The following is a 144,179-nucleotide window of genomic DNA, read 5'->3' on the forward strand; positions in this document are numbered from 1 at the left end:
AACAAAGCGTACAGAGAGAATAAATGAGAAGACTTCACTTGAAAAGAGTCCATAGTCCAATCTTGAATTATTTTTCTAAAAGTTTCTGACACAGGTCCATCAATTCTTGCAGTGGTTTGTACAATTATTTCCCAGGGTGTATGCACGGAGTGTGTCCGTACCATGCAGAAAATGTTTTCTAGTCTTTTAACTTCCATGCTTCTGGTACCGGTGATAGTGTCTGTGCATGTTTTGTTTTTGTTTTTTTGTCCTGTCCGGCAACAGAGCAGGCAGAATGGGGATCTGGCTGCTGCATTGTGCCATACAAGTTTGCTTTTCCAAGGGGAGTTTATAAGTATAAGACTCCCCTTGATACTGTACAGTAATTTATTTAGTTTGAATACTTGTTGATTAGTTAAATATACATAAATTTGCCGGACCTGACAGTGGAAAGGCAGGAAGAAAGAAACAAGAAGAGAGGAAGGAGAAAAAAAAAACAAAAAAACAACAACAAGAAGGGGGGATAGTGAAGAGAAAAGGAAGAGTGCAAGAATACAATTATCTTTCAACTGAAACCGACACAACAGACAACAAGCTAGTACACCTTAACAAAGACACACCGGAACGCATCCTATGGGTTTTGTTACGAAACACAGCTAGTAATTATTCAGATCATCTATGTGAAACAAACAAACTGAGGAAACATGTCTTTTGATATTCTGGCACCAGGACAAACTTAACATCCCACAAGACAACATGGTTGCTATGTCCACATGCAGAGTACGGTGCAATTGTGACTGTGATCATGCAACTATGACCTCTGACCTCCGTGAAGGCCAGAAGCGGGCCCGAGAGCCCACAAGACCCAGGCGAGCCGGCAGCAATCCCAGAGCAGAGATCCGAGCCACCAAACCACGAGGACGACCACGGATCGGCCCGGAAGGGGGCAGAGGGAGAACCCGGCCAGGACCCCCAGCGTCCAGCGGGGCCGGGCCCCAGGCAACCAAGACCGGCAGCCACCGACCCCGCCAGGGGCCGGAGGCCCAGGGCGGACCCAGCACAGGACCCCGGGCCCCAGGCATCCAAGAGGCAACCCCCGCCCCCCCAGGCAGAGGGTCAACATCGCCAGGGGAACCAGCCACCCCAGACGGCCATGGGAATACCACCCCCCTCGCCCCGCCCCGGCGGCGACCAGAAAACGGGGATGTGAAGAACCCCATTACCCTCACCTCCCCTGCACAAGAGTGTTGGTGAGGTCTGTGTTGCTTGCAATTAAAATTGGGGGGTAGTAGCTAAGCCGTGCCGAGAGCGGGGTCATCGGGAGGTCCCGCCTACCCGAGCAACCCCGCCCACCTTACACGGCATGCTGTGTCCCCCAGATGCAGTGTGTGTTATCAGTATTTTGATGTCTTTAGTGACTAAGTGCAATTAAAACTTGAGAGGTGAGCCATCAGAGGGTGCAGTGGATGGGGCCACTTAAATGGCCCCCACCACCACACCCAGCACAATGAGCACACCTCCCATAACCCTACATGTGTGTGAATGTGAGCAGAGGAAGTGAGGGGTCCGGGGATGAGGTCCGTAGGGAAGAAAACTTCCCCACAGAGGGCAAGCCACTAAGGGCAATAGGCACCCCCGTTTCCCAGGCGCCCCCCAGCGCAGGACGAGCTAGGAGCAGCCAGAGACCCGCCGACCAAAGAGGCACGCAGCCGCCACACACCAGAAGGCGGAAAGGCGAGGGAGGACAGAGGGCAGCAGAAGAGCCCAACCCAGGGCCCACCATCCCCAGGCCCACCGCGGCCGCCCCCCGAGGGCACAGGACCCCTCACACACACGCACACACACACACCCCGCCCCCCATGTGACCATGTATTTTGATTAAGATTACTGGATAGGTCAGCTTCCCATTTTGCTGTAGGAAGAAAGATTGTATCTTCTGACTTTGATAATATTCTATATAGTTTTGATAATAGCTTTGGGGGATGAAAAGTTAAGAATTCTTCTACTCTAAGAGGAAGCTGCCAGTGTAATTGGTTGAGGGTGTATTTTTTTCCTATAATCGATTTAAGTTGGTGGTATTCTAAAAATTTTAGAATAAAAAATGTCTGTGCATGTTGAAACTCTGTTTTAAATCGCTTGATCCAAAAGATTTATCCAGCACAAGTCGGCCGTCTCGGGTGTTGTCCACACATTTCCCATGATCAACAGCTGCTACCCTTCCAGAATTCAGTCACCGTCCACAGTTGCACAATTTTCACCACATCCTCCCCAATCAGGACATCGTACATCTCACTGATGGGAACTCTGAACTCTTTCGCTGTTTTCAGCTCATACAGGAGAGTCTCCGCCACAGCTTGAACTCGGGCATCATCGGCTGAGATTCTGCGGATGTTCAGAAGGTGTTGAATGGTCAGGATGAAATGAGGAGTGAAAAGCCTCCCCATCAGCCTGTGAAAGTGGAGCTGAAAGTAGTCATTGTCCAACGTCTCCAGACACTCGTGATGTCTCTGACTGGGATGGTCGACCTGACAGCCGTAGCAGTGCTAGCGCTGGTAACTGCAGAGGATAAGGTTCAGCAGATGAAACACAACCGTTTTGATGCTGCTGATGAGCATCGATGACACCCAACCATCCGCCTCATCCCCCATGCTGCCGTCCCCTGATGGTGGTGATGGGGGCGATGCTGTCGCTGTATCTGGGGATGCTGGTGTTGGTGATGGTGCTGCTGCTTCCGCCGCTGCCTCTGCGGGTACCCCTTCTGGGGAGGCTGGCGATGGCGGTGGTGGTGCTGGGGCTGCAGCTTCTGGGACTTCTGCTGAGGCTTCTGCTGCCGGGAATCCGGGAGGAGCCGACTCAGAACAGTCCGCAAAGAGGGTCGGTATGCTGGGTTCCAGAGAGCCGTCAAACTGCATCAAATCCTCCTGCGACGAGTCAGCAGAACCAAAGAGTTTTCTGCGACACAGATACCACTCTGGTGGAACAGCGGTGGTTGTCAAGCGTTTTTTGGGCTACTGTTTCTGCTGGTTGACCGGGCTCATGTTGATCAGGCATAGGGTTGGCGGTGATGAAGTGATGACCGGAAAAAGAGGCGTAGCTGTGAAGTAGAGGGCGTGATCTTAGAATAATAAAGTTTTTTTGACGGATAGAGTATCCCTCCAACTCCAGCAATTAGAAAAGAGAGTGGTGATCCTTTCTGCGGCCTTCTCCATCCACTCAATCCATGCAGCCGGCAGCAAGACCAGGACAGTATGAAATACCCCACAGTCAGTGTTGTAACTCTACAAAACAAAGAACTCTGCGGGCTTCTTCTTCCCCATTGATCGGCGGGTGGTTCTGAAGTACCATCTACCAGACCCCACAACTTTGGATTGCCATACCGCGCTGAAGACAGCTCGTTTCAGGAGCACCTCTGTACCATCGGGGAGGTTTTCCAACTTCGCCCGTTTCGAGGGTACAGCCCCGGGTGTATTTTCCTGAGAAGTCTCTCGGAGATGCTGCTGCATGACTATCTTCAGCACGCTCCAGTCGTTGGAGGTCAACGTGGCAGAGACGGATAGAGGCCTCTGCATTTCTCCCTCCTCCAGCTGGTAGAAGCAGAGCTCCCCCGTCTTGTACTTGAAAATGTAGCACCACGAGCCCGGCATTCCGTAGGGCTTGAGAGGCCGTTCCTCCTCCAGAGACTCGGCCGGAGGCAGCTGGGTCCGCTGGAGATACATCATGGATCTCCTAGGGGCCCGTAGTATCGAGGGCGTCTCGCGGAAGATGGTGATGGGCATCTCGCTGATGACCGCGGGCTCCAGACGCAGCAGGACCTGAGATTTGCCGCTGCCACCGGCTCAGGGAACCGCGTACCCCCATCCAACATTTTCTGAGTCATGGTGAGTTCTATTAAACAGTGCGGCCTACAGAGAGGCCTAGTCCCATTTATATGTAAAGTTTATATGTAAAGAAGACCCCAACCTCCTCTTCTCATTGGTTCTCATTCCCCCTTCCCCTCACACCTCATTGGATGATCCTAGGGCCGGATTTTTATTATTATCCCTGTGTAATAAATCATTTTTTGAAACTATCCTTTCCGGCATTTTTAAATTCGTCATTTCCTTTTATTAAAAAATAAAAACTACAAATATGGCGGACGAGGGAGGGACTCTATGACATGGCAATCTGTCATTGGACCCCATACCATAGCCTGCCTTATGACGTGGTAGTTTCTCATTGAACAAACCCCGCCAAGTCCCGCCTTAGTCCCGCCCCTTATGACGTGGCAGCTTCTGATTGGGACCTGTCAAAATTTGATGAGAAGTGTCCCATATTAGTCTCTGCCCTGTGTCCCTGTCTGCCTCTTCCTGCCTGGTAATTTGTGTTTTGTGTGTTGTGCTGCTGTCGCTCTGCCTCTGTGTCCATCCCACCACACCTGCGGCATTGGAAGCTGAAGCTGGATTGGGCCAGAGGTGGGACTACCACTGCAATCAAGGTTCCAGGAGCTGACAAAAGGGCCAGGTGATGCCAGCATCGGGTGGCAGCTCTTGGGGAAGGGAGCTGTCCGGACCGTTCTGTGAACTTTGGTGTGCGTCTGAAAGCTAGACAGGCGTGGAACTGTCATGAGTAGAACTGTGTGCGAAATCTTGGATAGTGGAAATCTTTGTTAGCTTTAGTTAGGGGTGCTGCTGCTTGTGTATTCTTATTTTTGGATCCTTTTAGTTGTATTGGATGTATTTTATTAAAGCTGCTGTCCGGAGTTTGAATCGCAGCGTCTCCCAAAACACTGGTGGTCCCACCCTCCCTCCCTCTGATTTCGCCCCTTTATTTGTGCACGCGCTCAGTACATGAGAGAAGTGCCCGGAGTGCTGCAGCATCTCGCCTGTTTTGCTGTTTTCCCCTCTTCTACATTTAGTACATTTAGTAAATAATAAAGGAATTACGTTAGAATGCTGTATTGAGTCTAACTTGTCCTAATACCAAAATAACATGAATCTGCTAGGACGAACGAGTAAAGTTTCAATATGTGATTACACTCGTGTATCCCTCTCGATGACGTTGTTTATCAAACTTAGTGCATTTACGCGTGTATATGTGTTACATTGTTTATTTATTTCTATCTAGAGTTCAGAATTGCATGACTCCTCTGACGAAGAGTATGTCCCAGACGCCCCAACATCTTCCTCCAGAGGTCGGGCATCTAAACGAAGCCGTCAGGCGGGCTATGGAGGCCGTGGTCGGGGAGCGACGCGAGCACCCCGAGCCAAAAAACGTCCTGCAGTCTCTTGGCCTGACAAGCCGTGGGATTGGTAACTTTTCTGGAAGTTACTGAGCCCTGATGCTCTCTCCTCCACAAGCAAAACAAATGTGCGCGCGGTTGCGTAGTGCGTAGCTCGCCCACCTCTGCATGGGCTTGCTTGCTGTGCGCGTAACCGTTGATTGACAGCATGACAAAGCTGAAGCTCGAACTTGATTGGTCGGCAGCAACTGGCGCTTTTTGGAATAACATGGGGGTCTATGAGAGGAAGGCGGAGCTCAGGAATAAATTTTCATATCGCGTTATACTAACTTTATATTATAGTATCGAACTAGACTAACACATTTAAGCTTTGTTAAAAAATGATACATAAATTGAAAACAAACGGAAACTCCGGACAGCAGCTTTAAGTCTCCCATTGTCTGGAGTTTCCTTCTTGGAGAGGTTCATCTTTTGTTACATTTGTTTGTTTTTTTCTTTTGATTTCAGCAGCACCCATTGTTGCTTTCAGACCACTCACTTGTGTTTGGGTTGAAATCTGCCCTTATAAAAAAATAAAAAATAAATAAACAGACTGAACTCTGAGAACTCAATGCTGGTTTATTTTAACTACTGTTGCGACTTGGTTACCCTGGACAGCCGGGTTGTAACATGGAGGAATAACTAATTGTAGTTAGTCTTGACTGCGCATAGATTGCTGAAGACAAATTCTAGCCACTCTTTATAGGACATATGTAGGACAAGAGAACATTGATCATATTCTTAATAATAGGAGGTTGTGGGTGGAGGTTGTGAGGTAAGTGATGGGCCAGGACCATCTCCCAGGCATCCACCAGATGAACATTCAATCCTTTAAATATGGCCCTGAGTACTTTGTCATTCTGCAGTGAGTACCAGTCACTGTTGGTCAGACTCACGTCTAACGTCAAAGCTCTGGGGTTTGCTGTCCGGATGATGACCACTGTACCTGGAGATCTGTCCAGCAGGCGTACCACCGCCCTACGGATGCTCTGCAACCGCCGGATGTAGCCCTCCACTGGAAAACTGCCGAAGTGCGCCCAGATGCCAAAGATCACGACAGTGTTGGTGCCTCCAATTACATTGTCTAGTTCATTGGCAATGTAACGCAACTCGTTGATTGGGACAGGGAGAAAACGAATAGGAGGACCATGGCAGCGAAACGTCATTAAGATGTTGTTTGCAAAGTCCATGGCCATGAAAGGTCCAACTCCCTTTGGGGAGTGCAGGTCAAACTCCTTGAGATCTAAAAGTATTACAGAGGAAACAGATTCAGTGTGAAGAAAATGATTTTATTTCCTTTAATCCCTGAGAGGCAACTACCTGGTAGTGCTCCATTGAAGTACTGAAACCACTGCCTGATGGTGGAGTCTCCGTACAGGTGGACCACTTTGCCTTTCAGACACTGAGTGATGGCTGAGGAGGTGTTGAACTGCTGGACTTTGGTGCCACTTAGTGTTTGCCATGCACCCTGGTAGTAGTAGCCTGAGGGTCCAGACTCCACACTGCTGCTTTTCACTGCTGCTTGACCTGAGAGGAGGGAAAGATGAGAATAACTTTGTTGATAAATCCCTTGAAAAGTTCCAAATCAGTTTATTACTGATAGAGATCCTGATAACCGTATGTCTTTGTGGACTCAGTTTTCTACCCTCATTGGCCCCACCTGCCCACAATAAACACCCATCTACCCAGGATGTCCTTGCATGAACATGTTTAATAGGACAATAACACATAAAGGCATCACTGATATTTTGTCTTAAAACTTTTTTAAAAAAGACTGTGGTTTTTGTGGAGGCAGTGTATAGTGGATTTGTTTTTGTTTGTATACTTTCGGCCACAGATTAACACACAACTTGTTAGCAGCATAACTTCATTGCAGCTTTTTTCTGTAATTCTTTCCAGCACATGTAGCAGAGTAAGTATCACAGCTAAGTAGATATTTGGACTCAAGTGGTATCCTCCCGCTAAATTGCTAAATAGTTTGTAAAATTACATTATTGGAAAGTTACTGAGCAATGGCCCCTTCAATTTTCCATGTCAGTGTAATTCTAACATATTGTATGCATCTATATCAGGAGTGGCCAACCAGTCCTTGTTAAACACAAGGATGTGACTAACGTGTGTGTGAGAGGAGCAGAGAGTGGGTTTGTGCTACAGCACACTATGCAAACTGGCAGCTGTGTGAGAGGAATTTGTCTGTGTGCAGAGATGGACTGGCCATCTGGCAAACCGGGCACTTTCCCGGTAGGCCGGTGTCTAGTGGGGGCTGGTCAACAGGTTCCTGTAATCAGTAAATTGTAATGGGATTTTAAATTTCATGGGTCACTTCTATTATCCCGTTGCAGTTTTTCCAGTGTTTTTACAGTATTAGTTATCAGCTCAGGAAACACACAGACCAATTACGTACGAGTTCAGTCATCCCATGTGACACTACTCAGCCAATGAATTCTCTGCATTGCAGCCGCTAAACATCAAAGCTGTGCGTTCAGAAAACAGTTGAGAGGGGAGGGACAGGCGAGAGAAGGATAGACCAAATAGAAAGACAAATAACGCGACACCGAGAAAATAGTAACCCTACACATGCTGACCATGTTCAAGGCAAGGCAGCTTTTTCAACTATGAACATAATGAAAACTAAATATGTTTCCAGACTCACCCATGAACTCCAAATGTATTTGAGAATGACCCTGACACCATTCAGGCCATGATTCAAAATACTGGCAGGGCAAGCTACAGCCCAGTTCTTCATGAAGCAGCAGAGGATATATGGGGATTCAATTGTTTACATTTTGAGACTTAGGTATTGTTAAAGCTGTATATATGTTAGTTCATGTTGTTCAGTCATTATTTTTTGAAGTTCTGCACTTTAACACGTACTGTTCTATCAAAAGTTATTTCTTAATAAATGCTGTCAGAATGTTTTTTGAACCGTACTGAATTTATTTGATTTGAAGCTAAGTTATTGATTACATGCAGACTTTAATAAAACTACTAGGTTACTTTAACATAAATCACATTAATTCAAGTTACACTTTAGGATGTTCCTAACCCCTAATTGCTCCTGATGGGTTGTGGTTAGTGTCTTGCATGGCAGCTCCCGCCATCAGTGTGTGAATGGGTAAATGTGACATATCATCATGTAAAGCGCTTTGGATAAAACCGCTATATAAATACAATCATTTACCATTTTTATTTCAAAAACACTTTAGCGAAAAGCATTTCCTAAAGCATTTGAGGCGAGAAATAAGCTGCGCAGCAGCTGAATCTGTTGACATTTTATGTCACCGACGGCGAGTTTAGATGTTTGAGGACAGTTTCACGATGCGTGGAATCTCCGCGCGCCGCATCTAATTTGCGTAAAGCAGAAGTCCAGTCTACTCTATGCAAATGAGTTGCAGCCCTCTGGAGACAAAACACACCAGATCACAGTTGGAAACGCACCGCAACCGGACCAGCATGACACATGCGGCGCATTTCCAGCTGTGATCCGGTGTGTTTACCTGGAGTGGGCTGTAGCTCATTTGCATAGAGTAGACTGGACTCCGGCATGCGGAGATTCCACGCATCGTGAAACTGTCCCCAAACATCTAAACCAGCCGTTGGTGAATTAAAATGTGGACAGATTCAGCGACTACACAATTTATTTCTTGCCTCAAATACTTTCAGAAATACTTTTCACTGAAGTGTTTTTGTAATAATAGACAAAGTTTGCGACCGAGCCGCCATGTTGGTCTGGCTTGAAATCCAGGAGCAGACCAGCCCCTGAGTCGATGCGCTTGTCCAATCAGGGGCAGGCAAGGTGCTTAAAGAAGGTTGCCAGGTGTTGAACACAGTTCGCAATGAAGGAGAAACTTATAACAGCGGTATCTGCACATGAATCGTAACCATTAGTGTTTTCGAAATAAAAGGCAAAGTTTGTGGCAGAACAGCTGTGTTTATCCGACTCATCTGCCGGATTGTCAAGCTGAAAGCGCTGTCATGTGACTATATTGTGGTCCACTAGTGACCGCTCGCTGTCTGCGGTGCGTTGCCGTGTGGGAAAATCACATTTAGTGGACATGCACCTTGAGTTTGCGATGTTGACACTGGACTGGGAGATCTTGGGAGGTTGGCTACTTGAAAAGTAGATCTTGGGTCAAAAAAGGTTGGATTCCCCCAAGGGCGTCAGTTTGTTTTTAAAAGTGGGGGGATGGAGACCACAGCACTTTGAGAAAATGTCGAAGAGTGGCGGCAAAATGCCACAAGCTGGGCTCAAACTCACAACCACCGCACCAAAGGCGGAGGCTCAACCTGTTGAGCTATCGGTACATGCGTCTAAAGGGGTCTGTGGGCCGCTATAGTACTAATTCTCCCGGGCCAAAATTTTGCCCCTGTACGCCTCTGGTCGGAGCTTCCACTTGGCACTGGCGCAAATTTAGCATCTGCACGTTTTTTTAACCTCACGAAGGTGTGCTGCGTGTCTGTACAACTCTCGGCCGAGTGCGGATGGTGCATTCAGGAGCGTAGGAATTTTCTATACTGCTGAAAATAACTGGGTTTACAACGGCTTACATGTGGAGAATTTGAATGTGTTGGAGTCAAAATGACCCCTGACAAAAAGTGGGGGGGACACATCCCCACCGTCCCCCCCTAGACTGACGCCTATGGGTTCCCCTAATCTATAGACACTACCGTTCAAAAGTTTGGGGTCACTTAGAAATGTCTTTATTTTTGAAAGAAAAGCATTTTTTTTCATGGAAGATAACATTAAATTAATGATAAATCCAGTGTAGACATTGTTAATGTGGTAAATGACTATTCTAGCTGTAAATGGCTGATTTTTAATGGAATACCTCCATAGGGGTACAGAGGAACATTTCCAGCAACCATCACTCCTGTGTTCTAATGCTACATTGTGTTAGCTAATGCTGTTGAAAGGCTCATTGATGGTTAGAAAACCCTTGTTTAATTATGTTAACACATGAATAAAAGTGTGAGTTTTCATGGAAAACATGAAATTGTCTGGGTGACCTCAAACTTTTGAATGGTAGCATATTATTTAAAAAATATTCATATACATATTAAACATAAACATATTCAATACATTTTCAATATACTGAAGAAGATTTTCTCCCTTAACATTTGTATGTGTGGTTTTCATGATATTAATACATTTTGCAGTTGCCGCATTTCTCCAACTGGCCTGAACAAATGTTTTACAGATGGGTGGTTTTCATTCACTTTCATTGTTAGGCTATGGTGGTTGTAGTAATAACAAGATCCTTTACCTTTCTGTCTTGGCAACACTGTGACACCAGCAGGTCCTGAAGCTGGAATTGAGACTTTCATGTTGACACCACTGAAGCAAAGCATACATGATAAAATCTTAAACATATGCAATGAAAAATTGGAAAGCATTTTGAGGTTAAACCTAGAAAAATCATTTAGAAAGTTAAAGCTGCTCTATATAATGTTTTCCTGTACACAATGAGTGTGTAAAGTGACAGATGTGCAAAGACATTAGTGTCTTTACACTAATTGTTAGACTTATAATTCTGAAATTTGCAGTTTCAGTTCAGTGTCACCACTCATCAGTGTCATTTATTTGACACAGAAGCCAACTGTTTTCAAAAGACCAAGCTCTGAGTAAACACTACAGACTAATAAACAGCTGGCAAAGTTATGATCAGCTGGTGAACATACTGGATCATGTTGTAGCTAAACAGCCGGATATTTCCTGTTACATCGATGGAGAGCAAACAGAAAAAAAAGAGTGAACAGCAGACTTGTATTTACCAGGCAAACATTAACACAACTACAAATAAATATTGGTGATCCTCCATGTTTGCTGAATGTAAACACTCGGTAAGGGAGCTTTAACAAATCAAGTGTGCATCTGTAGGTTTCTGCAAGGATGTTATCCAAAATAAATAGAAATTGTAGTGTAATTCAGAGTGGTGATCTTAATTTGTATGATTTATAACATATTTTACTGTATTAATAACTCCAGTAATTTTCCCCAAAAGACAACAAAATTTGAATAAAATATGTTTGTTTGGGGGAAAAAGAAAAAAAAGAATCCGCACCAGAGTTGAGGGAGTTTAGGGGAGCGATTCTCATTTACATATTGACATTGATTTGGTCGACGTACAACCGAGTGCTGGGGTCCTTCCTCTGGCCCCTCATTCTCTTTTCAAACACTCACGCCTGAAAGAGTTTCTCCTCGTTGCTCTTGAGGTTTTGTTTGACTTCTCTCCTGAAGTGGTTGATCCTGGTATCACAGTTCAGATTCTTTGGCTTGAAGCAGAACCAAGGTTCACCTGTATGGAGGTCAGTGTAGTTGCACAGCGGCTGCTCGGTCGAACGCAGGAATACGTTACAGATGGTAGTTTCAGAGACGGAGCCTGAGCGGAAGAGGCTCTGGAAGTAAACCCTGTCAGGCTTTTCACTGTTCAACCTGTGTAGCACCGTGACAGCCTCACTGGGGTGAACCAGTGTCACCTGAAAGGACAGAGAACACAACTTGATTTAACTTCAAGAATTGCTTGAAGCTACAACCCCTGTTCCTGGCATAAAGTTGATGCATCACAGACTAAACAACTCCACTGGTCCACCGCACAAAGCACATTATTTTCAGAGTAAGGCTGCAGAATTGTGAGATGCTTCTTCATTTTAAGCACCTAAAATGAAGAAGCATCTCACACTTGAATTCTGGGCAGCAGAATTCAACACATGGCTGGAGAATAGCCTGTTTGCTAAATCTCATCCCGAAAGCGCAAACACCCAATCAGTCCAGTCACAAGAGAGCTGTGGAGTGGAATGAAACGGATGACAGGCTTCAACAGACCTGCACCCAGAACTGAGGGAGACCCAGAGTTTGCTTCTGAGCTGAACCTATTCTTTAATAGGTTCGACACAACCCCCACCTCTGTGAGCTCAGAGAGTGGATCTGGGTCTTCACACCCCACACCAGCCCCCACTCACACCTCGACTGGAGATTCTGCCTCTGCCCCCTCCCCCATCATGGACACATCTCCGCCCTCCTCCCCCAGCTGGCCAGTGGCTCCTACAGACAGTTCACCCCCACCCCCCACCCACTAGCCTTGGACACTGACATCACCCAGCACCCTTCCCCCTCCCTCTCTCCCTGCCTCACACTCACGTCCAGCCAGGTACAGAGGGAGCTCTCGAAACTCCGCACCAACAAAGCCAGTGGGCTGAACAACATCAGCTCCAGGGTCCTCAGAGCGTGTGCCGGGCAGCTTGCTGGAGTCTTTCAGCACCTCTTCAACCTCTCCCTGAGGTTGATGAAGGTGCCCAACCTGTGGAAAACCTCCTGCATTGTCCCAGTACCTAAGAAAGGACGTCCCAGCACTCTCAATGACTACAGACCTGTGGCACTGACGTCGTATGTCATGAAGACCTTTGAGAGGCTGGTTCTTCAACACCTGAGGACTCTGCTATCTGCTTTCTTGGACCCCCTGCAGTTTGCATACTAGCAGCACATCGGCGTGGAGGATGCTATCATCTTCCTCACCAACAGGGCCCTGTCACATCTGGAGAGGCCTGGGGGCACCGTGAGAGTCATGTTCTTTGACTTCTCCAGGGCCTTCAACACCATCAGGCCCTGCCTCCTGGGGGAGAAGCTGCTGGAGATGCAACTGCACCCCGACACCACAACTTGGATCCTGGACTACCTCACAGGCCGACCGCAGTATGTCAGGGTGGACGGCTGCACCTCTGAGGTGGTTACAAGCAGCACAGGAGTACCCCATGAAACCGTCCTGGCACCCTTCCTCTTCATCCTCTTTACCTCTGATTTCCGGTTCAACTCTGGTTCCTGTCACATCCAGAGGTTTTCCGATGACTCCTCCATAGTAATGCTCCATAGCATTACTGATGATGATGAGGGGGAGTACAGAGGACTGATTGAAAGCTTTGTCATATGGTGTGACAGCAACAACCTGAAGCTCAACATCAGCAAAACCAAGGAGGTGGTTGTGGACTACCGGAGGAGCAGGAGGTCCCATGTCCCCATCATCATCCAGGGGGAGGAAGTGGAGAGGGTGGACTCATATCAGTACCTTGGGGTCCACATTAACAATAAACTGGACTGGTCCCACAACATGGACGCCCTCTTCAGGAAGGGACAGAGCAGGTTGTTCTTCCTGAGGAGACTCAGGTCGTTTGGTGTCTGCAGCAGGCTCCTAAAGGCTTTCTACCAGTCTGTGGTGGCCAGCACACTCTTCTTTACCATGGTATGCTGGTGGGGTGGCATCAAAACTGGTGAGGTCAACAGGCTTAACAAACTGGTGAAGAAGGCCCATTCTGTTGTGGGCCTTCAATTGGACAATCTGGAGACCGTGGTAGAGAGGAGGATCATGGACAAAATCAGGACAATCCTGGACAACCCCTCTCACCCTCTCCACGAGGAGCTATGGGACATGGGCAGCTCGTTCAGCCAGCACATCATCCCACCCAGAAGCAGAACAGAGTGCTCCTTTGTGCCCACCGCCATCAGACTCTTAAACAGCAGCGGAGGCCACAGTACATCACTGCACTGACCCCCCCCCCGTAACTACTGTACCTAACTCCTGTTGATTATTACTGTATTTAACTCTTGTTACCCTTCACACTGTCACTTTATATCACTGTGACTTTACTTCACTGCACTGCATAGCTCAGTTGGCCTGGATGACACTTTTTCGACATTGTGAATACCTCATACTGTTTGCTGTTTATTGTTTCTCCATTTTTTTTTTGTTTATTATATGTCACCCTTGGTTTGTCCTAAAACTATGTGTAATTCTTGAACCCAATGCATGCTACTACTCTTGTATCCTTGTACTTGTACTGTGCTACAGCAATACCTGAATTTCCTCTCTGGGGATCAATGAAGGATTATCTTATCTTACAATTCAAGTATTTGAAGGATGGTCGGTTAAGTATAAAATCAAAAACTTAGAGCTATGATGGAATGAATTAAACTCTCTGATTGTCATCATGCAAATGTTGAATGTCCAGCTAACAAACATACCTACAGTAGTAGACGAGCATTACTTCCAGGACCAAGAAGTATTTTATATCTTATCAGTTTGTCGGGTTACAATCTACATCACACCAGGCATATCTTTGTGTGTGTCTTTTACCAAAGGGAAGCTACAATCATAGCACAGGCTAATTTTAGCATCTGTTCTGTTCCAGTGGATTTGGGCATGTTTATACTCCGGCAAACCAAGCCAAACTTGTTTGACAAGATTACATGCATCAGGCTCATCAGCCAAAAAAGGCTTCTATAAGAAACAACAGTCTGATCTTGTATTTTCCCCTGACAGTGGGAATGCTATGGCTAACTAGCTCTACTCTGCAGTTCTATAATGCAGCCTCATGGGTTATCAATTGATTTGATGCTGACCTTTTGCCTGGAATAGGATTCTTTAGTCTGAATCTTTTATCATGATATCATGTACACCCCTTGTCAAAAGTTTTTAGGACACTTTCTCATTCAAATGAAAAAAATAGAACCTGTCCTACAACTTTTGACAGGGGGTGTATCGACCAAATTTGGTACACATATGCAGCACATCAGGCTGAACAAAAAAGTCAGTGACAGCCACATTCCAAACCCAAAAGGAAGTGAGCTATTTTGCGTTGAATGTCAGATTTTGCCCATTTTTCATTTTTTTCAAGAGCAAACTCCTCCTAGGGGGAAACTCCAATTCTCCTCAAATTCGGCCAGTACATACAGGAGGCCTTAATGATCCAAAGTTATTAAAATCTTTTTCCAAAGTCAAAGGGTGTGTCCGTGGTGGTCTCCGGAATTTTGATCCTTCGCCATGAAATTTCAAATGCTATGTAATGTCACAAACTAGATGGTTGTGAACCCATGCAGCAGGCAACAGACAGGCAGGCGGGTGAATTAATACAGGGTTTAATAATCAAAGACAAAATCAATCCACATGGGAGGCAAGGGGAATTACACAGAACGGAGGGAAACTAAACTAAAACAGGGGGGCTAAACTGAAACTAAGTTACAGGGGAGAGAGGTGACTCACGCACTGTCCGGGGGTTCGGGAGACGAGGTGGGGGGCTGAGCTGAGGGAGCCGACGGCGAGCATCTGACAAAGACTGAGGAGCAGACGGACCAGAAGCAGACGGAGGAGGGGTGCAGAGCGGAGGAGGGGTGACAAGCAGATGAGAGTTTCCGAGGTGAAGAGAGGAAGGTAGAACAGGTGAGGTAATCCACAGGGTGAGAGTCCTGACAGCGATGTGTGCGTGGTGGAGTGCGGCATGTAGTTTGCAGTTTGCAATGATCCAACGAGGGAGCAGAGGAGAGAGCCAGGCTCTTATGCTGCGCTGATTTTTAATCTGTGCCGGCTGTGCTTTTTATGGAGCCATAATGCTGACAGTAAGTTTTGGCATTGAAAAATGTTGAATTGAAAACGAAAATACAAACATTGAAGTTTCAATCTTACTGGCAGTGTTTTCGCGTGAGGGGCGGGGGCTGGGGGGGCGGGGCTTCTAGCGCGAGAACGCGCTTCTTGGTTTTGAGGAAAGGGGACAGGAGGAGATTGCCCTGTGCTGGCTAACGCCATTTTTGTTTGACCAAGCATGGATCAGAGTTCACCTCAGGGGCGGCTTGAATGTTATGTGAACGTTATGTCATTCGGTCGTTTGACCGAAGGACCGGTACGCTGGTATTTATTAAATAATTTTGATTATTGGACACTCGACGCCCATATAGCTCATCGGATTAAGCAGGCGACCCCATGTATAGGGGCTGGAATCAGACGCAGTGGCCCAGGTTCAATTCCTGCCTGTGGTCCTTTGCTGAATGTCATCCCCCTACTTTTCTCTCCATCTCCTGTCACTCTTCACTGTGACTATCACAATAAAAAGGCAAAAAAAAAAAAATTATTTTTATTTGTTAAGCTGCCAAAATATTCAAATGTGATTTATATTCTTCCATCTGCATATTATATTTTTTTCCCAATGGTCGTAATGTGTGTTTCACAGGTAAAATGTTTGAAAAAGGATTTTTTATGGTCTGAATTGTAATCAACTCTATGAGCTGGTGGGGGGTGATTCGAGTCGATTGCACAGGTGGGCTGGTCTGGTCCAAAAAGTCCCGTGCCGAATTTTGCTCCCAATCCGGTGTTCAAGATTAACTGGTGTTCCGATCAACTGGTGATGTTCAGTGACCAAGGCAGCTGTTACAACGGCAACACATAGCATAGGTGACTGTACCGATGCCTTTTCAAAACACACAGACGTCAATAAACTGTTCCGAAATGTTCTTGTTGTCAGCTTTAACGTTGTTATTGCTCTGTTTGGACTCACGGCTGTACAGTCTACCAGTAAAATACTCGGTTTAATGAGGACTTCCACCTAACGGAGTGGAAATATCGCTTCACTGTGGTAGAGTGTGACGATCTACATCACATTAACTGGTGACAGTCTGTGGCCTCAGTCAGACAGAAACACCAAGAGAAGTTCTAATACCGTTTTCAAAGCTTACTGTGATAAACCAGTTGTACCTGAGTTGTTCTACTTTTAAACAGATTTTAAGTAAAACAATGACATCATATAAACCATCTGACCACATTCTAACCAGAGGTTTCACATTCCAGCCTTCAGAACATCGATATGCTTCATCTGTTTTCCCCCCCGTTATTCAGGATTTATTTATTTTACTGGGGCATTGCAAGTTAATCAACATTGTATTCCATAGAATCAATGCATTGTAAATTAAATGCATTGACTTTATAGAACACAAAATTAAAGGTTTTTTTTTTTTATTTCTAAAGACCTGGAACAATAATAGAGATGAGGATATTTATTCTACAAAACCTTAACGAGCCCACCCTTGAACTATATAGCTAGCTGCTGTACAAACAAGATCTCACAACTCAAGACGTGAAACAATAAAATAAGAATGAATAAAAACAGACCAAATAAGATCATCTTGCTGAATTGTTCCACGCTAAGTTCCATCTGTAGATTCCCTCTCAGACTAAAAACTGCCTCTTCACTGAACACCTTTACACTTATATATACTTATGACTACCAATATCTGTGAATAAATTTTTTTTTCTTCTTTTTATTAGCTTTATTTGACAGGTAAGTAGAGAGACGGACAGAGAAGTAGGGAGAAAACCTACAGCAAAAAACCATGAGCTGGAGTTGAACCCAGGCCACTGCGTCAGGTTTATCTTCCTGTTTATAGATCTCCTGTTCAGTCACCTGAGCTTAAACCCCAGTATATGTGATATGCTGAAAGGAATTGGTGTCTTTCTTCAATGACATGTCAGTTTAGAGTATTATGACACAACAAAGTTCTGCTGCTGGTTTGAACATGAATGTCCTGTGGATTTTGCTAAATTGCTGCATTTCAAATCCAATACATTAAACACTGCTGGGCTGTTTAAGTAATATTTTGATGTTTGCTTTATTTAAATAAGACAGTGTAGCTGCAATGTGATCTAAACCTGCCAATACTGTATCAATATATTAATGTTATACTGCAACACTTCGGCATTCTGTTATCACCCGGCTTGGTGAACTTCTTGTTAAATAACGTGTACACCGTGTGCTGGTCTCCTGTCTGCTGCTTTAACAGGTTTTAACAGTAAACAGAGATCGCAGCTCCACTGGTTCCACAGTCTATGTTCCAACTGCGGTGACATAGTTTTTCTTTCATGTAGCCTGACAGTGCATGACTTTTAAAATGAGAACGCCTCTTATTTCCAGTTATTTTGTCAAGACCGAAATGTATAGAACAGCAGTAATCTCATTTTATAGACGAAGTTGTCCCATTGTTTATTTCCTGGTCAGTAGGTAAGGGGTCCTGAAAAGCCATGCCTACGAAACATCTGTCTCAGAAACCCTGCTATCACTAGTTGATCGGAACACCAGTTAATCTTGAACACCGGCCCTGGTTCACCTGGACCTGGGACTTCGAAAACGCCAGTAAGTCTGTTTCTCTTTGTACGTATGACTATACAATATTTTTCCACACAGAACCTCATGGCGTTAAAACCACTTTAGGCTTCATATTATGCTAATTTAGCAAACGTGCTAACGTTCTCTAAGCTGGCTAATGTAAAAGGGCTTTGACTTGTTTCTACAGACACATTTCCACTTACAGGAGGGATTCTTCATCAACTTAAATATTAATATTATTATTTAATATTGTTTATTAAATAACTTAAATATTATTTCGCCACAAATTAGCCCCCCCCCCCCCCCCCCCCCCCCCCCAGAAAAACGCAGGCAAAAATCCTTGATTCTGCGGGTACAAAACCTTGATTCTGCGTGCTAAATCCTTGATTATGCATTAGCTAGCTTAGAGAACGTTAGCACGTTTGCTAAATTAGCATAATATGAAGCCTAAAGTGGTTTTAACGCCACAAGGTTCTGCGTGGAAAAATATTATATACTAATACGTACAAAGAGAAACAGACTCACTGGCGTTTTCGAAGTCCCAGGTCCAGGTGAACTCTGATCCATGCTTGGTCAAACGAAAATGGCGTTAGCCGGCACAGGGCAATCTCCTCCTGTCCCCTTTCCTGAAAACAAGAAGCGCATTCTCACGCTATAAGCCCAGCCCCCCAGCCCCCGCCCTTCACACAAAACACTGCCAGTAAGATTGAAACTTCAATGTTTGTATTTTCGCTTTCAATTCAACATGTTTCAATGCCAAAACTTACTGTCAGCATTATGGCTCCATACTTTCCAGCACAGCCGCTCGTCATTAGTTTGACGAGCCAGAGCACAGGAGCAGGAGGGGGCGTGACATGTAAATGCCCTGAACATGCTCCAATCTGCCTGAAACTTTACATGTATGATCAGAGTCCTGCCCTGATCACACCCATATGATGAAATACACCCCCTGTCAAAAGCTGTTGGACAGGTTCTACTTTATTTGAATGAAAAAGTGTCCTAAAACTTTTGACAGGGGGTGTATGTAATCATCAAAAACATTTTACAATTCTCTCATTTGGAAACGAGCCAACTTGAAGCTTTAAAAAGTCCATTTCCAATCAACTTCTGAACTAAACACATCTCCTCTTGACATTGTAGTGATATATATGATCACAGATATGTGTTCAATTAAGTTCAATTCAGTTCAACTTCATTTGTATGGTGCTGACTACAGTTTGGGTTATCTCAGGATGCGTTACAGAAACCATAGGACTTGAAATGTTGTTCATACAATAGTTAAGAAAGGTTTCTGTTATTCCTGGAATGATTATGCTACTCCTTGACATGTTAAAATAAAAGAGATCTTTGTTCATGTGCTGGGACATGTTGGAATGATTTACCTTCTGTGGAGAAAGTGAGTATCTGTTACTGATGGAAAAAACTTGTAAGAGAACTCTCCATGCATGAACCTATATAAGTGAGTTATCTCTGTGATTCAAGCTGAGAATGCTTCCAGTTATCCATGGTGCCTGATCGGTCCTGGTCTTCTTTGTACTAAATTTGTCTTTATGCAAACAAGCCAGTGTCAACTGACTTTTCCTCAACTTCTCCACATCCTTGATGCCTGAGAAACTACAACATTTAAACAGACAAGACAGTAAAAGTTGCAATTGCTGTCTCAAAATATGATTCCAAGTTATGAATCTGTCACTCTTACATTCTAAACTTAATTAAAGCTGCAAGCAGCGATGGACGGGTCCTCGCATCCACGCTGGTCGGCGAATCCATGCACGTCCACCAGGTGGCACTGTGACTGAGAGTGTGTGCCGGCCTCTGAATCACATCTGGACCAGAGTTTAATCACACGTAAAATTTCAGCCAGATTGGAGCATGTTCAGACTAGTTATACAGCATTTCCTGTCTATCCACCAGGTGGCGCTGTAACTCAGAGTGTATTTCAAACAGTGGATGTGATGAGGGTTGGACTCTGATCACTCATGAAAAGTTTCAGGCTGATTTGACCATGTAGAGGCCAGTTGTACAGCATTTACTGTTCATCCAACAGGTGGCACTGCGACTGAGAGTGTCTGTTGGCCTGTAGATGTGATCAGGATTGGATTGTGATCACACATGGAAAGTTTGAGGCAGATTGGAGCATGCAGAGGAGAGTTATACAGCAGTTGATGTTTCTTGGCGAAGCATCAAAACTCTAATGGTCGCCATGGCCACGCTATTTGGCTTCTGGTTAAACTTTTGATAACTTTTCATCACCAAGTCCTGCTGTGTGGACTGACAAAATTTCAGGTCTCCTGGAATTATCCCCTTGGAGGTATTAACTCTCAAAAATGAGAAAAATCATAAAAAAATCTCACAATTAATCCAAGATGGCCGACTTCCTGTTGGGTTTAGGACATGGCTCCAAGAGGCTTTTTTGTGCGTCCTGATGTGCTCTATAAGCCTCCCAAATTTCATGGATATAGGTGAAATGTGCTGGGGGGGCTGTTTGTTAAAAATACTGTAGGGGGCGCTATAGCATGTGCAGTGCCGAGATGCATACGGTGTCGTTGCTTGGGTCGATGGTGATGTGTGTGGTAATTTTAGTGAGCATTGGAGTATTTCTAACCTGTCAAACAGCACTTTGTTTTGCATGGCGATATTTGGTTGCTACGGCAACAGCGTTGCATGAAATGTCACACCCTTCACAGTGTGGGATTGTCAAGAGGTGAAGACTCGACTGACCAATTTCCAGCATGATATCACCAAGTTTGGGGCCATTGTACCTGAAAATATAAGGCCTTAAACTTACTATTACCAACAGGTGGCGCTATGACCTTTGCGGAATTTATGAGTGTGGATGTGTTCAGACTGGACCTGGTGTCCATCATGTGAAGTTTGGGGCAGATAGGATCTTTTTCAGCTGAGATATGAATCGTTAAATTTTCATGGCGAAACATCGAAATTGGTTTGGCCGCCACAGACACGCCCTTTGATGACAAGTCACCATTTTCACTGGGATGCATCATCAATGTGTTTAGGCTGTTGTCACCGCATTTGAAGTGAATATGATCAACCGGGTAACAATAGGGCATGAAAGTGTAAAAGATGTCTATTTCCTGAAACCACAAGGTGGCGCTATGACTGTCAATGAATATCCCTATGTGGATGACATCAGGACAGGACTGTCATCATACATGTAAAGTTTCAGGCAGATTGGAGCTTGGTCAGAAGAATTAGACACCACTGTAAATGAAACATTGTGGAAGTTGGCCTAATGACCACTTTTCAATTTTGCAGGTGGCGCTATAGACCCATTTTGCCACACACATGCGCAACTCCCATAAAATATCAAATTTTTGGCCAGTCCTGATGTGCACGCCAAATTTCACGCGTTTTGGGATATGATAAGGCCCCCAAAAAGGCAATTCATTTGCCGGGAGAAATTAATTTTGACAAATTTACAGCAAATTCAAGATGGCAAACTTCCTGTTGGGTTTAGGGTGTGGCTGTGATTGACTTTTTGGTGTGTCCTGATGTGGTGCATATGCCCACCAAATATTGTAGCTGTAAATGAAACATTGTGGAAGTTGGCCTAATGACCACTTTTCAATTTTGCAGGTGGCGCTATAGAGCCATTTTGCCACACACATGCGCAACTCCCATAAAATATCAAATTTTTGGCCAGTCCTGATGTGCACGCCAAATTTCACGCGTTTTGGGATACGATAAGGCCCCCAAAAAGGCAATTCATTTCCCGAGGAGCTATTAAGTTTGAAAAATTTACAGCAAATTCAAGATGGCCGACTTCCTGTTGGGTTTCGGGCGTGGCTGTGATTGACTTTTTGGTGTGTCCTGATGTTCTGCATATGCCCACCAAATATTGTAGCTGTACATGAAACATTGTGGCAGTTGGCCTAATGACTACTTTTTCAACTTTGCAGGTGGCGCTATAGAGCCATTTTGCCACGCGCATGTGCAACTCCCATGAAATATCAAATTTTTCGCCAGTCCTGATGTGCATGCCAAATTTCATGTGTTTTGGAGTATGATAAGGCCGCCAAAAACCCAATTTACTTTCCGGGAGAAAAAAAAAAAAAAAACCCTAGGGTTTCAATAGGATCCTTGGCACCGCTGGTGCCTTGGACAGTCGGTGCCCTTGCACCGCCTGTCCTTCGCACCCTCGGTGCTCGGACCCTAATAATAATAAACCCTAGGGTTTCAATAGGGTCCTTGGCACCGCTGGTGCCTTGGACAGTCGGTGCCCTTGCACCTCCTGTCCTTCGCACCCTCAGTGCTCGGACCCTAACTAAGCACAGACCTTGGCTATCAGTCAATTGGAAAATAGACGAACAGCATTTACCAACCCCATTTAACATGGGAAATTTTATTCTTACCTCAACCCAAGCGCTTCCTTCCCAGAGTAAAGACAAAACAGTAGAGTAGGTGCCATTGAGATGATCCTCCACTTTCCCAACCACACCAGCACCAAGAGTCGGATTGTGCAGCCGGGCGAATAAGACGTCTCCTCCAGACTTCTTAGGACTTCCTTGGAAGTCATACATTTTGATCAGCACCTTCAGCTTGTCCCCTACATGCCACTGTCCATCTCCACTTTGTGGAAGAATGGTGAAGGTGCTTTTAGCTGGACAACTGGTTTTGGTCAAGGAAAGAGGAGTCGGCAAAGGTGGAGTTTCTGGCCAAGCAATGGATTCCAGTAGGAGTTTTTCTTCAAGGTCCTCTTTAGGGGACAGTGACTGGAAAGTCCAGAAATCATGATGTTTCTTAGGCACCGCTCTTGGAGGGATGATAGTGAGGTTTTCTTTCTTCTGAAACTGGTAAAAGAGAGATGGTGACAAAGATGCTTCAAACAAAAGGAAGGCCAGAATAGTGTTTTATGCTCTTTAGAACAGAGTGATGTACGAAATGAGGGATTTCTGTGAGATGAAAAGAACTGAATTTTGATTTGGGCCTTTTGCTGCCTTATACATAGGAAAAATAACAGGAGTTTAAAAGTGATCAGTCTGCTCTGCCAAAGGCTAACCCTAACCTCTGCATCAAAGGGTTTGTGTGTTTCAAGGTCTTGTTCACCAAAACTCACATTGGTTGAAAGAAATAATTTTGATTTGTATCATCATCTTGAGGCTAACTGGCACTGATGGTGTGATTTAGGTGCTGATCAAAGGCAGGGCTGTCTAATGCTGCATTCCTCAGATATGGGACGTTGGACTTGGATCATTCTTTACCTTTGGTTTGATGCACAAAGTAGGAAAAATGGTACATTTTCTCATGTTTTATGAATTTAGATATGAAACTCATGAACAGTAGAGAAGCTATGTTCATTTACTGCTCACTGTAAAGGCTGTAATTTTGTGGGAATCATGTCAAATGCTGAGGTCAAAACTGAGAAACTCTACCCACGTTACCAAGTAGGAAATATGACTTCTGGTGGCATTTTCCTTGATTTTCCGAGTCAGAAATGGGAAACTCTGACTTCCCAATTGCCCTTGAATTCAGCATTGTGCCACATGCAGCAAATACTGTTCACTCTGTGTCTTTTTGTCATTGTGTGGTCAAGGTCGGCTCTTGAACAGATGCTAAAATTAGCCTACGCTCTGATGGTAGCTTCCCATTGGTAAAAAAACACATATGCCTGATGTGATGTAGACTGTAACCCGACAAACTGATGATATAAAATACTTCTTGGTCCTGGAAGTAATGCTAGGATTCTACTGTAGGTATGTTTGTTACTTTTGGCGGGGTCTTGGTGAGTTAATGGAGCTCAGCTAGCTATATCAGCCATGCTGTGGTTAACACAAGGGCTATTAGACTATTAGGTGTAACTGACTTTATTTACTGTTTTGATGTTGATGCTGAGTATTGGAGTTACAGTTAAAGCACATGTTTCTGCACTGGTGATTTTATAAGAAAATATGAGTGTTACATTCTGTGGTGTGTTTGAGTAGGTAAGGTAGGTTGTGTTTTTCCTCCTCTCTATTCCCTGTTCCCAGGTTACGTCCAATGGGAGTGGCTAGGTGCACCTGTGGCTTCTTCCAATCAGCAGGGATGGTTAAAGGATGAGCCAACCTGAGCGTTGTGGCCAGTGGTCCAGATCAGCTGCCAGAGTGTGGTGTTGTTGTCTCGTGCTGTTTGAGGACAAGTGTCTAATGGTTAAAGAGATGTGTAGTGTGACCAGCTTTGTACTTAAATAAGTGTGCTTTGTGTTGGAGTCAACTTTTTGGATGAACAGATTTTCTTTTGTTGATGTCACACAATCAGTTTTCCTGCCTCTGTTTCTTCTTTATAGCTGTTACTCGCTTCATCACCTAGTGTTGGGGACGTGACATATTTGGGGGCTCATCCATTTCTTTAAAAGGACTGAGGAAATTCATCTTTTGGAGTGTGTGGTTTTTTTTGTGTTTGTCACTGGTGAGCCTTTGTTTTAATGCTTAGCTGTGGCCTCATTCACGATTTCCTCAGGCAGACAGGTGAATGTCCAACTGAGCTGCTTCAGCTCCTCCATCGGACGCTCTTTTGTTTTTGTCTTTCTTATTTTCAGGGTCAATCCTGGACGGGGTCCAGTCCCTGTTGGGGCGGCTGAGGCCCTGAACGCTGAGTTTAGCCTTTAAAGTTGCCGGTGAGTTCACCAGTTAGTCTAAATGCAGGTTCTTCAGTTGATATGAGTAAAAACATTTCCTTAGTTCCTGCATTTCATGAGACAGAAGTGGAAGCTTATTTCAGTGCATTTGAGCGGATAGCTGTTGCTTTGTGCTGGCCTAGAGATGTGTGGGCTATTTTGTTACAGTGTAAGTTATCAGGTAAGGCTCAGGAGGCCTGTTCTTCCCTCTCTGTAGAGGATGGTCTGGTGTATAAGGTGAAGCGTGCTATTCTACGTGCCTATGAATTGGTCTCTGAAGCATATAGACAACGTTTCCGTGGCCTTAAGAAAGCGGCGAACCAAAGCTATATGGACTTTGTGAGAGAGAAAGATACGTTGTTTGACAGATGGTGTGCAGCCAGTATGGCTGGTGATTTAACCTCTGTTCATGAGCTTGTGTTGTTGGAGGAATTTAAAAACTGTCTGCCAGAGTGTACAGTAGTTTACCTAAAGGAACATAAGGTTAGTATGTTTTAGCAGGCAGCTACTCTGGCAGATGAGATTGCTCTGACGCTCAAAAATGTGTTCTTCAAGCGTGATTCCTCCCTCCATGATTCTTTCCAACAAGCAGAGCAGCAGCTGACGGGTAATGTGTCGGCAGGTCCTGCGATTTAGAGGAAGTGTTTCTTTCTGCCGCCAGTCAAGTCATACTATAGCTGAATGTGCAGCGTTGAAACATGAGCAGCGGGGCTCAGTCCAAAATCTGCCCAAAGGGGTAGGGCTGATTAAAGCTCCCACCGTCCCTGCCAGTGTTCCGAAGGCGCCTGATGACTGCTTTAATGTTCATTTTCAAAGGTTTTGTCTCCCTCACAGGTAAGATGGAGGACCAGTGACTGATTATGGTGCTGCGTGATACAGCCTGTTCTCAGTCCATCATCCTTTCTAGTGTGCTGCTGCACAGTGCTGAGTCTTCCTGTAATACTAGTGCAGTAGTGAGGGGTATTGAAATGGGTTTTGTACCTGCCTCTCTTCACAGGATTCATATTCAGACTAAGCTTGTCAGGGCTCCCTCCTCAACCCCGTCCTTCCCACCTGACATCCCCAATACCCCCTTTTCCCATCTGTTCCTGTTCCTCTCCCTCTCATGCTCCCCTCTCTCTCTCTGTTCCTTGGTTTCTGTCTCTGTCTCCCTTCAGTCTCCCGTCTGCTCCTCTGCCCCTGTCTCTCCCTTCAGTCTCCCATCCGTTCCTCTGCCCCTGTCTCTCCCTCTGTCTCCTCCTGGTCTCCCATCCTCTCCACTGCCTGTTCTTTCCCCAGTGCGACACCTGAGTGGAGTGCAGGCTCACACCTGCCTCCACTCAGGTAATCAGCCTTTCCTGTGGGTCCCGGACAGCTGACAGACATCACCCTGATTACTCACCTCAGCAATAAGAACCGGCTCATCCTTCCACTCCCTGCCAGATTGTTGAACAAAGACTGCACAGTTCAGTTTGCTCTCTAGCCTCCTGAAAGTTTGTTGAGTTTTTGTCACCTTTTTAACCTTGTTCCTTTTCTGCCTTCACCCAGACCCAGCTGTCCGGGATCTTCACCACCCAGAACCCTTGTCCGCCTTCCCCAACCCATTTCGTCACCCCCCCCCCCCCCCCCCCCCCGTTCCTGCCTGGATTCCCCGACCTGCTTCCCTCCCGGAGCCTCCAGAACCACCTGGTCAAGCCCCCCACTGCATCAGTCGCTCCCGCTCCTGCACCCTGGTTTCCCCCCCACCGATCCACTATTCACTCCCTTACAATAAAACTCCTCCTCAGTTCCACCGGCCTTGGTAGTGTGGCTTTCTGTTCGGGTCCGCCTCCTGAGATAGTGACAAAGCTGATGGCAGATTTTTCTTTTGGTGGGTGTCCAGACTACTTTTCCCATTGATGGTGCAGATTTAATTGTGGGGAATGACATTGCTGGTGGCAGGCCCCTTACAGTAGGGAGAAGTATAGTCCATGAGCCAGATAGGTTGGTCGGTACCAATCAGGGGGGCAAATTGCCACCGATACCATTTTATTGTGCTACCCATGCATATATCAGTTTGGTATGATAGACCTCTCAAACAGTGTTGCCAACTTAGCGACTTTCTCGCTAAATCTAGCGACTTTTCAAAGCTCCTAGCGACTTTCTTTTAATCAAAAGTGACTAGCGACAAATCTAGCGACTTTTTCTGCCGTTTTGGAGACTCTAATAGGAAAACTGGGATCATTCTGCAGTTACTGTTTTCAACAAGCAGCAGGTGCTGCTGTGAGCTTCTCCCCCTCCCAGAGCACAGGCTGTCAGTCCAGTAACCCCACAGCAGTCCGAGTGAGGGAGGGGGAGACACACATCACTCCGCGGTCAGACGACAGATGAATCGCGCATGCGCAGTCACTACAGATCCCATCCAGACTTACGGAGCCATATAAACGAAAATGTTTCTTCACTGTCATGCTAAAATAAACCACAGCATTTAGCCTCTAGCACAAAAACATATTTTGGGTGTTTTATATTCACTTGTTGGTCTCTTCCACAACGTTATTCCTCTCTCCTACAACGTTGATTACAATTACATGCAAACTGGGAAATATGCTAATTAGGCGATGACGTCATTTAGCAACTTCTAGCGACTTTTAGGACAGCCAACAGCAACTTTCCTTGCTGAGGAGTTGGCAACAGTGCTCTCAAAGTGGCAGCTTAATGTATCTTTTGCAAGTCGCAAGTTTTCGCAGACTGCGTCCCCTTAGAACTAAAGGACCGGCCATTTACCAGTCTATCCCTTGCTTTAGTTTGGGAAGAATGTCTTCAACATCTCCAGAAGTGCTCCAGAGTACATTTTGGAATGGGCCTTTGTGTTCACAACAGAACTTGATGCTATCTAAATTTAAAAAAATCTACATAATTCTAATATTTTCATTGTTTTCATACGCCTGTAATAAGCTGTTTTCCCTAATGCATGAAGTGGCGTTAGGTGTTAACATTACAAATAGACCAGACATATTGGTACCATCTCAGGTGTCCAAACCTAAGTGGTACTAAAATGTACATTGGGATAATATAAGTACATTAAGATGGGACAGCATTTCCACACTGGCAGCTTTATCATTCATTTATGATTTTTAGACATAACCGTGGTTTAGCTCATATCTTTTAACCCTCTGAAGCCCACAGTTGGAAAACTGCAACATTTTTTTAAGGCTGTCTAGCTGTACCTCTTTCTTCCTGAATGTAGACAAACACTACATATCCCAGCACCCCACACTCTGAACTGCAAAAATGCAACATTTTTGGCAGGAAAATATTAATACTGTAAGATATACCACATTCCAAGTTCAAACAACATGTCTTCCACTGACCCCCCAGATCTCTCTTTAGGAACAATTTTCCAAATAAGTATTTGAACCTGTGGTATTTTTTTCTTCATCCTAAAGATGTTTAGTGATAGACAACTCAAATAATTTATTTTAAAAAGTATAATACATGTGATTTTTAGGGATTTCTTTCAATGGTTCAATAATGCAACACTGGGTCTTAGTGGGTGCTACTTATTTACACAGAAAGCACCATCACAGGTCATGAGTAAGTTCATCAATTGTGCCATCTACACAGTGCTTATACTTTATGTCCTATCTGACATGCTTCAGCTTTATTGTATTCCAGGGTCTATAGAGGACATTTCATGTCATCAGCAGCACTGCACATGTAAAGCCCGAGAGTTGTTTCCTGCTGACATTCAGCACAACTCAGAAGTTGTCAGCTCTCATATAACGCCTAAAACAGAAGAATTATGTGAAGCCACAACGGCAGCCACCTTGGCACTGCTGAAAATTGGCATGAGTGAGAGACAGGTAGTGAAAAAACTGAAAGTCTCCAAGACAGCTGTTCATTACACCAAGGAAAAAAACATTCCAGCCAACTTACTGGTTAGGAGGAAGCCTGGAGAAGCTACAAACCAGACTAGACATATATTGGTACCACGTCCTGCATTCTTGGGGGAGTCCAATTTTAAATAGGGAGATATAAAGTTTTCTCAGTGAACAATTATTTTATTGACACGTGTACAACACTGATGGAATATAAACAATATCTGGCGATTAAACCCTGTCCTAACGTTCTCATGCGAGTGAAGCTGAGAGCAGTGTAGGATCTCCTCTGATGCCATTTAGACACCGGTGGATGAGAAGAGGAGAGACGTGTCACCTAATCATATTTAACACGAAAACATGTCAACAGTTCACTACTTAATCACATTTAACCCGAAAAACAGTAGAAAACAACAACAAAACAGCAAATGTACAACAGAAAAGCCGTCAAGTGGCCACAGAGTGAAACGTAAGGCGCACACGTTCACACAAAAATACTACAACAATCCACATTTTCCACCACACAAGGTGGTTGGTCATCCAGAAAAATGAACTTGACAATTTTCTCTGTTATATTCTGGGGTGAGTTTTGTACTCTTCTGTAGTGCTTCCTGCAACGATGGTTACCACAGGTCACTTTTTGTTTTTTGCACTCGCCTGTAAAAAGTCTCCGTACTGCTTTCCATGATGCTTCTGCAGATGCTTTATTAAGTTTGTTGTGTTAAAATGTCCGGTTTTGCTGCCACCCCTTGAGACACTCATTTTGCAAACGCTGCACTCGGCTGTTTTACTTTTCTCCTCCGTTTGTATATAGTAATTCCACGCAGCAGACGTGACCACAGCTCTGCAGGCTTCTGTTTACTCTCTGCTCACGTGACGAAAACACGGGCACATGGCAACCATGGCAACAGCTCGTCTGTGTTACGGCATGTCGTGAAAAGTGAAGACGAGGATATATGAGACAGACTGGGCTTATGGATCGGATCGAACAAGTTCTAATAAAAAAACTCCGATGCTCGATCCGGTCATTTTGGCCTGGATCGAACTCGATATCGATCCAGTGGTTCGGATCGAACCATCCCTAATTTATACATATCTTTTTTCGCTCTGCTTGATCTAAAAAGCATTTTTTATTGACAATTTTTTTCTTGATTTCTTTTAGTATGTCTTGAAGCCAGAAAGCTGTCATTTTAAATGACTTTAGCCTTTTTCTACAAAATTAAATAACTGAATGAACATCCTCCAGGATTGGTGATTCCATAATTTTTCGCCAGGGGTTGAAAACTGTAACCAAAGTCTACCCAATACAAAAATATGGTAAACAAAACTACAAATGTAAACCTAATATAAAGTAGTAGCTCCACCACCATGATTGTTGTCATTGTTGGTGGACCTCCTGGTGTCACAACAATTCCCACCTGGAGTCATGTGAGTCCTGTGTCATTAATGGGCCATCCGCCATGTGAGCTGGAGTGATTATACATTTTTTAACTCCCCATTAGTCAGTTAGAACTAAAGAAGCCTCTTGGATTAGAGATAAAATGTCTTCAAGAACCTACAGGAGAAGTCCATTTGATTTTGATTGAAGCTTCTACGATTACCACAACTTTCATGACTAAGAATCTTTACAAATTACAGACAAATGTAATTAAAATACAGCAATATCTTACTTTGTAATGCATTAGCTCCAGCACTTAGAGACAGTTAGAATAAAAGAAAAAAAACAAGACAAACTTTTGCTGCAACCTGCCAAAAGACACTAAAGTTGCAATGTTATGAAGAACATTTCAGTAATCTTTAACGTGTCAAACAGCTGCCACATTCACCAAAAAAGAAAAAAAAACAAGCAAAAAAAAGTCCTTACCTCCAAATACAGCACAAAGATTAGGGCAATCACAGTCAACAAAAAGAAGATGACATCGAGCTTTGGCAGGTAAGTGGTCACCTGCACTTTACGATCTCTGAGCGTCATGATTGCTGATATGTCCCTGTAAAGAAAATGTAGAAGTACGGTGAAAAATTGCATAAAATATGATGAGTGTCAACATTTAGTGTTCAACATCTGTCAGTGAAATCCTGTTGATAATATGTCTTACCTCAGCAGAATATCTTCTGAAAATGACACGGTGAATTCTGATGAAATTATACCGCCATCATTCAGTTGATTTTATAGTCTTGTACTGAACTTTGTCCTTTTTTTGACTTCCTGATAGTAAACAAGAGGCTTGTGAACACATGCAGCACTGCAGCAAGGATCATATTCACTGATCTCATAAACACCAGTCTTTCCTGATGGCTGAACAAACCTGTCTAACCATTCCCAGATACCGCCACTCCCCAGGAGCCAGCCACCCTCCCTTCCACCCTGTAGTGAGTGAACTCACAACCAAAAACATAAGCCAGTGAACGTTTTATACAATACGCATCATTTTGTCAAACAGTATGCTGTTTAAATCACTTTTAATTTAATAGTATTGCATTAAAATCCTCATAAGCTTCATACTAAAATTACCACAGTTGTTCAAAAGCAATGAATGGAAAACAGACTCATTGTTTCTGTTGTTTCCTGAAGTTAAACAACATATTCATAGCATTTCTAACAGATTTTCAAAAACATGTGACTGTTGAGGGAATTCCTGAGGGGTTAAGCTACATTCAGTTGTATGCACCACAGACAAATGTTACAAACGTACACCTTTACTGTAAGAACATCTGTAAATTTACATACAGTCTACAGTGGAATGTCACATCATTGTCACGAATCGGAGCTGGTGGACCCGAGCAGAGAGCCACACCACCAAGGCTGGTTGAGGAGAAAGTGTTTTATTTTGCGGGGGTGAGTAAAGGTGGCTAGGTGGGGGAAAACCAGGGTGCAGGAGCGGGGAGCTCCGGGCAGGAGTGGGGGTTCCAGGCAGGAGTGGGGGTTCCAGGCAGGAGTGGGGGTTCCAGGCAGGAGTGGGGGTTCCAGGCAGGAGTGGGGGTTCCAGGCAGGAGTGGGGGTTCCCGGGCAGCTGAACTGAACAAACAGGAGAAAACAATGTCAGAATACGGCAGAACTTAAAACAGAAGATGTTAAAGGCTAGAGAGAGAACCAAACTGCGTGGTTTCTTGTTCAATACTCTGGCAGGGAGTGGAAGGCTGAGCCGGTATTTATTGCAGAGGTGAGTCGTTAGCATGATGATTGTCAGCTGCCCGGGAGCCGTGGAGATAGTTGATTGCCTGAGTGGAGTCAGCTGGAGAAGCCAGACTCCACTCAGGCACCGAGCTGCAGGGGAAAGACAGGGCAGAGAAGCGGATGGGAGACAACTAGACAGACAGACAACTAGACAGACAGGGCAGAGGAACGGAACTGTGACAGTACCCCCCCTCAACGGGCGCCTCCCGGCGCCCCATGGACCCAACCAAAGAGGCCCACCGGGGCAACCAGGGAGCAGACAGACACAGGGACCAGACAGGGCGGAAGGAACCAAAAGGACAGAAAAAACGAGGGGAACAGACAGGAAGGGAGAACGGGAGAGGGAATGAACTAAGACTGGGCTGGACCGAACGGAACTGAGGACAGGGCTGGACTGAAAGAAGGGAAGGACAGGACTGGAGTGAAGGACAGGAAAGGACTGGACTGGAGGAAAGGACAGGAAAGGACTGGACTGGAGGAAAGGACAGGAAAGGACTGGACTGGAGGAAAGGACAGGAAAGGACTGGACTGGAGGAAAGGACAGGAAAGGACTGGACTGGAGGAAAGGACAGGAAAGGACTGGACTGGAGGAAAGGACAGGAAAGGACTGGACTGGAGGAAAGGACAGGAAAGGACTGGACTGGAGGAAAGGACAGGAAAGGACTGGACTGGAGGAAAGGACAGGAAAGGACTGGACTGGAGGAAAGGACAGGAAAGGACTGGACTGGAGGAAAGGACAGGAAAGGACTGGACTGGAGGAAAGGACAGGAAAGGACTGGACTGGACTGGACTGAAGGAAAGGACAGGACTGGACTGGACTAGACTGAAGGAAAGGACAGGACTGGACTGGACTAGACTGAAGGAAAGGACAGGACTGGACTGGACTAGACTGAAGGAAAGGACAGGACTGGACTGGACTAGACTGAAGGAAAGGACAGGACTGAACTGGACTAGACTGAAGGAAAGGACAGGACTGGACTAGACTGAAGGAAAGGACAGGACTGGACTAGACTGAAGGAAAGGACAGGACTGGACTAGACTGAAGGAAAGGACAGGACTGGACTGGACTAGACTGAAGGAAAGGACAGGACTGGACTGGACTAGACTGAAGGAAAGGACAGGACTGGACTGGACTAGACTGAAGGAAAGGACAGGACTGGACTGGACTAGACTGAAGGAAAGGACAGGACTGGACTGGACTAGACTGAAGGAAAGGACAGGACTGGACTGGACTAGACTGAACTGAGGGCAGGACTGGACTGGACTAGACTGAACTGAGGGCAGGACTGGACAGGACTGAACTGAGGGCAGGACTGGACAGGACTGAACTGAGGGCAGGACTGGACAGGACTGAACTGAGGGCAGGACTGGACAGGACTGAACTGAGGGCAGGACTGGACAGGACTGAACTGAGGGCAGGACTGGACAGGACTGAACTGAGGGCAGGACTGGACAGGACTGAACTGAGGGCAGGACTGGACAGGACTGAACTGAGGGCAGGACTGGACTGGACTGAACTGAGGGCAGGACTGGACTGGACTGGATAGGACTGAACTGAGAGCAGGACTGGACTGGACTGGATAGGACTGAACTGAGAGCAGGACTGGACTGGACTGGATAGGACTGAACTGAGAGCAGGACTGGACTGGACTGGATAGGACTGAACTGAGAGCAGGACTGGACTGGACTGGATAGGACTGAACTGAGAGCAGGACTGGACCGGACTGGATAGGACTGAACTGAGAGCAGGACTGGACCGGACTGGATAGGACTGAACTGAGAGCAGGACTGGACCGGACTGGATAGGACTGAACTGAGAGCAGGACTGGACCGGACTGGATAGGACTGAACTGAGAGCAGGACTGGACCGGACTGGATAGGACTGAACTGAGAGCAGGACTGGACTGGACTGGACTGGATAGGACTGAACTGGACTGAACTGAGTGAAGGGAAGGGCAGTAGCTCTGGGGGTCGGCCCGAAGGCTCAACTGGCCGAGGATGGATAGGGCGGAGGGTCCGTTCCGGCGGGCGGACCGTAGGTCGGACTGGCTGGGGATGAGTGGGCCTGAGGGTCCGTTCCGGTGGGCGGAGGATCCGTTCCGGCGGACGGACCGTGGGCCGGACTGGCCAGGGATGGGCAGGACGGAGAGTCCGTTCCGGTGGGCGGCCTGGGGGTCGGACTGGACGTGGATGAGCAGGGCAGAGAGTCCGTTCCGGTGGGCGGCCTGGGGGTCGGACTGGACGTGGATGAGCAGGGCAGAGAGTCCGTTCCGGTGGGCGGCCTGGGGGTCGGACTGGACGTGGATGAGCAGGGCAGAGAGTCCGTTCCGGTGGGCGGCCTGGGGGTCGGACTGGACGTGGATGAGCAGGGCAGAGAGTCCGTTCCGGTGGGCGGCCTGGGGGTCGGACTGGACGTGGATGAGCAGGGCAGAGAGTCCGTTCCGGTGGGCGGCCTGGGGGTCGGACTGGACGTGGATGAGCAGGGCAGAGAGTCCGTTCCGGTGGGCGGCCTGGTTGAGGCTGGGCAAGCCGGAGGGTCCGTTTCGGGGAATGGCCGAAGGCGGGACAGGTCGAGGCCGGACCGGCCTAGAAATCCACTTCGTGGACCGGACTGGTCGAGGCAGGGCAAGCCGGAGGACCCGTTCTGGGGGACGGCCTGAAGGCGGGAAAGCCGGTATAGACTGCTCCAGAGGACGGTCCTGGGGATCGACAGACAGGCGGGGCCGCTCCGGCGGACGGCTCCGAGGCCGGACAGGGCAGAGGGGCCGCTCCGGCGGACGGCTCCGGGGCCGGACAGGGCAGAGGGGCCGCTCCGGCGGACGGCTCCGGGGCCGGACAGGGCAGAGGGGCCGCTCCGGCGGACGGCTCCGGGGCCGGACAGGGCAGAGGGGCCGCTCCGGCGGACGGCTCCGGGGCCGGACAGGGCAGAGGGGCCGCTCCGGCGGACGGCTCCGGGGCCGGACAGGGCAGAGGGGCCGGGCTGGAGGCTGGACTGGGGGCGGAGCCGGGTCCGGTGGGTCCACTGGGGGCGGAGCCGGGTCCGGTGGGTCCTCCGGGGGCGGAGCCGGGTCCGGTGGGTCCTCCGGGGGCGGAGCCGGGTCCGGTGGGTCCTCCGGGGGCGGAGCCGGGTCCGGTGGGTCCTCCGGGGGCGGAGCCGGGTCCGGTGGGTCCTCCGGGGGCGGAGCCGGATGGGAAGCGCAAAGCCTCTTCATGGACTTGGGCAAGACCCCAGGCCCCTCCAAAACCGCCGAGGCTCCAGGGAGCGGAGGCGGGGCGTCGACGGCCTCCTCAGGGAGCGGAGGCGGGGCGTCGACGGCCTCCTCAGGGAGCGGAGGCGGGGCGTCGACGGCCTCCTCAGGGAGCGGAGGCGGGGCGTCGACGGCCTCCTCAGGGAGCGGAGGCGGGGCGTCGACGGCCTCCTCAGGGAGCGGAGGCGGGGCAGGATCCAGGGGCCCCTCCGGGGGCGGCGCAGGATCCAGGGGCCCCTCCGGGGGCGGCGCAGGATCCAGGGGCCCCTCCGGGGGCGGCGCAGGATCCAGGGGCTCAGGGAAGGCTTTATGGCCTTCTAAGGCCGCTGAGGTCGCGGGGACAGAAGGCGGAGCGTCGTCGACCTCCGCGGGGACTGGAGGCGGAGCGTCGTCGACCTCCGCGGGGACTGGAGGCGGAGCGTCGTCGACCTCCGCGGGGACTGGAGGCGGAGCGTCGTCGACCTCCGCGGGGACTGGAGCGGGAGCCGGGGGGTCATGGTGCCTCCTGGCTTTGCGTCTTTGACGGCCAGGCCGCTTGACAGGTGGTTCCTTAGGCGGCAAGGAGACAGGGCCCGGTCGGCTACCAGGGGAGTCAGCAGGCGGGTCAGTCAGCGGAGCGCCCAAGAATTCATGAAGGTAAGCAGGTAAATCGTCGACTAATCCGGGTCGCTGGCCTGCTAGCTTGCGGCCCAAGATTATGTGTGAGTCTTGGGGATCTTCCCTCCACCTCCCACAACTCGTACAGCACATTGAAAAAAATGCTATGCTCCTCGCAGGAGGAGAAGATGTCCACGGGTGTGCCTTGGGTTAGGGTCTGGATGACGGCTGGGTCCGGGACTGATGGTACTGGTGGAAGGGAAAATGGTTTGGGCTGGGCTGGAGACGAGCAAACTTGGTTGAGCAGGGTGACGAAGTGGTTTAGTTGTGCCTTTGTGGCGGCAACATCTTGTAGGGCTTGGCTGTATTGAATAATCCGGGTCGGGTCGGGGGCTTCCTGGGATATCTGGTTGGCTAAAATGGTGAGTTGAGAGCTCATCTTCTGATAGTTTGAAGTAAGCAGACGGAAGGTTTGGTGTAATTGCCTGATGTCGAATGGAGTGGGCTGGTCCGGCCTTGGTGGTGAGTTCTCTGGGTCCATGTTTGGCCAGAGTATTCTGTCACGAATCGGAGCTGGTGGACCCGAGCAGAGAGCCACACCACCAAGGCTGGTTGAGGAGAAAGTGTTTTATTTTGCGGGGGTGAGTAAAGGTGGCTAGGTGGGGGAAAACCAGGGTGCAGGAGCGGGGAGCTCCGGGCAGGAGTGGGGGTTCCAGGCAGGAGTGGGGGTTCCAGGCAGGAGTGGGGGTTCCAGGCAGGAGTGGGGGTTCCAGGCAGGAGTGGGGGATCCAGGCAGGAGTGGGGGTTCCCGGGCAGCTGAACTGAACAAACAGGAGAAAACAATGTCAGAATACGGCAGAACTTAAAACAGAAGATGTTAAAGGCTAGAGAGAGAACCAAACTGCGTGGTTTCTTGTTCAATACTCTGGCAGGGAGTGGAAGGCTGAGCCGGTATTTATTGCAGAGGTGAGTCGTTAGCATGATGATTGTCAGCTGCCCGGGAGCCGTGGAGATAGTTGATTGCCTGAATGGAGTCAGCTGGAGAAGCCAGACTCCACTCAGGCACCGAGCTGCAGGGGAAAGACAGGGCAGAGAAGCGGATGGGAGACAACTAGACAGACAGACAACTAGACAGACAGGGCAGAGGAACGGAACTGTGACAATCATTTTACATGGATTGCACATTTTTGAAAACAAATAATGCTAAGCCCTGTTCAATTTTCTGTCTGGTGCTTGTTTGTTTTTTATTTACAGTGATGTGAAAGTACAACTTGAAAAATTCCAAAGAAAATTCTTGTAATTATGTAATTTAAAACAGCCAGTCAGTCTTTATTTTTAGAATGTCTTGTGCACTTGTAAATCTACAACATTTGACAAGGTTTTATTCTTAAAACATCTGAACAAAAAGACGGGCTTTTTATTATACCCACTGCATGTCTTAGACAGAGGGTAGGGAGAAGCCATATGTAAATGCAAGGATGAATAGTGGTTCATTTGCGTATGGTTGCTGCTGTAGTCAGTGCCCGAGGGCAATGCAACAGAGGTACAATAGGCAACTGGGTCAAAGGATCTGGCAGACAGATGCAAATAGAAAAGGTGTGACAACAAAAAGTAGGAGGAGGTCTGACGGACAGCAACAAATAAAAAATATAAAAGAATTGTGGATAACCGTGGGAAATGGAATGAAGGAGAGACATGTGGCACTAGAAGGTATCTGTAGCAAAAGGTGTGCTATTTTCTTCATCATCATTGACAGTATGAATTCTGATGCTTTACACATGATTTAAATGACTGTAAATATATCAACATAACTTGTTTTTTTTCTATCATGTCCTGTAAATCAGAGGTCCCCAACCTTTCTTGCGTCACGGACCGGTTTAATGTCAGACAATATATTCACGGACCGGCTTTTAAGGTGTGGCGGATAAATACAATATAAAATGATTCCACCGGCTAGGGTGACCGTACGTCCTCTTTTGCCCGGACATGTCCTCTTTTGAGACGCTGTCCGGCCTGTCCAGCCGGCGTTTATAAACTCCTTCAAATGTCCGGGTTTTTGATCTTGCCTAGCTTGAGCGCGTCACAGACCAGTGTATTTATCATTCACGTTGAATGGATCCTTTGGAAACACACTCTGAGAGGCGGAGTTTGAGCCGAACCCCGGAACGTGTATTAATCATTCACAAAGCAGTACAGAGGCGCTCCACACTCACTCACTCGGGCTGACAGGCAGGTAGACACACTGCGAGAGAACACTCGAACAGAAAGAAAATGCCGAAACGCAAATGTCATTTCACTGATGAAATGCGAAAAAAGTACATCAGTGAGTCACAGACAGATGTGGAGGAGAGAATTAATTTTAATTTAAAAAATAAGACATCGTTCAGAATCAGATAATAAATAATACGGAAATAATGTAAGTTATGCATTTTTTCTGTGCGGCCCGGTACCAATTGACCCACGGACCGGTACCGGTCTGCGGCCCGGGGGTTGGGGGCCACTGCTGTAAATTACAAAACGTGCAAATAAGCACAAATGATTGACTTCATGCATGACATCGATTACCTGCATACTGATGCAGACTTTTATGGTCCTAATTCAAGTAAAATTTAATCTCATAAATGCATGGTGATTTTGACAGAACCAACAACTGCACCGCTGTTAGTTAAGACATAATTTAACGACCTGTGCTGTGCCATCGTAGTTCCTCACGATGTTGAGCACATGGACAGTATGTACAAGAAGGACATAGTCACCTAATGGTTTATGAACTTTTGCTTTAAAGTCTGAACTTTGACTGTCCCCATCTTGATCTTTTGAAGCAGATAAAACAAGGGAAGGGTAGATTTGACTGCAAACTTGAGGACACTCCAAAGCTCATACGGTAGAGTCATGTCAATCACAAACATATTCTGCTTTATTGTATATTTTGCTCTAAATGGGACCATAATTTACAAAATGAACATCATGTTCTTTAGAGGGAGAATTAATCCAAGTAATTTAGAGGATAAACACATTAAAAGATGCATACTGAGAACATAAGTACTGTCATTTGCTCGTAGAATTCTGTACACTTGCACTTCTTTTTGGAACTACAAAAGTTGTCCCCTACTGGAGACTAGAAAGAATACAGGTTTAAGACACCTCAGCTTCACTTTGTCAGACCTGGAAGTGACATCCATCTTCTATTCATAGTCTACGGTCAAGCAAAGGGCACATGCAGCCAGCCACCCAGTGAGCTTGGTGCACACAACAGTCAAATACTCCAAGGAACAACTGATTAAATAGTGGGGGTGTTTCTGAGTCCCATCAATTCCCGCCATCCGCTACATATTTAGGTCACGTGATTCGGTGTCTGTACATAACATACACATGCGTAACATGTGCCTGTGCTCAGCATAAGATCATTTTGTTTGTGGGTACATTTATATTAAATGGCCACATTATATGTTGCCGTGATTTCTGATCATCAGTAACTAATAAACAAATGCTGCATTTCTACAACAGATGCTGTGTTTCTGACAATGAATGAACAGCCTTGGTGGAGTACTGCGCTCTCTGAGTGCCTTTCTTCTTGTGATTTTTAATGTTCATCTATCTGTGGAGATTTCTTTTCTCAAAGGTGCCCTCTCTTGGATAGTAGGTAAATTCTGCTTGCAGTGTTGAAATGTTCCCTGGTTGATGTGTTGTGCGACTGGCCAGTATGTGTTCTGTTACTGTTGAGGTAATAATAAATAGTGATGCTTTTAACTGCTTCTCTTTGAATAAAATGTGCGGAGACAGTCGTTCAGTCTTTCTTATTTACTAAAGAATGGTGCATCACATCATTCCACTCATCACAGCCTCTTCTGGCGTGCTTTTTCGACTAACACATTCGTCTGAACCACAACACAACATAACGTGCATTGAAAACCTGCACTTCCGGCACCTTTTCTCCTCGGTGGTGTCTGTGTAAAAACAATGTTCAACATGCAAACAGCACACCCTAGCGCCATGAAGTACAAAGTACAGGTGTAAATCAAATAACATCCTACAATACAATGTCCTGTCTTCTAACTAATAAAGACACATTGTCCACATATCAGGAACTTCACATCAGTAATGAGATAAAGATACAACATCCTCCCCCCCAAGAAGACTGTTCACGTGTGAACTTCAAAAGGATGCAGTAACTGAACTGGTCTTCTTAATGTTGTCCCGTTTGGCGTGCGCACAGCACAGGACCTTACTAGTCCATCTCTTCCTTGGAACAGCTCCAAGGGCCTGCTCTCTTCCTTGAGTCCAGTTCTCCATGTCAAACGTGGCATCCTGTCCTCTCCGATGAGAACCAGGTCTCCTTCCTTCAGTGGGGTAGGATGCAGGGTTGCATGGGTGTGAGCAGACTTTAAGTCCAGCAAATATTCCTTCTTCCACCGATTCCAAAACTCGGCGACAAGTCGTTGGCGGTACTTCCATCTTCGGGTCAGCTCCTGTTGGCATTGGTTGTGGGACCTGAAGCAGTAAAAGGCTTTGGTGGCAAAGAAGAAAGTCTTTTCCCTATCAGGAAATGAGCTGGTGTAAGAGGCTGAGGTTCTTTTGAGTCATTATACACAAAGGTGATCGGTCTGGAATTGATGGTTGCCTTCACCTCCGACAAAAGAGTTGCCAACTCCTCAAAACCAAGTGAGGCTCTCCCCATAACCCTTTTTAGATGTGTCTTGACTGATCTAACAAGTCTTTCCCAAAATCCCCCCCCACCAGGCTGCTCGCTCTGCAATGAATTTCCATACGATGCCCTTTTCCGAGAAGTATTCAAGAAGCACAGGCTCCTTCATTGCTCTCCAAAGCTCCTTCAGATCTTGCTCAGCTCGTTTGAATGTTTGGGCATTGTCAGAGTAAATGATTTTGCACAGTCCTCGTCAGGATATGAATCTCTTTCGAGCCAGCAGGAAGTTTTCGGTCGACATGTTTGACACCAGCTCTAGGTGCACAGCACGAGTCACAGCACATGTGAATAATGCTACATAGACCTTCTCTATAGTCTTTCTCACTTTCACATAAAGAGGGCCTGCAAAATCAACTCCTGTGATTCCAAAGAGGGGTGACTCTGTGATCCTGTCTCTGGGCAGGGGCGCGGTTACTTGTTGGGCAGCCTTAATCCTGAATCTCTTGCAAACGATGCAGACTCTAATGCATTTCTTCACCAACTGTCTCGCACGGGCAATCCAATACTTTTCCCTCAGTTGTACAAGAGTGTCTCTCATGCCTGAATGCATGACCTTTTCATGGCTGTATTTAATCATCATTTCTGCAAATCTGTGATTTGAGGACAAGAACCATGGGTGCTGCTCCCTGAAACTCAGGTCTGACTGATGCAGCCTTCCTCCCACACAGACTAGCCCATGCTCATCGAGGAACGGTTTAAATTCCCTGATTTTTGAGTCTTTTTGCACATCTCCTCCAGCGTTTAACTCTGTTACTTCTCTTCCAAAACTGTCGACTTGGACTTCACGTACCCAGTATCTTTCGGCTTCTGACAGCTCCTCTGCTGTCAACTCTCCTCTTTTCTTCTCCTTTGTGCTGCAGTTGTAGCTGAACCTTTTGATCCAAGCTGTAACTCTCAGCACAGTTTGTAATTTACTGTATTTCTCCAGTTGCAGTAATGCTCTCTTGCCATGCCTTCAGTGTTACTGAGCTGAACTGCAACATGACTTGGCTTGAGCTCAGTCCTGACATTTTCACCTGAGAGTTCTTCATCAGTTGGCTCTGACTGTTCTGTAGGCTGTCCTCCTGATTTCAGGAAGGGAGGTCCAGACCACCATAGCTCTTCCTCTCTAAGCTTTGAGGCTGGTTGACCTCTGGTAGTGAGGTCAGCTGGGTTCATTTTTCCGCAGCAGTGTGACCATGATTCTGGTTCTGTCAGTGCCTGTATTTCCATGACTTGATTGGCGACAAACTGCTTCCATTTTTGGGCTGAGCTGCGAATCCAATGGATCACTATCATAGAATCTGACCACAAGTGAAGTTGGCCTGGCTGCAGGTGAAGAGCATTTAGCAGAGCGTTTCCCATTCTTGCTCCAACTAGAGCCCCCATCAACTCGAGGCGTGGCAGAGTTATAATCTTTATAGGTGCCACCCTTGATATAGATGCTACTAGCCTGGTCACAGTCTCTCCATCCACAGTCTGTCCTTGCAGATAGGCCACTGCTCCGTAGGCCTTTTCACTTGCGTCAGTGAAGACATGCAGAATTTGACTCTGCTCATCCAAAGGCATGTTTGTGCCATACCACCTTGGAATGACGATTTGGTGGATTTGAGGTAGCTCCCTACACCACTGCTGCCATGCTTCTGACAGTTCATCAGGTAGCTCCTCGTCCCAGCTGATCCCCCTGCGCCACATTTCTTGAAAGAGACATTTCACTCTGATGGTGAATGTTGTCAAGAACCCTATTGGGTCGAATATTCTTGCTGAGGATCTTAAAACACTTCTCTTGGTGTTTCCCTTTCCCTTTAGGACAGTGATCATCAACTGGCGGCCCGCGGGCCGAATCCGGCCCGCCGAACCGTCCAATCCGGCCCGCGACTGGATTCCAAAATTGTGAGGATCAAAGAGAAAATATCATGTGGTCCACACTATTAATAAAGCAACTGAAAACAACAACTGAGACTCTTAACTATCAGTAATCACCTAATCACCACCATTTATGACTCTATTTAGGCTACATTCCCAAATGAGGACAGACTCGTTGCACTGTTTAGCATTTATTGTTTACCACAGTTTTTTTTAACATAACTTTTCCTCATGCCCTTACTTAACATTTGTTTTTTATTTCAAAGTCTCATCAACAAGCTTCAAACTAGTAGACTTCTCAGGACAAAAAAAGGAGGAAAAACCAACTGGCATAACTTAAAATAGCATGGTAAATAAATACTAACCTGGTACCTGAACATAACAGGTCATAAATAATGTTCGCACATCACACAAAACGTTAAGTGGGCTATAGCAATTTCACATCACAAGGCTGAAATGGGCTACTCACACTGCTTAATGGCTGAAGTTACATTTCCCCTCTGACACTAACTTTTTCACATCAGGCTTTGCCGCTGTCAGACTTATGCGCAAACAGTCCTCCAAAGACTGGTTTGACAGTCGGTTCCTCTCGTGTGTTTTTATCGAGTTCATCCTGGAGAACTCAGCCTCGCAGGTGTAGGTTGAACCGAACATGGTGAGCACATACATAGCCAGCGTCTTCAATGTGTCATAGTCCTCGGGACGAGACACCCAAAATGCGCTCAGGCTTTCAGCACCATGGAGAGCAGCCTTCATGTCGCCTGCAGCCTGGATTTCAGTCAGCTCGCTCTGAATGGCCGCCTCGTCCAACAGCATCATTTTCACCGCGTTTCTGGAGAATTCTCCGCTTGGGCTAATGGTGAATGGGTCACGCACAAATCCAATGACATCCCTGGAAATGAAAAAGTCATTGAATCTAGCAGAGAAGTTGTTTTTTAATTGTGTGATGAATGTCTTCATCTTGTCTGTTACGTTGCTTTCTCCCACCGTCTTCAGTGTGTTGAAGTGCAGCAGCCTCTCTGACAACAAATCTGCATGGAACACATCAAGTTTGTTCCCAAGGGCATCAAGTTTTTCCACCAAATCCACCACTGATTTTTCTTTTCCTTGCAGCTGGAGATTAAGTGTATTCAAATGGGAGAAAATGTCTGTTAAAAACGCAGCATTGCACATGTATTCTCTGTCTTGCATGATGTGGAGATGGTCAGCTACTTGGGCACGGAGCTCAATGAAGCGCTCCAGTGCTTTGCCCTTACTGAGCCAGCACACGTCATTGTGGAGTAACAGGTCATCATGACAAGCCTGGGATTCCAGCGCAAATTTGCAAAACAGGCGGTGCTGCGTGCTTGAATTTCCTCTGATGTGGTTAATAATTAGGGGCTCGGGCATGGAACATGCCGGAGCACCTATTGTTGTCCCGCGGAGTTTAGGTTTTATTAATCTTCTTCCGCCTAAACTTTGGCTCCGTATTTCGCCTAGGCCTTTGACAAATCACACACAAATTATATATCGGCTCGTGCGGTTTTATCGGGAATCGATGGCTATGACTTTTCTAAGACATTCATTCATATTTGCCAGAGTTATGAGCAAAAAACTGCATTAATTTTCCACATACACATGAATGGGATTACTGAATCACTCAGACTGAAGACTCACCTGTTTTCACAACGCCACTGCTTCGCCATACTTTCACCTAGAAACGTCATTTAACCATCAAAACGTAGTGATTTCTCTTGTCTACGCAGGAATGTATTTTATGTCATGCTGACATTTACAGTTTTTGCTCAGTGAGTCCTCAAAAAAGTGAAAATTCTCAAAATCTGCTCTCTCTAGAGTGTGTCATGTGACTTGGGAGAGTGGAGCAGAGATGCAAAATCCGCCTAAAACTTTCACGATTGAATCGCCCTCACGACCAAACCATAAATGTTAGGGACATGAAATTCGGTCAGATTGTAGACAATTTTCCTGGGATTCAAATGAATCCAAGTTTGAAGACCTAGCTCTTTCTGAAGTGAAATGACAGGCAGCAGTTTACAGCAAAGTCGCACACTTCTCTCCATAGGCGCCCATGCAAACTGAATCATCTGGCTCATGGAGGGAGAGTGTGTTTTTAAATCGCTGGCGCTCGGTCATTTCTCACAATATCTGGAAAATAATTACATTTCTGGTTAGCCACAGGCTTCCTCTCGCTCACGGTACTTATGTTCTCAGTATGCATCTTTTAATGTGTTTATCCTCTAAATTACTTGGATTAATTCTCCCTCTAAAGAACATGATGTTCATTTTGTAAATTATGGTCCCATTTAGAGCAAAATATACAATAAAGCAGAATATGTTTGTGATTGACATGACTCTACCGTATGAGCTTTGGAGTGTCCTCAAGTTTGCAGTCAAATCTACCCTTCCCTTGTTTTATCTGCTTCAAAAGATCAAGATGGGGACAGTCAAAGTTCAGACTTTAAAGCAAAAGTTCATAAACCATTAGGTGACTATGTCCTTCTTGTACATACTGTCCATGTGCTCAACATCATGAGGAACTACGATGGCACAGCACAGGTCGTTAAATTATGTCTTAACTAACAGCGGTGCAGTTGTTGGTTCTGTCAAAATCACCATGCATTTATGAGATTAAATTTTACTTGAATTAGGACCATAAAAGTCTGCATCAGTATGCAGGTAATCGATGTCATGCATGAAGTCAATCATTTGTGCTTATTTGCACGTTTTGTAATTTACAGCAGTGGCCCCCAACCCCCGGGCCGCAGACCGGTACCGGTCCGTGGGTCAATTGGTACCGGGCCGCACAGAAAAAATGCATAACTTACATTATTTCCGTATTATTTATTATCTGATTCTGAACGATGTCTTATTTTTTTAAATTAAAATTAATTCTCTCCTCCACATCTGTCTGTGACTCACTGATGTACTTTTTTCGCATTTCATCAGTGAAATGACATTTGCGTTTCGGCATTTTCTTTCTGTTCGAGTGTTCTCTCGCAGTGTGTCTACCTGCCTGTCAGCCCGAGTGAGTGAGTGTGGAGCGCCTCTGTACTGCTTTGTGAATGATTAATACACGTTCGGCTCAAACTCCGCCTCTCAGAGCGTGTTTCCAAAGGATCCATTCAACGTGAATGATAAATACACTGGTCTGTGACGCGCTCAAGCTAAGCAAGATCAAAAACCCGGACATTTGAAGGACTTTATAAACGCCGGCTGGACAGGCCGGACAGCGTCTCAAAAGAGGACATGTCCGGGCAAAAGAGGACGTATGGTCACCCTAGCCGGTGGAATCATTTTATATTGTATTTATCCGCCACACCTTAAAAGCCGGTCCGTGAATATATTGTCTGACATTAAACCGGTCCGTGACGCAAGAAAGGTTGGGGACCTCTGATTTACAGGACATGATAGAAAAAAAACAAGTTATGTTGATATATTTACAGTCATTTAAATCATGTGTAAAGCATCAGAATTCATACTGTCAATGATGATGAAGAAAATAGCACACCTTTTGCTACAGATACCTTCTAGTGCCACATGTCTCTCCTTCATTCCATTTCTCACGGTTATCCACAATTCTTTTATATTTTTTATTTGTTGCTGTCCGTCAGACCTCCTCCTACTTTTTGTTGTCACACCTTTTCTATTTGCATCTGTCTGCCAGATCCTTTGACCCAGTTGCCTATTGTACCTCTGTTGCATTGCCCTCGGGCACTGACTACAGCAGCAACCATACGCAAATGAACCACTATTCATCCTTGCATTTACATATGGCTTCTCCCTACCCTCTGTCTCGGACATGCGGTGGGTATAATAAAAAGCCCGTCTTTTTGTTCAGATGTTTTAAGAATAAAACCTTGTCAAATGTTGTAGATTTACAAGTGCACAAGACATTCTAAAAATAAAGACTGACTGGCTGTTTTAAATTACATAATTACAAGAATTTTCTTTGGAATTTTTCAAGTTGTACTTTCACATCACTGTAAATAAAAAACAAACAAGCACCAGACAGAAAATTGAACAGGGCTTAGCATTATTTGTTTTCAAAAATGTGCAATCCATGTAAAATGATGTGACATTCCACTGTAGACTGTATGTAAATTTACAGATGTTCTTACAGTAAAGGTGTACGTTTGTAACATTTGTCTGTGGTGCATACAACTGAATGTAGCTTAACCCCTCAGGAATTCCCTCAACAGTCACATGTTTTTGAAAATCTGTTAGAAATGCTATGAATATGTTGTTTAACTTCAGGAAACAACAGAAACAATGAGTCTGTTTTCCATTCATTGCTTTTGAACAACTGTGGTAATTTTAGTATGAAGCTTATGAGGATTTTAATGCAATACTATTAAATTAAAAGTGATTTAAACAGCATACTGTTTGACAAAATGATGCGTATTGTATAAAACGTTCACTGGCTTATGTTTTTGGTTGTGAGTTCACTCACTACAGGGTGGAAGGGAGGGTGGCTGGCTCCTGGGGAGTGGCGGTATCTGGGAATGGTTAGACAGGTTTGTTCAGCCATCAGGAAAGACTGGTGTTTATGAGATCAGTGAATATGATCCTTGCTGCAGTGCTGCATGTGTTCACAAGCCTCTTGTTTACTATCAGGAAGTCAAAAAAAGGACAAAGTTCAGTACAAGACTATAAAATCAACTGAATGATGGCGGTATAATTTCATCAGAATTCACCGTGTCATTTTCAGAAGATATTCTGCTGAGGTAAGACATATTATCAACAGGATTTCACTGACAGATGTTGAACACTAAATGTTGACACTCATCATATTTTATGCAATTTTTCACCGTACTTCTACATTTTCTTTACAGGGACATATCAGCAATCATGACGCTCAGAGATCGTAAAGTGCAGGTGACCACTTACCTGCCAAAGCTCGATGTCATCTTCTTTTTGTTGACTGTGATTGCCCTAATCTTTGTGCTGTATTTGGAGGTAAGGACTTTTTTTTGCTTGTTTTTTTTTCTTTTTTGGTGAATGTGGCAGCTGTTTGACACGTTAAAGATTACTGAAATGTTCTTCATAACATTGCAACTTTAGTGTCTTTTGGCAGGTTGCAGCAAAAGTTTGTCTCTTTTTTTTTTCTTTTATTCTAACTGTCTCTAAGTGCTGGAGCTAATGCATTACAAAGTAAGATATTGCTGTATTTTAATTACATTTGTCTGTAATTTGTAAAGATTCTTAGTCATGAAAGTTGTGGTAATCGTAGAAGCTTCAATCAAAATCAAATGGACTTCTCCTGTAGGTTCTTGAAGACATTTTATCTCTAATCCAAGAGGCTTCTTTAGTTCTAACTGACTAATGGGGAGTTAAAAAATGTATAATCACTCCAGCTCACATGGCGGATGGCCCATTAATGACACAGGACTCACATGACTCCAGGTGGGAATTGTTGTGACACCAGGAGGTCCACCAACAATGACAACAATCATGGTGGTGGAGCTACTACTTTATATTAGGTTTACATTTGTAGTTTTGTTTACCATATTTTTGTATTGGGTAGACTTTGGTTACAGTTTTCAACCCCTGGCGAAAAATTATGGAATCACCAATCCTGGAGGATGTTCATTCAGTTATTTAATTTTGTAGAAAAAGGCTAAAGTCATTTAAAATGACAGCTTTCTGGCTTCAAGACATACTAAAAGAAATCAAGAAAAAAATTGTCAATAAAAAATGCTTTTTAGATCAAGCAGAGCGAAAAAAGATATATATAAATTAGGGATGGTTCGATCCGAACCACTGGATCGATATCGAGTTCGATCCAGGCCAAAATGACCGGATCGAGCATCGGAGTTTTTTTATTAGAACTCGTTTGATCCGATCCATAAGCCCAGTCTGTCTCATATATCCTCGTCTTCACTTTTCACGACATGCCGTAACACAGACGAGCTGTTGCCATGGTAGCCATGTGCCCGTGTTTTCGTCACGTGAGCAGAGAGTGAACAGAAGCCTGCAGAGCTGTGGTCACGTCTGCCGCGTGGAATTACTATATACAAACGGAGGAGAAAAGTAAAACAGCCGAGTGCAGCGTTTGCAAAATGAGTGTCTCAAGGGGTGGCAGCAAAACCGGACATTTTAACACAACAAACTTAATAAAGCATCTGCAGAAGCATCATGGAAAGCAGTACGGAGACTTTTTACAGGCGAGTGTAAAACAAAAAGTGCACCGCGGCAACCATCGTTGCAGGAAGCACTACAGAAGAGTACAAAACTCGCCCCAGAATATAACAGAGAAAATTGTCAGGTTCATTTTGCTGGATGACCAACCACCTTGTGTGGTGGAAAATGTGGATTGTTGTAGTATTTTCGCGTGAACGTGTGCGCGTTACGTTTCACTCTGTGGCCACTTGACGGCTTTTCTGTTGTACATTTACTGTTTTTTTGTTGTTGTTTTCTACTGTTTTTCGGGTTAAATGTGATTAAGTAGTGAACTGTTGACATGTTTTCGTGTTAAATATGATTAGGTGACACGTCTCTCCTCTTCTCATCCACCGGTGTCTAAATGGCATCAGAGGAGATCCTACACTGCTCTCAGTTTCACTCGCATGAGAACGTTAGGACAGGGTTTAATCGCCAGATATTGTTTATATTCCATCAGTGTTGTACACGTGTCAATAAAATAATTGTTCACTGAGAAAACTTTATATCTCCCTATTTAAAATTGGACTCCCCCAAGAATGCAGGACGTGGTACCAATATATGTCTAGTGAGTATAATAAGTATAAGTATTCAGAGCCTTTGCAGCGACATTCATATTTAACTCACATGCTGTCCATTTCTTCTGATCCTCCTCCAGATGGTTCTGCTTCTTTATTGGAGTCCAGCTGTGTTTAATTAAACTGATTGGACTTGATTAGGAAAGGCACACACCTGTCTACACACGTGGACAAAATTGTTGGTACCCCTCAGTTAAAGAAGGAAAAACCCACAATTCTCACTGAAATCACTTGAAACTCACAAAAGTAACAATAAATAAAAATTTATTGAAAATTAAATAATCAAAATCAGCCATCACTTTTGAATTGTTGATTAACATAATTATTTAAAAAAACAAACTAATGAAATAGGGCTGGACAAAAATGACGGTACCCATAACTTAATATTTTGTTGCACAACCTTTTGAGGCAATCACTGCAATTAAACGATTTCTGTATTTGTCAATGAGCGTTCTGCAGCTGTCAACAGGTATTTTGGCCCACTCCTCATGAGCAAACAGCTCCAGTTGTCTCAGGTTTGATGGGTGTCTTCTCCAAATGGCATGTTTCAGCTCCTTCCACATATGTTCAATGGGATTCAGATCTGGGCTCATAGAAGGCCACTTTAGAATAGTCCAACGCTTTTCTCTCAGCCATTCTTGGGTGTTTTTGGCTGTGTGTTTTGGATGGTTGTCCTGTTGGAAGACTCATGACCTGCGACTGAGACCAAGCTTTCTGACACTAGGCAGCACATTTCTCTCCAGAATGCCTTGATAGTCTTCAGATTTCATCGTACCTTGCACACTTTCAAGACACCCTGTGCCAGATGCAGCAAAGCAGCCCCGAAACATTACTGAGCCTCCTCCATGTTTCACCGTAGGGACAGTGTTCTTTTCTTCGTATGCTTGGTTTTTGAGTCTATGAACATAGAGTTGATGTGCCTTACCAAAAAGCTCCAGTTTGGTCTCATCTGTCCAAAGGACATTCTCCCAGAAGCTTTGTGGCTTGTCAACATGCATTTTTGCAAATTCCACTCTCGCTTTTTTATGAGTTTTTTTCAGCAGTGGTGTCCTCCTTGGTCGTCTCCCATGAAGTCCACTTTGGCTCAAACAACGACGAATGGTGCGATCTGACACTGATGTACCTTGGCCTTGGAGTTCACCTTTAATTTCTTTGGAGGTTGCTCTGGGCTCTTTGGATACAATTCCAACGATCCGTCTCTTCAATTTGTCATCAATTTTCCTCTTGCGGCCACGTCCAGGGAGGTTGGCTACTGTCCCGTGGGTCTTGAACTTCTGAATAATATGAGCCACTGTTGTCACAGGAACTTCAAGCTGTTTAGAGATGGTCTTATAGCCTTTACCTTTAAGATGTTTGTCTATCATTTTTTTTCGGATGTCCTGGGACAATTCTCTCCTTCGCTTTCTGTTGTCCATGTTCAGTGTGGTACACACCTTTTCACCAAACAGCAGGGTGACTACTTGTCTCCCTTTAAATAGGCAGACTGACTGATTATGAGTTTGGAAACACCTGTGATGTCAATTAAATGACACACCTGAGTTAATCATGTCACTCTGGTCAAATAGTTTTCAATCTTTTATAGAGGTACCATCATTTTTGTCCAGGCCTGTTTCATTAGTTTTTTTTTTTTAAATAATTATGTTAATCAACAATTCAAAAGTGATGGCTGATTTTGATTATTTAATTTTCAATAAATTTTTATTTATTGTTACTTTTGTGAGTTTCAAGTGATTTCAGTGAGAATTGTGGGTTTTTCCTTCTTTAACTGAGGGGTACCAACAATTTTGTCCACGTGTGTATATAAGACCTTACAGCTCACAGTGCATGTCAGAGCAAATGAGAATCATGAGGTGGAAGGAACTGCCCAAGGAGCTCAGAGACAGAATTGTGGCAAGGCACAGATCTGGACAAGGTTACAAAAGAATTTCTGCAGCACTCAAGGTTCCTCAGAGCACAGTGGCCTCCATAATCCTCAAATGGAAGAAGTTTGGGACGACCACAACTCCTCCTAGACCTGGCCGTCCAGCCAAACTGAGCAATGGTGGGAGAAGAGCCTTGGTGAGAGAGGTAAAGAAGAACCCAAAGATCACTGTGGCTGAGCTCCAGAGATGCAGTCGGGAGATAGGAGAAAGTTCCACAAACACTATCCATAACACTATCAACCGATCCCTCTGCAATCACGCCTGCTTCAGTACACAAGTCTTGCAAAGCTGCATCTTGGAATCATTTGCCAATTACTCTTAGCAGCATTCATATGGTGTGGAAGGTTCCCATCCTTGGAATGACATTTGGAAACCTCTCTTTGTGTTTCCACAAAATGTCAGTGGCTTTTGCGTAGAAGGCTTGGTCAAAAACTACCACTATATGTGGTAGTTGCAGCATGTTCCTAATCTTAAAAGTTTGTGTCAGAATCTCCTGAACTGTTGAGTCAGTGGCAGGGCCAGTGATTGTTGGAAGATATCCTAGAGTGTCTTGGATGACCTCTTCCTCATCTCTTGTCTGAATATTGAAGCCAGTCCATCCATTTAGAGTTTGTCTGGAGGAACAATGCTCGCGAGCTACCAACCAGAGCAGGTTGTTTTGCTTGAGCATCTCTCAGTACTTTCTCACACTCTAAGACAACATGTGGCCTTGGGACAGGACCAGTGTGTTCTCCTCCACTGTAGACTGGAGTAAACACCTCTTCTGGTTCAATAGTCCTCTCTTGTCTTTTTGGATGACATTTGTGGGTTTGGGCTTAGGCATTGAGCCACACACCTTTGGTTGCACAACTATCCCATTTACCCTGTGTGATCTTCCAGTCCCAGATGGTGTCTCTTCATTGTGATCAATGCTGTCCCATGCCACTGTTGTTGGAACATGAAACTGGATGTTCGGTGGCAATAGAACAGTTTTAGCTGAAGTGTTCAGTCAGTTTGATGATTTTCCACAGGTTTTCAGTTGGATATAGATCTGGTGATTGAGCAGGTCGAGGCATGGTTCCAATGTTCTGGTTCTCCATCCAGGCTTTTCCTGACCTTACTGTGTGGTAAGGAGCATTGTCTTGTTGGAAAATCCAGTCACTGGAGACAGGAAAGAGTTTTCCAGCTAATGTAAGAAGACTGTTTTCAAGAATAGCCCCAAACATGACCTTGTTCATTTGCCCTGTTCCACCCAGACTGAAAACCCCCAGATGGTGACAGATCACCCCCATGTTTTACTGTAGGGGCAGACAGTCTGGTTTGTAGCTTCTCCAGGCTTCCTCCTAACCAGTAAGTTGGCTGGAATGTTTTTTTCCTTGGTGTAATGAATGGCGGTCTTGGAGATCTTCAGTTTTTCACTACCTGTCTCTCACTCATGCCAATTTTCAGCAGTGCCGTTGTGGCTGCCGTTGTGGCTTCACATAATTCTTCTGTTTTAGGCGTTATATATGAGAGCTGACAACTTCTGAGTTGTGCTGAATGTCAGCAGGAAACAACTCCAGGCCTTTGCATGTGCAGTGCTGCTGATGACATGAAATGTCCTCTATAGACCCTGGAATACAATAAAGCTGAAGCATGTCAGATAGGACATAAAGTATAAGCACTGTGTAGATGGCACAATTGATGAACTTACTCATGACCTGTGATGGTGCTTTCTGTGTAAATAAGTAGCACCCACTAAGACCCAGTGTTGCATTATTGAACCATTGAAAGAAATCCCTAAAAATCACATGTATTATACTTTTTAAAATAAATTATTTGAGTTGTCTATCACTAAACATCTTTAGGATGAAGAAAAAAATACCACAGGTTCAAATACTTATTTGGAAAATTGTTCCTAAAGAGAGAGCTGGGGGGTCAGTGGAAGACATGTTGTTTGAACTTGGAATGTGGTATATCTTACAGTATTAATATTTTCCTGCCAAAAATGTTGCATTTTTGCAGTTCAGAGTGTGGGGTGCTGGGATATGTAGTGTTTGTCTACATTCAGGAAGAAAGAGGTACAGCTAGACAGCCTTAAAAAATGTTGCAGTTTTCCAACTGTGGGCCTCAGAGGGTTAAAGGAATTGTGCAAAACCACGGTTATGTCTAAAAATCATAAATGAGTGATAAAGCTGCCAGTGTGGAAATGCTGTCCCATCTTAATGTACTTATATTATCCCAATGTACATTTTAGTACCACTTAGGTTTGGACACCTGAGATGGTACCAATATCTGTCTGGTCTATTTGTAATGTTAACACCTAACGCCACTTCATGCATAGCATCAGCACACTAGAGAGGATGATGGACTGAGAACAGGCTGTATCACGCAGCACCATAATCAGTCACTGGTCCTCCGTCTTTCCTGTGAGGGAGACAAAACCTTTGAAAATGAACAGTTTAAAGCAGTCATCAGGCGCCTTCGGAACACTGGCAGGGACGGTGGGAGCTTTAATCAGCCCTACCCCTTTGGGCAGATTTTGGACTGAGCCCCGCTGCTCATGTTTCAACGCTGCACATTCAGCTATAGTATGACTTGACTGGCGGCAGAAAGAAACACTTCCTCTAAATCGCAGGACCTGCCGACACATTACCCGTCAGCTGCTGCTCTGCTTGTTGGAAAGAATCACGGAGGGAGGAATCACGCTTGAAGAACACATTTTTGAGCGTCAGAGCAATCTCATCTGCCAGAGTAGCTGCCTGCTAAAACATACTAACCTTATGTTCCTTTAGGTAAACTACTGTACACTCTGGCAGACAGTTTTTAAATTCCTCCAACAACACAAGCTCATGAACAGAGGTTAAATCACCAGCCATACTGGCTGCACACCATCTGTCAAACAACGTATCTTTCTCTCCCGCAAAGTCCATGTAGCTTTGGTTCGCCGCTTTCTTAAGGCCACGGAAACGTTGTCTATATGCTTCAGAGACCAATTCATAGGCACGTAGAATAGCACGCTTCACCTTATCATACACCAGACCATCCTCTACAGAGAGGGAAGAACAGGCCTCCTGAGCCTTACCTGATAACTTACACTGGAACAAAATAGCCCACACATCTCTAGGCCAGCACAAAGCAACAGCTATCCGCTCAAATGCACTGAAATAAGCTTCCACTTCTGTCTCATGAAATGCAGGAACTAAGGAAATGTTTTTACTCATATCAACTGAAGAACCTGCATTTACACTAACTGGTGAACTCACCGGCAACTTTAAAGGCTAAACTCAGCGTTCAGGGCCTCGGCCGCCCCAACAGGGACTGGACCCCATCCAGGATTGACCCTGAAAATAAGAAAGACAAAAACAAAAGAGCGTCCGATGGAGGAGCTGAAGCAGCTCAGTTGGACATTCACCTGTCTGCCTGAGGAAAATCGTGAACGAGGCCACAGCTAAGCATTAAAACAAAGGCTCACCAGTGACAAACACAAAAAAAACCACACACTCCAAAAGATCAATTTCCTCAGTCCTTTTAAAGAAATGGATGAGCCCCCAAATATGTCACGTCCCCAACGCTAGGTGATGAAGAGAGTAACAGCTATAAAGAAGAAACAGAGGCAGGAAAACTGATTGTGTGACATCAACAAAAGAAAATCTGTTCATCCAAAAAGTTGACTCCAACACAAAGCACACTTATTTAAGTACAAAGCTGGTCACACTACACATCTCTTTAACCATTAGACACTTGTCCTCAAACAGCACGAGACAACAACACCACACTCTGGCAGCTGATCTGGACCACTGGCCACAACGCTCAGGTTGGCTCATCCTTTAACCATCCCTGCTGATTGTTAGAAGCCACAGGTGCACCTAGCCACTCCCATTGGGCGTAACCTGGGAACAGGGAATAGAGAGGAGGAAAAACACAACCTACCTTACCTACTCAAACACACCACAGAATGTAACACTCATATTTTCTTATAAAATCACCAGTGCAGAAATACTGTGCTTTAACTGTAACTCCAATACTCAGCATCAACATCAAAACAGTAAATAAAGTCAGTTACACCTAATAGTCTAATAGCCCTTGTGTTAACCACAGCATGGCTGATATAGCTAGCTGAGCTCCATTAACTCACCAAGACCCCGCCAAAAGTAACAAACATACCTACAGTAGAATCCTAGCATTACTTCCAGGACCAAGAAGTATTTTATATCATCAGTTTGTCGGGTTACAGTCTACATCACATCAGGCATATGTGTTTTTTTACCAATGGGAAGCTACCATCAGAGCCTAGGCTAATTTTAGCATCTGTTCAAGAGCCGACCTTGACCACACAATGACAAAAAGACACAGAGTGAACAGTATTTGCTGCATGTGGCACAATGCTGAATTCAAGGGCAATTGGGAAGTCAGAGTTTCCCATTTCTGACTCAGAAAATCAAGGAAAATGCCACCAGAAGTCATATTTTCTACTTGGTAACGTGGGTAGAGTTTCTCAGTTTTGACCTCAGCATTTGACATGATTCCCACAAAATTACAGCCTTTACAGTGAGCAGTAAATGAACATAGCTTCTCTACTGTTCATGAGTTTCATATCTAAATTTATAAAACATGAGAAAATGTACCATTTTTCCTACTTTGTGCATCAAACCAAAGGTAAAGAATGATCCAAGTCCAACGTCCCATATCTGAGGAATGCAGCATTAGACAGCCCGGCCTTTGATCAGCACCTAAATCACACCATCAGTGCCAGTTAGCCTCAAGATGATGATACAAATCCAAGTTCTTTCTTTCAACCAATGTGAGTTTTGGTGAACAAGACCTTGAAACACACAAACCCTTTGATGCAGAGGTTAGGGTTAGCCTTTGGCAGAGCAGACTGATCACTTTTAAACTCCTGTTATTTTTCCTATGTATAAGGCAGCAAGAGGCCCAAATCAAAATTCAGTTCTTTTCATCTCACAGAAATCCCTCATTTCGTACATCACTCTGTTCTAAAGAGCATAAAACACTATTCTGGCCTTCCTTTTGTTTGAAGCATCTTTGTCACCATCTCTCTTTTACCAGTTTCAGAAGAAAGAAAACCTCACTATCATCCCTCCAAGAGCGGTGCCTAAGAAACATCATGATTTCTGGACTTTCCAGCCACTGTCCCCTAAAGAGGACCTTGAAGAAAAACTCCTACTGGAATCCATTGCTTGGCCAGAAACTCCACCTTTGCCGACTCCTCTTTCCTTGACCAAAACCAGTTGTCCAGCTAAAAGCACCTTCACCATTCTTCCACAAAGTGGAGATGGACAGTGGCATGTAGGGGACAAGCTGAAGGTGCTGATCAAAATGTATGACTTCCAAGGAAGTCCTAAAAAGTCTGGAGGAGACGTCTTATTCGCCCGGCTGCACAATCCGACTCTTGGTGCTGGTGTGGTTGGGAAAGTGGAGGATCATCTCAATGGCACCTACTCTGTTGTTTTCTCTTTACTCTGGGAAGGAAGCGCTTGGGTTGAGGTAAGAATAAAATTTCCCATGTTAAATGGGGTTGGTAAACGCTGTTCGTCTATTTTCCAATTGACTGATAGCCAAGGTCTGTGCTTCGTTAAGTTTCGAATGTAAGAGGGACAGATTCGTGACTTGGAATCGTATTTCGAGACAGCAATTGCAACTTTTACTGTCTTGTCCGTTTAAATGTTGTAGTTTCTCAGACATCAAGGATGTGGAGATGTTGAGGAAAAGTCAGTTGACACTGGCTTGTTTGCATAAAGACAAATTTAGTACAAAGAATACCAGGACCGATCAGGCACCATGGATAACTGGAAGCATTCTCAGCTTGAATCACAGAGATAACTCACTTATATAGGTTCATGCATGGAGAGTTCTCTTAAAAGTTTTTTCCATCAGTAACAGATTCTCACTTTCTCCACAGAAGGTAAATCATTCCAACATGTCCCAGGACATGAACAAAGATCTCTTTTATTTTAACATGTCAAGGAGTAGCAATCATTCCAGGAATAACAGAAACATTTCTCAACTATTGTATGAACAACATTTCAGTCTGTAACGCATCTCGAGAAAACCCAAACTGTAGTCAGCACCATACAAACTGAGTTGAACTGAACACATATCTCTGGTCAGATACTAGAATGTCAAGAGATTCACTTACTGCAGAAGTTGATTAAAAATGGACTTTTTAAGCTTTAAATTCACTCGTTTCCAAATGAGGATTTTCAGGTGTTTTATATAGATAGCATTCCCAGTATATAGGGAAAATATATTATCTGCCTGTTTCTTAAACTTTTTTTTTGGCTGATGAGCCTGATTCATGTAATCTTGTCAAACAAGTTTGGCTTGGTTTGCCGGAGTATAAACATGCCCAAATCCACTGGAACAGAACAGATGCTAAAATTAGCCTGTGCTATGTTGGTAGCTTCCCATTGGTAAAAGAAACACACAATGGATATATGATGTGATGTAAACTGTAACCCGATAAACTGACATGAGTTAAAATAATTCTTGGTCCTGGAAGTAATGCTAGGCTACTACTGTACGTATGTTTGTTAGCTGGACATGCAACGTTTGCATGATGACAATCAGACAGTTTAATTAATTCCATCTTTGTCTAAGTTTTTGATTTTATACTTAACAGACCATCCTTCAAATACCTGAATTGTGATTGGACTGATTGGGTGTTTGTGTTTTGGGCATGGGATTTAGCAAACAGGCTATTCTCCATCCATGTGTTGAATTCTGCTGTCCAAGAATAGAACTTAAAAAAGAACAAGCATCTCACACTTTTGCGGCCTTTTTCCTGAAAATAATATGTTTTGTGCCGTGGACCAGTGGAGTTGTTTAGTCTGTGATGCATCAACTTTATGCCAGGAACAGGGGTTGTAGCTTCAAGCAATTCTTGAAGTTAAATCAAGTTGTGTTCTCTGTCCTTTCAGGTGACACTGGTTCACCCCAGTGAGGCCGTCACAGTGCTACACAGGTTGAACAGTGAACAGCCTGACAGGGTTTACTTCCAGAGCCTCTTCCGCTCAGGCTCCGTCTCTGAAACTACCATCTGTAATGTATTCCTGCGTTCGACCGAGCAGCCGCTGTGCAACTACACTGACCTCCATACAGGTGAACCTTGGTTCTGCTTCAAGCCAAAGAATCTGAACTGTGATACCAGGATCAACCACTCTAAGAGAGGATTCAAACAAAACCTCAAGAGCAACGAGGAGAAACTCTTTCAGCTGTGAGTAGCTTCTTTTGTTGTCTTTTGAGGAAAATTACTGGAGTTATTAATGCAGTAAAACATGTTTTAAATCATACAAATTAAGATCACCACTCTGAACGAAACTATAATAATTTCTGTTGATTTTGGATACCATCCTTTCAGAAACTGACAGATGCACACTTGATTTGTTAAAACTCCCTTACCGAGTGTTTACATCCAGCAAACATGGAGGATCACCAATATTTATTTGCAGTTGTGTAAATGGTTGCCTGGTAAATACAAGTCTGCTGTTCACTCTTTTTGTGTGTGTGTGTGTGTGTGTGTGTGTGTGTGTGTGTGTTTGTTCTCCATTGCTGCAACAGGTAAATATCCGGCTGTTTAGCTGCAATATGATCCAGTATGTCCACCAGCTGATCATAACTTTACCAGCTGTTTATTAGTCTGTAGTGTTTACTCAGAGCTCAGAGCTTTGTCTGTTAAACAACTGGCTTCTATGACAATAAATGATGCTGATGAGTGGTGAAACTGCAAATTTAAGAATCATAAGTTTAACAATTAGTATAAAGACACTACAATGCCCATCTGTCACTTTACACACACTCATTGTGCATGGCAATTATTATATAGTGCAGGTTTAATTAGGGTCCGAGCACCAACAGTGCCGAGGACAGGCGGTGCAAGGGCACAGACTGTCCAAGGCGCCGCGGTGCCTCGGACCCTATTGAAACCCTCGGGTTTCATTATATTATTATTCATTCTTTTTTTGACATTTTGAAATGCATTTTTGGCGGCCTTAACATACCCCAAAATGCATGGAACTTGGCATGCACATGAGGACTGCCAAAAAATTTGATATATTATGGAAGTTGTGCATGTGTGTGCCAAAATGGCTCCATAGCGCCCCCTGCAAAATTGAAAAGGTGGTCATTTGGCCAACTGCCACAATGTTTAATCTACAGTCATAGCACCACCTGTTGGTAATAGTAAGTTTAAGGCCTTATATTTTCAGGTACAATGGCCCCAAACTTGGTGATATCATGCTGGAAATTGGTCAGCTGAGTCTTCACCTCTTGACAATCCCACACTGTGAAGGCTGTGACATTTCATGCAATGCTCACTAAAATTACCACACACATCACCATCGACCCAAGGAACAACACTGTATGCATCTCGGCACTGCACATGCTATAGCGCCCCCTAGTATTTTTAACAAACAGCCCCCCCCCCCCCCCCCCCCCCCCCCCAGCACGTTTCACCTACATCCATAAAAGTTGGGAGGCCTGCAGAGCACATCAGGACGCACAAAAAAGCCTCTTGGAGCCATGCCCTAAACCCAACAGGAAGTTGGCCATCTTGGATTAATTGTGAAATTTTTGTCATTTTTGAGCGAACTCCTCCTAGAGGGTAACTCCAGGAGACCTGAAATTTTGTCAGTCCACACAGCAGGACTTGGTGATGAAAAGTTATCAAAAGTTTAACCAGAAGCCAAATGGCGTGGCCATGACGACCATCAGAGTTTTGATGCTTCGCTAAGAAACATCAACTGCTGTATAACTATCCTCTGCATGCTCCAATCTGCCTCAAACTTTACATGTGTGATCAGAGTCCAATCCTGATCACATCCATAGGCCAACATACACTCTCGGTCGCAGCGCCACCTGGTGGACATGCGTAGATTCGCCGACCAGCAAGGATGTGAGGATCCGTGCAACGCTGCTTGCAGCTTTAATTTTCTAATTGATTTTTCTCGGTCCAAATGCTTTCCAATTTCTGTTTGCAAATGTTTAAGATTTTATTATGTATGCTTTGCTTCAGTGGTGTCAACATGAAAGTCTCAATTCCAGCCTCAGGACCTGCTGGTGTCACCGTGTTGCCAAGACAGAAAGGTAAAGGATCTTCTCATTACTACAATGAAAACTAAACCTCTGCAAAACATTTGTTCAGGCCAATTGGAGAAGTATGAACTTCAAAAAGTATTATCATGAACACCACACATACAAATGATAAGGGAGAAAATCAACTTCAACATATTGAATACATTTAAAATTTTTAATTACATGTACATGCATACAAGATGTTAGTTACACTGACATGGAAAATTGAGGGGGCATTGTTCAGTAACTTTCCAATAATGTATTTCACAAACTATTGAGGAGGAGGATACCACTTGACTCCAAATTCTCAGCTGTAATACTTACTCTGGTACATGTGCTGCAAAGAATTAAAGAAAGAAAGAAGCTGCAATGAAGTTATGCTGCTAACAAGGTCAAGGTTATCCTCACTAAGGTCATGGGGGGTGCTGGAGTCTATCCCAGCTGACTCGGGTGAAGGCAGGGGACACCCTGGACAGGTCACCAGTCTGTCACAGGGCTACATATACAGACACACAATCACACTCACATTCACACCTACAGACAATTTAGAGTAACCAATTAACCTCAGCATATTTTTGGACTGTGGGAGGAAGCCGGAGTACCCGGAGAAAACCCACACATGCACAGGGAGAACATGCAAACTCCATGCAGAAAGATCCCAGGCCCAGGCCGGGGATCTTCTTGTTGCAAGGCAAAAGTGCTAACCACTACGCCACTGTGCAGCCCAATTTACCTGAGTAATTTTTAGGGCTGGACCCAAATGTCCCGAATATCCAAATATTCGTTCACTACGGCACTATCCGGATATTAATTTGGTATCCGAATAGTCGCCTCATTCGGCTCATCTCGGCTCATCCATTCGTGTTTGTAAACACCACCCGAATGGCCGGGTTGCTGCCGACTCTGACATCACGTTTCACTTCGTTGCATAATCACAAGACAAGATGCTGAAGACCTCCGCTGTTTGGGAATTCTTCAGTTTAACTAAAGACTAAACGAGGGCAAAATGTGGACCTGGGAGACCAGACGAACGGATCCGAATATTCGGGCCGTCTCCGCGGCTAACCACAGTCTTTTTTTTTTTAAAATTTGAGAACTACATGTCTGTGATGCATTTATGTGTTATTGGCCTATTAAACATGTTCATGCAAGGACATCCTGGGTAGATGTGTGTTTATTGTGGGCAGGTGGGGCCAATGAGGGTAGAAAACTGAGTCCACAAAGACATACGGTTACCAGGATCTCCATCAGTAATAAACTGATTTGGAACTTTTCAAGGGATTTATCAACAAAGTTATTCTCATCTTTCCCTCCTCTCAGGTCAAGCAGTGATGAGCAACAGCAATGTGGAGTCTGGACCCTCTGGCTACTACTACCAGGGTGCATGGCAAACACTAAGTGGCACCAAAGTTCAGCAGTTCAACACCTCCTCAGCCATCACTCAGTGTCTGAAAGGCAAAGTGGTCCACCTGTACGGAGACTCCACCATCAGGCAGTGGTTTGAGTACTTCAATGGAGCACTACCAGGTAGTTGCCTCTTGGGGATTAAGGGAAATAAAATCATTTTCTTCACCCTGAATCTGTTTCCTCTGTAATACTTTTAGATCTCAAGGAGTTTGACCTGCACAGCCAGAAGCAAAATGGACCTTTCATGGCCATGGACTTTGCAAACAACATCTTAATGACGTTCCGCTGCCATGGTCCTCCTATTCGTTTTCTCCCTGTCCCAATCAACGAGTTGCGTTACATTGCCAATGAACTAGACAATGTAATTGGAGGCACCAACACAGTGGTGATCTTTGGCATCTGGGCGCACTTCAGCACTGTCCCAGTGGAGGTCTACATCCGGCGGTTGCAGAGCATCCGTAGGGCGGTGGTACGCCTGCTGAACAGATCTCCAGGTACAGTGGTCATCATCCGGACAGCAAACCCCAAAGCTTTGACACTCTATGAGACTCTGACCAACAGTGACTGGTACTCACTGCAGAATGACAAAGTACTCAGGGCCATATTTAAAGGATTGAATGTTCATCTGGTGGATGCCTGGGAGATGGTCCTGGCCCATCACTTACCTCACAACCTCCACCCACAACCTCCTATTATTAAGAATATGATCAATGTTCTCTTGTCCTACATATGTCCTATAAAGGGAGGCTAGATTTTGTCTTCAGGAATCTATGCACAGTGAAGACTAACTACAATTAGTTATTTTTAATACACCAGGTTGGATAATAAAGATAACTTAACACCTACATCCTCATGTTTGAGATTGGAGCACAACATTCCTGGAGATGCTGGAATTCTGTAGCCAGTGCAGAGACACATAATATTTCCATGAAGTTTCATACATAATCTCAGTCTATGAAACAGACTTAGTCACTCATATGGGAGCTAACTTCCACCTCTAAGAAACTCTACTGGTCTTGCTTCAAGGTGATTGTAGTTTTCCACAGTAATTTTTTAAAGTGCTATTAGTGATGTGATTTCTGGAGATTGCATATGGTACAAATATAGTTTTAGCTCCAGGAGCTATTCGGTTTCTGGTTTTGATCATTCATTGATTCATCTTGTCTATTTGGGATTTACTGCTCAATATCTTAAACACCATGGATGAACACATGTGGGGACAATTTCAGAAAGTTTTAGAATTCAAAGTTTTACTATATAAACAGAAGAGCCATTTACAGCTGTTGTTCTACACTTGAGGTTGAATTTGAAGGTGCTGGATTGCTTTGCAGTGCAAAAAGGGAAGAGGGCGCTATTGTTCTTCAGAAAAACACAGATGCATACAAGTCTGCACTGACCAACGGTGGTGGTTCTAACATTACCGACAGAGCAAAGATCTTCCAAAGAAAACCAACATTGTTACTGGGGCCAGATAAAAGCAGCTTGGCCTTTTATGAAAATGTTTCAGCAAATCTCCATCATATCAAGACTTTAAAGTTGATTTGATGATGATATTGTGATGTCTGAAATTTCTGCACTTGAAACAACAACAAGTACAATTAACAGTGAAAAAACAGACTGATTTGAAAAATATAGATGCAGTGCATGGACAGAGAGTATCATTTGTATATTTATTAGAAGCAAAGGAAAACATATTCTTTAAAAGAAGACTTCAGTACCTGCATTTCCACTGGATGTCCCAACTTGCAGTTTACAAACCGCTTTCTCATTTCCTAGTCAGAACTTATGGTACTCGACAAAAGCAGTCCCACCTTCATGGTCCCACAGATCCACCCTCATTGTCCACATTTTGGATCTGTTCTTGGTCAGAAAGAAAACCTTCTTCAGACCGAGCCAGTGGTCCTCTAAAAGAATCAACAGAGCACAAAGAAAAGGACTGACTTTTTTCTGACATCTCTGCACAGTCTGCACCAATCAACAGAAATGCATCAATTCATTCTTCAGTCCATTAAACTACCTGACAGATATTTTAAAATTCAAAACACCTTTCCAAGCCTTTTTGGGGTAGAGCTCATCAAGCTAAATCAGTTTTTCTCTTTTACAGTTACACACAGCAGTTATCAGGGTATATACTCACATGTCAGGGCTCCAAAACCATTTCTATAGTTTGTCCATTTTCTGTTTCTGCTGACAGAACCTGTTGGTCCACTGCGCCTCTGAAACACTGCCCAGCCTCCATCAGGAAGTATGATATAAGAACCCCTTAATGAGCAGCTTTTACAAAGCAATATCTCTTTCAGATCTGTGTTAAAAAACAGAATAGGGAGGAGTCCCTGTCATGCTGACAAAACAGCTTTGACTCATCAAGGTGTTGATCTACGACGCTGATAGTGGATCCTTTGGATCAAGCTTGTGCAGAGCACCTCACAGTTGCTTGATTGGTTTGGGACTGGGTGAACAACCTCTGCTCTTTATCTTGTTCCTTGAGACTTAGTCAGTAAGTTGCAGTCTGCTTCTGAGGGTAACATGATAGGAGATAGAAAAATACAAGTTCAGGATGACCAACATTGACTCCAGCATCCTACATGTATAAAACAGATGAAGTATGACCTCTCAGTAACTACATTACATAAGCTGACAAGTGCAGTACTTCCACTTGTAAATAATCAAAGCCAAATACATCAGCAACACTAAAATGAAAACATTGAAATTTAAGTGATATTGCACATCTGTTTTATATTGTAAGATATAAAAATCAATAATCTGTACCTTGAGGAACAAAAAATACAACAGAAAATGTTAAAGCAAGTGATTATGCGGAAACCTCTCTTTAAAAACAGACACTAAGGAGCGCACAACATATGTAAAATGATCTTGTGAAATATGTGAAAGAAAGAAGTGAAGGGAGACATTCAGGAGAAGAGGAGAGGTTTGTAGTAAGTAGTTTTTAAACTGCCTGTTCGGTGCAGCTGAAGAGAAGAGCCAAAACAAACCCACAACAGCCAACCAGGCTCTTCATTTTGACCTGAGTTTATCAATGAAAAGATCGTCTTCATAGAAAGTCACATATTTTAGAAACATCAATACTAAGGAGGGGGCCCAAGATAGTGTGACGATAAATAAAAATGTTTGGTTTTTTCCTCTCTCTCTCGCAAAGTATTGTTGAAGAAATTTCACTCTTAGTCCTTCAAAGTTTGCTGTAGTGGGGTGTTTATTGGTATTCCAGCATACGGTGGGCTAACCAACACAGAGCATGAGTCTGTGAAGGTCTGTGAAGCCGACCCAGAACATTTACAGAGTCCACATTTTATAGAGATGGTCAGAGGGTAGGGAGGGGGCCGTATGTACATACAAGGGTGAATAGTGGTTTATTCGCATATGGTTGCTAGTCAGTGGCAGATGGCAATACAACAGAAATACAATAGGTAATTGAATCAAGAGATCTGGCAGACAGATGCAAATAGCAAAGGTGTGACAACAAAAAGTAAGAGGAGGTCTGACGGACAGCAACAAATAATAAAATATAAAAGAATTGTGGATAACTGTGGGAAATGGAATGAAGGAGAGACATGTGGCACTAGATGCTGAGTCATTCCGTATGAAATCAATCAATTTAAAGAAAACTTCCCACCTGACCCTCTCAGATTTTGCTAAATTTTTACATACATTTAGTACATTATATATGATGGGAAAATCCCAAAATTGAATGCTTTATTGTCATTAGTTTCAAAGTTATGGCCATTTGAAGTAGGTAGGGGGTACCCTAAAATTGCAGCCAAAATTAAGACTTGAAATTTTCGACCTTTTTCAGACTTCTATAACTTCTGAACAACAAAAGATAGAGATCTGAAATGTTCAGAACCATTTCACAGTGACCTATAGTCCTCAGAAATGTGAAAATATTTACTTTATATTTATAATTGCATGTTACAGAGAATGACAAAGTTGCGATTTTATCCATCATGAACTTCTAAACTGCTACATTTGGCCGCCCATTACACAAAAACTAATCATCATATCCATTAGAGATTTTATGTGGTATAATCTGGCTATCTAAGGATTGGATCTGTATAAAATGATAGTGCTATGGGATGTAATGCATGAAATATGAACAGCTAAAAATCTAAAATATCTGTCCGACCTTCGGATTCATTAATTAAAATACATTAACATACATACATTAAACAAACATTAAACTGAATGGCTTGCCTAAAAGCACCGTCATGGTGCATTTGGTAGGTTAATTCATGATGTTTCTGGAAAATACAGGTAGTGTGTTGTTTATTGGCAAGCCACTCAGTCCACATAGTCATTGTGTGTGTGTGTGTGTGTGTGTGTGTGTGTGTGTGTGTGTGTGTGTGTGTGTGTGCGTGCGTGCGTGCGTGCGTGCGTGCGTGCGTGCGTGCGTGCGTGTGTGTGTGCGTGCGTGCGTGCGTGCGTGCGTGCGTGTGTGTGTGTGTGTGTGCGTGTGTGAGGGAGGGAGGGAGAGGGAGGAAGAAGGAGGAAGAAGAGCGGGTGTGTGAATGATGAAGTACTCCTTGGGGGAGTTTACTTGAAATGTTAAGGATTACAAAGTGTGTATTTAAAAGAGCTTGTATTTTATTTTTCTATTTTATACAATCACAGACTGTTGTTATTTGAAGACGTTTGTCAAGTTTACTTGAAATTTTATAGATCGTATTTCTTTAAAGTGTGTATTTAAAAGAGCTTGTATTGTTTGGGACCAATAAAACTGACACTTTGTATATCTTTGCTTCTGTGTCATTTATAAATGCTTTATAAAGCATAGATAGTCCTCACTTTAGATGGGCTCACGGAATATACTGAACTAGAATAGAATAGAATAGAATAGAATAGAATAGAATGTCTTTATTGTCACTATACACAAGTACAATGAGATTAAGAGTATCTCCATCAGTGCAAGAAACGTAATAAAAATCACAAAAAGGATAAGTTAAAACAGTATAAAAGAATAAAAAGTGCATGGTCAGTGTGATATTGCACATTTGAATAGTCCGTGTTGCACAGTAGACAGTTATGAGGTTATGACGGTTATGAGGTTAACTAGTGGGTAACTAATGAGTAGTAACCGCACTAATAGGCATTAATAAGTTATTCATTGAGTATGAATACGTGTTTGTAAAACATACACTAGCACAGTTGCTAACCCTTTATAAAGTATTAACAACTGAGGTTATCAATGAGCAACAAAACATTTTTAACCGGATTTATTAAGTGCTTAGTAATGCATAATAAATGCCATACAGATCACCAATTCATGATTAACTAAGCATTTACTAATGCTCAACTGCTGCTTAAGTACTTATAAATGGGTTGAGTTTAAAACGTTTAGAACTGTGTTTACTAATGCTTAGTAATGTATAACTAATTATTTACAAATCAGTCCTTCCAGGATTTTGCGGGCGATTTTCGTGATTGTTGCGGCCGAAAATGCCTGAATTCGCAGCAGTTTTTCTAAAAATTGTGATAAAAGTTGCGATGTTTTAAGCTTATTTGTTGTGATAAAATTGCGGGAGACAGTGACAATTGCTAAAAAGCTGCATTTTTCCAGCTTGTAGAACATGTTTCAATGCTGTAATTGACAATATTTATTCTGAAATTAATTATTTAACGTTCCAACCCATTTCCACAAAAGCTGACACCATGGTGGGACATTAGCAGCAGCCAGATACCGGTTTAACATGAAGTGGTTGGTAGATTTGTGGCACAAAATGATAATTTACTATTGAATGAATCATATTTGTACATATCTGTCAGTGGCTTAAAAAGTTAATTTCACATCCTGGCACACACGTGTTCACACACACCCACTCACGGCTTGTCACGCCAATTAACAAGAACAGCACTGAGAGAGCGCAGTCCTCCACCAAGACAGGTGTGTGTTCTGCATGTCTACATACTGAATTGCGTGACCTAAATATGTAGCCAGCGACAGGAATTGATGGAACTCAGAAACACCCCCACAATTTAATGAGTTGTTCCTTGTCTCATTTCCAATACGTCCACAGACGTAGATTTGTTGTAGGATAACAATCATGTGATCGTCAGCAGGCGCTGAGGTAGCGTTCACTTGTTGCCATGGTTACCGTGCTGCTATGAGACGCCGTGCCGCTATGAATCCTTAACAAATCCGTGGATCCAAACTTTAAGCCGTATCACTGCTGAAGTCTAATCATTTGGTCCTTGTGTCATTTCTGACCGACCCTGAAAACTTCATTTAAATCCCTGAGTCTGTTTTTGAGTGATGTTGGTAACAGAGGAAGGATTCACACACGCTGATCGTCACATAACTCCGCCGTGTTCTTTGGTGGAATAATTAATCTAATTTACCTTCATTCTTTCAGTGCTCTAACGGATCTGGATGCAACAGTTTCCATCATGGTGATTTGTCTGGTCTGTTGTCTGATCATTTCAACTGTTCAAATATGTTTTGTGTTTTTTTTTTTTAAGTGTATCAATCGATGATTTTTTTTCTTTTTTTGTATTCCACCACAGTATTGCACGGGTGTAAAACAGTTTAGCTCCACTTTGGTGAAGAACATCAGTGAATTAATTGTTTATCAAGGTCTTCAGCAGTAATTTTTGTTGGTAAATGAGAGACATCAGTATCCCACATGTCTGCATCTTCAGACCAGAAACAGGAAGTGAATTCGGTGACGTACGTGCATTAGGTTTGCGCTGGGGACTGCTCTGATTGGTGGAACTCACGGGAGGCGGGCCAAAATTGTGGTAGTTGCGGTGATTGGAAAAAATTGCAAGGCCACGCAAAATTTGCGGAGATTGGTTGATTTCGCGTGAATTTGCGCGATCGCAACATCGCGAATTCCTGGAGGGACTGACAAATGATGAGTTAACGATGAATTAAGCACTTTACAAATGTTTAACTAATGCTTAATAATGTGTTAGTTGAACATTTAAAACTGTCTTTACGAATGCTTTGTAATGCATTACTAATGTTGAATTAATGGTTAATTCATGAAAAATTAAGGATTTACTAATGCTTGACTATTGCTTAGTAATGTATTAGTTGAGCATTTATAACTGTCTTTACTAATGCTTTGTACTGCATTACTAATGGTGAATTCATGATGAGTTCATGAGGAATTAAGGATTAACTAATGCTAACATTATGTTTAATCAAAGCTTATCTAATGCTTAATAGTGTATAGTTATTACAAAGTGTTACCTTTTTTCATTTTTTTGCTATATTTAAATATTGTACATATATCAAAGTACACAATATAAAATGTAACAGTGATCAAACATGCTTGTCTGAGTTGAGCCTACAGCAGTAAATCCCACATAGACAAGCTGAAACAGTGAATGGTCAAAACCAGAAACTGTATATGCTCTGGAGGTAAAACTATGTATCATAAACTGTCTCCAGAAATCACAACACTAATAGCATTTTTAAAAATTCCTGTGGCAAACTACAATCACCTGGAAGCAATCAAGTTTCTTAGAGGTGGAAGTTAGCTCCCATATGAGTGACTAAGTCTGTTTCATCGACTGGGATTATGTATGAAACTTCATGGAAATATTATGTGTCTCTGCACTGGCTACAGAATTCCAGAATCTTTAGGAATCACAAACATGAGGATGTATGTGTAAAATTATCTTTATTATCCAACCTGGTGTACTAAAAATAAGTAATTGTAGTTAGTCTTCACTGTACATAGATTCCTGAAGACAAAATCTAGCCTCCCTTTATAGGACATATGTAGGACAAGAGAACATTGATCATATTCTTAATAATGGGAGGTTGTGGGTGGATGTTGTGAGGTAAGTGATGGGCCAGGACCATCTCCCAGGCATCCACCAGATGAACATTCAATCCTTTAAATATGGCCCTGAGTACTTTGTCATTCTGCAGTGAGTACCAGTCACTGTTGGTCAGACTCACGTCTAACATCAAAGCTCTGGGGTTTGCTGTCCGGATGATGACCACTGTACCTGGAGATCTGTTCAGCAGGCGTACCACCGCCCTACGGATGCTCTGCAACCGCCGGATGTAGACCTCCACTGGAAAACTGCCGAAATGTGCCCAGATGCCAAAGATTACGACTATGTTGGTGCCTCCGATTACATTGTCTAGTTCATTGGCAATGTAACGCAACTCGTTGATTGGGACAGGGAGAAAACGAATAGGAGGACCATGGCAGCGGAACGTCATTAAGATGTTGTTTGCAAAGTCCATGGCCATGAAAGGTCCAACTCCCTTTGGGGAGTGCAGGTCAAACTCCTTGAGATCTAAAAGTATTACAGAGGAAACAGATTCAGGGTGAAGAAAATGATTTTATTTCCTTCAGTCACTGAGAGGCAACTACCTGGTAGTGCTCCATTGAAGTACTCAAACCACTGCCTGATGGTGGAGTCTCCGTACAGGTGGACCACTTTGCCTTTCAGACACTGAGTGATGGCTGAGGAGGTGTTGAACTGCTGAACTTTGGTGCCACTTAGTGTTTGCCATGCACCCTGGTAGTAGTAGCCAGAGGGTCCAGACTCCACATTGCTGTTGCTCACCACTGCTTGACCTGAGAGGAGGGAAAGATGAGAATAACTTTGTTGATAAATCCCTTGAAAAGTTCCAAATCAATTTATTACTGATGGAGATCCTGGTAACCGTATGTCTTTGTGGACTCAGTTTTCTACCCTCATTGGCCCCACCTGCCCACAATAAACACACATCTACCCAGGATGTACTTGCATCAACAGATTGGAGCATGTACAGGCTAGATATGCTGCACAAAGAAACTGCGCTGGCCTTTATAGATCATCTGCGTTTGGTCGAGCAGCCTTCTCTTATAAAATTATCAAACACTGGAACAACCTCCCAGTTAGCTTGAAAACATCTGTAGATTTACACACTTTCTCAAAAAAATTAAAAACACATATTCTCAATAATCAGACATGTCAGCACTAGTCCATAGTAAATGTGTTTCTCTTTTATTTAGTAACGTAATGTTTTGATTTTATTGTTGTTGCTACTTTTGTTTTATACATTTTGATAATTTTATCTTGAATAAGTTATATATAAATGTATGTGTAATTCTGATGTATTTTATCGATGAGCTAAGGTTAATTTTTTGAATTTGTTTAATATACTGTTTTATATTCATTATATATGTTGTATCTGCCCAGGGACTGCAGACGGAAATTAGCAAACAGCTATAATCTGGTGCAAAGCATCTTTTCTTTTTAAGATTAATGTGTTTGTACATTGTCCCTGTTAACTAAACTAATAAACTAAACTAAACTAAACTAAACTTCCTGTCAATCCACCAGATGGCGCTATGACTGTGACTGTATACTGATCTATGGAATTCATCAGGGCGACTTGCTGAAATTCTGCCAGCCGTCATTTCCACACCTTCAGACTTTTGTGGATCATTTTCATAACTTTTGATCACCCATGCCTACTGTACATCCTGACCAAATTTGAGCTCTGCTGGGGTTATGCTTTTTGAGTTCACAGCTTTTGAAAATGTCCAAAAATTGGCCAAAAATTGTCCAAAATGACACGGAATTCAAAATGGCTGACTTCCTGTTGGGTTTTGGGCATGGTTGTCATTGGCTTTTTTGTGCATCTTAACATATTACATATGCCTACTAAATTTCATACCTGTAGGTGACACTTACTGGCTGTAGTTCCTTTTTGAAATTTTCCAGGTGGCGCTATTGAGCCATTTTGGATCACATCTCTGCAGTTCCCCTAAAATCTTGAATTCTCCTACATTTCCCATAATGTACCTCAGCTTCTTTTCGCTCAACCTGCACTAACTTGACTTCATAACTCACCTCCATCATGAAACTCCCCACATGGCTTCATTCCAACATGAGCAGGTTCGTCTACAGACACGATGCATAATTCAGCGACTGCAGCTTCACTCAGCTCCACTGGACTGGATTTATGAGTGAAAATCTCTGGATTTCCCCTTTACCTCCTCAGATTAAAGATTATTGTGACAGCGGTGGAGCTGAACCCAACCTGCAGCTCCACATGTTGCACCTCGTCTGCCTGTTTAAGTGTCACCAAGTCGGACCACATATCGCCAGCAGAGGATGCTCATGAATTATGCAGATGGAGCACAATAGCTTTTTATCCACTAATGATCAATATTGGATGATGTTTTGCAGCCGCTGTGTTTCAGCCGCTTTGCTGGGAGCAACAATTAGAAATGCTTTCAGCTCCAAACGCTGCAGAAGCACTCTGCAACGGTTCCCCTGCCGCTCTCCGTCAAAACCTCCGAGACCCAAAAGTTTATCTGAGGATGAGCAGCACTTTCTGGTAACGCCGAGCAGAGATTCAATAATTCAGCCTCCTCAACCCCCAACAGTCATGTCATGGAGTGTTTTATTTACTGTATGAGGAAACCATGCAGAACAGATCTACTGTAGAATGGTTTCATGTGAATTTTTTTTACTGCTCAGGAACACTGAAGCAGGAAAAACTCATAAAAGATAAGTGATCCTAGATAGTGAAAAGAAAATGTCAAGTTGTACATATTAAAGCTCTCAAATAAGTGAGCTAGAGAGGTTAAACAGTAAATAAACCACAAACTCTCAGCTTTTTATGTAACTAAAGCACAGAAACCACAAAAACAATGTTTACTTTGTACTTTTTTTTAACATAACACTCAGCATATTATTGGATTTTCTCCTTTCCAAAGCTTCACATGTGAGAAAATGTTCATGAATTCAGCAGTAACTCAGGTGTTGCTGCTGATCTCATCACCTGAACCTCCTCACCTCCTCATCCAATCAGTTCAGAGCGCATAAAGCAGCCTTCAGTCGTTGGTCTCCAGGTAGTCTTAGCGTCTGGAGGCAGGTTTCTAGTTTCTTCTGGTTTCTCACTGGTCTACCTGCAGAACGTCTCTTAAACTTCCACCTCTTTGCTCATATTTTACTGCAGTCGTCAATGCCACAAACTGTCGTTTAAAACTCTGAAATTTAGCCTCAAACCCCCACAGAGTTAATTCAATCTGCAGACCAGCTGATACTCTCAGACTGAACTCCCTCCATGGTTTCATTCACGCCATGAAATCTATCAGAACCTCTCAGTAGAAGCTGTCAGGTAGGAGCCCTTTCATTGCTTAAATCCTCACATTTGTTGCTGCTTTACAGCTTAATGTAACTTGGAGGGAAAATCTCTTACAAGCTAAAAACCCATATTCATTGATCTTTAGATCAACCTTCTAAGTTGCACATTATTTTGTTGATATAATGATGTTGGTAATTGAAACAACTTTACTATTTTGTGTGGTTTAAACAAAAATATGCGATAATTGATCTAAAACTGCAGAAATTTCAGTTCAAGCTGCACACAATATTGAATGAATGCAACATTTTGTCAACACAACACATTAAAATGATTAATTGTAATCAGTGCTGTAGATTTTCATCCAATCTAATCATGTTTTTTGTTAGTTTTATTTGAAGTGGTGTAAATAGTTCTCCTGAATTACTTATTAGGGTCTAAGCACCAAGGGTGCAAAGACCCTAATGAAGGCCATTGCTTTATTTTCATGCCTTCTTTGACAAAAGAAATGCCTTTAAGAGGCCCTAAAAATACTCAAATGCATGAAAATTGACACACCCATCAAGACATCAGGCATATGTAGCTCGTCAAGACGCACAAAACTGTAATTGACACCCATGCCCAAACACAACAGGAAGTCAGCCATTTTGAATTATGTGTCATATTTTGTACAATTTGGTTTTATTTTTGGACATTTTCAAAATCTATAAATTCAAATAAGGTAACTCTGACAGAGCAGAAATTTGGCACGGGTGATCAAAAGTTTTCAAAATGCTTCACAAAAGTCTGATGGTGTGGAAATGGTGACTGGTGGAATTTCGACGTTTCACCATGAAACAGGAAGTACTGTGTAACTAGCCTCTACAGGCTCCAATCTGCCTCAAACTTTACGGCTGAATCCCAAACCGCCCCCTACACACTCCCCCTAAACTACCAAGTGTCACTCCAAAAGAAGTCACACTCGCAGCTGTGGAGGGCACTTTAATTGAAGGGGGAGGGTAAAAATACGATCGTCAGGAATGGGACGCCCTGTCGCCTCACCGGAAAACGGAAGACGTCATCGACATGGAAACACAAAAACACCTACTGTGCATGGCTGTAGCGCTGTGGCACAGGTTGCAGGCAATGATGTAGGGCTACATTCTGCTTCAAATAATTTGAAGTCATCCCACATTTTTTCCAATCCTATTATCTGGCATTTCAAATCCAACAAATGAATGAATGAATAAATGAATTCTGTCAGTTGTGTTCAAATTTTAAGGTGTCAGGGGGTGCACAATTAAATCAAACGTCAGCAGAGAAGAAGATTTGTTTCTTTTGATTTATCTTTTTACACCACTCTTTTTGTGATGTTCTGTCAGTGTGAAAAAGGCGTGGGAGAAATAATGAACGCATGTAGAACTTACATCGATATGTTGTTTCCTCCTCCATTTCGATGTTGCACTTCCTGAAAAAATTGTCCAGAGTGAGCATCGATGCAGACTCGCTATTTAAGGGCTGAACAGTCCACTCCCCCTCCGCACTACGCGGTTTGGGACGGCCCTTAAAATGGAGGACCCTCCGCGGGAACGCGCAAACGGAGGGGTAGTGTGGAGGGGTAGTGTGTAGGGGGCGGTTTGGGATTCAGCCTCCATGTGTCATCAGAGACTGGCTCGAATCACATCCACAGGCTGATAGAAATTTATAGTCATAGCATCACCCGGTGGACATTTTTGGTCGCTTGCCATGAAACGGGAAGTGCTGTCTAAATAGTCTGTACGTGCGTCACTATGCCTGAAACTTTACATGTGTGATCAGAGTCCAGTCTTCATCAGGTACATAGGCTGAAATATATTCTCAGTCGCAGTGCCACCTGGTGGACATGCTTGGATTTGCTGACCAGCAAGGATGCAAAGACTCAACAATGCTGCTTGCAGCTTTAATTAGGGTCCGAGCACCGAATGGGGTGAAGACCCTATTGAAACCCATGGGTTTATTTTTTAGAAATTTTTATTTTCCTTTTATCATTAAGCAAATTTTGCAATAAAATTAATCTGGAGTTGAAATAAATACAGAGTTTAGGATGTAGAACTCTCCGAGAACATGAATTATCCACTCGAGAAGTCAAGAAAGTCCAGTATTTGTTCTTTTCCAGCTGTTAAAAAACAGCATGACAACACTAATTTCCATAACCTCTTTTACCTTTTTCCTCCAGTGTTTGTTCTTTCCCATAATTCTCTCTGATTCCTGATACTAAACTGCAAAATGTGAACTTTTCTGGGGTTTTGAACAAAGATCAGGATGGATCAAAACGACCTCTGAGATCAGGATCAAAATATAAACACATTATCAGGATGTTTATACAGGAATATGAAGGAGATGGAATGCTGTTTTAAAACACTGGAATCAGCATTTAATCAGATATTTCAGAATTTGCTGTGAGACATCAATCCATCCTGTAAATGCAGCTTTAACTCTGACACAACATTTTACTCCAAACAATGAGGATGAAGTCAGTTTCTATGCGTTGACAACTTTCTAACCCTAACATCTCAGGTTCCTGTTTTTTTTTAAGTTATAACTGCAAAAACAATCATAATAAGGGCTGCTGTGACTCATAAAATGTGATTCTGCATCTGTCAGAAGGGAAAGTGGTGACCTGACAGATTACTACAGGTGTTTCAGTCCAGAGAAGATCCGTCGTCAGGCAAAATTAGTCAAAAACACCTGTGTGGATAGGAGAAATAGAAGAGTAGAAGCTGTAACTGTGCACAGGTGTGAGCTGATATATGGATAAAAATGGCTGCTGCTGTTTGTCAGGTGGAAGAAAAAGTCCTGCAGCAGCAAATCAGTCTAAAAATACACCATGGTCATCAAAATGGCATGCAAATGTCTGAAAGTCATTGAGATTTTTACGTGTTTTCAATTGATGTAGAGGTCTAGATGTTGGTGTTCATAGAGGTCTAGATGTTGGTGTTCATAGAGGTCTAGATGTTCATAGAGGTCTAGATGTTGGTGTTCATAGAGGTCTAGATGTTGGTGTTCAAAGAGGTCGAGATGTTGGTGTTCATAGAGGTCTAGATGTTGGTGTTCGTAGAGGTCTAGATGTTCAGAGAGGTCTAGATGTTGGTGTTCATGGAGGTCTAGATGTTGGTGTTCGTAGAGGTCTAGATGTTCATAGAGGTCTAGATGTTGGTGTTCATAGAGGTCGAGATGTTGGTGTTCGTAGAGGTCTAGATGTTCATAGAGGTCTAGATGTTGGTGTTCATAGAGGTCTAGATGTTGGTGTTCATAGAGGTCGAGATGTTGGTGTTCATAGAGGTCTAGATGTTGGTGTTCGTAGAGGTCTAGATGTTGGTGTTCATAGAGGTCTAGATGTTCATAGAGGTCTAGATGTTGGTGTTCATAGAGGTCTAGATGTTGGTGTTCATAGAGGTCGAGATGTTGGTGTTCATAGAGGTCTAGATGTTGGTGTTCGTAGAGGTCTAGATGTTCATAGAGGTCTAGATGTTGGTGTTCATAGAGGTCTAGATGTTGGTGTTCGTAGAGGTCTAGATGTTCATAAAGGTCGAAATGTTCATAGAGGTTTGTTGGTGTTAGATGTTCAGTTACAAGCTGCTTCCATTCAATGTTTCTGATCTCTTGGAAACTATTCTGTCTGAAAAGAAAAAGAAAAAATGTCCAATAAAAACTGCGAAAATGGACCCACTTCTTTGGACTTCAAGGACCTGGAACACTGAAAATATTCACAGTATGAAGGTAAAACTTTGCATAGACTCATTAAATATACTATAGTTACTGTAGATAAAGAATCAGCTGATTCTAAGAAACTTTAGATTAACATTAGGTTCATGTGTTTATTTATACCAAAATTAATCTTTGAAACATTTTTTAAAAAATAACCTTTCTTCAGGTTAGAGCAACAACCTTAACCCGTCACCCAACGTCTTCGGTTCAAGAATACAGATTAAATGTAAATCCAAGTTTCCAGCCCTGAGAGGACTGTGTTCAAACGTACATACATGAAACTGTGCAGCTCCTTCAACCTGCTGCTTCCCGCCAAGCATTTCTTGAAGTTGCTGTTTTATTCAGGGACTCCTTCTGCCATCGTCCAGCCTCTTTCCCCGAGGGTTCGGCTTTATCTCGTTGAGTTCGGCTGAGAGCTGTTGGGAGCTCAAAGTCTGCGGCGACGCTCTGATTTGCCAGCAGATGTGAAATATTCATGATCTCATCTGCATAAGTCAATCTATTCTCCACACTTTGGTTCTAAAAATACGCTCAGACGCCTCCAAGACGCTGTTAAGATGCTCAAACATCCAGGAATAAATGGATGGAAGACTCAGCTGATGTCCGGTCATGTGTAGATTGATGGCGTTTTGAAGAATATACCCTCAGTGCTGCACAATGCAAGTCATTTTCAGGGATTTTCCTCCTCAGAATGACCATTTGAAGGTGAAGGAAGTGAGTCTGTGTTGTCTTATTGAACAGAAATGTGCATGTTCCTGCTATTTCTGACATTCAACCAACAAAAATGTCTGGAACACCTGAAATTCCTTCTCTTTTCTGTCAATTGTCATTTTAACTTGTTATTTTAGCTTTTTTGTGGCTTAAACCTCTTTTAAAGGTGGAAAAATAAATCCCCGAACAACAAACATAAGCCGGTATCTGCATCATATTAGACATTTGGAAAGCTAACTAGCATAGCAGACCTTAAACACAGATGCTACAAGACAACAATTCAGTCAGTATTCTCCAGATTGGCAGAAGAGATGAACCAGTAATCAGGTTTTTTGTGCACATGTGGTTGCCGAGCAACAAATTCAGCCTGTGCCGGTCTTTGATAATGTGATCCGTGTTAAATTTGAGTTTATTGCTGCGGTAGAAGCTCAGGAATCTGAATGAGCTGCTGGTAGATTCCTCTGGAGGGTTGGTGGAGTTGGACACTGTGTCTGAAATCTATAATGAGATCTGCTGTTTTTGATGTATGGACATGCTGGGGTTTTTTCCGTTCATGGACTCTGTCTTGACTTTATTTCATATTTTCTTCCACTTCCCTGTTGATGGATGCCTTTGAACCGTGTCACTCCACTTCCCTCAGCAGCAGGTTGGAAACTCTTTTTTCTGTTGGCTGCCAATCAGAATAGAATGAACGACTGTAATGGAATAACTGGTTCCTGATCTAAACAGCATGATACTGCCACCACCGTGCTTTACATCATGATGCTGCCTCCACTGTGCTTCATATCATGATGCTGCCACCACCGTGCTTCACAGTGGGGATGGTGTGTTTGTGATGATGTTCAGTGTTTGGTGTCCATCAAACATATCATCTAGTCTAATGGACATAAAGCTCCATCCTGGTCTCCTCAGACCAAAGAACCTTCTTCCAGGTGTCTTCAGAGTCCCCACATGTCTTCTGGTGAACTTCTAGTCCAGATTTAATTGGTGCTTTTTCCATCAGAGTCTTTCTCTTTGTCTCCATGAAGCTTTGACTGGTGAAGAACAGACAACATTTGTTGGATGAACAGTCTCTAACATCTTAGCTGCTGAAGGAGTCTCTGAGGCCTCCCTCTCTAGTGTCTCATTTTTTTGAGGACGTCCTGCTCCAGTCAAATTTATTCATGTTCCATTTTCCTTCCATTCCTTAATGATGGATTTAACTGGTCTCCAGGAGATATTTGATAAATGTTCTTGTATCGTCCTGACTGATGCTTTTCAACAACCTTTTCTTTCTTGGAGTTTTTCTTTACTCTTCATGTTGTAGTTCTATCCAGGAGTTCAGATCCACCAGAGACTGGACCTTCCAGATTCAGGAGTCTTTAGACTACATTCACTGCGACTAATTTGGGATTTCTAGCACCATCTTCCACTTATTTTACATTTGGTATTTCTAAATGAAGCTTTGGGTGTAGGTGCTGGATGGCTCTAAGTGTTGCAGGCCGTGATGGAGGCCAAGTGAACAGCATCCTCAGCAGACCTATTGTCTCGGTTAAGATAACTGTTAAGTGTCCATCAGATGGGCGGTGTCGAGTTTCAGATAAGAGGATGCTTCGCTCCAATGACTTCATGACCACAGATGTTAAAGCAGTCCGTCTGATTCACCGGAGCAGCAGATCTTTGGTGATTTTGGCTCTACACTTATAAAGAGAGAGGTGTTTCAAATGCTCACTTTTCCTCCTATTACTGTCACAGACTGGCAGTTCTCAGCGATCTGGTCCGTTCAGTGGAAATGATAAACGCCGGGCTGGAAAAATGATCCATTAGTGTCATCTGGTTCACTTTCAGAGAGGCAGAATCAAAAAAGAAGTGTTTTATGGAGCTTTTTTTTAGGGAAGATGCACTGAATAGTTGAACAAAGACGTGCTGTTGTTGCATTTTTATGAGTTTTAAAGATTTTGCATCATGAAAACAAAGAATTAGAGACAGTTGCTGTTGTTGAACTCCAAGAATGAAATGAAGCAAAGAAGAAAGTGTGATTTCTTCATTAAATCAGCACAAAGGAGGAGACAAGGGTGCTGCCAGAGAAAAGATCTCTTCACTTTGGACAGACTGGGAGAAAAAAGACAAAGCAATAAAAAGCGGAACTCAAAATTTGTGCAAAATGATTTGAAATTGTCCAAAATTACAAAAACATTTTTAAAAAATCACATGAACTTGTCCATATTTAAGAACAATTAACAACTACTAGTTCGGGAAAATGGGAAAAAAGTGCAAAATTGTCAATCCAAGGTGGTATTGTGTCTTCATAAAGTTCCTTTAAGTGTAAATATATTTGGATGAATCCCCATTTCTACTCAAATACAGTCTTTGGTCGACATTTAACCAAAGATGACTTAAATCTTGTCTGAAATTACTAGAAATCTGTCCAGGATGGTTCGGAATTTGTCCAAAATATGTTGAAGATGAACCAATTAGTCCAAAATGACTCAAAAATGTCAAATTATTAGATGTCAAAATGTTAGAATTGTCCAAAATAACAGTGATGAATGATTATTGGCCCCTGAAAATGGGAAAAAAAAAGAAAAAAAATCCAACCAAGGATGGTATTATGTCCATATAAAGTTCCTGTGAGTGTATATATCTATGGATGGGTCCATATTTCTACTAAAATACAGTCTTTGGTCAACATTTCACCAACTTTTGAAGTTCTGACATCAGTAGAATCTGATATGTGGAGATACAGGGGCTTATTTTTTGAGATTTTGACTTAAAAGTTGTATTAAACGGCTCAAAATTGGTGCAAAATGACTTCAAGTTGCCCAAATTTGTTTTAAGTGACTCAAAAGATGCCCGAAATTACTCAAAATGTTAGTGTCTCCATAAAGTTCCTGTAAGTGTATTTATATGGATGGATCCATATTTCCACTAAAACAGACAGTTTGCTGTTGTTGAACTCATGAGAGACAAAGTGAAGCAAAGGAAGAAAAAGTGTGATGTCTTTATTAAATCTGTACAAAGGAGGACACAAAGGTGCTGCCGGAGAAAAGGTATCTTCACCTTGAACAGATGGGGAGAAAAAAAGCGGAACAAATGGAGCTGTTGATTGAAGTTTTTCTGAATTCGAGTTCCATCAGAGTGTTGATGTTGTTTAAAGATGAATATATTGCACAAGAAACATGTTAGAGCAGAATGAATGCTCTACACAGACCTGAAACTGGCACCCGTGTTCCATAAATGAAGGATCACGTGTTCGTAAATATGAAAACCAACATGAACATGAGTGGATATAATCTGTGCTTCCTTTAAGAAAACAGAATTAAATGCATTTACATTCACCTTCAGGATTGTTTGGACACAAAACGAGACTGGTGCATGTGAAATATAATGTTTGAAAGGGGAAAAATTGGTCAGAAACACGGGAAAAAATGCAGTAAATGATATTTTTGAAGGCAATGATTTGATACAAGCACCTACATATAAATATATTCTTATAAAAATGATATTTATAGGAGATGAGAGAGTGATTTGGTCAGTTCTTGGAAGGCTTTTCTCAGTGATAGTGAAGACGAAGAGCTTTTCCACTTAGAGGATCGACAAATTTCGTTAAATTTTAAAGAGGAGCCTCTTAAAGTAAATCAAACATGTTTGAGGGGAACATAATGAAGAGTTTCTTTGGTCCGGAGGGAGCCAGTCGGCCAGATGGCTTCCATTTTAGGAGCAGAAAAACAAAAACGCTAACTGCATTCTGAGTCGCAACTGCATTCAGTTTAAACCACCACCGTGCTTCACGTCATGATGCTGCCTCCACCGTGCTTCACGTCATGATGCTGCCACCACCGTGCTTCACGTCGTGATGCTGCCTCCACCGTGCTTCACGTCGTGATGCCGCCTCCACCGTGCTTCACGTCGTGATGCCGCCTCCACCGTGCTTCACGTCGTGATGCCGCCTCCACCGTGCTTCACGTCGTGATGCCGCCTCCACCGTGCTTCACGTCGTGATGCCGCCTCCACCGTGCTTCACGTCGTGATGCCGCCTCCACCGTGCTTCACGTCGTGATGCCGCCTCCACCGTGCTTCACGTCGTGATGCCGCCTCCACCGTGCTTCACGTCGTGATGCCGCCTCCACCGTGCTTCACATCATGATGCCGCCTCCACCGTGCTTCACGTCGTGATGCCGCCTCCACCGTGCTTCACGTCATGATGCTGCCTCCACCGTGCTTCACGTCGTGATGCCGCCTCCACCGTGCTTCACGTCGTGATGCTGCCTCCACCGTGCTTCACGTCGTGATGCCGCCTCCACCGTGCTTCACATCATGATGCCGCCTCCACCGTGCTTCACGTCGTGATGCCGCCTCCACCGTGCTTCACGTCGTGATGCCGCCTCCACCGTGCTTCACATCATGATGCCGCCACCACCGTGCTTCACGTCGTGATACCGCCTCCACCGTGCTTCACGTCATGATGCCGCCTCCACCGTGCTTCACGTCATGATGCCGCCTCCACCGTGCTTCACATCATGATGCTGCCTCCACCGTGCTTCATGTCGTGATGCCGCCTCCACCGTGCTTCACATCATGATGCCGCCTCCACCGTGCTTCAAGTCGTGATGCCGCCTCCACCGTGCTTCACGTCATGATGCCGCCTCCACCGTGCTTCACGTCGTGATGCCGCCTCCACCGTGCTTCACGTCGTGATGCCGCCTCCACCGTGCTTCACGTCGTGATGCCGCCTCCACCGTGCTTCACATCATGATGCCGCCTCCACCGTGCTTCACATCATGATGCTGCCACCACCGTGCTTCACGTTGTGATACCGCCTCCACCGTGCTTCACGTCATGATGCTGCCTCCACCGTGCTTCACGTCATGATGCCGCCTCCACCGTGCTTCACATCATGATGCTGCCTCCACCGTGCTTCATGTCGTGATGCCGCCTCCACCGTGCTTCACATCATGATGCCGCCTCCACCGTGCTTCAAGTCGTGATGCCGCCTCCACCGTGCTTCACGTCGTGATGCCGCCTCCACCGTGCTTCACGTCATGATGCCGCCTCCACCGTGCTTCACGTCATGATGCCGCCTCCACCGTGCTTCACGTCGTGATGCCGCCACCACCGTGCTTCACGTCATGATGCCGCCACCACCGTGCTTCACGTCGTGATGCCGCCTCCACCGTGCTTCACGTCGTGATGCCGCCTCCACCGTGCTTCACGTCGTGATGCCGCCTCCACCGTGCTTCACGTCGTGATGCCGCCACCGCCGTGCTTCACGTCGTGATGCCGCCACCGCCGTGCTTCACGTCGTGATGCCGCCTCCGCCGTGCTTCACGTCGTGATGCCGCCACCACCGTGCTTCACGTCATGATGCCGCCTCCCCCGTGCTTCACGTCGTGATGCTGCCTCCACCGTGCTTCACGTCATGATGCTGCCTCCACCGTGCTTCACGTCGTGATGCCGCCTCCACCGTGCTTCACGTCATGATGCTGCCACCACCGTGCTTCACGTCATGATGCTGCCTCCACCGTGCTTCACGTCATGATGCCGCCTCCACCGTGCTTCACTTCATGATGCCGCCTCCACCGTGCTTCACACAAAAATGTTTACAAATATTCATTTTAACGAATTTGTAACTGCATTCGGTTTAAATTGCATTTAAATTACATTTTAAAAGCTCTAAAATCTCGTTATACATTGTATTGTATAATGACAATAAAGAACATTCTATTCTAAAACTTTATGATATTAAAAAAATTCAGACTGAAAAAGTTTGACAAAAGCAGAGCTTCTGAATGGAGGAAGCTTGAGCTGAGAGTGTATATAGGTGGATAATTTTTTATTTCTATTAAAAAGCAGATTTACTGAAGAGTTTTACGCTGATTGATTCCATGTGTAGCGCAAAAAGGAGATTATTTTTTTAGTTGTATTAGGTTTATTTTGTCATTATATACTATACGAAACTGTTACTTATTTAAACCGACAATTCAGAAAGGTTTGTTACCTTGCTGACATGTTTCGACAGCTTCTGTTGTCTTCCTCAGAGCATCATCTGACATTTGGTGATGTGTCCTTTTTTATCACGTGGTCGGTTTGACAGATCTGTCAGAATCTGTCAAACCGACCACGCCTCAAAACACACACAAAAATCGGACAATAAAAATAAGGACTTAATCACCATTCCATATATCCGTGGGATAACGGAACCAGTACAACGCATTATGAGGAAACACAACATCAACACAGCAGTAAAACCACTTACAAAACTCCAGCAGCTGTTAGTTCATCACAAAGACAGAATAGAACCGGACAATAAATGTAACATCATCTATGAAATACCGTGCAAATCATGTAACAACACATACATTGGTGAAACAGGCAGGTCATTCAAAACAAGAAGAACGGAACACCAAACAGAAGTTCAAAAGGAAACAACTGGACGCTTCACAAGATCACATAAAGAGAAAGCAAGAAAATAAAAATCAGCCATCACAGACCACTGCAGAAGACAAAATCACGTTATGGACTGGGACGGGGGGAGGGTTATAACTTCGGAGACTAATAAGCAGAGATGATGGATTAAGGAAGCCATCGAGATCAAGACGGGCGGGCCAAACTATGAACCTGGACGAGGGGGCCTACATCCTCTCACTTATGGGAGATCATCCTCCAGAGACCACTGGACGGCGGGAGGCGTGGTCGGTTTGACAGATTCTGACAGATCTGTCAAACCGACCATGTGATAAAAAGGACACATCAGCAAACGTCAGATGACGCTCTGAGGAAGACAACAGAAGCTGTCGAAACATGTCAGCAAGGTAACAAACTTTTCAGAATTGTCGGTTTAAATAAGTAACAGTTTCGTGTAGATTATTTTTTTGTTTAAATGAACCGTCTGAACCCTAAAACCCACCGGCAGGTTTGAAGGGAACGTTATTCATCAGAAATCACCAAATTTGCTCCATTAACCACTGCAGGAAACTGTAAAAATAAATTCTGATGCAAAGAAGAGTCAGTGTGTATTAGAGTCAGGAAAAGTGTTGTTTTATTTAACTTCTGTTGGGTTTAAATCATTAGTATGTAAATTATTCTGCTAAATTCACATCGTACATGATCTCAACTCCAACATTTACACCTTTTAGAGTCATTTCTAATGTCAATCATTCTTTCTTTTTTTTTACGGGAAAGCACTTTGGTTGTTGTTTTAAACGCTCGGTGTAAATTATAATGACTGTTTAAGACTTTTCAGATTGAAAACAGTTCGAGTTGGACAAAGTTTAGCAATCTAGTTTGCAAACTTTCTGTTTTTTCTTTAAATACGTGCCCCAGCTGCCATCATAAAGTACCTACAGTTTAATGCAGTATATTTACAACAGACAAACCACTTCAATACTGCCTCAAGCTTGTTTTTACTCACATGAAGCACTGAAAGTCAGAACGCTTCTCTGGCCATTATTACCCGGAATCTTCTGCAAAATATCATCGCAAACTGTAGAATCAGACGCATGAACGTACGAATAAAGGAGGACGTCCTGGATTATGTATTGGCACATAGTAAATCTTTATCGGACACATTGTTTAGTATGAAGACATGAATATTAAATTTAAGTAAAGCTGAAAGAAAAAATATTCATTTGGAATTTAGCCTGTATCAGTGTACACAGGTGATCATTTTAATGGTAATAAAAACATGTCGAACTCAAATACAAAAACAAAATTACACATAAAAATAACAGAATAATATTGTTTTCTTGCCCAGGTCTACTGCCACCTTCTGACAACACTACAGTTTAGTTTAGTTGCTCAGAATATGCTGGTATAAGCTACATGATGCTGCCTCCACCATGCTTCACATCATGATGCTGCCTCCACCGTGCTTCATGTCATGATGCTGCCTCCACCATGCTTCACATCATGATGCTGCCTCCACCGTGCTTCATGTCATGATGCTGCCTCCACCGTGCTTCACATCATGATGCTGCCTCCACCATGCTTCACATCATGATGCTGCCTCCACCATGCTTCACATCATGATGCTGCCTCCACCGTGCTTCATGTCATGATGCTGCCACCACCGTGCTTCACGTCATGATGCTGCCACCACCGTGCTTCACATCATGATGCTGCCACCACCGTGCTTCACATCATGATGCTGCCTCCACCATGCTTCACATCATGATGCTGCCTCCACCGTGCTTCATGTCATGATGCTGCCTCCACCGTGCTTCACATCATGATGCTGCCTCCACCATGCTTCACATCATGATGCTGCCTCCACCGTGCTTCACATCATGATGCTGCCTCCACCGTGCTTCATGTCATGATGCTGCCACCACCGTGCTTCACGTCATGATGCTGCCACCACCGTGCTTCACATCATGATGCTGCCACCACCGTGCTTCACATCATGATATTGCCTCCACCGTGCTTCACATCATAATGCTGCCACCACCGTGCTTCATCATGATGCTTCCACCACCATGCCTTACATAATAGTGTTTTCTTGTTCTTTTTTTTATGTTGTGCAAATTATGAAGTGTTTACTTGAACTTTACTGATTCAGAAACACGTCTATTGCCTTCTTGAGTGCACATCTTTGTGAGCATTCGGTTTCGGTGCATTTCTGTGCTAATGCATGTTATGTTAGCACATTAGCTCATGTTTCTGTAGTGTTTTTTTCTACCCGACGATCACAAACAAGTCAGTAACTCACTGCCGACTTACAGGAAGGAGAGAATAGATGTGGATAGTGGTGCCATTAGCATGCCGGAGCAATTACAGCCGGAGTGTGTGCACATGTTTGTGTGGCGCTGATGCTTCGGTGGGATCCCATCGGTGATGATGCGGTTGCAGACTAAGTGACCTCGTTTGCCGCCCTTTCAACTAAGTGCTTCTTACTGCGGGGATGATCCCAGCTCTTCGTCCCCCTCCTCCTCTTCCTCGCTGTTTTTTTCCTTGTTTTCTCTGAGATCAAACACGATGCAGAGGGAGTACAGTCTCCATTTAGATGAGCTGGTACAAATGGGGCAGCGTTTTAAAACGGTAATGAGCAGTTCGTTCATTCAGACGCTCCCGAACACACACACACACACACACACACAAAAAGCGAATTACCTTTTGGCTCTGCTGGTTCTTGAGGTTAATTATGATTCTTATTCAAGCAACCAAGTTGACCATGAACGCTTACACAGCCGGTGGGACCGATGAAGAATTAGTTACAGCAACATTATCACACACACTCACAAAATCAGCCGACGTAAATCCGCTGTTTAGACCCAGCTTTACATTAAATTGATAACACATAACACAAGGGAACCTTCTTCACATGACTTCCGCTTCCGGTGCAGTTTGAACAGTGCACACGTTGTTTGTGTTCTTTGGTGCTTTTTGACCGTTTTCTGGATTTATTGACCGCTGATTTTGGATTAAGGACTTTATTTTGGCTGCTGAGATCCTTGATAAATTTATGACCCCTGCCTGGCTTTCCACAGTGAATTTTCTCAGCAACTAGCCGTCAAAAAAAACAGCTGACCAGCAAACAGCTGACCAGCAAACAGCTGGCTGGCTGTCCCGGTGATATGGGTCCCAGGAAGATCTTGGCGGCAGAGGAAGTTGAGGACATTAAAAAGTCACTCGAATTCCTAGCTGAAGACATTTCTGCTGTCAGACTGCAGCAGAAGAGCATACTGGACCTGGTCGAGGAGGTGAAAGTTCTGCGGCTACAGAACAAAGAGAAGGAAAAGCGGATCCACGACCTGGAGAGTAGAGGGGCGGACTTGGAGCAGTACACTAGGAAGAACGATGTGTGACAAACCGGTAATTATAATGAGATTTAGTAACAGAAAACACAAAACTGCACTGTTGAAACAGGGGAGGAAATTAAAAGGAACAAACGTCTTCATGAACGAGCACCGAATCAAGAACAACGCAGATATACCCAGAAGAGCACGATACCTTAAGAAGCAGAATAAAATACAGAACACCTGGACTTCAACCTGTAAAATATTCATTAAACTAGATGGAACACCTGAGGAAGCTAAAGTGCTGGTGGTCAGAAGCATCACGGATCCGGACAAATATCAATGATCATCATGAGCTGGACAACAAGGTAACAAGCAAGAACATCTGCAGCCATGGCAGTCACTGATAGAACTCATTCTACATCTGGAGACCAGAAACACACAACTCAGGGAATACTATATAGATGTGTATGTACATGTGTGTATGGAAGCGTATATGTACATAGGTGTATGTATGTGTTGATGTGTGTGTATGAATATATATAAACGTGTATATGTGTATTTATATAAACATGCATATGGGTGTATATATTTATAGAGATAAATATAAATAGATAATATCATATTACTTTATTGTATCTTACATGTGTAAATATAAATTTAATGTTATATAATTAAATTTTAGGAAGCTGGAAATTATCAATCAATAGTTTATGAAAAAGCGGTGGGATTAAATAAGTGTTTGCTCATTTCTTCTCACTCCTTTTCAAATATGTAGATCTAGTCCAGAAGTGTGGCAAAATTTTCTTCTTTATGAAATTGTTTTGTATGCATGTGTATGAATATGTATGAATATGAGTCTATGGGTATGTATGTCTATATGTATGGATGTATAAATATGTCTGTATGTTTATTAGGGCTGGGCGATATAGCCAAAAAATTAAATCTCAATTTTTTGGGGGGGGGCTTGAAATCCGATAAAAGATTTTAATCGATTTTTTTTCCGTGTAAAGAAAGAAAACACTGCAGCTACACTTTGCTGTTTTTTTGGAGCTCCGCTCTTGGAGCTGGCCTCGGTGCATGTAAGGCGACGCCTGACACATTGCTCCCACTCTGCCGGGTGCTTCTGCTTGAGGTGCTGAAAGACATTTGTTGTGCTACTTCCCTTCGTTTTCACCATCTTTTTACAAACTCTGCACAACACCTCGGTCTGTTCCGTGTCCGACCTCGCATATCCAAACCAAGTCCATACTACTGAAGTCATGGTACCCTTTTTTTTTGTATGGCGACTGTGTGTATTACACGTGTCGGGTATAAACAGCGGAGGGACATTAACATTAAACTCGATGTTGAGATTTTATTTTTTACACATCGATTGAAAAAAATAAAATCGAATTAATGGAAATAATTCGACATATCGCCCAGCTCTAATGTGTATGCATATACAGTATATATATGGATATTTAAAATCCATTCTTTGCTCACCTGATACTTACATATTCGAAATAAATATCTCAAACACATTCATCTAGGAAATAGAAAATTTGTTTTAAAATTGAAAACTAGCAAAGCCCAAATCAAGTTTTTTGCTTTTAATTCAGACCGAAACATTTAATTATATCAAATATCTGTCAATACTCAGTCTCAACCTGGTACTGTTTTCCTACATAATGTTTTTAAAGTCAATCCAAGCTATTTAATTGAATTTTAATTTATCCAAAAAGGAAAAATCTGTGAAACAAAACTTTCATTTTAGACAATGAAGCATAAAAATATGGTGAAATACTCAAAACTGTCCAAAATTACTTGAAATCTTCCCAAAATGATGCAAAATTGTCCAAAATATCGCAAAATCCAAAAATACTCAAAATTTATGCAAAAGAAAACAGAAAATGTCTAAAATAACTAGCAACTTTTAAAAAACGTCTTGAAATCAGACCAAAATATCATGAAATGTGTACAAAATCAGTCAAAATCTGTCTAAAATAGGGTAAAGAGTGTTCAAAGTGATTAAAATAGTCAAAAATGGCACTGATTAACAGTAATTACTGGCCCTTGAAAATGGAAAAACATACAAAAATGTCCAATCCAGGCTGGTATTGTGTCATTATAAAGTCCCTGTAAGTATATATATCTATGGATGAATCCATATTTCTACTAAAATACAGTCTTTGGTCGACATCTGTCCAACTTTTGAGGCTCTAACATCAGTAGAATCTGATGTGTGGGAAAATTTGACCAGACAAGGTTCCACTTTTTCGATATTTTGGTTTGAAGCCAGGTTAAAATTACTCCAAATTGCCCAAAATGTCTCATATTAGTCTTAAACGACACAGTCACAGGTTGAATTTTCTCTCTTGTCTGATTTCGGTTCGACTTTAATGAATCAAACGGGCCTCTCGCCGTTTGAATGCGGCGTCCTTAGTGATCTGTTAAAATGGGAAACAAACAGCACAAAGCCACAGTGTGTGGGAGTGTTTTCAAATCAAGCCGAAGCCGAACACCTACACGTCTGCATAAACAAAATTAACCACAAACCCAACTGGAACTGGCAGCGTTTAGGACGAGGCCACGGCAAAAAAAAGAAAAAAGCTCCTCTGCAGGCAAACCGCTGGACGCCTTTTATAATGGGAGGTGAATGTGCAGTTTAGGCTTCCTTTGGGCGTTTAAATATCACAGCCAACAGAAAAGGTCAGCGGTGTTGCATCGCAGAGGTCTCCAGAGTCATAGTGAATGTTTGCATGTTTCTGTTTATTTAACTCCTCTGTGCAGAATCACAGCAGTTTCCATGGAAAACCTGAGCAGAGCAGCAGCGCGGTCCACTCACGCCAACACCAACCCACCATTCATGGAAACAGGGAGGGAAATAGGGCTAGATCGTGCTCGCGTTTCTGTCAGGATGTTTTCAGCAGCGGCACCGTTCAAGGTCCAGTTTGTGCAGCTTTACAGTACGACCAGACACAAACACTGACATTTTCACTCCATCAGCTTCTGCTGCAGAGTTATTAAACCCTTCATATCTTGTGAAAATGAAAAATGACGTGTAATTTTTGGGTTGCGATATTCTCCTAAAGATGTGTAAAGAAATGGTGATGAAGAAAGCTTGGTTTTTACACTCAGCGTGTGATTTATTAGTTTTTCTGCAAAATAATCTGTAAAATAACAGTTAGATATTTACTATTTACCATTTTAATGTACTTTGTTTAATTTCTGGGGGTTATTTTTGTGATTTTGACCTAAAACTGGTTTAAAATGACTTAATATTTGTCCAAAATGACTAAAAACTGCAAAAATGGAGATAAAAATGACATTACATTGTCCAAATTTAACAATAATTACTTGGTTACTGGTCCATGAAAATAGAAAAAAGTACAAAACTCTCAAAAGAAAGTGCTCTTGTATCTCCAGAAATTTCCTGTAAGTGTATATCTATGGATGGACCCATATTTCCACTAAAATACAGTCTTTGGTCAACATGTCACCAACTTTTGAGGCTCTAACATCAGTCATTTTCATCTATGGCAAATATGGCAAGACAGAGGGTTATTTTCTTGCAATTTAGACTTTAAAATGGTGTGAATTTTCTTAAAATTGGTCCAAAATGACATAAAATTGGCCCAAATTGTCCATATTTAAGATTTAGTAATAAATACTGCCCTTGAAAATGGAAGAATTTGCAAAATTTCCAATCCAGGCCGGTGTTATGTCCCTATAAAGTTCCTGTAAGTGTATATCTATGGATGTATCCATATTTCTACTAAAATGCAGTCTTTGGTCGACATTTCACCAACTTTTGAGGCTCTAACATCAGTAGAATCTGATGTTGGTTGCGTCTGACAAGACAAGGTTAATTTTTTTTCACATTTTCTGACATGGTACTGGAACAAAACAGTAACATTTGTCCAAAATGATTTGAAACTTGTCTAAAATTGTGCAAAATTCCTTTAAAAATTGTTCAAAACTTAAAACTTGTCTAAAATGACTCAAAATTGTCCTTGAAAATGTAAAAAAAATGCTAAATTTCCAATCATAGCGCTATTGTGGGACCTGAAACCTGAGGCTCTATCATCAGTTGAATCTGCAAAGCTCTGAAAAACCTCTGAAATGACTCCAACTGACCCTTTTCTCTGCTGACTTAAAGAGACACTCTGCTGTTTGACCTGTAATAACGCTGCCGTCGTCTGTTATTCTGTCTCTGTGGAATCCCTTCGTCAAACCGCTGAAGCAAAACAAGAAGAAGATGTTCCGGATAAAAACAACAAGATTTCCCTTCATGTCTTGTGGTTGAAAGTATGACAATGCAGCGAGGACGGGAATGAAACTCTCCAGACGGGAGGAAGCCGAGGCAGCGGCGACACGATAAAACATCAGACGGAAGCGGTGTTTGTGATGATATTCTGTCTGCTGCTAACACAATGCGATGACATTTCAATTGTAACGTCTACAAACGCAGCAGGGGAACTGAAAAGTGCCTCTGCGATGAAACCGATAGAATTAATGCTGATGTGACGACATCATGAGTCTGTGAGGTCCACAGATCGCTGGTGAATCTGGGCCTCCTTTAAAATGAACGGAGCAGCAGCGAAGACAAAGTGCATCTTGGATGTAATTCAACTGATCAACAGGCTGTAGAAATGATCCATGTGTCCATACTACTTATTTGTCCACCTAATTCCTCCCTCTCCAGCTCAGAGGTCATTTGAAGGAAGCTGCTGCTGTGAAGCACTTTTCCAGAAGTGTGAGTTCCTCTGAGGATGTTCTGCTCTCCTGTGATCGCTGATGAGTCTGATGAAAAACAGCTAAACTGTCTTCTCATTGGCTGAAGATGCCATCAAGGACCGATCCGAAAACTAAGAACTGCTGCAGCTGCCGTTTTCTCAGGAGTTGCATTTCTCATAGGATTCAGAAAATATGCTGGTCTACTGTTTCAGATTTCATTCACAGTTTAATTATTTACTGTTTGAATCCTCAAAACCCAAAAGTTCAGTAAAACATTTGGTCTGAGTTGTGAGAATGTTGAACTTTTGTATTTTTGCCTCCAAAAATCAATTTTATGGGTTTAACATCTTCAGAAATAAAACTCCAACAGCCATGAGCTGTGATGAGGACACAGACAGAATAGTTTCCAATGGATCCAGGTGAGTAGATGGAGCAGCTTGTAACCCTGCACATCTAACCCTCTATGAACACCAACATCTAGACCTCTATGAAGACCAGGTTCTGCTTCCTACCAACAAGTCCACATCAACATTTAGTCTAAACATCTAAAAACTAGAACCTTGTCTGGTCAAACTTTCCAATCATCATATTCTACTGATGTTAGACCCTCAAAAGTTGGAGAAATGTCGAACAAAGACTGTATTTTAGTAGAAACGTGGATCCATCCACATATACAGTGCCTTGTGAAAGTATTCGGCCCCCTTGAACTTTTCAACCTTTCGCCACATTTCAGGCTTCAAACATAAAAATATAAAATTTTAATTTTTGTCAAGAATCAACAACAATTGGGACACAATCGTGAAGTGGAACGAAATTTATTGGATATTTTAAACTTTTTTAACAAATAAAAACTGAAAAGTGGGGTGTGCAATATTATTCGGCCCCCTTGCATTAATACTTTGTAGCGCCACCTTTTGCTGCAATTACAGCTGCAAGTCGCTTGGGGTATGTCTCTATCAGTTTTGCACATCCAGAGACTGAAATTCTTGCCCATTCTTCCTTGCAAAACAGTTGGAGCTCAGTGAGGTTGGATGGAGAGCGTTTGTGAACAGCAGTCTTCAGCTCTGCCCACAGATTCTGGATTGGATTCAGGTCTGGACTTTGACTTGGCCATTCTAACACCTGGATACGTTTATTTGTGAACCATTCCATTGTAGATTTGGCTTTATGTTTTGGATCATTGTCCTGTTGGAAGATAAATCTCCGTCCCAGTCTCAGGTCTTTTGCAGACTCCAACAGGTTTTCTTCCAGAATGCTCCTGTATTTGGCTCCATTCATCTTCCCATCAATTTTAACCATCTTCCCTGTCCCTGCTGAAGAAAAGCAGGCCCAAACCATGAGGCTGCCACCACCATGTTTGACAGTGGGGATGGTGTGTTCAGGGTGATGAGCTGTGTTGCTTTTACGCCACACATATCATTTTGCATTGTGGCCAAAAAGTTGGATTTTGGTTTCATCTGACCAGAGCAGCTTCTTCCACATGTTTGGTGTGTCTCCCAGGTGGCTTGTGGCAAACTTCAAACCAGACTTTTTCTGGATATCTTTGAGAAATGGCTTTCTTCTTGCCACTCTTCCATAAAGGCCAGATTTGTGCAGTGTACGACTGATTGTTGTCCTATGGACAGACTCTCCCACCTCAGCTGTAGATCTCTGCAGTTCATCCAGAGTGATCATGGGCCTCTTGGCTGCATCTCTGATCAGTCTTCTCCTTGTTCGAGGTGAAAGTTTAGAGGGACGGCCGGGTCTTGGTAGATTTGCAGTGGTCTGATACTTCTTCCATTTCAATATGATTGCTTGCACAGTGCTCCTTGAGATGTTTAAAGCTTGGGAAATCTTTTTGTATCCAAATCCGGCTTTAAACTTCTCCACAACAGTATCTGGGACCTGCCTGGTGTGTTCCTTGGTCTTCATGATGCTCTCTGCACTTTAAACAGAACCCTGAGACTATCACAGAGCAGGTGCATTTATACGGAGACTTGATTAGACACAGGTGGATTCTATTTATCATCAGTCATTTAGGAGAACATCAGATCATTCAGAGATCCTCACTGAACTTCTGGAGTGAGTTTGCTGCACTGAAAGTAAAGGGGCCCAATAATATTGCACGCCCCACTTTTCAGGTCTTTATTTGTTAAAAAAGTATAAAATATCCAATAAATTTCATTCCACTTCACGATTGTGTCCCAATTGTTGTTGATTCTTGACAAAAAATTTAAATTTTATATCTTTATGTTTGAAGCCTGAAATGTGGTGAAAGGTTGAAAAGTTCAAGGGGGCCGAATACTTTCACAAGGCACTGTGTATATATATATATATATATATATATACACACAGTGGGTACGGAAAGTATTCAGACTCCTTGAAATTTTTCACTCTGTGTCATTGCAGCCATTTACCAAAATCAAAAAAGTTCATTTTATTTCTCATCCATGTACACTCAGCACCCCATCTTGACAGAAATAAACTGAAATGTGTTAAAAAAGGAAAGCTGAAATATCACATGGTCAGAAGTATTCAGACCCTGTGCTCAGTATTTAGTAGAAGCTCCTTTTCAGCTAGTACAGCCATGAGTCTTCTTGGGAATGACACAACAAGTTTTTCACACCTGGATGTGGGGATCCTCTGACATTCTTCCTTGCAGATCCTCTCCAGTTCTGTCAGGTTGGATGGCGAACGTTGGTGGACAGACATTCTGAGGTCTCTGCAGAGATGCTCAATTGGGTTTAGGTCAGGGCTCTGGCTGGGCCAGTCAAGAACGGTCACAGAGTTGTTGTGAAGCCACTCCTTTGTTATTTTAGCTGTGTGCTTAGGGTCATTGTCCTGTTGAAAGGTGAACCTTTGGCCCAGTCTGAGGTCCTGAGCACTCTGGAAGAGGTTTTCCTCCAGGATATCTCTGTACTTGGCCGCATTCATCCTTCCTTCAATTGCAACCAGTCGTCCTGTCCCTGCAGCTGAAAAACACCCCCCCCCCACAACATGATGCTCCCACCACCATGTTTCACTGTAGGGATTGTATTGGGCAGGTGATGAGCAGTGCCTGCTTTTCTCCTCACATACCGCTTAGAATTAACACCAAAAAGTTCAATCTTGGTCTCATCAGACCAGAGAATCTTATTTCTCATAGTCTGGGAGTCCTTCATGGGTTCTTTCAAACTCTATGCTTTCATGTGTCTTGCACTGAGGAGAGGCTTCCGTCGGGCCACTCTGCCATAAAGCCCCGACTGGTGGAGGGCTGCAGTGACAGTTGACTTTGTGGAACTTTCTCCTATCTCCTGACTGCATCTCTGGAGCTCAGCCACAGTGATCTTTGGGTTCTTCTTTACCTCTCTCACCAAGGCTCTTCTCCCACCATTGCTCAGTTTGGCTGGACGGCCAGGTCTAGGAAGAGTTGTGGTCGTCCCAAACTTCTTCCATTTGAGGATTACGGAGGCCACTGTGCTCTGAGGAACCTTGAGTGCTGCAGAAATTCTTTTGTAACCTTGTCCAGATCTGTGCCTTGCCACAATTCTGTCTCTGAGCTCCTTGGTCAGTTCCTTCCACCTCATGATTCTCATTTGCTCTGACATGCACTGTGAGCTGTAAGGTCTTATATAGACAGGTGTGTGCCTTTCCTAATCAAGTCTAATCAGTTTAATTAAACACAACTGGACTCCAATAAAGAAGCAGAACCATCTGGAGGAGGATCAGAAGAAAAGGACAGCATGTGAGTTAAATATGAATGTCGCTGCAAAGGGTCTGAATACTTCTGACCATGTGATATTTCAGTTTTTCTTTTTTAATAAATTTGCAAACATTTCTACATTTCTGTTTTTTTCTGTCAAGATGGGGTGCTGAGTGTACATGAATGAGAAATAAAATGAACTTTTTGATTTTGGCAAATGGCTGCAATGACACAGAGAGTGAAAAACTTCAAGGGTCTGAATACTTTATACCAACTGTATATACTTACAGGACATTTACAGACACAAAACCACCATTGTTGGAAAATTATGCATATTTGTTTGTCTTTTTAAACCATCTTTGTCATATTTACCAGCCTGGATTGAATGTTTTGCACTTCTTTACCATTTTCAAGGTCCAGTAATGAAAAAAAAAAAGTCCTCTGCTGGATCCATTCAATTCTTCTGATCTTCTATCTGCTTTCACCACATTTCATGGCTGTTGGAGTTTCATTTCTGGATATACTGAACCCTTGAAATGGCTTCCCACATGAGATTTAAAGATGAAAAGACACAAATTCCAATGTGGGAAAACATGAAATTCTCAAAAATTTGCCAGAATATGTTTTGAAGCCTAGTTTTGGGTCCTAAATTACGCAATCTTTCTCTGAACAGATTCTGAGTGGGTGCAGCAACATATTTCTTGAATTTTGTTGTGAATTTTGTTGGCTGAAGGTGAATTGCACCAACTAACATTGTAAAAACTGCATGTTTGAATGTGTGTACTGATCATTTACTCAATATTTCATGTGCTCTGCACCATTTGATCTGCTACCTTTTTCCTCTGGTGAGGAAGCAGCAACTTCTCAGCGTTATTGAACTCTGCAAATCACACTCAGAGTTTCTTTCTTTGTCACACTGCGGACATCTTCGCAGCAGAACACTTCATCCTCTTCTGTAGAGTAGAAGAAATACTTGACGTGTGATAGTGGCCTGTCTGTCAGTTGGTGTTTATAAAACTGTCAGGTCATGTTGTATGTAGTATTCTTGTGTCAGATTCTTAGTTTGTTCTTTTATTTATCCCTGAGTTCTCTTCGTTTCACCAAATCTGCACATCTGTTATGTTTTGTCCATTAAGTGTTGTGATTTTGAACCTTTTTACACGTGCAACCCAACATTTTAACAGGAAGTCAATCTGCAAAGCCTCACATTAAAGCACAAAACAAAATCTTGAATTCAGGTCGCACCTCAGACCACCATTCTAGCTTTATTTTTCATTGAAGTCTGGATTTTACTTTCATTTTCACAGTTTTTTACACTCTGTTTACCTGCATTTTTACTATGTTAAGTTTCAAAACTACTTCATCGGTTTAGAAAAGGTCCATAGTTTGGGGTAAAATCCACCTTTTATGTTGCAAAGCCCAATTCTGTACGAAAACAGTGAATTCCTGTAAGAATGGCTCCACCAGAAGCGGCAAGTTTTCATTATTGGCCCATAAAAATTGAAAAAATAAGGTGTGGTGCTGTGGTCTAGACTCAAAACTAGTTTAAAATGACTCAGAATTGGTCAAAAATGACTCAAAATTGTGCAAATTCTTCCAAAAATGACATATTGTCTAAATCAACATTAAGTAATAACTATTGGACCTTGAAAATGGAAAAAAAAAGGTGCAAAATCTTCACCCAGCGGTGGTATTGTGTCTCCATGAAGTTCCTGGAAATTTATATCTATGGATGGATCCATATTTCTACTAAAATACAGTCTTTGGCTGACATTTCACCAACTTTTGCAGCTCTAACATCAGTAGCATCTGATATGCGGAAAGTTTAATCATCAAAATGATCAAATGGCTCCAGCAGAGGCCAAATTTGAAAATAGTAAAACCAAGCAAAAGTTTCAAACCAGAGTGATCTTTCTTCAACATTTCACGAAAGATGACTTTAATCTTGTCTGAAATTACTTTAAGCTTGTCCAAAATGGCTCATAATTTTTACAAAACAAGATAAAAATGATCTAAAATGACCTAAAACTTGTCCCAAAAGACTTAAAGTTCATATAAAATATCACAAAGATGATCTAAAAAGACAAAAAAAAAAGCATAATTTTCCAACAATGAGAGTATTGTGTCTCCATAATGTTCCTGTGTATATATGGATGGATCCATATTCCTACTAAAATAGTCTTTGGTCGACATCTCTCCAACTTTTGAGGCTCTAACATCAATAGAATCTGATGTGTGGAACATTTGACCATACAAGGTTCCAGTTTTTAGAGACTTAGAGTAAATGTTGATGTGGACTCATTGGTAGGAAAGAGAAACTGGTGTTTATAGAGGTCCAGATGTTGGTGTTCATAGAGGTGTAGATGTTGGTGTTCATAGAGGTCTAGATGTTGGTGTTCATAGAGGTGTAGATGTTGGTGTTCATAGAGGTGTAGATGTTGGTGTTCATAGAGGTGTAGATGTTGGTGTTCATAGAGGTCTAGATGTTGGTGTTCATAGAGGTGTAGATGTTGGTGTTCATAGAGGTCCAGATGTTGGTGTTCATAGAGGTCCAGATGTTGGTGTTCATAGAGGTCCAGATGTTGGTGTTCATAGAGGTGTAGATGTTGGTGTTCATAGAGGTAAAGATGTTGGTGTTCATAGAGGTCCAGATGTTGGTGTTCATAGAGGTCCAGATGTTGGTGTTCATAGAGGTGTAGATGTTGGTGTTCATAGAGGTAAAGATGTTGGTGTTCATAGAGGTCTAGATGTTGGTGTTCATAGAGGTGTAGATGTTGGTGTTCATAGAGGTAAAGATGTTGGTGTTCATAGAGGTCTAGATGTTGGTGTTCATAGAGGTGTAGATGTTGGTGTTCATAGAGGTAAAGATGTTGGTGTTCATAGCGGTCTAGATGTTGGTGTTCATAGAGGTCTTGATGTTGGTGTTCATAGAGGTCCAGATGTTGGTGTTCATAGAGGTGTAGATGTTCATAGAGGTCTAGATGCTGGCATTCAATCATTCTAATCTGTTAGAAACTATTCTGTCTGTGTCTTTGCCGAATTTCATGGCCATGGGAGTTGTATTTCTGGAGATACTGAACATTAAAAACGACTTCAAGGGTCAAAACACAGAAGATCCCAGATTTGAAAACATATGAAATTCTAATAAATCAACCAATATATTTAACAGAACTAAATCTGAGAAGATGCAGCCCCACAGAAGCCCCGCGTCTTTTAACCGAGCAACCAACAAACAGCCAAAGGACATTTTTAAGACTCCTCTGGTTTTTACCCACTCATGGTTACCGTGGTGACTCATGTTTGTGCTGTTCTGGAGTCTCTGAGGACAGTCATAGGTCAGATCTTTGATAGTTTACCAGCAGTGATGAGTGGGCCGAAGCAGATTAAACATTCAGAAATGCCTGAGGAGGCCGACAGGACAGAAGACAAGGTTCTGCTGCTTTTCACCCGCCAGCTTACTGATGGACTCACGGTTAAAGAAAATAGCTGACTGGAGTCAAAGGTGATCGACCGAACTGATGGGGCAGAACAAAGGATAATGTTTCTCAGTATTTATAACAAAATAACTTGGTGATCCCCAAAAACTGGAGGAAAGTGGAGGTTTGATGTTGCACCACATCTAAGGAGGCCTTTCACCTCCTCACTAGCACCCATAGGGTGACAATTAGCATTCCTAGGCTAGTCACTAGCATCCGTAGAGTTGCAACTAGCATTCCTGCCTAGCAACGAGCATCCATGGGCTTGAAACTAGCCTTTCCTGGCTATCAGCTAGCATCCCTAGGATAGCAAGTAACATCTATACCCATGCAACTCACATTCTTGGGCCTAGTCACAAGCATCCGTCGGGTTGCAGCATTCCTGTGCTAGCAACTAGCATCCATAGACTTGAAACTCGGAGTCTAAGACTCGCAACTAGCATCCATAAGGTTACAATTAGCATTTCTAGACGAGCAACTAGCATTAATAGGCTTATAACTGGCATTCTTCGGCTAGTCACTAGCATCCACAGAGTTGCAGCATTCCTGGGATAGCAACTTGCGTCTGTGGGGGTTGCTGCATTCCTGGGTTAGCAAGAGAAATCCATAGGCTTACAGCTAGCATTCCCTGGCTAGCAACTAGCGCCCATATGGTTGCAGCAGTCCGAGGGTAGTCACTGCATCCGTAGAGCTGCAGAATTCCAAAAGTAGCAACATGCATCAGTAGTGTTGTAGCATTCCTAGGGTAGCAGCATCCATAGGCTTCAATCTAGCATTCCTAGGCTAGTCACAAGGATCCATAGGGTAGCAACACTCCAAAACTAACAACTAGCATCCATAAGCTTGCCACAAGCATTCACAGGCTTGTCATTAGCATCCATACACTTGCAACTAGCATTCCTATGCTAGCAACTCGCACCTATAGGCTTGCAACTGGCATTCTTTGGCTAGTTACTCGCATTAACAGGTTTGCACCTAGCATTCTTCTGGCTAGTTACTAGCTTTAATAGGCTTGCAACTAGCATTCTTGTGGCAAGTTACTAGCATTAATAGGCTTGTAACCAGCGTTGTTTGGCTAGTTACTAGCACTAACAGGCTTGCAACTAGCATTCTTCTGGCTAGTTACTAGCTTTAATAGGCTTGCAACTAGCATTCTTTGGCTAGTTACTAGCATTAATAGACTTGTAACCAGCATTTTTTGGCTAGTTACTAGGACAAACAGGTTTGCAACTAGCATTCTTTGGCTAGTTACTAGCACAGAGTTGCCAACTTGTGACCAGATCTTAGAGTGAGGTCTGGTTTGTGCAGGATGCTGACAGGGGGTCTAATTTTGAAAATTATTGATCCTTTTTCTTACATTCTGGTGTAATTTAAGAGCATTTTGCCTGATAAAATCTTATTATAGAGATAACATTAAGGAATAATTAAACAACATTGAGCTTAAAAAAAATCAGAAAAAAAACATAGGCAGGCAGTATTGAAAATGGTTCTTCATGTAAAATATGGATGAAAGTTCTGTGGCTGGATGAGCACAACACTGTTTCGTCCTGTCCACCCTTTGTTTCCCTTCACGTCACCACTGAGGTGTAGCACTGCCCTCCCTGGCTCTTAACAGGGAATTATAATAAACAATGTCAGCTTAGCTTTCAGGGAGGGCTGGTGATGGTCACAAAATAACAATAAAATATTTGGCTGCAAGACTAAAATATGCATTAACCTCATAAACTGTTGACACCCCTTCCATAGAGTTAAACAATGAGAATATATGCAGACAAAAAAATAAAATTATACAGCAATAAAAAAAAAGGAGCAAGGAAATGTCACGACTGGATTTGTTGCACAGGAGGCATCCTATCACAGTTCCACGCTGGAATTCACTGAGCTCCTGAGAGCGACCCATTCTTTCACTAATGTTTGTAAAAGCAGTCTGCATGTCCAGGTGCTTGATTTTATACACCTGTGGCCATGGAAGTGATTGGAACACCTGATTCTGATTATTTGGATAGGTGAGCCAATACTTTTGGCAATATAGTGTAGTTGATAATGTGTGAATTGTTGCAGCTTGTGAGCCGTAGAAGGTTTTTAATCTTTGGGGCCGAGTGTCAGAAAGCATTTAAAAACCAACATCAACAAAACACGCAACAAAGACTTGAACATCATTAAAGGGAAATCCAACTTTTGCATGACAATGTCTAATTAAAGGACATTTATTTCCAACATAAATGTGTGATATTCATTCTCTGGAGCGTCTCTTCACATCGTCTTCCACCTGGACTGGTTTGGTCGGGAGCATGAGCAACAAACATGTGAAAAACTGCACTTTAACATCAATGAATGACACTGAAGTTTAATCTCGACATAAATGAGACTGAGTCTGGATGTGCTGCTCTGTCATTAACTCCTAAGTTTAGGGAAAGTTCAAACAAAAGAGGACAGTTCAGATAAGACTTGAGAATGAGCTGATTCTGAACAAACATCTCAGACTTTCTGAGCTTCAGCACCTCCAGCAAGATATCTGAACAACAAGCAACTCCAGATATCCAGAAGTTGGAGAGAGTTAGCTTTAGCTGAGCCAAAGAACATGTGGGACGCTAACCTAGCAAACATTTCAGACTCTAATTCAGTGTCATCCATCCATATTAAAGTGCAGTTACCCAAAATGTTTGTTGATGAGCTCCAACAAAACCTGTCCAGGTAGAAGGCCACTTTGACAAACAGGAAGTGGAAGATTCCAAGCAGATTTATAGAAGGGGGAACTGGACTGTACTAAGTGTGGTCCAGTATAGAGGGGTGTTTTGTGGGTTTTTAAGGCTGATAATGATTATTAGTGAGACATTTGGAGGAGATATTCATTTGCAGTAAATGAAAGTATTTTAAATCTTGGAGATGATGGCGTTTTACTACTATGATGTTTTCTAAGAGACTCCGTTAGTTATGTACTGAGAAACGGCCACAGTCTTCTTACCTCAAAGGTACAAAGCTGCTCGTCTTCTACTCTGGCATCAGGAAACGTCTTCAAAGCTTCTTCAAATCCAAATGAAATACAATCAAAGATCAGACTAACATCATTGGTGCATTCAGTTGCAGTCGGACAACGAAGTTGTGTTCAGGAGCGCCGGAAATCGGAGTATCAGTAATGTAAATTTCCAATGAAAATTTTGGAAATTAATAATATAAAAATTTTCAGATCAGAGCATGTGAAGGGAGTTGCGTGTGTCTCACGACCCTGCTAGCATCAACAGGCTTGCAACTAGCATTCTTCTGGCTAGTTACTAGCTTTAATAAGCTTGCAACTAGCATTTTTAGCTAGTTACTAGCATTCTTTGGCTAGTTACTAACATTAATAGGTTTGCAGCTAGCATTCTTCTGGTTAGTGAATTAACAGATTTAACGTCTCTAATTGTTGCTTTGAAATCTTGTCTTTTAATGAGTACAGCTCTAAGGTGATAATAACTGAATCTCAGCTACAAATCACCTAAAACATGAAGATATTTCACCTTTTGAGGTTTTTTCTCAGTAAAGGTGTGTAAATAACGTGTGTCACAAGCTCCTCACAGGTGTTTCAATCCCAGCTCAGGCGTGAAGAAGCCTCAAAAATCAACTATGTATAGAAATATTTATTAATAACATCTGAAAGGACAATTTACACAGTCTGCCTTAAGGTTCAGAATACATCTCGTGTTTACAGCATGATTAGTATCTCACAACAAAAAGAAAAAAATGTTTTAAAAATGACTGCAGAAAATATGATGCATGCATCGTACCTACAAACACAAACCGTTATCTGTGACAGTGTCCAATACAAAGACAGAAACAATACTGGCATTAATCAGAATTTTTTCAAAAAACAAACACTGGTTTAATAAAACAACTGCAGGGTGTGGTCCAGATAAAAGAACGCTGCGTTCGGTTTCACTATGGAGGCTCAGGGCAGCTCAAATCCCTGCAAAGGGAAGGAATTAAACCTTTATTCTATATTAAACTCTGTCTAAATAGAAGCCATCTACATTATAATGGCAAAGCCTCCATCTAAAAGGCACAAAGGATTCCCCATCCGTTTGCAGATGTAGTTTTTGTGCAACTGACATCACTTGACACAATCATTCTACAGCAGTTTATTACAATATGGGTTCTTTTTTTTTGCAGTTTCAGTTCCCATCAACACTCGAGCTGTCGCAGTTTATTCAGAATATGTGGGTTTAATTGGTAAAATCAAAGTGAGCTCATTGGAGAAACTGGCACTAATGAATCACACCTTCTTAGCATTCACCTTTGTGCTAGCATCCACCCTCAGGGGCTGTAAAATCCTCAGTGCACGTCAATCAGCAGCGTGTAATTTCATTAACTATGAATTTCTAAAGGGATCTGCAACACTTAAAGCTGCACTAACTGATATTTTTTTATTAACATGCAGCGCTACCACATAAAAAATGTATGGAAAATGTGAAAATAACCACCTAACTCTGCAGTTTCTCTCATTTTAGCTCATTTTAGTTCATTGTTTGGGATCTACAGTCCAGAAAAAATGACTACATGCTTCGTGCCAAGGACCAAATGGCACATTTATAAAGTAAACAAACATTTATGTGCAAAAATGGCAAATACTTCCCAAAGGAAGGACAGATGGCTTTGTCATTAAAATAGGACTGATAGTGTTGCTCCTTGTCTGCTGGATGTGTTAAAAGAAAAGCTTCCCCTCGAGGACAAAAACAAATCACTTAATGCAGCTTTAAGTACAATGTAAACCCAAACAAGTCCTGCATTATAATCTATTACTCTGTAGCTAAAATCTGGTCGTAAGCCATATTAGTTAATAGTATTTTTTGGACCATTTTGTTTTCCGTTTGCGTCAGAATAGCTACAATACTAAAAATTCTTTCAGCATAAGAGCACCGGTTTAATTCCTGACTTCCCACTGCAGGCACAAGACGGTGCTAACTTTTACTAAACAAGCTATGCAACTGACTTTTCAGAATTTCCATTTCATTATGATGCACGATGTTAGCTTTATCTTATTTTTTTTAACCGATTAAAAATGTCAACGGATAAGGCAGGAAACAAAGAAGGTCGTACATGTCAAAAAATGTAGATCAGCTGTAGTTCCTGGTTGTTCCACCAGGTGGAGTCTCTTTACGTTTAATACTGTAGAGACCAGAGGAAACTTGCTCAAGCAAAGAGCATTGTGGGACTTTAACTAGCAATGGGCACCATGACAAAGGCTTCTGTGACACTCAATGGATTCCAGGTAGCCTACTCAAACAGTATTCTTTAATTTAAACGGCTAACGTAAGCGAGCAATCTTTGTGGTGAATGTCTGATTAAAAATAGCTCTATTAGCATGTTAGGTAATTTCCATTGTACAATGATTTATCTTTACGATTATTGGGTTATCGAGTCTCTCTGAGTCCAAATAATCACCATCAAGACCTCTGCAGGAGTTTTTCAGGATGATCTGAAGACCGCACCCTGAACTATGAGCTTGTTCAACCATGAAAACGGCTCTGAAACTCTTTCTACAGTCGGTTCTAGTTGGCAGAAGATGGATAAGAAGGTTGAGGTCATCTTAAAATGGCCTGAGAGTTCCTGGAGAGGAAAACAGCCTTGACTACCACAACAAATGTAGTCCAAAACTGCAAAAAATGAACAATCACGTTGTAAAAAACCAAAAGAATCACTCAAAAGCTTCATCACTCTGCCTTAGAGAGTAAGAACCGACTGCCCTTTATGCCAGAACAAGCAATAATGACAACTATTCCGCTTGTGTTTCCTTTATTTTGACCACACCCTGCTAACAAAGTATGACAATTTAACATGCACATAATAAAACACTTTATGTTTAATCTGCCAGCTGTTTTACTCTTCAGTTTACGTCTTTACTGGAAATGTTCTGCCACAAAACCATCCAACACAAACTGTTAAACCAACGCATGACGAGTTCCAACGCAAAAATGTCCAAAAGAGTCTTGAACAGGTCGCTTCTAACTCTTACTACTGAGCAAATACTTTGTCTATGATAGCGGATCACTCACACAGTTACAGCGCCACACTTTCGCCTAAAAACAAACGATTTTGGTCCACAAACTGCGATTTTGCTAAGAAGTAAAAAAGAAGAACAAAAGCTGGGCCTGTTAACCTGTTAATACTGTCAGTAAACAGCTCGATATGACAAACAAAAGTAGTAGCTCACTTGGAATGTAGTTAGTTTTGGTTGTGAAGACACAAGAGGAAGTAAGAAGTGGGTGTTAGCCTCTGCAACAGTCTTAGCACTAAAGCTCAGTCTAATGACGCCTCAGTTGGAGTGATAGCTGCTAGCTGATGGATCTACTGATGGTTAGTCTGCTTTAACGTCTATTTAGGACCTTCTGTTGGTCCCTCGTCCATCTTTCTACCACCCTGAGCCTCTTAAGAGTGATTGTTTGATGTGTGGTCACGGTGATGGAGGTGTCTTCAGGGAGTTGGTGGATCCTCCTTGGCTGCCGCTAACCGTCGGTCCCTGTCCGACCCACTGGAAAACAAAGAGACAGAGTTAGTGGGCAGCAGACAGAAAGAAAGGCTGGAAAAGTTCACCAAAGTTTTAGATTGGGCCTCAGAGAACCACAAAATATGTAACGTTTGCGCTGAGAGTTGATGCAAAACAGCTGTGGGGCGGCTGTGGCTCAGGTGGTAGAGCGGGTTGTCCAATGATCAAAGGGTCGTTCAAAGGAGCATTCGATTCCCGCTCTGACCAAGTGTTGTTGTGTCCTTGGGCAAGACACTTAACCCACTTTGCCTCCAGAGTTCTCGCACTGGTGTATGAATGCGTGTGAATGTTGGTGGTGGTCGGAGGGGCCGTAGGCATGGATTGGCAGCCACGCTTTCATCAGTCTGCCCCAGGGCAGCTGTGGCTACAAATGTAGCTTACCACCACCAGAGAGAGAATGTGTGAGGGAATGAATGATGGATCCATTGTGAAGCGCTTTGAGTGCCTTGAAAAGCACTATATAAATCTAATCCATTATTATTATTAAAAATGGTATTGGGCTTGGAAAGTTTGCATAGATTAGAAGGTATGGACAGACTGTTGACGTTTTGACCATCCAGTGACGAAACAGTTCATCCTTTGGGTACAGAACTCTACCAGACAAAGACTGAACTCCACAGTTAGCTTGAATGTTATGTACAATAATTTGAATCTTAAGGCTGCACTACTTAGTCACGTTGTACAGAACCGAAGGAAATCGACTGAAATCGTACCGACTCTTCAATGACCAGTTGGTTTATTTTATACTACATCTCTCCATATTCATATCAGTTCAGGTCATTCCACGAAAAATCAGCCTTCCAATCATCTGATTCTTCATCTCCAGTAACCTTATTACTGATTGAAGTTCTACCTTCAGACTATGAATATTTCCAGAATTCCAGGTCCTTGAAGTCCATAGAGGTTGGTCCAGATTTATCACTTTTTAATGGACTTTTTCCATCATTTCTGAGCCTCAGAACTTCATCAGTCCAGCAGATAGAACCATGACATTTAGGAGGAAAACAGATTTGGATTCCAACAAAAACTGACACCAGATCAGTTTTACATCCATCCAGGTGTCTCAGTCTACAGACAATCAAAATTGGCCAATTTTGTACAATTTCAGTTATTTTGGACAAATTTTCAGATCATTTGGAGCAGTTTTTGAATAATTTGGAGAAATACTGAGTCATTTTGAAAAGTTTTCATCCAAGTTTTTTTATGGACACATTTTTAATAATTTGATCTTGAGTAAGTTTTGATTTTTTGGAGGTGATTTTAGATATTTTTGGGTCATTGTCATTGACTTACAAGTGACCTGTGATAGGTGGTTGGTCAGAACAAGTTATACAGACTGAAAGGTCCCATTTTTATCTAGAAACTGATTTTTGAGTCACTTTGGACAATTTGAAAAAAATGTGAGTAATTTTTTGCTAACTTGAGTAAGTTTGGGAGGTTTTTTTTGGCGTAATTTTGGACATTTTTTGGGTCATTGTCTGTGGCTTCCAAACTAATTTGGAGCCATCTTGGACAATTTTTTTTATCACTGTTACCAACATTTGATACCAAAACCATCTTCCAAACAAGATTTACTCTGAGGGAATATAATTTTCTTATAGGTGAGAAGCCAAACCTGTGTAATATTCCTGCACAGGAGAGGTGGTCAGTTGCTTGTGTTTTTTTTTCTTTACTTCACTGTAAATAGAATTTGTGAGCCAGTAGAAAACACAGATGTCTCTCTGTTTGGATTTCAGTCAGCGGTGAAAAGGTTTCTGACCCAGTTCCACACTAAAAGCTTAATTTGATCATGTCTGGGGAACATGATTGTGTTCGGTAAATTTCCCAGTAAATGGTGGTGTTTGGAGGTGTTAAAGTGGAGGGTAATGGACTGACCGGCTAACCGTCGTGTTGTTAGAGTGAGTCATGGTGCTAAAAGTCATGGCCTCAGATTTAACCCGGTGCAGTCTTCTGAGTATATTTTACACCGAGGTAAATATCCTGAGGGGCTTAATGCTGCTAAAGGTGGACAGATCAATCTCACACTAGATTCTCTCTGAGCTCATCTCTGTGGAACAACTTTGGTGGACTCAGGTTGTTTAAAATGAACTTGATTTGATAAGAACAGTGGTAACACCTTATTATAGACTGGTATAGACCTGGATAAAATGTCCGAAATGTATGTACGATTGGAAGTGTGTTGCTCTAGAGAAAGGAAATATAGTGCATGTTTCAGTTTTTGCATTTTGATCGATTAGTTTCTACTGAAATTACTAGAATAGAATAACAACTTGCAATGTAATGGTTTTGTTTAATCCGACTATGTTCACGAATCCCATTTCCAGCTGTGGCAGGAAGTTTTTTAGGAAAAATAATGTGTGGTATTGGCAGGACAACATAGAATTTATCAGACAAAGGACAAAGTTAGTGATTAGCTCATGTAAATGTTCTGTTTCCGGCTTGTTCTGCTGCTTCCAAGTGCAAGAAAATGTGTCAGTGCAGCTTTAAATGTCTGTTTTTCAGCAAATTAGTTAAAATCTCACATCTTCAGACTGTGTTTTTCAATTTTTCAGCCCAAAATACTGCAATATAGTGTTCTAAATTATTTGTTTAGCTCTGAAAACTGAGGTTTTCCCTATAGTTGTAGAGACCATCAAAAATAATGGGAATCCGCTGGGTGTTTAGGTGTTCAGATGCTAGCAATGCCTGAAGACTCTGGTGTTCACTCTTGCAGCCAACAGCAGAACATTTAATGAGTTTTGCTCAAGACGCTGTTGTGCTTTCAAGTCAATTTCAGTCATTTTGGACAGACTTCAAGTAATTTTTAAGAAATTCTAAGTCAGTTTGAACATATTTTCACACATTTTAGGTCATTTTGGACATATTTTGATCAATTTTGGACACATTTTGAGTGATTTAGGACATATTCCGAGTCACTTTAGACTAATTTTTAAGTTGTTTTGGACAAATGTAAGTGCTTGAAGACTTTCACTCTTGTAGCGGACAGCAGAACATTTAGTGAGTTTTGCACAAGACGTTGTGTTTTCAAGTCAATTTGGACGAATTCTGTCTTTTTGGACAAATTTTCAACTCATCTTTGATGTTCTGTCACTCTGGACAAATCTGAGTCATTTAGGACATGTTTTGAGTCATTTTAGACTCATTTTTAAGTTGTTCTGGACAAGTTTCAGTGCTTGAAGATTGTGTTCACTCTTGCAGCTGACAGCAGAACATTTGGTGAATTTTGCTCAAGGCACTGTTTTATCCAAAGTAGTTTAAATCAATCCAGTGGATTTTAAGAAAGTTCCTTGAAGAGGTTTCACCTCTCATCCAAGAGGCTTCTTGAGTTCTGGTGGTGGTTGGTGTTGGCTCAGCTTTTTAATAAAAATAAAACTGGACGAGCCCCCAGTAGAGGGCAGAACCATGCTCATGCATGATACTCTGTATCTATTTTGATCATCCTACGTATCTCCCTCCCTACTTGATCTGCTGACCTCTAACTCCACAACTGAGCAGGGGACCTTAGACTGATCTTCAGTGCCACGTTTGATTATCCTGACTTCAGCACTTGCAGAGATATCTGACCGGACATACATACATACATACATACATACATACATACATACATACATACATACATACATACATACATACATACATACATACATACCCACATACATACTTACCCAGCCAGATACCGCACCAAATGCAATAACCACGTTGACGTACGTCAGGCGTGATCAATAATAAAAGCTGAGGCAACACCAACCACCACCAGAACTGAAGAAGCCTCTTGGATGAGAGGTGAAATGTCTTCAAGGAACTTTCTTAAAGTCCAGTGGATTGATTTAAACTACTTTGGATAACCATGACCTGGATGAATGAGAACCTACACAGACATCAAGACATTGTTTTGTTTTCAAGTCAATCTGGACAAATTCTGGTCATTTTGGACAAATTTTCAACTCATCTTTGACATGTTTTTGTAATTTTGACTTTAAAACCAACAGGAGAAGGTTTGGTGAGTTTTGTTTGTTTACACATTTTAGAGTTTTCAAGTCAATTTGGACCAATATTGACACCATTTTAGACCACTTTTGGGTCATTTTTGGCAAGTTTGAGTACATGAAGACTCTTGTGTTCACTCTTGCAAATGACAGCAGAAAATTTGTTGAGTTTTGTTCATGGTTCAGACATTTTAGAATTCAGTAGCTGAAGTGGCTGCAGAAAATAAATAAACCTGGTGGACTGACTCATTCTGATTGGTTTAACTGGAAGCCATGTGGGGGCAGAGTTGAGGTCTAATTCCTACTAGCTGGGGAGTTATCTAGTTGTTGGAGGGGTTGAGAAATGTTTTCACATCTTTACAGCTTTTATTTGTGCACCTCCAAGTTTATAATGTCCACAAAACACAATAAAAATGGATTTTCGCTATTTTTATTGAAGCTTAGGTGCAAATGTCAAGCGCAATGCATTCATCTTTTTGTAGTTTTTACTTAGTTTTCGTGTCACTCTTTTCCTGTTCTCTTAGTCACTAACATCAACAGTCATTTCAAACACCTACTATTCCCCAAATGTCCTGTGGCTACGTCTGTTGCTTTAAAAAATAACGGATTAGTCTTAAAACATTGTAGAGCTGCTCAAAAGACAGATTTGCACCATCGACTTTTGTCTCACAACTATTAGCTGTTAGACTTTTGTGAAGCAGCTCAAATATTAAAAGGTTCAATAAAATGTGCAACTTGCCTACATGGATTCACTTATTAGTTTGGAATTATCTGATTTTCTGTGATTTTCAGCTGTAGTGCTGGTGCAATCAGGCCTCTGTTGGCTGGATGTTGTCAGGATGAGCCTTTTTATTTTTATTCCTTGTAGAGCAGGTTGGTGATTTTGATGTTTTCCTCTTTGATGTGCGTTCGGCCCGGCCTGCAGCTGGCTGACGGGCGATATCTTTTAACCTGAGCCAGCTCCCCGGAGACTAGAAAACCCCGAGATAGGAGCTGAAAGTTGGCTTCTGAACCTCGGCGTGATCGGCCCTCGTGTTGTTATCCAGCCGCTCGTTCATGCGACAAAGTGGATGCGAGCGAGCTTTCAGCTTTCTGCATCCCCTTCACTTTCCACTCAATAGCATCGGAACTGGCTTGAAGTGACTCCGGGGATTCAAGAGCAATTTGATGTTGCTGGTCTTAGTGTGTTTTTACAGCTTTGGCTGAAGAGATCGAGCCGGTGAATTATTAATGCTGTCAGACTGTGGTCAGCAGGTCAGAGCGTCTTAGTCCGACACTTCAGAGAAAAACCTGAAGTGGAGAAGAAACCTGTGTCTGGGATTGATTTAAGACAGCTTTTAAAGGAAAGTAATGTCTGGTATTGGGAGGATAACACATATTTTATCAGACAGACAAAATTAGCAGTTAGCTCATGTAAACATTGTGTTTCTGGCTTGTTCTGCTGCTTCGAAGTTGCAACAAAATGTGTTAGTGCAGCTTTAAAGGTGCCTTTTTCAGCAAATGAATCAGTCTTACCAAAGTAAAGTTTGCACCATCAAAGCTAATGGTAATGTTAGCCATATTAGCTGCACTACGTAGTTGTGGAGAAAAATAATAAAAATCCACTGGGTGTTCAGTTGTTTAGATGCCGACAGTGCATGAAGACTCTTGTGTTCACTCTTGCAAACAGCAGAAGTTTTTATGAGTTTAGCTCGTTGTTCAAATATTTTAGAGTTTTCAAGTCAATTTGGACATATTTTAAGTCATTTTGAACAAATTCTGAGTCGATGTGAACATATTTTCACGTAATTTTTAGACATTTTAGGTCATTTTCAACATATGTGGATACATTTTGGACCATGTTTTAATAATTTTAGACATGATTTGATACATTTTGGACAATTTTTGGGTCATTTTGGGCAAGTTTGAGTGTATGAAGACTCTTGTGTTCACTCTTGCAGCCAACAGCAGAACATTTGGTCAGTTTTGTTCGAGATTATGTATTTTTATGTCAATTTGGGCAAATTCTGAGAAATTTTGGACAAATGTCCAACTCGTCTGACCTGTTTTTATCATTTTGGACATATCAGTCATTGTGGACATGTTTCAAGTAATTTTAGACTAATTTATCTAATTTTCCAAGTCATTTTGGACATGTTTTGATCAATTTTGGACACATTTTGGGTCATTGGACAAGCTCTTGTGTTCACTCTTACAGTTAACAGCAGAACATTTGGTGAGTTTTGCTGAAGATGTTGTGTTTTCAAACAATTTGTACCAATTTTCAACTCGTCTTTGACGTGTTTTTGCCACTTTGGAAACATTTGATCATTTAGGACACGTTCTGAGTCATTTTAGACGAATTTTTAAGTCCTGTTGGACATGTTTGAGTGCTCTGATGATTGTGCTGCAGCTTGATGAATGTATTTTGATGTCATACACTGAAATCTGTTCATTTTACTTCATGCAAACGTATCATTTGTGCTTCAGCTGTACACACGCTGATGCATGAGCAATGAACTTCCCTCAGGGCTTCTGCGAGGATCTTTCAAACAAACACAAATAAGCCATTAGCCGGATCTGTGCTGCTGCTGCTGGAGTCCAGAGCTGCTGCTAATGGCCTCAGACTAGCGCTGAGCGTCGGACAGAACTCGCTGCTTCTCTGTTAGCGTCGTACAAATAGCCCTCAAGACAGCGAGAGAGCTCTTCCAGCCTCAAATATCAGGGTCGCTGACCTCCGGTAAACAAAGCCGTAGCTTCATTTACTAGTTTTTCTGCAGCGAAAACAGCGTGACGCTAATGTGGGCGAGTTCCTGGTGACCGAAATGAAACGACTGGCATTTTGAAAGTGAAACAGAATGTGCTGAATGTAGTTTCCTGCTGCTTCTGGCTCAACAAACACATGAACACACACAGAGGAGGAAGCCATTCATAAGGAACAGCAGCACGAAGGGAGAATAACAACCCACAGCTCACGCACTATAAATTACATAAGGAGAGCTACACATCTGTTCACATGCGTGTAGTAGGTGTAGTATTAAAACCGCTTCTGATAGACATGTCGTTGTAGTAAGCAGAAAACACTACAACTGTGGATGTGGATGTTGTAAACAAAAATGAGCCCACAGTGAAGAAAAGTGAGCCCACAGAAAAAAGAAATGAGCCCACAGTGATGGAAAAGAACCCATGGTCAGGTAAAACGTAATAGAAGCTAAAAAAAACAAAGCCCCCAAAATGGAGCTAATTATTGACTTCAGAACTACAGAACTTTAATTTTTCAACAGTTTTTTTCCACAAAGCTTAAACTTCCCTGATGAATAAAATGCAGGCATCATTTCCAAACAGTAAAACTTCCACAAACAGAACATTTCTCATCTCATTCCATCTGTTTACAGCTGTGAATGTCTAAATATCGTCTTTATTACTTCACCGTCACCAATAACTGGAGATGAATCTGACTCATTAGCATCACACACGACGTACCCAAACAGACTCATTATTGGGTTTTATTTCAGCGACACGTTCATTAGAGACGGATAATCCCGCAGAGGTCCCTCACCTCCGTCGTAATGAGCATCAGCAGACCTCCTGCGGCGAAACTAATGAAGTCTACAGAGGACTTACGGAAGCACCGTTAGCACGTTAGCTTCCCGGCTAGCTCCCATCCATGACGCTGAGTTAAAGCTCCAAACAAACCCTGAGCTTTATTCAGGCGACCCATTTGGAGGTGTTTTATTTCCTGACCCCTCCAGCTGAGCATATATTTAGCTCACCAACATGAATTTACATGAATCGGTCCAGCATCTGTTTTAGAGCGCGCTGTTTTTTTAATGAGTGTGGGCTGGGAATTCAGAAATAGCAGCAGCTCTGTGAATGCAGCCGCCTCTTTCTCTGTGAAGGGAAAAAAGGTGCTTCGGTCGCAGTAATCACAGCAAAAAAACAAGCGGAGTAGACACGAGGGCCGTGCAGCGTTTCTGTTATGCAATTGTTTTATTATTGTTCTTATTATTTCTGCTACACAGTCTATTATCACTACACTCAGTTAACTCTGCTCTGAATGAAGACTCTGTGTACATGAGTATATTATTACCTAAATATGACATTTTGTTTGATTAAAAAATGAGCCCACAGTGAGGAAAAATGAGGCCCTGATCAATAAAAATGAGCCCACAGTGAGGAAAAATGAGCCCCTGATCAATAAAAATGAGCCTACAGTGAGGAAAAATAAGCCCATGATGAATAAAAATGAGCCCACAGTGAAGAAAAATGAGCCCATGATTAATAAAAATGAGCCCACAGTGAGGAAAAATGAGCCCCTGATCAATAAAAATGAGCCCACAGTAATGATAATCAGATTTAGTTTCATAGTTTAATTTCTTGTATTTTTTGTTTTGCATCTCTGTTGTGTCATTTTGTGCCTTGTTTTGGTCATTTTGTCTCTCTGTGGTCGTTTTGTCTCCACATATTGTAGATATTTAACTATCTCCATGTTTCTTCTCCACTCTGCTCATCATCAGTAGAAAGATGTTTCTCCATGCTGAATGTATCTCCAACGACTTGCTCCTCTGTTCACTGTTTCTGAGCCATGCTGACTTCATTTTATACATCCAGTAGGTTGGATTATGAACAATTTTGCAACCGTTTTGGACAAATTCTAAATTGATTATTAACACCTTCTTCAATAATTTTATACACGTTTTTAAGTTTCAGTCGTTTTGGCAAATTCTGAGCCATTTTGGACACATTTATATTCAGTCATTCAGACAAGTTTTGATCATTTTACACATTTGTTTTTATCCATCCATCCATCCATTTTCCTCCGCTTATCCGGGGTCGCGGGGGCAGCAGGCGAAGCAGGTCGTTCCAAACGTCCCTCCGCCCATCGACGCTTTCCAGCTCTTCCTGGGGGATCCCGAGGCGTTCCCAGGCCAGACGAGATATATAATCTCTCCAGCGAGTTCTGGGTCTGCCCCGGGGTCTCCTCCCATACGGACGTGCTCGGAAAACCTCCAGAGGAAGTCTCCCCGGAGGCATCCGAATCAGGTGGCCAGACCACCTCAACTGGCTCCTTTCGATGCGAAGGAGCAGCGGCTCTACTCCGAGCTCCCTCCGGATGTCTGAGCTCCTCACCCTATCTCTAAGGCTGAGCCCAGCCACCCTACGGAGGAAGCTCATTTCGGCCGCTTGTATCCGCGATCTTGTTCTTTCGGTCACTACCCAAAGCTCATGACCATAGGTGAGGGTTGGAACGTAGATGGACTGGTAAATCGAGAGCTTCGCCTTACGGCTCAGCTCCCTCTTCACCACGACGGTTCGGTACAACGCCCGCATTAGTGCTGACGCCGCACCAATCCGCCTGTCCATCTCCCGCTCCATTTTCCCATCACTCGTGAACAAGATCCCAAGATACTTAAACTCCTTCGCTTGGGGAAGCAACTCCCCCCCAACCCGGAGGAAGCACTCCACCGGTTTCCGGCAGAGAACCATGGCCTCGGACTTGGAGGTGCTGAGCCGCATCCCTGCCGCTTCACACTCGGCTGCAAACCGCTCCAGTGCGTGCCGGAGGTCACGGTCTGAGGATGCCAACAAAACCACATCATCTGCAAAAAGCAGCGAAGCGATCCTGAGGCTCCCAAACCGAAAACCCTCCCCACCACGACTGCGCCTTGAAATCCTGTCCATGAAAAACACAAACAGGATTGGAGACAAGGGGCAGCCCTGGCGGAGTCCAACGCCCACCGGAAACGAGTCTGACTTAATGCCGAGTATGCGGACACAGCTCTCACTTTGGTTGTACAGGGACCGAACGGCCCGTAACAACGAGCCTCGGACCCCATACTCCCGCAGTGCCCCCCACAAAGCCCCTCGGGGGACACGGTCGTAGGCCTTCTCCAGATCTACAAAGCACATGTAGACTGGCAGGTCATACTCCCATGACCCCCTCAGCAGCTCCACAAGGGTAAAGAGCTGGTCCGCTGTTCCACGACCGGGACGGAATCCGCATTGCTCCTCCTGAATCCGAGGTTCGACTATCGGTCGGATCCTCCCTTCCAGCACCCGAGAGTAAACTTTCCTGGGGAGGCTGAGAAGTGTGATACCGCGGTAGTTGGCACACACTCTCCGATCCCCCTTTTTAAAAATAGGGACCACCACCCCGGTCTGCCACTCCCCAGGTACTGTACCCGATGCCCACGTGACATTGCATAGACGTGTCAACCAAGACAGTCCAACAATGTCCAGAGCCTTCAGCATCTCAGGGCGAATCTCGTCCACACCTGGCGCCTTGCCACCGAGGAGCTTTTTAACTACCTCGGCGACCTCTGCCACGGATATGGACGCAGATACCCCCGAGTCTTCACGCTCTGCCTCCTCCATAGAGGACATGTTTACCGGGTTCAGGAGTTCCTCGAAGTGCTCTTTCCACCGCCCGACGATATCCCCAGTACGGGTCAACAGTTCTCCACCCCGACCATACACAGCCTGAGCGAAGCCCTGCCTCCCCTTCCTGAGGCGTCGAATGGTTTGCCAGAACTTCCCCGAGGTCGACCGAAAGTCCTTCTCCCTGGCCTCCCCGAACTCCTCCCACACCCGAGTTTTAGCTTCCACAACTGCTGCAGCTGCCGCCCTTTTGGCCAGCCGGTACCTGTCAGCTGCTTCAGGAGACCCCCGAGCCAACCAGGCTCGAAAAGTCTCCTTTTTCAGCCTGACGGCCTCCCTCACCGCTGGTGTCCACCAGCGGGTCCTTGGATTGCCGCCGCGACAGGCACCAGTGACCTTCAGACCACAGCTCCTAACAGCTGCTTCTGCAATGGAGGCTTTGAACATGGACCACTCAGAATCCATGTCCCCAACCTCCCCCGGGATGCAGGAGAAACTCTTCCGGAGGTGGGAGTTGAAAACCCTACGGACAGGGTCCTCCGCCAGACGTTCCCAGTTCACCCACACTACACGTTTGGGTTTACCAGGTCTGTCCGGCAGTCTTCCCCGCCATCGGATCCAACTCACCACCAGGTGGTGATCAGTTGACAGCTCTGCACCTCTCTTCACCCGAGTGTCCAAGACATACGGCCGCAGGTCTGACGATACGACTATAAAGTCGATCATCGACCTTTGGCCTAAGGTGCTCTGGTACCAAGTACACTTATGAGCAACCTTATGCTCGAACATGGTGTTTGTTATGGCCAAACCATGACTAGCACAGAAGTCCAATAACAAAACACCACTCGAGTTCAGATCGGGCAGGCCGTTCCTCCCAATCACCCCCTCCAGGTTTCTCCATCGTTGCCCACGTGAGCGTTGAAGTCTCCCAGGAGAACCATGGAATCCCCGGGCGGTACCCCTTCCAGGACCCCACCCAGAGACTCCAAGAAGGCCGAATACTCTAAACTGCTGTTCAGCGCATAAGCACAGACAACAGTCAGAGTTTTCCCCCCTGCAACACGAAGTCGCAGAGAGGCGACCCTCTCGTTCTCCGGGGAGAACTCCAACAAAGCGGCGCTCAGCCGGGGGCTTGTGAGTATCCCCACACCCGCCCGGCGCCTCTCTCCCTGGGCAACTCCGGAGTAGGAGAGAGTCCAACCCCTCTCCAGGATTCTGGTTCCAGAACCCTTGCTGTGCGTGGAGGCGAGGCCAACTATATCTAGCCGGTATCGCTCCACCTCCCGCACCAGCTCAGGTTCCTTCCCCGCCAGTGAGGTGACGTTCCACGTCCCCAGAGCTAGTCTACACCACCAGGGGGCGGCACGCCCAGGCGCCCGCTCCTGCCTACTGCCCGGTGGGCATAGCACCCGACCCCGACTTCCTGCCCTGTAGGTGGTGGGCCCACTGGGCGACATTTGTTTTTAATCTTTGGAAAATTTTGAGCCATTTTGGGTGATTTGTTTTATGATTTTTATCAGCATTTCAAAATTTTACGTCACTTTCGACAACATATGAAGCATTTCAGGGAAAATTTAAGTCACTTTGAATATGAATATCTCCATCTTTCCAGCATCTCCAGACTTTTTCTCTCTCTACTCTACCATCATGAAGTTTGCATGTGAAATTTTGGGTGAAATGTTACTACTAACTAACGATGTCGAGCAATTGGATTGATTGCCATGAAGTTTGGTTGACACTTTATGCTCCCTTCAGGATAAAGTGTAATAACTTTGGTGATTTCTCAACTTTTGTTCAAGCTCCATCATCAGGTCGAGTTTCTAATTGGTCCTGTACTTTAGTTTTAACCAAATACCTGCTACCAATCTTAAACACCCTTTGTGTTTTGTGTTAGTTAGCATTGCTAGCATGCTAAGATATTGAATTAGGATGATAAACTCGTACCTCCTGTACATTAACATGCTATCGCTGTTATTCTGAGTATGTTACCGCATCTATACTGTAGTAAATCCAGTTTAAATCTCTAGCATGAAGCATCCATACCTCTATAAGTGGGTGCCAGTGTGCGATGGGTTTTCGTGGGTACGTCAGCATCTCGCTCCAGTGGTCTCGGCCCAAACTCTCGGCCTCGTTGCCGACCCTGCACACCCCGATCACCTCGTTGTGTCCGACCCTGCAGGATGGCAAAGAACAGGACGACTATAGACTCTGAAATGTTCTGTGAGTGAATGTAGAATCTAAACAAACGTGAATCTAACCGATCGTAGTCCATGACGGCTATAAGCAGGCTGATCTGGTCGATGTTCTCGGGTGGAACATCAAACACAATGGCTTCATTGTACACCGGGTTCAGAGTGTTACGCTTCGTCGACGTCTTTCTCTTCTTTAGCCTCCGGCCTTCACACATCAAAGACACTTTTACGTACGGATCTGGAGAAAAATAACATTTGTTTCAGTAAAGACACCTAAATATCTTGACATTACGGCAATTTTAAGCAAAAAACACTTTGACAAACAGTAATTATGAACCTAAACGCCACGCATATTCATTTTGCTGCCCAGCTTTTCACCCCATTGTCAGTCAGCGCCCACCTGAAGCTCCAGTGATGTCCATGGCTTTGAGATTTCTGGCTTTGATCATGGTGATGGTGAGCCGGCCGGCCGTGGGGAGATAGCACAGCGAGAACATCAGCTCTCCAAGGTCCACGTTGTCCTGTGAAGAAATATTAGATTGCATTTCTGTATTAGTGTGGCTCATTCTCCTCTCATGCTGCAGAAAGTTTTTGTATCAAACTTTTAAGAGAAATTGCTGCAGTCACAGATGGCAATCACTGAATTCTGTGTGGATACTTTGTTCCAGATGAGAAAATTAAAGGCTTGAGTCTTGATGTAATTGCAACATCAGAAGGTTGATTGATTTTCAAGAGATTAAACCACAAAAGAAGCGAACAAACATTTATTTTAGGAAGTTGAAGGGGGAAAAACACTTGAAATCAACAGTGAACATGGATCCAGACAGTTGGTCCGTACTTTGTGAATGAGTATAACACCCGGACACTTCTTGGTACGAGTTGACTGATTGTTGCAACCAATATTCAGTTGTTTTTTTTTACATTTTCAGAATAAAACAATTTCAAAAAATGCACTACTTTGGCTCTGCTGCAGCCGCCTCTCTCCATCTGTAGTCACAATTCTGTGCTTTGTCTTAGTCCAAATTCTGACACAAAATTTTCATTTTCCTGCAAATGTTCATCAGAAATCCTTGATCATTAATAGTCTGTATTAGCCCTGAAAACACAGCCCACAGTCTGCGGTCCAAACGTCTTTGGTAAAGGGTTTTATGATAAAAACCAAACAAGGTTGCAGTAGCTTCAGCAGAAGGCGCATTATAATATGTGTAAATGAATGACACAAGCGTTTACACCTCAGATATGGATCATGGCGGCAACACCTCGGGTAGAAAAAGCTGGAAACATTTTTGAAATCACATCTGCGACGTGGCAGAGATGGCAAGCAGAAGCATTGAAATGTCATGCAGGCTGTTCTGTGGGGATGTTTGCTGCATCTTTAAATAAGTATGTGCTTCAGCTTGTCTACCGTCACCTTTTACCTACTCCTGTTTTCCTACGAGATCGTCCCCATTTCACAGCCTCCCCCACATTCGTGCACGTGTCGAGAGCTTTTCCTAATTAACACGTCTGAAAATAGCATGCGATGGTGTGAAGGTGAGCGGTGTGTTTACGAGACCCGAACAACGGCAAGGTTTCTTACAGGGGAAACTCTGATTTCTAGTTTTCGTGCACATGCTGAGCTGTCACAGAGCTCCTGTTAGGGAATCTGAATGAAGCCAAAACATAAGGTGTGCTACATTTTGGAGATTTTAAAGGGATAGAACTACACCATGAAAACTAAATAACACTCCAAGAAACTCTGGGAAGAAGTTTTTGAAAAGCATCAGTCAGGATGATACAAGAACATTTATCAGATATCTCTTTGAGTCCAGTTAAATCCATCATTAAGGAATGGAAGGAAGATGGAACATGAATGAATCTGATTAGAGCAGGACGTCCTCAAAAAGTGAGACACTCGGAAGAAAGACTAGGAAGGGAGGCCACCAAGACACCTAGTATGACTCCTCTGAAGGAGTTCCAGCTTCAGCAGCTGAGATGTTAAAGACTGTTCATCAACAACTGTTGTCTGTTCTTCACCAGTCAAAGCTTCATGGAGACACAGAGAAAGACTCTGGAAGACACCGGGAAGAAGGTTCTTTGGTCTGAGGAGACCAGAATGGAGCTTTTTGTGCATCAGACTAGATGTTATGTTTGACACCAAACACTGGACATCATCACAAACACACCATCCTCAGGCATGGTGGAGGCAGCATCATGATGCTCCTCAGCAGCAGGTCCTGGAAGGCTCGTAAAAGCAGAGGATAAAACAAATGCAGTAAAGTCTAGAGAAATCCTGAAGGACAACTTGATGCAGTCTGAAGGGAACTGAGACTTGGAGAAGATTTATTTTCCATCCAGACGATGAGCCGAAGCAAACAGCGAAAGATCCTCAGAAGTGGTTTGAAGACACTTTTTGCAGTTGCGGTCCATCTACCCATCCTGACCTGAAAGGGTTGAATACTGATGCATTCATTCACTTTGCCCTTCATGTTTTTAATTAATTGACATTACTTTGTAGAAACCTGTTGTCATGTTGACATTTTGTAAATTCTTGTCAACAGAGACAAATTTATTTCAATGTTTTAAAGCGATGAAGGGAAAACATTGGATGTCTTTAGGGTGTCTTTAGTGCATTCTGTCCAATGAGTGATTAACAAACAGGATGTTAGTGATTTGCATTTTGGTTTAGCAACCAATTAGCTAGAAAGCCTCGTTAAAGGTCACATGTTGCCATTCCACTGGAAAATCATTGTCCCAGTAAGACATCAATGAGCTGCTCATCTCGCTGATTAAGATTAACCAGAGTCACATTATGTGAACGGTGCACGTTAGGAAGCTGCTGCTCCGAGTCTTCGGCGCAACATCACTGAAAATCAGATTGAACAAAATGAACGGATTCATCACGAATGTCAGCATCTGCAAGCACACCAACACGTATGTAGGAGCCGCCACGCTCTGACGAGTTGATTCATTCGACTGAATCCGCCTCTGAAGCTCCGGGCGGTAATCAGCTCTGTGATGTCTCCGAGGTGGACATGAATCCTGGCAAACCGGCAGGTCTGTGCAGAGACAGAGGATCAAAAGGGCCTTCAGCTCTGCACTGATAATGTGATATCTTCCTGCCATCGCACAGACTCCAGGTTTCAGACTATAGAGTGTCGGCCGCTACTCTTATGAGCACTCAAATCAAGCCTGCGGTCAAGATTATGGTCACTTGCGCTCGGACGATTAAATTAGACCGGTGCTCTGAAGCGGCCCAATAAAGCAGAGAGAGAGCGTGGACAGTCCATCTTCTCCAATTATAATGCTAACACCTGCTGTCCCTCAGGAGCAGCCGGCCTTCGTCTACAAGCCTCTCCATCACTTAGTCGTTCATAATGTCAGACTAACTCCATCTTCTCATTCTTATTATTCGTCCTCCTCTCTGTGAGTATCATGTTTAACATTCTGCTATAGTGAAATGAATCATAGTTTTTAACGCTTGTGACAGCGACAATCCCAACAAGAAAAGCACTCAGAGAATGCAGTACTCCTCCAAGGCTGCAAGGCATTTTGGACGGATGAAATCTTGGTAAACTTTGTGGCAGAAATCACAGCAATATAGAATGTGTCCATTTAATCTAGATGTACCCACAAACAAAATGACCTTGCGCTGAGCACAGGCGTGTGTTATACGTGTATATGTTATGTACAGATACCAAATGGTGAGGCCTAAATATGTAGTGGGCGGCGGGAATTGATGGGACTCAGAAACACCCCCACAATTTAATCAATTGTTCCTTGTATCATTTCTGACGGATCATGCTGTGACTCAGTCCGCCTGCTAAAGGCCAGTGATGATCAGGCAGCTTTGTCAAACATGTACTGTACATTCCGGACTATAAGCCGCTACTTTTTTCTCATGCTTTCAACCCTGCGGCTTATACAACGATGCGGCTAATGTATAGATTTTTACGGGCAAGCTTCATGCCGTCAATACGTTGAGCTTCGTCACATCAGACCAATGAAACTGTTCGAATTAAATCTAACGCACACACACTAAATTCTTCAGATCGGTCATTTTGCGCTTCATGCACACACTCTCATCATGGAAAACACACGAAGAAATGCATATGGTACAGCTTTTAAGCTAAAGGCAAACGATCTGCCTGTTGAAGAAAGAAATAGAGCTGCTGCACGTAAATTTGGCATCAATGACTCAATGGTGAGACGTTGGAGTCGACAGCGTGAACTGACTGTGTTACTGCCGTGTTCGGGAAAAAAGCATTTATTTAATTAAAAGTTAAAAGGATCTTTCTGTGTAAATATCTCATGTTACATTGTGCAGCTTATAGACTTGTGCTGCTCATGTAAGTACAAAACTTTTTCTTTTTAAATTTAGTGGATGTGGCTTGTATTCAGGTGCGCTCAATAATCTGGAAATTATGGTAGTCAAAAATCAATTCTGGATCAAAATTTGGAGTCTTCAAAAAGCTCTCGAGAGAGTCTTCAAGCAGTCTTCAGAGTCTGACGTGAATCATGTTTATTCAATAGAGAGGCTGTAAGAACAAACGTGAGCAAAACCTTGAGATTTTAAAAGACCACACAAAGCGTTACATCGTCTTTTATACCTTCTTCTAAACACTTTTCTTCAGCTCTGAGAAACCACAATCCATCGTCTTAGACTCAATCAGGATGCATATGGTGTAATCAAATCAAAAGTTTAACCACCTCTTCTTTTTTATATCTGCTAGGTTAGCATGATTTGACCTTGGTCTCAATTCACGAGTACAGACGAACAGCGGGCATGCACCTCTGGTCTTAACGTCTCATATGGACTTCATGGGCTTCCGTTGGTTTGCCGTTCTCCACAGGATTATTTAGTGTATTCATAAATTCAGTTAACACGTTAGCTCTTCCAATCTTATCATTGCTTGCTCTAAAATTTGCTTTACACATCCTATTCATCTTATTTTATCATTTGTTCAGTCTTAAAATGCCACAACAGTAAGTCCTGATAAGTCCTCAGCAGTGGATTTGTAGAAGGATCACAATCATGTGATCATCAGCAGGCAGCTGACGTAGTGTCCACTTGTTGTCATGGTTACAGTGACGCTTTGCCGCTATCTGGCAGTGATACAGAAATCTTATTAATAATTATATTAGATAAATTATAAATTTTAGAGTTACAGGCCCTTGAAGAACATAGAGGTGGGTTAAGTTACTTTTTCCAGCATTTTTAAGCTTTCATAACTTCATGCCTTGATAAATTCATGTAGGTATCTTCTATACGTGTGAGGTTTTAATACGCTGGAAAAAGTAATGCAACTCACCCCCGTGTACTTCAGGGCCTGGACCTTGGAAAATATTAATATATCTATATAATATACAGTTAAAAAGCATTAAATTTCACCATGTTTTATTGTTCTTTGTGAAGTTTATTCTGCACAAACTCACTGCGAGCATTTGTCAGTTTTACTTTTTGGAGCATTGAGAATAATTCCTCTTAAACTGGTGTTAAAAATGCGTAAAGCAGTCTAAGAATAGTCTGTTTCACCATGTTCTGACTGCTGAAGCTGTATCCATGGCAAACTGGTTCATTCTTTTATTAGATCTGAACACAGTTTTCATACAATGTGTTCTGTATTATCTATTCTGTTTATCATACGCAGATTAAATCCTTTATCAGATTGCTGGTCAGCAGATAGAGAAGCCTCATCGATTGGTTGTACAAAGTGTTTGTCTTCTACAAAGTTGTGCGCCGTCCTGGAGTTTGGTGTTGAAATAAACTTCTCTGTTTTTCGTGCTGTAGTGCTGTTGGAGTGGCTCGGAGCCACGAGGACAAAAAGCAAAGCGTTTATTCAGCTCACTTAAACACCGGAGATCCTGTTACATGAGAGCCAATCAGTAAATATCTGCCTGGATGAACTCGGTGGAAGGAAACGACTCGTCGCCTCGGCTCAGCTTCGGCTGTGAGGATAAATAGAGGCTGGCAGAATCAGGTCTGAAGGCCTAAAGCATCCTAATAACTGTAAACAGCAGTGAGACGACTGTACATGCAGCTGTACGGGAAGATATTCTGATCAAGTTCAAAGAGACTCCATTTGTTTTGAAAGAAATATTCACTAACTCCAAATAGTTTACCTCTCGTGTTACAAGAGATTCTGTCATTTCTCATTCATCTAAATGTTCATCTGTTTTCTATAATCTCTAAGGACACGACAACCAAAGTAGATGTAGGTCTGAGATCGATACTGAAGGGTTTTCTACAATTTATTACAGTAATTTAAGACATTTCTTAAGATGATAAACCGAAATCTACTTCACAAAATAATACTGGACTCCCAAATAATGTACTTATTAGGAGTTTCACATCATTATGCTTCCACCATGCTACACATCATGATGATGTCACCACCGCGCTTCATCTTATGATGATGTCACCACCGTGCTTCACATCATGATGCTGCCACCACCATGCTTCACATCATGATGCTGCCACCACCGTGCTTCACATCATGATGCTGCCACCACCGTGCTTCACATCATGATGCTGCCACCACCGTGCTTCACATCATGATGCTGCCACCACCATGCTTCATCATGATGCTGCCACCACCATGCTTCACATCAACATGATGCCACCACCATGCTTCACATCATGATGCTGCCACCACCATGCTTCACATCAACATGATGCCACCACCATGCTTCACATCATGATGCTGCCACCACCGTGCTTCACATCATGATGCTGCCACCACCGTGCTTCACATCATGATGCTGCCACCACCATGCTTCATCATGATGCTGCCACCACCATGCTTCACATCAACATGATGCCACCACCATGCTTCACATCATGATGCTGCCTCCACCGTGCTTCACATCAACATGATGCCACCACCATGCTTCACATCATGATGCTGCCACCACCATGCTTCACATCAACATGATGCCACCACCATGCTTCACATCATGATGCTGCCACCACCATGCTTCACATCATGTTTGCACTTTCAGCCTTCCTGTTTCCATTAGGTGTTCAATCCAACAGCTTTGACTGCCACATTAATGCAGAGTGCGACAAAATAGCCACTACCAGACGCAGCTAAAGTTCTGTAAGCACGAGTTCTACACTGACGTTGGCGATGCTTGTGAGAAAAAAACTGCTGAGGTGAAAAAAATGGTGCTTGTTGTTCTCTATTATTGTTTTTAAGTTCACTTTTTTTGTAATTGATTTCTAGGGATAAAGGGGCAGACATAATAAGACTTGTCTTCTTTCTGCTCCCTTTCATTCATGTTTGGTGACTGTCTGTATTTACATGAAACATTTTTTTATTTTACAAATGAATGAAATAAAACAAACAAACAAACAAACAAACTCTAAATCAACATTTAGACCCAATTTTGTAAAGCCATTGAGAAATACCTTTTTCCCTGATCAAAAACAATGAAAGAGGTTCTACAGAGGTGCTCTCTGCTGTTGGAACATGCTTGAAGGTTCGGGATGCTCTAAAATGATTTCTGGAAATTCATTCAGAGTGTCAAGGAGATGCCTAGTCTGTCCCAATAAGCACATAAATTATTTAGTATTTTGAGTATTTGTACCGTGAGCTTCTGTTTCGGTTGGCAGGAAATCATTTCCCAATGATGAGACCACAAATCTTAAGGCTTCAAACGTTTCGGCTTCTAGGGTTCCCTGCCTCCTCAAAGGACGGCTTGGTTCGGTCAGGAGGGCAAATTCGTCTCTCAGATTCCACCAGAGTTAAATAATTTGCGAGACTTACTCGGAAAAACTGCTTTGTAGTTGTTTTATGAGTAAGAAAATGCATTGGCTATGTTAGTCAGACCTCAAGGACACACAATGAGTCTCGGCGATGAATACTAAACGTAGACGGAATTAGAAAAGTCCATAGGGCAACTTTAAGTCTCAGCAGAATTTTAAGCCTTGTGATTGGATGCTGAAAGGTAGGTTGGCAATGAGAGAGCCGGCATTTTAAGAAATATGCTGTTTTTGCCAGGAGTTGGGATCATGTCTGTACACTAAATATGAATTTAGAGCCAATGGGCTTTATGTTAACGATTAGCATAAAGACTGGAAATGGGGCGGAACAGTCTGGTTCTCTTCAAGGTTCAAAATCTTGCTTGTGAGCATTAGTGGTGTTCTGTATTTGTTAAATGTTACCTGTGCTCCCTGTTTACTGTCCTTATGCTAAGCTAGTCACCTGTTGGCTCCAGATAGAAGTCTGCTTCATTACTTACTACTAACAGAAACCAACAGTCACTGTATTACAAATTCCACCTTTTATTGTTTAAGAAAAGATGTTCCGTCATTCTTTAAAGATAATTATTTCAGCTGCTCTTCTCCGGAAGGGTTGTGTTGCTCTACATTTCTCTTTACGTTACCACAAATATGTTCTACTGGATTCAACTCAGGCTGCATACTTGTCCAGATTGTAGCATCTCCTCTGTAGAAACTTTTGTGTAATATTGTTGTTTGGATGGTTCTCATGCTGGAATGTTCCTCTTCTTCAAGCTTCTACAGGTTGGGAGTCATCTTATCAAACAGTATTCTGATTTATCCACAGACATTCACGGTGCATCAACATCCATTTCACTCCTGCAGCCCCATGCCATCATACTTCCACCTCCGTGCTTCACTGTCAGGACTACACATCCACTGTGGTCGCCCTGACCAAGTTCACACCAAACATGCTGGACTCCATCTGAACCCAACTAATTCATCTTCAGCTGACCACAGAATGTTCTCCAACGTTCATCAGGCTATTTTTTATGTTCTTAAGCAAACTTTCAACTGAAAGATATTTGTTCTTGTCCTCCATCCATAGAGGTTGATGTTCTGAAGTGTTCTTTACACTGTCTGAGCTTCACACTAACTCTGGTTTCCATTGATAACCCCTGAGCCAAGTCTGAAGCAGCTGGATTGTGATAGTAGTTTGTTGTCCATGGAGCCATTTTAGGAGGACTGATTGGTGGTACTATGACTCCTGATGACTGCTGCAGCTGTTCTTCCACCAGTTTTTAGCTGATCTTCCAGGTTTCTTTTCCATCTTTGAAACATCACAGTCAGATTTTACTAGAAATTTCTTTTTCGTGTGGAGCCATGATGAAGACATGGATGTTGACACAAAACCGAGAAAGTTCTGCTGTTCACGGGTCATTTTAGAAGCATGTGCATTCAGTTTGGCTGATTGGAAATCACATGTGATCCCAGCTGGATTCACTTTTGTTGCATTGAGGACCTACTCTGGGGTCTATGTTGACAATATGGCCTCTCAAAAGCATTCCTTTTCGACTGTTCATGAGCGGAAACACTTTTTGTCAAGTTAAAAATGATACAGGTAGCATTATTTTGAACCATTTGGCTAATTTATTTTGTATACTGTACATCTACAAAATGTCATTGGTAGTTATTAAAGACAGAAATTAAGAAACATGAGGCTTAATGGCAGATTAAGTGAGGATGAACTACAACATACAACTAAACGGTAGGAAAGTAGACACACTTCCACCATGTGTGCATACAGTCCATGCATGTTTGCCCTGTTAGCGTTCCCCCAATGACTCAATTGGCCGTAAGTGTTTGGAGAATCATATTTCTCACTTAGTCAATATGGGCAAATGGAAGGACGAGTGCTTGTTGTATGGTGTCATTTCTCATAGTTGGGAAATGGGAAGCTCCTTCAATGAATTAACAACAAACGCACACATAGACACAGTTTTAGTGTTCAGCCTGACCCCATTCATCAAGGTCCTAATTACGGCCAACCAGACTGCAGTCAATACTATCGACTGGCCCTTCAGGGTCCAGCATCTCCCAGCTCTTCGTCGTCTTTGTCGCCAAAAAATCTTCCGTCGAACGAGGACGAAGCAACAAGACGGAAAATCCCCCAGCAGACGAGCCAAGATGTAGCTCCCAAAATCGTTAAACACAAGAAGGAAAAGATGGAACCATCAACTGGCAAGAATTCAATACGCAAAAGCAACACAGTTAAATGATTCATGGGTGCTCACTGAGCCGGGACTGATCAGTGAGTCTCAGGAGTTTCCTCTCATTAAATTACACCTTTAAACGTCAAAGTAGCATTTTAGCTCAATATCGCTAATATGTCACAAATCAAGAGTGGTTTAAACAGAAGACAGGAAAGGAATAAAGTTCAAAATGCACTTTATCTGCTAACTTAGCGTAAAAGTGAATGTGGCACAGTTTCTCGGATCAGTAAACTAAAACAAGATGGTACCAGTCAATAACGATTAGCCTCCTTCTGCTTTCTTTGCGCTCTGCTTGGTTGATTTCATTCAGTTAGAAGTTACAGAAGAAGGAAAAAACACCCGTCAGTAGTCGCTAATGAATAAAAATCTCACACAGTTTAGTTGGAGGACATACAGTTTCAGCTTTCTACAGGTTGGTATCAATCAAAGGGTCAAATCGTAGCTCAAATTTCACCAAAGTTGGACCAAATAAAGTAAATTCACTGAATTTACTCATGTTCACACAAAAGAAAGTGGTTATTTGATCTATAAAGTCTACATTTTACAAATATACATAAAATTGGACGACAAATTTTGTCAGGTCAATCACTAAACAGCAGCTTTAAATTCAGTTTTTATTCTTTGCGAGTTGCTTCACATCTTAATGCTGATACCACCGTGCTTCACGTCATGATGCTGCCACCACCATGCTTCATATCATGATGCTGCCACCACCATGCTTCATATCATGATGCTGCCACCACCATGCTTCATATCATGATGCTGCCACCACCATGCTTCATATCATGATGCTGCCTTCACCGTGCTTCACGTCATGATGCTGCCTCCACCATGCTTCACGTCATGATGCTGCCTTCACCGTGCTTCACGTCATGATGCTGCCTTCACCGTGCTTCATATCATGATGCTGCCACCACCGTGCTTCACGTCATGATGCTGCCTTCACCGTGCTTCACGTCATGATGCTGCCTCCACCGTGCTTCACGTCATGATGCTGCCACCACCATGCTTCATATCATGATGCTGCCACCACCGTGCTTCACGTCATGATGCTGCCTTCACCGTGCTTCATATCATGATGCTGCCACCACCGTGCTTCACGTCATGATGCTGCCTTCACCGTGCTTCACGTCATGATGCTGCCTCCACCGTGCTTCACGTCATGATGCTGCCTCCACCATGCTTCACGTCATGATGCTGCCTTCACCGTGCTTCACGTCATGATGCTGCCTCCACCGTGCTTCACGTCATGATACTGCCTTCACCGTGCTTCACGTCATGATGCTGCCACCACCATGCTTCATATCATGATGCTGCCACCACCGTGCTTCACGTCATGATGCTGCCTACACCGTGCTTCACGTCATGATGCTGCCACCACCATGCTTCATATCATGATGCTGCCACCACCGTGCTTCACGTCATGATGCTGCCACCACCGTGCTTCACGTCATGATGCTGCCTTCACCGTGCTTCACGTCATGATGCTGCCACCACCATGCTTCATATCATGATGCTGCCACCACCGTGCTTCACGTCATGATGCTGCCTTCACCGTGCTTCACGTCATGATGCTGCCTTCACCGTGCTTCACGTCATAATGCTGCCACCACCGTGCTTCACGTCATGATGCTGCCTTCACCGTGCTTTTCCTGTTTTGTACCAGAGCTGATTTTGCTTACTTTTATTGGCATATAGAAGATTTTCCACTGTATTTGATTCATTTTGTATTTTATTGTCATTGTGGTTGACTATCAGTTAAAAGAAACTGTTTAAACTAAATAAGTTTTGTCCAAGAGCAAACTTTGTTTTTTCTCTAAGTTTTTTTCCTCCAAGTTGTCAGAAAACCTGCTGTTTTATGGCAGTGCTGTTGGTAACTCTAAATGACTTCTCTGTGACTGTGGGACACAAAGAATCCCACTGATATAAAGTCATAATCAGTCCTTCTGAGCCAGCTGAGATCCGTGTGGCTTCCAGACGAGGATTTTAATTACTTTTCCTGTAATTAATAGCATGTGTGGATTAACAGGGAGGTGTTACAGCTTCCAGGTTGGATTCTTCTAATTTTAACTGCAAACACTAATCAGCAGTCACAAGTTTAAGCCCCCAGAGCGGCCTTATTATTACACAAGAAGCTCATTTGTTATTCTATAAGCGTGCAGCTTGGATGTATACGTTTCAGTCTGGTGCATGTGTCCGGGTTTGGCTGGAGGCTCACTGTGTGCAGCAGCCGTGATTAATGCACCTAGACCGGCTCAGAGTTCCTCCCAGTAGAGCTGACCCAGTTCTGCTGGGGACACCGACGGAGATTAAGGAGAAACTACATATTGATGCGTTTCTTTGGGCCGCCAACACGCATGTAAAACCCTGAGACGCACATGTTAACACAAATCTCAGTAAACAGACCTGCAAAAACAACCTCACATCCCTGTTTTTTGTGTATACACATGTAAATAGGGGTTTGGTGTAACATCAGACCTCCACAGAAGGACTCCATAGTTCTTGAAGCGTAGTTACACTATAAAATAAATAAATAAATACATGTTTTATCTGAGTAGAATTTCCGTTTTATTGAATTCCAAAACATATCTAGTAAAATGACAAAAATAAATGTATAAATTTGCATCTTAACCCTCAAGAAAGGTGCTCAAACTGTAAAAAAAAAAAAAAATTTTTACAAATACAATTTTTTTTTACAAGTTTTGACTAAAAAATGTGCAAAACATTATTTTACAGATATCTGCCATCATTTGAAAGACAAATTAGGTGTCGTATGGATCTAAACAAATGGACTACTATCATAAATGTGAGTTTTCAAATTTTCCCGTAAGAATAGAATATTTATTTAATTAGTTCACATAAAACATCTACATTCTTACAAATAGTAATTAGATTTTTTACAGCGTGTGGCCTTTTTTTTTTTTTTTTTTTTTGCTGTATTTAAATATCATTACAGCTATTTGACGAGAAAATAATAAATATGAAGTTATTTAATTCCTAATTATTTTTAAGTTAAAAACACAGATTTTTAATCTGGATGTTATTTACAGTTTTGGACACTTTTTATGTTGAGCAGGTAAATTAATTATTTTTTGGTTCTTTTATGGGATGTTAGCTGTAATTTAACAAAAAGAAAGAAAAAAATTACACCCCCTGGTAAAAGTTTTGAGACACTTTGTCATTCAAATAAATTAGAACCCGTCTCAAAACTTTTGACAGCGGGTATAAAGAAACTGCAACTGTAAATTGTTAAGAATTTGAATTAAAAATGTATTTTTTTAACATTTTTTTTGCAGAGAAAGTGTCCCAGAGCTTGTTTGAAGTTAGAGTTGACAATGTTGACTGCAGTCTGCTGGTAATGGATGATTAATAAGGATTATATTTACTCTGACGCTGGAGACAGAAGAGCTTCAGCCTCAGAGGAAGGTCTAACCCACTTCTACTGACCCTCTTTAGCTCTTTAAACCACAAACAGGTCAGAGCCGGTTTGGTTCTGACCCAGCTAATGAGGATTTTCTGGCTTTGAACTTCATTAAATGATGAGCAGCAGCTGTGAAGCTGGTTTTAAAGCGATGGCCAAACTCCAAACACTGGGGTAGGTTCCTCAGAAACCCTCAGTTCAGTTCAGTTTTTATGGAAATCCCATCAAAACGAGAGAATCTTTACACATGTGATGATATAAGCAAAAATATCTGTTTTCAAGAACAGAAAAAAGTCTCAGAAAGATGTTGATAGTCCCAATAGCCTTTGCATTTATCGTTCATTAGCATGCTAAATGGTTAGCCTCACGGACTCTAAACATTAACAACACCGTCCATATTCTCTAAATTATATCTGACGTACCACCTTATCTCCAAGCATTCAGCGCACAAGACTTCCCATGTCGTAATCACAAGCTGGAGAGTTCCAGTTTGAAGGCAGTAAATGACAAAGGCTAATGTTTTGCAGCTATAAGATTTCATAGCATGATGGCTATGGTGGCTCAGTGTGTTAGCATGCTAACATTTGCCATAAAGTGCTGCACAAAGTAGACCTGAACTCAGGGTTAGGCCGATACTTTTGCAGATTTTTGGTCATAAACAGTTGGAACTGAAGCAGTTGCTGCAGGACTTTGGACGAGCTTTGATTTGTAGATATTTTCAAGCCCAAACACAGTTAAAAATGATAAAATCTCTAGAAACCCTGTGCTATGCCAGTGCTGTATGACTGCCTGTATAGCAGAACAACATGTACATGCTGTAGCATGAATAGAACCACATGTATGTCCACTGGTTGCTTTCAAAGTCTCTTCCATCAATTGGTTTTAATTTTTTTGCCATTTCAAACACAAAATTTTCTTCATAATTCTGACATCTGAGAAAAGATGCTAATCCCAACATCCACCTCTTTTCATTTTGCATTAGCATTAGCGTGGTGAATAGTTAGCTTCATGACTTCTAGATGCCAACGATACCATCCATATTGTCAAACTTGTGTCCAACATGCTACAATTCCAAGCATTTGGTAAACACGATTTCCCGTTTCATAATCAAGTCTCTGTGAAAGTGCTGCTGTAATCATAAAACCCAACAGGCTACAGTGGCGCCTGAATCCTGTTGACAAGGACGAACATTGCTGCTTCAATCCATCCGTCTGAGCAGCGAAACAAAGACAAAGCAGAAGAAACGTCAATTGAATTGGCAGTCGTGACCCTTTCTTTAGCTAAGCTCCACACAGTTTCATTGAACGTCGCATTGATGTTCTTTATTCAGTCTCTCTACTCTTTCAAATGGCCTCTTTCTGTTCACAAGTAGAGTTTGTGTTGAAGGAATCAGAGGGAACGAGTCAAGGCTGGAGAATAAACACAGGAGAAGTCAAATCTGTTATATTATCTGTAAAACAGGTCAAGTTAATTTTCAAAGAGTAGAAAGCTTCAGGACAATGACAAAGAAAAGGCCATTAAGAGCTTTGAGGAACTGATAAAGTAACATAAACACGATGAAAACGCTCAAGAGACATGAATGAATCCAAAGATTCATCCAAAGGAGTTTTATTTTGATAAATCTGTTCGGTTCCACCAGCTCACTTCTGTCTCCAGTGACTATAATCTGGATGTTTTGGGAGAATCTGCAAAGACAGGGCCATAAAATGATTGTGATTTGTAGCGGTAATTGACTGTATCAATGATAATAGGAAAATTATTCATTAGAAAGCTTAATAGTAAGGTTGTTGCTAGAGGTACGGACCCGTACCCGTAGCCTGTGGACTACGGATACGGCACTTGCCATTTGCCAATCAGATACGCGAGATCTGGTCACGTGACTCCTGGTAGACGCTAGCTGTACGGACCCGTAGCATCGGTACTACAGGTACGGACCCTAAACCTGACCCTAACACTAACCCTAACCTTAACCTTTGCTTACCTTTCAACAGTTTGCAGTGGTTAGCAGCTTCTTGACTCGCGAGACTCGCGTACGGGTCCGTATCTGTCTGGCAAATGGAAAGTGCCGTATCCGTAGACACTACCTAATAGTTTCACTTAAAGGTGCTGCATTGAGCCATTTTCAACAATTTTCAAGTCATTTTGGACAAATTTTGGTCGATCTGAACACATTTTGTTATAGTTTGGCCAAGTTTTGAAGCATTTAAAATAGATTTTGAATCATACTGGACAAATTTTGATAATTTTTTAATCTTTTTTAGGTCATTTTTGACAACAGCAGAACATTTGGTGAACGTTGCTGATGGCTCAGACATTTCAAAGTTCTAGAGCCAATTTCATCAAATTGTGAGTTACTTTGGACGAATTTAAATTAATTTTAGATGCATTTTCAGTCATTTTAGAGACAATAGCAGCACATTTGGTGATCTTTGTTCATGGATCAGACATTTTTAGAGTTTCTGAGTGATTTTGGATTAATTCTGAGACATTTTGAACATGTTTTGATTAATTTTAGATGAATTTCGAGTCCTTTCAGACAAATTTATGAAAGTCTCACGTCCCAGAAAATGTTTTAAAGTTTTTCAGCTTAAAAATACCCTGAAGATGTTTGATTTCTTTATGACTGTATGATTCCTAGTTTTAATTCTTAAGTTCTGAAGTGTACATATATATATATATATATATATATATATATATATTAAAAAGGATCAATAATTATTCATAACGATGATAAATGTTGTTAGCTTCATCGCCCAGGTCTGATATTTGCTATGATTTCTATTCTGAGGAAGGATTTCAAAGGAGAAGTGTTTGAGAGTAGTGTATTTGCTGGCTATTCACCGATTCTCATTGACGTTTGCCACTTTATAAAAGATTAACAGTTAATTAAAGACCGCCTGGATATGCAGAATAGTCTTTATTAATCCCAAGAAGTGTTGACATGTGATCTTGTTCATGATTACTGCATGCTGTGATCCCACAATTTGCCCATAAACAAGAAGAAAAAAGGAGCTTCTATGTCAAACTGAGCCGGCAGATGAGGAGGAATTCCCTGGCAGGAGGATCTAACTTCCTCTCCGCCGCTGTAGATTTATCCAAGTGAATAATGTAATATAGACGGTGTCGCTGTATCTCTGTCAAACCAAGCCCAGCCTGATGTCGCTGCAGATCTGGGTCACTACCCCAAGTGTTTCCATTGCTTTCATTAAACATTAACTGCATCTAAGTATATTTCTGTGTCTCTACCTCTAAAAACCACAGATGAGTTCCACTCGGAGAGGAAATTAGATACGAGTCCGTTGATATGTTTTCCTCCCTCCGCTGTTCTAAGAGGATCTTACAGTAGTTTTGGCTCTTTTTGATAGTTTGAGCAGATTCCATGCAAAGTAAAGGCTGCTGCAAATTTATCAACCTACAAACTAAGACTGCACCTACAGCTGTGTTAATCATTGGTAAATCTGTTGATTCTTTAACTGTTTAGTCAATAAAATGTCAAAGAATTGGTGAAAACCCAGCGATAATCAGTGTACCGTGATGGAGGAAACAGTAAATAGACTCAGGATTCTGGGGATATGGTCTCAGATTTTGTTCATACATCACTTATGTGCACTTTAGGACCCAAAACTAAGTTCTGTAAAAAATAAAAAAATTGGAGGACTTCCTATGCAAATTTTTACATTTTTGCCATCAAAAACCCTTTGAAGCCATTTTAATGGTTCATTATCTCCTGAAATAAAACTCCACCAGCCATGAAGTTTGATGAGACAGAACTACTTCCAGCACATCAGAATGATCAAATGGTTCCAGCAGATGCCAGATTTTTAATTGCTGGGCTTTGAAAATGGAAAAACAAGCAAAACTTTCAATCCATGGTGGCATTACGTCTCCATAAAGTTCTGTAAGTATATATATATATATATATGGATGATCCATATTTCTACCAAAAATACAGACTATGGTCAACAGTTCACCAAAGATGGCTTGAATCTTGTCTGAACTTACTTGAAATTTGTCCAAAAGGATTCAAAATTTGCCCATTATTTATATATATACAGATATTTAGTCTAAATGTTGATGTGAACTCATTGGTAGGAAACAAACTGGTGTTCATAGAGGTCCAGATGTTGGTGTTCATAGAGGTCCAGATGTTGGTGTTCATAGAGGTCTAGATGTTGGTGTTCATAGAGGTCTAGATGTTGGTGTTCACAGAGGTCCAGATGTTGGTGTTCATAGAGGTCCAGATGTTGGTGTTCATAGAGGTCTAGATGTTGGTGTTCATAGAGGTCCAGATGTTGGTGTTCATAGAGGTCCAGATGTTGGTGTTCATAGAGGTCTAGATGTTGGTGTTCACAGAGGTCCAGATGTTGGTGTTCATAGAGGTCTAGATGTTGGTGTTCATAGAGGTCCAGATATTGGTGTTCATAGAGGTCTAGATGTTGGTGTTCATAGAGGTCTAGATGTTGATGTTCATAGAGGTCCAGATGTTGGTGTTCATAGAGGTCTAGATGTTGGTGTTCATAGAGGTCTAGATGTTCATAGAGGTCTAGATGTTGGTGTTCATAGAGGTCCAGATGTTGGTGTTCATAGAGGTCTAGATGTTGGTGTTCATGGAGGTCTAGATGTTGGTGTTCATAGAGGTCTAGATGTTCATAGAGGTCTAGATGTTGGTGTTCATAGAGGTCCAGATGTTGGTGTTCATAGAGGTCTAGATGTTGGTGTTCATGGAGGTCTAGATGTTGGTGTTCACAGAGGTCCAGATGTTGGTGTTCATAGAGGTCTAGATGTTGGTGTTCATAGAGGTCCAGATGTTGGTGTTCATAGAGGTCTAGATGTTGGTGTTCATGGAGGTCTAGATGTTGGTGTTCATAGAGGTCCAGATGTTGGTGTTCATAGAGGTCTAGATGTTGGTGTTCATGGAGGTCTAGATGTTGGTGTTCATAGAGGTCTAGATGTTCATAGAGGTCTAGATGTTGGTGTTCATAGAGGTCCAGATGTTGGTGTTCATAGAGGTCTAGATGTTCATAGAGGTCTAGATGTTGGTGTTCATAGAGGTCCAGATGTTGGTGTTCATAGAGGTCTAGATGTTGGTGTTCATAGAGGTCTAGATGTTGGTGTTCATAGAGGTCTAGATGTTGGTGTTCATAGAGGTCCAGATGTTGGTGTTCACGGAGGTCTAGATGTTGGTGTTCATAGAGGTCTAGATTCTACAATTCTACAATTTAATTTTGCAGACGCTTTTGTCCAAAGCGACGTACAACACAAGCAAGAATTCAGACATAAGATCAATTCAGACATAGATGTTGGTGTTCATAGAGGTCTAGATGTTGGTGTTCATAGAGGTCTAGATGCTGGTGTTCATAGAGGTCTAGATGTTGGTGTTATATGTACAGAATTACAAGCTTACCATACTAAAAGTAAAGAATGACATTCTATACTAGTTAATGTGTAAAGACAGATAGTGATAGAAGTAGAGAAATTAATAATTCGCTCACCGAGGTCACATACTGAATGTCCCGGCACAGTTTTGTCTCCCGTGGAAAATCGGCCAGATCCAGGAAGTTGTCCACCACCACCTGACCGATCAAATCATGCCGAGAGAATCGGTCGAAGTCGTAGACGCTGAAGTGCAGCTTCCGGTTTGAGAGCTCGGCGTAAGCCACGGGAAACAGAAACACCTCATCGAACACTGGGTTGAGTGTCTTTCGGTGCACCTTGGTCTGGTGCTTGGTTTTGCGGTCAGGCAGCAGGTAGATCTTGACGTAAGGATCGGAGGTCCCTGAGAAGTCCTTGGCGGGAAGGTCCTGGGCCTTGTGGATCTTCACGATCAGCTGCTCCAGGTCAAAGTCGAACTTGAGGATGAAGTGGAGACGCCCACAGCTGTCGGTCCGGCGCCCGTCTTCTGCATCCACTGACCTCTGCTTGTAGAGTTCTGGTTTGATCCGACCCAAACCAGACAGAGACTCCTGACGCTGGAACTGAGCTGGGTTGAAGTCCGGATTAGACAAGTTCATCTGTCGGCGGATGGAGTTGTGCCTGTAACAGAGGTTCATTTTAAGACTTGATGTCCCCATCAGTGTCCTGTTTTTTTGGCCCTCTTCATTAATATTTGGTATTTGCTGATACTGAACCCTAATCCCATACCATTATCATACATAATATACCCCTTGTCCTCCAGGGCAATAAAGTTATTAAAATAAGTCCATGGTATCTGCTTGACAATGGAACATCTTTGCAATGCATTGAGAAAAAAGCTTATTTCTGCATCCAGTCTGTTCCTTAGTGATTATACAGGTGTTCAGGAACCTTGTTGTAAAGCTCCAGGAGGACACTGTCTAAATGTAGTATCAGAGGGTGAATGTTGTCTTAGAGGGTAAATGCAGTATTAGAGGGTAAGATTTACTGTGTGCTCCACAAACTCCAACAGATGTAGAAAACCTGTATTCTCTACATCAGTAAATGTATTGTAGATCAGCTGTAGTACCTGGTTGTTCCACCAGGTGGAGCCTCTTCCTGCTTAATACTGTAGAGACCAGAGGAGGCGTCACTCAGACTACAGTTCATGTTGGAAAGCAGAGAGCACTGACAAAGACTTCTGTTCTGCTTAATGACCTCCAGAGCTCATATACTTTTTACAAAAGGGGATCAACCAAGACGGTGTTCCTATTTCCTCTCTGGTAGTTGCACCAGAACTGACTTTAAGGTCCAAACCATGTGTCTTGTGACTAAAACAGCAACATCAGTACAGATTAAATGTCCACTATGTTCAATTTATATTTATTATTGCTTAAGAAAACTTGCCAAAATTAGCATCTTTAGCCTCCTTCTACAAATTTAGCTCTGTCTTTTGGACACTTGTGTGACAGAGGATTTAAACAAAGAATAAGACTTAGGTTCGTGCCAATACAATCAGGTAGAAAATGTCTTGGTCCGATCTTTGAAATCACATCAAGACTTCCTTAATTTGGACTATTTTCCATTCAGTCTTCCTAAAACCCACATCTGCATTCTCGAAAGGAAACAGTAGAGAAGTTTGTGCTCCCTAAGATCTGACATATATACCCTCAACTCAGTCAGGAAGTATCTTTAAACCCACAACTAACTTTACTCTTCCAACAACACCAACACCTGGACAGTATCTTCAGGTATCTTGGTGTACTGACCGTACAGAGGAGGTAGGCTCAGTGATCTGCCTCTGAACCCGGTCCCTGGCCAGAGTGTGGACCTGGTTCTTCTCCACCTTGGTCTGGGTCTCCAGGGGGATGTCAGGCGATGTATGGCTGATCTTCAGACCAGATTCTGGGACGCCGACACCCGACGGCGGCCCTGAAGGCTCCTTCACACAGCCATCCTCGCTGTACTCCCTCTCCTCCCCTTCCACCTGCACAGACACATTGAAATACTGTGAAAACCAGCGTAGAAATGTCAACATAAATAGCCAGAGTTCCCACTTTGACAACAAAAAGTTTGGTTAGATTTAGACACCAGAACTTCTTTGTTAGGTTTAAGAAAATATTTGGTTTGGCACTTTCAAATATTTGGTATTGTGTCTCCATAAAATTCCTGTAAGTGTATTTATATGGATGGATCCATATTTCTACTAAAATACAGTCTTTGATCGGCATTTCATCAAAGATGACTTGAATCTTGTCTGAAATTGTTTGAAACTTGTCCAAAACGGCTCAAGATTAATTCAAAACAAGATAAAGATGGTCTAAAATGGACTGAAACTCATCCCAAAAGACTTAAAATATGTGCAAAATACAGAAAAGAACTCTATAATGATCAAAACTAATCCAAAAAGACCTAAAACTTCTCCCAAAAGACTTAAGGTTTGTACCATTTCTACCAGGAAATCAATGCTATGTCTTCTTCAATGTCTTCTTCTTCATCACTTCAGCGCTGTGAGTTTTCCAGACAGCAGAGAATGAGCAATTTCTAAAAACTGTCCAACTCCTCCTTCAATCATAAGATATTTAGCAGTTAACATGGTTTCTGGTGGTGAGTTTTAATAACACAGTCGCCCTGAAGTTTTTCTCTAATTATGTAAAGCAGATTGAATCGCCTCCGAAATGTGCTGCATAAATAAATTTGCTTTGCCTTGAGCAGCTACTCAACAGGAAATGGAACAGACGAAGAATTCGTGAGTCTCACAGATCCACAAAAACACTCTGATTCCTGACAGGTTTTAGAAGAGAAGAGCGTTTACAATGAAACCAATTAGAAAATAAACTGTAAAACCAAACAGTACATGGCTCATACTATATATCAACTAAATATGAAAAAGTTTCCCCAAACCTCTTCAGAATCATCAAGTTCATCAACTCCAGTAACTTTATCAATGTTCAGAGTTCTGCCTTCATCCTGTGAATATTCCCAGAGTTCCACAGAGGAGGGTCCAGATTTATCACTTTTTAATGGACTTTTTCCATCATTTCTGAGCCTCAGAACTTCATCAGTCCAGCAGATAGAACCATAACATTTAGGAGGAGAAACACATCTGAGTTCTGGTAAAAACTGACACCAGATCAGTTCTACATCCATCCAAGTGTCTCAGTCTAAACACTAAATCTGGATTTTGTTCAGAACCATTTCTTTTTACAATTTTAGACAATTGTCAACTCAAAAATTGGACAAGTTAGGACATTTTTCATTTCTTTTTCAACTAATTTCCTGTAAATTTTGATCATTTTTGAGTGATTTTGCACAAATTTTGAGTCATTTTCTATTATTTTTTGAAGCATCGTGAACTCATTTTATGTTGTTCTGCAAATCTTCAGTCAATTTGCATCAGTTTTCAGTAATTTTGGGTGAATTCTGAGTCATTTCACAATTTTCTTGTCATTTCCAACATGTTTTACGTCAACTTGGATCTTTCCTCATCTTTTTGGATAGTTTTTGTGTCTGTGGGATCATTTATGAGTCAAGACAAATTTCATATTATTCTGAATTAATTTTAATGTCATTCTGGTTCAGCTAATGAGCAGAGTAGAGAGGAAAGGTCTGCAGAGGCTGGAAATATGAAGATATCCGCATTTAAATGAACTCAAAATTGGTCCAAAATGGCTCATATTTTGTTCAGTGACATAAAATTTCAACAATTGTTATAAAAATGATTTGACAAAATGTCCAAATTGGCCCAAAATTTGTCAGAAATAATTTTTTGTAAAATAAATGATGGAAGAAATTCAACTTTTTCTTTGCTTCTAGCTGGGTTTCCATTACAGTTTTAAAAAGCCATATTTCTAAAATTTCGACAAAGTATATTTGCGCTTTGAACGTGTTTCCATTGAAGGTTGTTCTGGGCAGAAGCATTGTAACTCTCGTAAAATATCATCCCGCGAGATTTCACTGCAGGAAGATGGACGCCCAAAACCTGCTTCTATCTCCTTCTAACACTCTGCATTCCTCTGCTGTTTGCTGTCTAGTATGGCAGTGATGTTTTTCTCAAGAATAATGGAAAGAAAAGTCTCGGTCTCCTCTTCTGTCCACACGTACCGCACCATGTTTACTCCAAGAGAACTGGTCATGTGACCAGGTATGTCACGTCCGATGATGTATAATTGCAGAAAAAATGTTTCCATTGCGCTTTTGCGATATTTTTCAATATCGAAACGTCTGAAAAACCACCTCATGAGAGCGTAAAAACTTTTTAGCGATATTTTAGTCCTTTTTTGAAATTCAGGTGTTTCCATTACCAGTTTTTTATTGCACTATTTACATTTTGCGCATATCTAAGGGTAATGGAAATGCAGCTACTGATATATTTCTGACTTTGTTTTACTGAAAAAGTAAGACAAACGAGGTAAAACATCTGTATGCGTGAAGTCAGGACTTGTAAAGGAGCTTTCATTTTAATCTGGCAGCGGCTGTGTGATGGAACAAACATGATATCATCTCCTGTTAGTGTAAAACAGAAAGTTATTTTTGTGAATGCTAAGTGCAACAACAGTTTCTTGTAAAGTAATATTATATGCAGCACACACAGTTTGAAGTCTGGATTTGGGACAGATCGTCTCCTCGCCGTGCAAACAGACTGTGGTGCAGACGGAAGGTGAAATATTATTCTCACCGGGGATTTCTGGAGTATCTGGTTTTCTAAGAAGCGCATCGTTTAACTGGAACTGCCCTCTTTGGATTGTGGCAGATCTCGGTTTCATGTGCTATCCTCTATCAGCATCTCTAATGTGCAAACTAACACTGGACAAAACCTAAAAATTCACTGTTATTCCTCAAACATAAATGATCTAGCCATTGATGCTGAAAGTTGCGCTCCTTATACATATGCTATGCTTGAGATATTTCACTTTCATGTCCAGTATTGTTCACATAATGTGGATCTAATTTTTCAGGTATATTAAGTCATTTAACTGCCAGCTTAACTTTTTTACTTTTACTTTACATCCACTTGTAAACATCAGTGTTGAGCATCCAATGACCCCCATAATTCTAAATTTTGTACGACAGAATCATTGAAACACGTATTTTGGTTCATTCATAGATGCATTAAAGGTCTTTTGGGTTAAAAATATACAAATAGCAACTTGAATTATCATTGTGAGTAAAGATGCTGTTTTAATCAAATTATCTTAGTTTTATGGCCTCTTAACTTCTTCTGAGTGATTACGAATGACTACAGCTGCTGACTCATCTGAGCCAATTTAAATAGAACCCATTAGATCCACTCCTTAAACTCATATCTGTATGTAAAGACAGGATCCAAAGTTTCTACACATTTCTAAAGACCACTTAAATCATGTTAATCTTGGGTTTCCAAAGACTCCTTGAACTTTTAAATTTCTTTAATAGAATCAATGAAACATATGAATCTTTGTCACTAAAAATAATCAGGTATTCTAGTTCTTCCAAGGGTTTATTAAAGGTCTTCTGGAAATATGACAAAATCCAATGAGTCAAAAATATAAATATAGTAACTTGAATGATCAATTTTGATGATTTAAAAAGTTATGTTAACCTAATTTTCTCAGTTTTACGGCCTCTTAACTTCTCCTGAGTGATTCCAGTCGACTACAGCTGCTGACTCCTCTGATCCAGTTTAAACCAACTCTACAGTGGAAAAGTCTGAGGAGATCAGCAAAGATCTGAAGAAGAAAATCCTTGACTTGAACCAGTCAGAAAGTCACTTGGAGCCATTTCAAAGCAGCTTCAGATCCACAATCATCTGTTTGTCAGAATAAAATTCATGGTCCAGTTGTGTTACTGCCACCATCAGGAAGAAAACACAAACTACCACCTGCTGCTGAGAGACCATTGGTCAGGATGGTCAAGAGTCATCCAAGAACCATCAGAAAGCAGGTCTGGATGAATGAGAAGCTGCTGGAACACAGCTGTCGGTGTCGACAGGGTTTTCCATCACCATGAGCTGAGAGGATCCATGGAGAAGGAAGTTCTTCCTCTAGAAGCAGAACCTTAAAGCTCCACTCAAGTCTGCTGCTGATCACATGGACAAAGAAAAGACCTTCTGGAGGAAAGTTCTGTGGTCAGACGGAAGAAAAACTGAAGGTGAGGCCTTTAACCAAGAACACCAAACCTACCATCAAGCATGGAGGTGGCAGTATCATGCTCTGGGGCTTTCTAGAAGAGCTTCTGGACTGGATTCAGACTGGATGTTGGACTGGTTCTGGACTTTGTTGGGACTGGTTTATGTTTGGTTTCAGTCTTGGTTCTCCTGGATTTGGATGTGATTTAAAGTTGGTTTCGGATTTATTTTATTCTGGATCTGGTCCTAGATGCGGACTGCATTCAGATTGTCTTGGACGTTTTTTAGGAGTAGTTTACGTTTGGCTTTGCACTGTTTTCTGACTCTTCTAGGAGTAGTTTACAACTGTTTGTTATGCCTGGCTGAGGACTGGTTTCAGACTGTATTTTTGGCAATTTTTGGACTATTTTATTAGTAGTTTAAGTTTGGATTTAGTTCAGAATTTGACCTTTTATTTAACTTGTTTAATACTGCTTTCACACTGTTTCTAAAACTGGTTTCAGCTTTGGTTTCAGACTGGTTCTGAGCATTTTTAGGACTGATTTCAGACTGTCTTGGGCAGATCTTAGACTCCTTTAACCCCAAGAACACTAAACCTATCATCAAACATGGAGGTGGCAGTATTATTCTCTGTGGAACTGGAGCTTAACACAAAGTAAATGGAATAATGAAGAAGGAGGATCACCTCCACATTATTCAGGAAAACCTAAAACCATCATCAGAAGGTTGATCTTGGACACAGTTGGATGTTTCAACCAGACAATGAGTCCAAACACACATCAGACGTGGTAAAGAAATGGTTCCATCAGGCTGGAATGAAGGTTCAAGACTGGTCTCCCCAAAGTCCTGACTTAAACCATCAAGAACCTGAAGAAACAAGTTAAATTTAGACAAATTTAGTGGAACTGAACCAATTCTGTCCAGAGGAGTCAAAGATAAACCAGACGTTTGTGGAGATTGTTAACATGTATGTATATTTTTGATCCAGAAGACCATGAATCTAGAAAAGAACCAAAGTTCATGAGTTGTAGGACTCACTGAAAACTACAGACATGATATCTATGGTCTGTGCCAGTGGATGTAGACTTTGGTTTTCTTATCTTTTACCTCGTCATGTATCTTCTTCTTCCTTACCTCGGTGAGGACGGGCTGCTGGTCTCCTCCCAGGAAGTGCGCCCCCTTGAGGACGTCGGGGAGGAAGCGTCCACTGAGCGGCACCCAGCAGAGCTTCCATGATACGAAGAGCGAGACGCTGAAGAGGGCCAGGCCACAGGTGGTCACCAGCAGGGACAGCAGGCTCACCGACACATCTGCAGACGAGAGGTTCAGGCAGCAGTGAGCACAGAATCAGCCAGAGAGGAAAAAACGCTGCCAAAGACAAGCCGAGCTCCTCGGGGAGGACAGGCTGTGTTTACCCAGAATGCTAAATGAGAGGAAAAAGTGTAACAAACTCTCACCGAAGGCAAACGACGAAGAAACCCATCAACGAGTGTTAACGTAGTGACGAGGTGTTAGAATGAAATATGAAAACACTGGAAACAGCCGGATCGCTGGAGACTAAAGGAGCCATTTGGATGATTAAAAATTCCTGTTTGCAACCAGTCTGGAAGAATTATCCTTTGCCTTTCAGTGGCACATGTTTAATCCTCTTTTATTACGAGCTCTGTAAAGCCTCTCAGAGGACAGAAGGAAAAGGAACCAAAACACAAATTTAATCTGAGAATCAACCACATTTATATGCAGCCTTAGACAGAGCTCTAACAGGGAGGTTATGTGGGTTTAATATACAGTGGTATGCAAAAGTTTGGGCAGCCCTGATAACTTTCAAGATTTTCATTTATAAATCACTGGTTGTTCGGATCAGCAGTTTCAGTTA

General features: G+C 42.8%; 4 protein-coding genes across 4 annotated transcripts in view; 1 reads left to right on the forward strand and 3 right to left on the reverse strand.

Moving 5' to 3' along the window:
- Nucleotides 1-5,882: 5,882 nt before the first annotated feature.
- LOC127535123 (NXPE family member 3-like) lies at nucleotides 5,883-30,575 on the reverse strand. Its single transcript, XM_051952186.1, has 6 exons — nucleotides 30,549-30,575; nucleotides 22,528-22,965; nucleotides 11,418-11,713; nucleotides 10,501-10,571; nucleotides 6,557-6,763; nucleotides 5,883-6,479 (listed from the first exon to the last, which is right to left on the reverse strand). The coding sequence occupies exons 1-6, from the start codon at nucleotides 30,573-30,575 to the stop codon at nucleotides 5,926-5,928; spliced, it is 1,593 nt and encodes a 530-aa protein (XP_051808146.1). The 3' UTR covers nucleotides 5,883-5,925.
- A 4,946-nt stretch (nucleotides 30,576-35,521) lies between these two features.
- On the forward strand, nucleotides 35,522-62,200 carry LOC127535124 (NXPE family member 3-like). The gene is made up of 6 exons (XM_051952187.1): nucleotides 35,522-35,662; nucleotides 55,861-56,298; nucleotides 57,732-58,027; nucleotides 59,825-59,895; nucleotides 61,204-61,410; nucleotides 61,488-62,200. The coding sequence occupies exons 1-6, from the start codon at nucleotides 35,522-35,524 to the stop codon at nucleotides 62,039-62,041; spliced, it is 1,707 nt and encodes a 568-aa protein (XP_051808147.1). The 3' UTR covers nucleotides 62,042-62,200.
- Nucleotides 62,201-69,007: 6,807 nt separating this feature from the next.
- LOC127535125 (NXPE family member 3-like) lies at nucleotides 69,008-70,725 on the reverse strand. Its single transcript, XM_051952188.1, has 3 exons — nucleotides 70,722-70,725; nucleotides 69,639-69,845; nucleotides 69,008-69,561 (listed from the first exon to the last, which is right to left on the reverse strand). Exons 1-3 carry the CDS (start codon nucleotides 70,723-70,725, stop codon nucleotides 69,008-69,010), a joined length of 765 nt encoding a protein of 254 aa, XP_051808148.1.
- A 31,232-nt stretch (nucleotides 70,726-101,957) lies between these two features.
- Nucleotides 101,958-144,179, reverse strand: part of syt9b (synaptotagmin IXb) — a 61,929-nt gene continuing 19,707 nt past the window's right edge. The window contains exons 2-8 of the mRNA XM_022221103.2: nucleotides 143,438-143,613; nucleotides 137,967-138,184; nucleotides 136,299-136,839; nucleotides 117,811-117,931; nucleotides 117,477-117,648; nucleotides 117,262-117,391; nucleotides 101,958-104,860 (exon numbers count right to left, since the gene is read on the reverse strand). Of these exons, the coding sequence (XP_022076795.1) occupies nucleotides 104,783-104,860; nucleotides 117,262-117,391; nucleotides 117,477-117,648; nucleotides 117,811-117,931; nucleotides 136,299-136,839; nucleotides 137,967-138,184; nucleotides 143,438-143,613 (1,436 nt within the window). The 3' untranslated portion in view covers nucleotides 101,958-104,782. The remainder of the gene's footprint in view (nucleotides 104,861-117,261; nucleotides 117,392-117,476; nucleotides 117,649-117,810; nucleotides 117,932-136,298; nucleotides 136,840-137,966; nucleotides 138,185-143,437; nucleotides 143,614-144,179) is intronic.

Source organism: Acanthochromis polyacanthus, chromosome 8 (genome assembly GCF_021347895.1).
Source record: "Acanthochromis polyacanthus isolate Apoly-LR-REF ecotype Palm Island chromosome 8, KAUST_Apoly_ChrSc, whole genome shotgun sequence".
NCBI lineage: Eukaryota > Metazoa > Chordata > Actinopteri > Pomacentridae > Acanthochromis > Acanthochromis polyacanthus.

Coding starts and splice junctions, on each gene's coding strand:
- LOC127535123 (XM_051952186.1), bottom strand. CDS start 30,575: ATGACGCTCAGAGATCGTAAAGTGCAG. Junction 10,572..11,417: donor GAGGAGAAACTCTTTCAGGC/GTGAGTGTTTGA, acceptor GCTTTGCTTCAG/TGGTGTCAACATGAAAGTCT. Junction 6,480..6,556: donor CTTCAATGGAGCACTACCAG/GTAGTTGCCTCT, acceptor TAATACTTTTAG/ATCTCAAGGAGTTTGACCTG.
- LOC127535125 (XM_051952188.1), bottom strand. Junction 69,562..69,638: donor CTTCAATGGAGCACTACCAG/GTAGTTGCCTCT, acceptor TAATACTTTTAG/ATCTCAAGGAGTTTGACCTG.
- LOC127535124 (XM_051952187.1), top strand. CDS start 35,522: ATGGTGCCTCCTGGCTTTGCGTCTTTGACGGCCAGGCCGCTTGACAGG. Junction 56,299..57,731: donor AAGGAAGCGCTTGGGTTGAG/GTAAGAATAAAA, acceptor CTGTCCTTTCAG/GTGACACTGGTTCACCCCAG. Junction 58,028..59,824: donor GAGGAGAAACTCTTTCAGCT/GTGAGTAGCTTC, acceptor GCTTTGCTTCAG/TGGTGTCAACATGAAAGTCT.